The sequence below is a fragment of the Pelophylax lessonae genome, assembly GCF_965119305.1.
Source record: "Pelophylax lessonae genome assembly, chromosome: 6".
Classification (NCBI taxonomy): Eukaryota; Metazoa; Chordata; class Amphibia; order Anura; family Ranidae; genus Pelophylax; species Pelophylax lessonae.
Window position 1 is genome coordinate 255,757,339 of NC_138773.1, and position 144,179 is coordinate 255,901,517.

At 44.3% G+C, this 144,179-nt stretch overlaps 2 protein-coding genes across 2 annotated transcripts in view; both read right to left on the reverse strand.

Annotated features, from left to right (window-relative positions):
• Positions 1 to 995: 995 nt before the first annotated feature.
• BBS5 (Bardet-Biedl syndrome 5) lies at positions 996 to 56,838 on the reverse strand. The gene is made up of 12 exons (XM_082260586.1): positions 56,693 to 56,838; positions 52,936 to 53,018; positions 49,554 to 49,619; positions 46,172 to 46,221; positions 42,465 to 42,592; positions 38,447 to 38,582; positions 36,690 to 36,785; positions 34,487 to 34,549; positions 30,062 to 30,196; positions 3,266 to 3,349; positions 1,293 to 1,316; positions 996 to 1,193 (listed from the first exon to the last, which is right to left on the reverse strand). The coding sequence occupies exons 1-12, from the start codon at positions 56,752 to 56,754 to the stop codon at positions 1,092 to 1,094; spliced, it is 1,029 nt and encodes a 342-aa protein (XP_082116712.1). The 5' UTR covers positions 56,755 to 56,838; the 3' UTR covers positions 996 to 1,091.
• A 21,841-nt stretch (positions 56,839 to 78,679) lies between these two features.
• Positions 78,680 to 144,179, reverse strand: part of TTC21B (tetratricopeptide repeat domain 21B) — a 146,495-nt gene continuing 80,995 nt past the window's right edge. Inside the window, exons 20-29 of the mRNA XM_082260063.1 lie at positions 140,031 to 140,219; positions 138,226 to 138,336; positions 135,397 to 135,478; positions 119,401 to 119,551; positions 112,532 to 112,693; positions 109,447 to 109,642; positions 97,624 to 97,848; positions 96,414 to 96,534; positions 92,879 to 92,946; positions 78,680 to 79,318 (exon numbers count right to left, since the gene is read on the reverse strand). Of these exons, the coding sequence (XP_082116189.1) occupies positions 79,241 to 79,318; positions 92,879 to 92,946; positions 96,414 to 96,534; positions 97,624 to 97,848; positions 109,447 to 109,642; positions 112,532 to 112,693; positions 119,401 to 119,551; positions 135,397 to 135,478; positions 138,226 to 138,336; positions 140,031 to 140,219 (1,383 nt within the window). The 3' untranslated portion in view covers positions 78,680 to 79,240. The remainder of the gene's footprint in view (positions 79,319 to 92,878; positions 92,947 to 96,413; positions 96,535 to 97,623; positions 97,849 to 109,446; positions 109,643 to 112,531; positions 112,694 to 119,400; positions 119,552 to 135,396; positions 135,479 to 138,225; positions 138,337 to 140,030; positions 140,220 to 144,179) is intronic.

Genomic DNA, 144,179 nt, shown 5'->3' on the forward strand with positions numbered 1-144,179 from the left:
ATAAAATTGTGCTATATAAGTACCTGAAATAAATAAAGAAGAAAATTGAAAATTGATCAGTCGGTCATGAGGCAAATCATCAATTTAATAGAGGAAGTCAGCCTTGCATATTACAGCACCTCAGGTTTTGAAACTTCTTATGCCTCGTACACACGTACCGATCGTCGGCCGACCGATCGCCCGTCTTTTGTCCTCGGGCTGTCGCGTCCGCTGAAAAGTGCAAAAGACTGCACACGAATTTTGTCGGCCAACAACAGCCGACTGCAGAAGTGATGTCATGTGATGGTTAACTTTCCATGGGTTTTTTCTTTTCTGAGCATGCCCAGTCTTGCAAATCTGCTGTCTGTCGGCCGAATTCTGTACTGACTGGCAACAATCGGCCGTTCTGGTGTCGGCCTACAAAAATTTTAATGCTTGCACGACAGATTCTGTTCGGCCGAAAGTGCGCTGTCGGCTGTCGGAAGCATCATACTAACAAGCCTACAATCGGCCGATCGGTCGTCGGCCGAATCTTTTTGCACGTGTGTACGGGGCATTAGGTGCTCTGGAATTTCCAAAATCATACAATGGAACGCCTCAGTGCCTGCACCAACATTATGGCACAACCTTACATAATAAACAGCAAGTACAGAGTTGTTTTAGACCCGGTTAACACTGCCACGACTTGTCAGGCGACTTGGTCGCCTGACAAGTCGTTCTCCATTCTGTGCAATGGAACTATTCTAATCAGAGCGACTCAAGTCGCTCCGACTTAGAAAAAGGTTCCTGCACTACTTCGGGCGACATCGGAGCGGATTGCATTGACTTCTATTATAAAAGTCGTGCTGCATGGGGAGGCTAAAAGTCGGGGAGACTTTGAGTCGCCCCAGTGTGAAATGGCTCTTAGTGTTATTCTGTCACCTATAAATAGAGGAAGTGGCCACTTTAGTTGTAAACACACCTACATGGGCAATGGAATGCTCATGGCCATATTTGAAATGCAAAAAATGTTTAAAAAATGCACAATGTCTTTCTCTGGACTATTACCCTGAAAAACAGTATTTTCTTCTTTGACCACTTTCTTGTAACTGGGCAGTTCTTTGGAAAGGGGGTCATCCCATGACATCCCATAGTCCTTGAAGAGTGAAGCCATCCTTTAGTTTTTCAACGGCAAGGCCGAGCTCCTCAGAGAACACCGGTTCACGATCTTGTTGCTGGTAATATTTACAATACAGAGCACAAAAAAAGAGTCCGATTGTTAGACTATTATACTACCATAGGGGTATAAAGGCAGAAAAACAACACAAACCTACCTTGTTTCCATCAGCAAAGTATGCCTGTAAACAGCAAAACAAAGAATAATACATTAAAGACTAAAAAAAAACAGTAAGACACATAATATGAACAAATTAAAATACATTTGTACAATTAGCCTTTTCTGTTTTGAATTTTTGATATAATCATATTATTTAAAGCTTCTGTGAGAGATGGAAATAAAAAAGAATGCAGTTACTATGACAGAATAGGGATTATTAAATTATCTTTATTATCTTTAGCCATTTTTCTAATTTTGGAATAAGAAAGGATTAGAACCCCTGTGATGTTTTTATTGCTGTCTGTGTCCCCACTAGATAGATTCTCCATCTCTGTTTTTCCTGGTGACCATTGACACAAAGTAATAGGACATCAAAACTTTTACAGTTGTCATCAGAACAAGAGGTGAGAAAAAAAATACCAAAGAGGGACAACCTGTTTAGGAGGGGAATATACCTCAGTCTATTGAACTTCTTCTTACGTTCTGCTGCATCTCTGGAAATCATCCCAATGAGACACAGACATCAAAATATAAACTGACGGGGGTTTTCAACCCTTCCATACCCTGGCAAACTTAATAAAAAAAAAAGGGCTATACACTTGCAATCATTTTATTACAGAACAGAAAGTGCTAGCTACATCACTATACAAAAGCTTAAAGCAGTAGTAAAGTCTTTGTTAGGATTTCTACCTACAGGTAAGCTTACAATAAAGCTTACCTGTAGGTAAAATAAATATCTCCTAAACATGCACCGTTTGGAAGATATTCGCTCTATTGGCAGCCGGTGACATCACTGGCGCATGCGCTCTGAAGGAACAGCATACTTGTGCCGTTCCTTCATAGCACTGTGCCGTGGCTGTGACTCCTGCACGAACGCGCAGGAGTTACGTCATTGTGGCTCTGTCATTTAAGCTGCTGGATCCTGCCAACCCGGAAAGAAGACCGGGTGAAGATGGAAGCCCTGTCAACTGTAACAGAGCACCCCTGGAGGGTTCTAAGGTAAGTATTTCATATTGTGCTAGTATACAATGAATACTAGCTCATTATGTAATTGCCTTGCAGGGTTTTTTTTTTTATTTAAATGCTGCGGTTTACTACTGCTTTAATTACCCAAATCGCATTGCGGTCAGCAAGGGTCTTTATTAAAGCTGAACTTCAAGCAAGAAGTTGACATACACATACACATTCCATAATTCTGTACACAGCCAGTTCTTAAATTCTCTAAAACCTCCCTACAGACTACACTACTGTTAAGAAATACAGCTTGGTTCAGAAATGGCCCCAGCTTGTAATTGGACAAAGGAGGGAGCAGCAACCCCCTGGTCCGGTCATCATTCTTCCTTTCATCTTCCATTTCTCAAAAGAAGCCCCAGGCATGGTATTTATACTCAGATTTTGACTTCTGCTCTAAGGCTGGCCATACACAAAAAAGAACAGGTTCCTCCATCCACACAAACACGGTCTGATGGAGAAATAAACCCCCTTCCCCTCTACCAGGATATTGTATTCTGACAGCAGCACCCACCACTGTCAGAATACACTGACCAGTAGCTGCAGCTGCTGATCATCTGAAAAGTTTTCTTACATGTCTCTTGAATAAACGATTTCTGTTCAGCGGAGAAGGCCACACACTGATCAAAATACTGGACTGGATGAAAATTTATCAGCGTGTGGTCAACTTAAGAGCTCTTCACATTGGTGGACTCCGCCTGCTCCGCTGATCTCCGCTGAGCAAGCGTATGACAGGTTTGTGTCTGCTCCGCTGATGCACAGCAGACACAGACACCGCCCGATTTCCTTTATGGGCTGTCTGATGCAAATGGACCACCTGTCATCCAATCTACCAGACAGATCCCCCAACTGTCTGTTTTTAGCGGATAGAATCAGATGTTGGCAGGTGTAAACGGACACGGTCTGTTACATCCACTATTTATATATTTATATTTATTTTCAATGGAAATGTAGTCTTACAACAAAAGCATCGGTGTGTTCATCAGCTTCAATTTCCACATCATCCTGAACGTGTTCTACAGTCAGCTCCTCCAGAGCTTGTGGCTGAAAAACAATAAAACAGTTTTATACTGTAAAACAAATAACAAAATCGTATTCTTGGTATAAGAGTTTATATAATATTAATAAGTCAGTCAGATTATTTGTAACTGATAAATATTTATCTGTTAGAAACATAAAAAGGCAGAAGTAGATGAAGTTACGGTCACAAAGTTTAACAGAATGTCACAATTCAAAATCACAAATTAAAGGGTCAGTCCACCCAAAATTTATATTTTACTTTTTGTTAGATGCTAATGAGTTTAAATGCCTCTAAAAGCAAATTTAGAAAATGTAATACATGGTAGTTCATTTTGTACTGTACATATTTACTCTTTCTGATTTTAACTGGTGATCCTGCCAGCTGGGTGACAACTTTGCTCCTGCATTTTGTTACTGCCAAATAGTATTCACACCCTGCGATGCGCACTTTCAAGAATTAAGCAAAGCAAGCAATACCCATACAGAGGGAGACGTCTAATCAGTGTAAAACACCCTAAAGCTGCACACAGACAGCGACTCTGGGAGGCATGCATTTAAAGCTATGGTGTGCACTTCTATACAGGAAGCAGAGTGCCATAGTCTAACCAATGGGCACTTCTGACAGTGAAAAAGTCTAGTCTGTCTAGAGAAGTGGCTCTTAACCTGGGTTCGATTGAACCCCAGGGGTTCGGTGAGTCAGTCTCGCGGGTTCGGCGGAGGTCACGACACACACCCGACTCATATGATTTCGTGATGACACGCCCCGCTCATTGGCTGCAGGTGATCACGCAACATCGCTTGGCCTATCTGTGCGCAGGGAATTTGGCGCGCCCAGTAGTCGAATCGTAACTGTCGTGATGGTACGTCATGTGATTTCTTTCTTAATATTAATCCCTTCATACTAACTATGTCGAGCAAAAAAAGAAAGTGGTCGGACGAATATGTACAATATGGATTCACATGTATAACGGAACGTGATGGGAGTCAGCGTCCTAACTGCATGATTTGCAATGCCAAGTTGAGCAATTCTAGTCTAGCACCGGCAAAACTAAGAGAACACTTCCTTAAGCTGCATGGAGATGGAAAATACAAGAACACAACGCTCGCTGAATTCAAGGTGAGGAGAGCCAGATAAGATGAAAACGGTTTTGTTCTTTGTTCTTAATGGTTTTGATCTTTAATGGTTTTGTTCATTTTGTGCACCTATGTATATGTATAAATATATACCTAAATATATATTTTTGAATTTGAAAAAATCAATATAATTAATATATATTAATTTTTTGAATTTGAAAAAAATCATATTTTATTGTTCCAATTGAGAAGGGTTCGGTGAATGTGCATATGAAACTTGTGGGGTTCAGTAACTCCAACAAGGTTAAGAACCACTGGTGTAGAGAAAATGTAAAGCCTTAGCTTGCCTTAAAAATAAATAAAAAAATAAAAATCAGCACAAGGTACATTACTTAGATTAGATGTATTCTCTGTGCTGCTATATCCTCCTTTTGCCAAAATCTTCCTCCTAAAATGCACCCCCCCCCCCGTAATCATCTAAGAGCTGATCAAGATGCTCGACTATGCCCACCCCTTCTGCCCAGCTCCCCCATTCACAGAAGCCAATATGAATGAAACACGATCTATGGATGGAGGGGATAGACCTATCATCATACACCCATTCTCCGTTCATAGATCCTGTTTTTTTCATGGAAACTGAACTGTAGTACTGGCTTCTATAAATGGAGCATGAATAGCCCCCCTCTCTCCAAAAAGCACTGGAAAACTGTATATTTAATGCTGAACTCTAGGCAGATATAAAAGACACACATTTACTATATACTTCATTACATTTTTTAAATATAAAAAAATGTAAGTATGTTTATCTTATTTTTGGCTGGAGTTCTGTTTTAACCCTGGTTCCCACCAATGTGGCTTTAAAATCGTGCTACTTCAGAGCGATTTCAAAGCTGCTGATCAGTAAGATTTGGACCTCCGATTTAATTGCGGCTTGTGACTTCATTTAACAGAAGTCAATGCAAGATGCAATAAAGTCGTAAAAGAAGTAGTGCAGGGACCTTTTTTAAAGTTGCTGTGACTTGAGTCGCAACGATTTGAACCGTTCCACCACTGGCAATGGGGTGCGACTTGTCTTGCGATTTTGAACTGTCAAACCGCATGACAAAGCGCACTATGTGAACCAAGGCTTAATGACCAATAATATTGCACAAGAATTTATGTACACATAAAACAAAAAAAAATGAATCTAACAGTTTCCCATATACAGAACAGACTCTGACGGCAAGGTCTCTGCTCTTGGGTTCTCATGCTTGCACATTAGCCATCAGTCATTATGTTTGTGACCGGTCCTAGTCTTAGACTTTATTTTATTTTACATTCTGGACAATGCTGCAGAATGAGTGATATCTCCCTAATGTGGTGGGAACATAGCCAAGAAAACCTATAGCTGGAGTACCCAACATATAGATGGAGGAGGACTCTGCACACCAGACTTCACCTGTAACTGAAATATTTTTGGACTGGCTGACTCTTTAAACAAATAGTGTAACATATCTGTCCTGGAACAAACATGAGTGACACTAATCCATGAGTAACTTGTAGAACTGCACAAAGACATTTTAATTATGACACAGCTAATCTGTTCCACCATCTATATATATTCATGAAAAGCCCTTTAAAATGATTCATAGTACAGCAATGTGCTTCTGTGCCAACAGTTTTACGGAATACACAGAAGCCATCTCGGAACTTAGAGGACAAGGACAGTGACAACTTAAAGCAACTCTGTTGCTAAAACAAAACTTCCAATAAAAGGGTACCCTGCAAAAAATATAGAAAATCGCTCTTTTGCTGCTATAATGAACAGTAATTACCAAAGACTCTTCAGAATCCAACACTTCAGGCATGCCAGCTTTCTCCCTCCAATGTTACTATTGTGCCCTGTGGTAGTTTTTAGGTGGCTTTTTCTTTTCATTACAGTGACATCCGGGGTGTGGGCAAAGGGAGAGGTTTTTACTATCTCTTTACAGGCGATCCTTTTATTCGAAATTTTTAGTGACAGTGTCACCTAAAGTTGAGCTTCAATGTAAAACAGGGACATGCAGTCAGAGGACTATGGCAGAGCCTCACCTGCCATAATCATAAAAAAAAAAATTATCGCTCAGAGGGTCATAGTCAAATCTGGGGGGTAAGTAGCCGAAGTCCTACCCCTCCACTGGTCGAAATGTGGGGCTCCTAGCAGCTAAGGTTCTGAGGATACAGGGCTCCTTGCTCACCTTGTTAGAAGCTACATACAATACAGCGCGGCCAGTTTAAATACAATCTGGCACAAGCTGTTTGCAGCAGACTGAGAGGATGAACTCACAGTGCCTCTGATTTATTGTCAGAGGCACTGAGCTCAATGGAGAGCTTGGAGCCTTGGACCAATGGTAACGCACTATTGGTCCAAGCTGTCCAATAAAAATGCTGCAGTGGAGGCTCTCCTCTCACAGCAATGTCATAGAAGGGGACATGTGTCTATAGGACAAATGCTCCCTTCCAGCCCAGACCTCTTAACTACAAGGAAAAAACATGGGTTTATGGGTATAAGGTTTACCCATAATCCCATGTTTTTCTCACACAGTTAAGAGAGAGAATCTGCTGCTGCTGAAAAGGTACTTTTTTTAATCAAGCAAAATAATATATTATTATGCTATGCTATAACATAATAATTTATTATTTATCTATTTACTGTAAAATTACTGGTTTGAAGTTATAACTTCAAACTTCAGTAATTTGTCCATTAAGCCACCTGCTTTAGTACAGTTTTTGAAAATATAGTAAATTACCTTAAAAAACAATATATAAGAATTTGTATATTACTCACTTATGGTAATTAACCACTTGTCACCCAGGCCAATTCTGACACTTCTCTCCTACATGTACAAATCATCATTTTTTTTGCTAGAAAATTACCCCCAAAAATGATAATTATTTTTAGCAGACACTCTAGGGAATAAAATGGTGGCCATTGCAACTTTTTATGTCACACGGTATTTGCGCAGCAATTTTTTAAACATGTTTTTTTTGGAAAAAAATGTTTCATGAATAAAAAAAGTGAGCCTGATTTTTTTGTATAATGTGAAAGATTTTGCTACACAGAGTAAATAGATACCTAACGTGTTACGCTTTAAAATTGTGCACACTTGTGGAATGGTGCCAAATTTAAGTACTTAAAAATCTTCATAGGCGAAACTTTAAAATTTAGGTTACATTTTTAGAGTTACATAGGAAACTTAGTGCTAGATTTATTGCTCTCGCTCGAACGTTGATGGCTATACCTCACATATGTGGTTTGAACGCCGTTTACATATGCTAAAACAAGTCCTTATGCTGAGGTTTGAGTAAGCGCTGACTTTAGCACGAAACACGTTACCTTTTATGTTCCTGTCATACCTGTGATGTGATTTTAATGCTTCAATAAAGTATATATTCTGGATTTTTGCATGTCTCGAGGTCCTTTTGCTGGTTAAGTTAGTAAACTATGAGAACTATAGAAGGTGCCATATATAATCTATATAATCAGAGAATGGTTCAGGTTCTATTCCTTTATTATATTGAATATATATGGCACTTACATTAATTCTCATAGTTTACTAATTTATCCAACATAAGGGCTTGTTTTAATAAAATCAGGACTGTTGGTAGCTATATAGAGCACAGTGTCATTTGTATTTTTTATTTATGCATTCTGTACCAGCCCTGTACTTGATCAGTGATATCTCAAAAAAGAGCTTATGGCACTTTTCCACTGCAAGTACCGGCTAGGCTCTACTCGGCCCTGCTTGGCCCGGTTTGCTTTTCCACTGCGGTACCGCATGGTATAGTGTCGGAACGGTTCGGTACGGTATTTGCTTTTCCACTAAAGTAGTACTAAAGTTAAGTGGGTGGGATAACAACGGGGTGGGTGTGATTCTCTGACCAATCAGTGGCTAGTAGTGACTGCATGCAAAGGATTGTGGGATATGGTACCAGTTTGGTACCTGTTGGAACCACAATCGAGTAGGTACTGTTTTTTCAGAGCCATACCGTACCGTTCGGTTCCATGCAGTGGAAAAGCAAACCTATACCGTACCGTACCGAACCGTTCCGACCCTATACCATGCGGTACCGCAGTGGAAAAGCACAAAAGCATGCCGAGCCGGTACGGTTCTATGCAGTGGAAAAGCGCCATTACAGGGACAGGGTTTGTAAAAATTTTTGTTACATGAGTAGAACTAGTAGAACTGCAATCACCTACATACCGAGAATCGAATACGTAACTTGTGAATATGTACCCTGTGTGTATCTGGCTCTGATACTAGCCAGTGCCTCACCAGCCACTGATCTCACCACACGCCCCCTCATGTAAAATATCCATTTTGAAAGACATTCTTAGTCCCTGCAAGCATGCAGCTTAGAGCAGAAGTTTATTCTGCTTATATTGTCTCCCGATTTCTTCTTTACACCATTATCATTCCAAATTACATATAAAAAAAGTTCTTCAGACCAAAGTGTTATCAAAAATCCTCAGATAATGTCCACAAATTAAAGAAAACATCTTCACACTCTGTAGTGAAAAGTCACCATCATCATACTAAGAGTTTAACTAAAACATCTTCATTTTTAATTACATACCATGTCTATGTTTTTAGCTAGACAATGCAAGCAGCATACGGCTTGTCGGGGAGGCCAGCAGCATACTGTGCATCAATGAATAAATAATAAACCCTACAGCGCAACAACCAAACTAAACAATAAATGAATGCTAGTATGGAAAAAATAAACAGTGCTAAAAACTTACTCTGGTGTTGCACCTTGCACTATCAAATAATACAAGGGATCAATAACTTTTCCACTAAAATCTTGTGCATAAAAAAATCATGGATCATATGACCCATGAGAACACATAAATGATGAGACTGGTGAAAAACCCATCATAAAAAAGTTAATAAATGAATACATTATGCGGCCAGTGAAAACACATATGTGCTGCAATAAGCTAGTGTAAAGTGCTGGTAGTGCAAATTAGGCTAAATAGATATGTGACCAGTGAAGTCCACTGTGATCCTCCAAGGAGGATACTGCAAGTTTGTGCCAACAATGTTCAATAAAAATAAATAAGCAAGTGTTCAGTGAAAGATAACCTAACACTCCTCCAAAGTGCTGAAGTGGTGAAAAAATTCCCAAAGGTGCTTGTGCCGTGTCCAGTGATCCACTTCCCTAATGTACAAACACTTACCAGAATGTTGTGGACCCCTTAGCCATATAGCTTGTGGATCTACTGAGCTGTACTGGTAAGTGAGGCAAATTGTATATCCTGGGGGTAGTTTCCACAGGCTGAGGCTCATAGGAGCGAATATAACAGCCGATAGATGTCCCTAGAAAGCTGCGTATCGCTTCTCAGTACTCCTCTTAAAAACCCTCAGCCCTGAGCTCAACATGGGCCGATTCTTGTGAAGAGTTATGCAAATATCTAAAAGCCTTGATTGGTGGATGTCAATCAGAAGACGTGGTCAGTCCTTGGCAGGCTGCATTTTCATGCAGATCAGAGGGGGCTTAGACAATTTTTAGCTGGGAGTATAACTAATACTCTGCACACCCGTAAATGTTGCCTAAAAGTGGGCATGGTCAAAAATCTAGATGTTGCTACATGGGGTGTTGCTTGTAATGTGCCATCTTTCTCCCTTTGTTTAGACAAAATAAGGACTAGGGGGTACACTAAACAAATTGTTGGAGTAAATAAATTAGTCTATTCAATAAACAGTGTATTCCATGAGCTATAAAACACATTGCTCCTGTTTAAGGCCTCCATCTTCCCCTCTGACAGAACAGCGATCTGTCTTGTTTACATAGGCAGACCGTCGTTCTGCTTTTCTCTGTAATGTTCGCTGGGTGCCAGTGAACATCGGGTCCATCAATGCGTACCAGGAAAACCCAGTCAGCAGCAACTCCAACCAGCCCCCTTAAGAGCATGTGGCAACAGCCAGCTCATAACCTCCCCCGGGGGCTGCCTATCCCAAAACCCTCCAGGAACAGAGGAGGGACAGCAGATCGCCGCCATTACTCGTTAAAAAAAAAAAATGACAAAAATCTTTCCCTTAGTTAGTAAACGCAATAACTTTTGCGCAAACCAATCAAAATCAGAAAACAAATTGGCCTAAAATGTTAAAAAATTTTGATTTTTACATTTTTTTGGGGGAATTTCATATAAAAAAAAGTGAAAATATTGTTATTTTTGCAAAATTGTCGCTCTTTTTTTGTTTATAGCGCATGATCAAAAAAAAATAAAAAATCGCACAGGTGATCAAATACCACCAAAAGAAAGCTCTGTTTGTGGGAAAAAAAGGACGTCAAATTCATTTGGGTACAGCGTCGCATGACCGCGCATATGTCCGTTAAAGTCACGCAGTGCCGAATCGCAAAATAGGCCCTGGTCAGGAAGGGGGTAAAATCTTCCAGGGCTTAAGTGGTTAAAGAGTATATTTATTAATGTAGTATTAAGTTAGTGACTGCTTGCATTTCTATTAACTATTTTAAAAAAAAATATTCAAAAAGTATCGCAAAGTATCGCATTTGTTGTGAATTTCTGAAAAAGGTTATTAGGCTCGGCAAATTCCAAAAATGAATACAGAAGTCTAGCTTTGTAGAAATGGGAATGTGTAGGCATTGCAGTGAACTGGTAACAAAGTCCATTGGAACCCCAACCAGCATACATTACTTCTGTACATTGTGCTCCAGTCTCAGTGCAAGTCCCTCACTGGAGGACAGCACCCGTAAGCAAAAGATTCCTCCCAACACAGAAGTCAACCAGTAAGGGATTCAAAGGGCCCCTTTACCAGTTAATATCACAGCAAAAGGCTGCCTTGAGGATTGGTAAAATCAGGGCAAACCAATCTAGTCATCACTGGTGCCAATAATTCAACTCTCAGCCCCAACCAGGGAGATCCAATGTCTCTACTGTTCCCCTAGTCACCCCAGATTTTCTAGTCATAGAAGAGACTACAACAGCAGCAGTGTCTTGGTAGCCGAACACTGCATGCCAGCTATCAGGAGTGTCACTGGCATCTGCTACCTGGGCACAATCCCACAATCATTGGTGAAATGCTGGAGCAGCTTCACAGACTACTACACAATCCTCCTTGGTCACAGCACCTGACCTTACATAGGGCGTGCTCATGTAGCCCTGAATGAAGACTGTTGGTAAAAGCAGGGAGAGGAGCCCTGGATCAGGGGAATTGTTGAGAAAAAAGAGAATTATATCATTATAAGCAACTCCTAGAAACATGTTCATTATGCCGTGAAATTCTACAGCAGCACTGTCACCTGTCACCCTGTGTATAGGATTTTATTAGATGGACAAGGAGTTTTAAACGGGCTTTAAAGTGATATTAGAGCCAATTTCTTGTAAAATGAGCTGCTGATACAAGAACTTACATGTTCTTGCTGGTTTTTCTGTTGTTTTTTTGTCTCCTCTGTTGTTGTTCCTCATACTGTTCCCTCGCCAAGGATGTCTAAATTCAGGTATGTGGGTGCCCCCTGTGCCTGCCAGGACCAATGGAGTCTCTCCAAAATCTTCACAATGTGCACACTTCTGTTCTAAACTCCAACTTACATGCAGCCAATCACAGCACCGCGCACACACACACACGCAGTGACAGAGACACAAAGCAAAGCCTCCCCTCCTCCCCCCACATCAGTGATTGACAGCAAGAGCATGTAAGCCCTGCTATCAGCATCTCAATGAAAAATGATTTAATATGATTTTAGGTAGAAGAAAAACAAATTTAAAGGACAACTCCAGCCACGGAGCTTTATCTCAATTCCTAAGGCAGAAACGTGACCTCTTGTAATGGGGGTGTAAAATGGGGTGTAAAATATTGTGCTTTTGTTTATAATTCATTGGTTAGTTGCCTGGATACAACTGTCAGCCTCAAACTTCTGGTGCCGCATGTATGAAAGCCATTTCCCTTAACTTCTGTTACAAAAATATAGAAAAAAATGTCACATTATAAACACTCCCAAAATTAAACCTATTGGAAAGTTCCCTGGAGGATAAATTTGCATTGTGTGCTATGGCTAGATATCATAAATAAACCCATAACACAATAAGACCCCGTTCACACTGGGGCGACCTGTCAGGCGACCTGGTCGCCTGACAGGTCGCTTGCCATAGAGAAGCTGTGGACCCGTTCTAATAGGAGCGACACAAGTCGCTCCGACTTAGAAAAAGGGTCCGGAGCTTCTTTGGGGCGACCTGGAGCGACCTGCATTGACTTCAATGTTATGAAGTCCGTGCCGGCCGCTCCGAGGTCGTGGTGCGAGCTGCGCGCCGCGACCTGTGAGGTCGCCCCGGCAAGTCGGATCGCCCCAGTGTGAATGGGGTCTAAATCTCCCCAAAAATCCCACAAATATTAGTAGTTAGCGGCACTTAACTACCGCAAAAAGGAAAAAAACAAAAAAACACACAATAATCCCAACATATTTGGTATTCAGTGGTATTTTTGAAAACCCTCAACCCCCCACCATTAGTGGTCAGTGACACTTTAACGCCCCCCATAAAATCACATATCATTGATGGATTCATTTTTCAACACATTTTTATTTTTTTGCTTTGTATAGTAAAAATAGAAAAACCCAGTGATTATGAAAAAACACCAAAAGAAAGCTCTGTTTATCTAAAAAATGGTATAAAATTAATTTGGTTACAATCATGAGTAATTGTCAGTCAAACTATATGATAGTATTGAGGCACGAGTGGCTCACTGCACTGTGCTTGGCTCAGAACTGGTTTATACTGGACTGTGCAGCTGTGGTGGCAGCACTTGTGAGGAGGAGAGAGACTTAGAAGACGCTGCACAGCTTCTTTCCAGCGATTTCCTGCGATATCTGCGATTTTCAGCTTACTATTGGCTGTTGTGAATATTATTCACATATATACATCGATATAGTTGATCTATATATCTACCTTTATACCATCAGGCATCTTTAATACCATCAGGATGCCACGACGGGCTGCAACAAGGCGTTCACGGCGCAACTTCCAGGAGGACAGGCCAGCAGGTAGGTCAATCACAACATAATCAAACTATTTTCAACCCTTAATCAATAATATTTGTCTTTTGGTTTTATTTAGGTTGTTTAGTGGTTAGATGTTTAAACACCCCCCCCCCCCCCCGTACCCAAAAGACAGCAATAATTAGCGGTATGGTGGAAATTTGGGTAAAATGTTTTGGAATAATGAAGTGTGGGTAGAATTTCATATATATAGTGTATTTCCCTCCGATTACCTTGCTTATCCTGTCATTAGATGCACAATTTCTCCATTTTCTGTGGCTGGCTGGGCTGTCTTAGAAAAGTGACAGTTTGAATAACAGAAAATCCCAGTCTCAGCTGATTGGTCAGAGCAGTTGTCAATCAACCAGCACTCTGTACTCAGGCAGCATTTTTCTTTTTTTTTTTTAAACTCAGTTTATCAATATACATTTAATTACTTCTATAAATATAATACCTTTACACACAATAAATGTCCCTAGATGTATTATACAGCAGTGGTCCTCAACCCTGGCCTACAGGGCCCACTAACAGGCCAGATTTGCAAGATAACTGAAATACATCCCAGGTGATATCATTTGCTGCTCAGTGATTGCAGTACTCTAGTCTGCATCTACCCAATGTAATACCTAAAATCTGGCCTGTTAGTGGGCCCTGTAGGCCAGGGTTGAGGACCACTGTACAGGCCAGGATGATGCTGTCATTGGACTGATACATGAATGTGTCTATTCACTCCTAAATTATCTCCAGTTTTCAGGATGACCTCTGAGATAGTCAGCTATGACGCTTCAATATTTCTTCCAAATCAGACACTTGCCCTAGACATTTAAAGTTTTAAAATCTGAATGTGTTATGTGATAGGAAAGGTTAAAAAACTCCAATCATTAACCTTACTTATTACTCCTGCACTGCAAGATGAATGAATATCCACTTGAAGACCAAGCCTTTTTAGGCACTTTTTGTTTAAATCAGTATTGTTTCTAGAAAATTACATATAATCCCCAAACATTATATATATATATATATATATATATATATATATATATATATATATATATTTTTTTTTTTTTTTAGAAAACCCTAAGCAATAAAATAGTGATTGTTGCAATTTTTTATGTCACACGGTATTCGCGCATCAGTTTTCTAAACAATTATTTTTGGGGAAAAATACAATTTAATGAATTAAAAAAAAAAATAAACGACACACAATATATACCCCAAAGTGCAAGAAATATTGCTTTTGCTCTAACATTCGCAGCGATACATCATGTGTGATGCAAACACCGTTTACATATAAAAATGTATATTAATCCTGCGAGCTACTTACTCCAATAAACAGACGAGCTAAGCTGCTGGCACTGATCACAATCCCATTTATGTGCTAAATTAACTCAACATACACTGTAATGTCGCGTCAATAGTGCTCTATATAATAAATAGTGTCAAAACCTCTTTGTTCGAAAATATACATATAGTTGGTGCTAATTACACTTGATTGCAAGTGTCAAATGTCCTAATAAGCCAAACCATATATTACAAATATATCCAATATAATCAAACTAAACCAAGAGTGACTGCAATCTAACAAAAATATAGTTCAATCCAAAAAATATATATTTGTTTGGGCAATCCCCAAAAATTAATAAATCATAAATATCCATGCAAACATAAAAATATATGCAAATTTCTCCAAGTGATGATCCACAAACGGTGCTGGTCCACCACTCAACTTCTTTGCCGTGCACAAAAAATCGTGTGTCACCTCAGAGTGCTCCCCCCACCAGGAATAATCTCACCACCACAATCAAGTAGGGTCAGAAATAGTCTTTTAGCCTAACTAGGGCTACATCCAGCTCCTCCAACCTTCTCCTCTGTTATCTCCTTATAAAGGGATCATGGCATCCAGAGATCATGTATATAAAGATAAAAAGGACAATAGTGCTTATATCCTTCTAAAACCGATTTATTGAAAAACATACTCAGGGTATTCACTTTTATCTGGTGCTTCCAGCGTACCAGACTAATACAGGCATATATACTCAGTTTCTGGGAAGATTCTGTTGTGCTCATAAAAAACACAAGCCTTGCAGATGCTCTCCGGCATCCATCTCCATGCTGGTTCCTGGTGTCGGCACCGTCCTGGCCCCTCCCCTACGCATGTCGACACAGGGTCACGTGTCTTCCTCAGGGGAAAATTAGGGGGGGAATACAGAATTCTTCCCTGAGGAAGACACGTGACCCTGTGTCGATACATGTAGGGGAGGGGCCAGGATGGTGACAACACCAGGAACCATCGTGGAGCTGGATGCCGGAGAGTGTCTGTAAGGCTTGTGTTTTTTATGAGAGCAACAGAATCTTTCCAGAAACTGAGTATATATGCCTGTATTAGTCTGGTGCACTGGAAGGACCAGATAAAAGTGAGTACCCTCTACCTTGAGTATGTTTTTTCAATAGATCGGTTTTAGAAGGATATAAGCACTATTAGTCTTTTTATCTTTATATACATGATCTCTGAATGCCATGATCCCTTTATAAGGAGATAACAAAGGAGAAGGTTGGAGGAGCTGGATGTAGCCCTTGTTAGGCTAAAAGGCTATTTCTGTCCTTACTTGATTGTGGTGGTCACACAACCCTAGGTGAGATTATTCCTGGTGGGGGGGGGGCACTCTGAGGTGACACAAGATTTTTTTGTGTATGGGAAAGAAGTTGAGTGGTGGACAAGCACCATTTGTGGATCATCACTTGGAGAAATTTGCATATATTTTTATGTTTGCATGGACATTTATGATATAAGAATGTTTTGGGGATTGCACAAACAAATATATATTTTTTGGATTGCAATATATTTTTGTTAGCTTTCACTCACTCTTGGTTTAGTTTGATTACATTGAATATATTTGTGATATATGGTTTGGCTTATTATGACATTTGACACTTGCAATAATGCATAATTAGCACCAACTATATCTATATTTTCGAACAAAGAGGTTTTGACACTATATATCAGTATATATATATAAGTATAAGTATATATACATATAGTAAGTATAAATATATATACACCATATAAGTGTCACAATCAAAACAAGTAATATCCAAATGACCAATTGCTTCTCAAGTGGGGCTTCAATCCAGGCAGCTCCACCCAAAACTGAAGATACGCCACAATACTCAACCACAATGGTAACTTCACTCCTAACAGAAACACCAGTTCACCTGGTTACACAGGACCTAGTTGGCTATAGGTCCTAACAGCACTTTTTCCCATCAAGGGATAAAGATAATACCAGGTCCAGGCAAGTCTAGAAGCGCTCTTTTTCCTCCTGAAGGTAGCAAACACTTATGGCTTTACCTCCCCGGATGATACAAATCAGAGAGAACTCATAGTGCTTCCTGTAACTCCATCATTTATTACAACTTATATTGAAAGCACTCACATTGTATTTGTGGCAAGGCTTCAATAAAAGCATTGCCATGTGGTTTTTATATGGTTGCTGACTGCTCAACGCCCCTTTGCAAGGAATCCTTCAGAGATCCCGTCCGCAGTGTCACCCTATATGGTATGTTGCTGTGACCTTCTCGCAGCACGGCAATGCTTTTGTTTTGAAGTTCATACTGGTTTTATATAACATGAGTGCTTTAAATATAAGTTTTAATAAATTATTACAGGAAGCACTCTCGGATTTGTATCATCTGGGGAGGGAAAACCACAAGTGTTTGCTTCCTTTGGGAGAACAAAGGTGCTTCCAGACCTCTTCTAGACTTGCCTGGAACTGGTATTATCTTTAACCCTTGTTGGGAAAAAAACGCTGTTAACCACTTAAGCCCCGGAAGATTTTACCCCCATTCTGACCAGGGGGTATTTTGCGATTCGGCACTGTGTGATTTTAACGGACAATTGCGCGGTCGTGCGACGCCGTACCTAAACAAATTTGGCGTCCTTTTTTTCCCACAAACAGAGCTTTCTTTTGGTGGTATTTGATCACCTGTGCGATTTTTTGATCACGCGCTATAAACAAAAAAAGAGCGTCAATTTTGCAAAAATAGCAATATTTTTCACATTTTTTTATATGAAATTCCCCCCAAAAAAAATGTAAAAATCAAAATTTTTTAACATTTTCGGCCAATTTGTTTTATGCTACCTATGTTTGGTAAAAAAAAATTGCAAAAAGCGTATTTTGATTGGTTTGCGCAAAAGTTATCGCGTTTACTAACAAAGGGAAAGATTTTTGTCATTTTTGTTGTTTTTTTTTTTAACGCGTAATGGCGGCGATCTGCAATTTTTTTTGCGGTACTGCGACATTGGGGCGGACAGATCGGACCCTTGACTGACATTTGTGACACTTTTGGGGTTACCAGTGACATTTCTACAGTAATCAGTGCTATACATATGCACTGTTACTGTAAAAATACACTGGTAGTGAAGGGGTTAACTTTATTTGGGAGGGAGGGGCTGTGTGTATCCCTAGGGGCGTGCTTTCTACTGTGATTGGCTGTGGCTTGAGCTGTTAAGAACACTGATCAACGGATCTACATACTAGATCCGTGTGATCAGTGTCTTTACAGCGAGGAGAAGGACAGGTGGCTTGTTTACACAAGCTGCCTGACATTCTCCCTCTCCCCCGCCGATCGCCGAGTGACCGGTGGACATCGGGTCCGCTGGTCACACGCGCGGGGGGGGGTCCGTGACCACGCGGGAGCGCGCCTCCGGGGGCGCGCGGGAGCTCCCTAGACCCTCACAAGCTAGTGACGTAGCCCTACGTCACTTTGCCTGTGAGGGGCTGACTGCCGACGTAGATCGGCGTTAGGCAGTCGGCAAGTGGTTAAATACCTTTAAGCAACTAGGTCCCATGTAACCAGGGGAGAGCACAACTAGCATTTCTGTTGGGAGTGGGGTTAACATTGTAATGGAGCACTGTGGTGTATCTCCAGTTTTGGGTGAAGTTGCATGGATTGAAGCCGAACTTGAGAAGCACACTGTCATTTGGATCTTATGTGCTTGGAATATCACACTTATATGGGATATTTATAAACGAGGTCAGTTTCGACTGGAGCAACTAGGAAACCCCACTGAAACATTGAATATTCCCAGGGACCTCAATGTGTTTTGAATGTGACACCTATAATGGATGCTTATAATATTTATAATGCTTTCAGTTTTCAGTTGAGCAGCGTAGATAGAAAACCCACCTGAGAAGTATTTTATCATTTGGGTTTTATGTGTTTTGAATGTCACACTTGTATGGAATGTTTATAATGTCTTAAATTTTGGGTGGAGTGACTGAGAATCTTTTCAATTTTTGGTGGAGCAACTGAGAATCATGAATGAAAAGCTGAATATTCACATGAATTGATATCTATATGTACTGCCTATTTACACACTGTTAGTGGGATGTATTAGATCTATATTGCTGCACTAAATTGTTTATTGTCCATTTTAATTAAACTCCAGTCATTGTTATTACAGGCCAAGAATCTCCTATAGCGCACAGGACCCGCTCCAGAGCACAGCTTCAAGAGAGACAACAGAACGTCAGATCCTCTCACAGAAGTCGCTCTCCGAGAGATCCAGCACTGCAGAGGCCAGCAGTAAGTGAACAGCCCATTTGCACCATCTGCCTGGAGGACATGAGAGAGGAAACTACAATGCTGCCGTGCGCCCACCAGTTCCACACTGGATGCATTGGCCAGTGGAGGGAGCAGAGTTCTACTTGTCCCCTTTGCCGAGCCATTATTCCTCAGCCCAATCATCGGAGGATCCACGACTGGGAGATACCTTACCTAAGTCTTGAAGAATTTATTGCTCTTCAGTTTTTCTTTGAGATAGATGAGAATGGTTTTGAACACATGGTGCTCTATGTCTAACTGACCTGCTTTTTTTCAACAGAGCCGGAAAAAGTATCTGCTGAGACGGCGAAGAAGAGGGTGAAACAATACCACCGACACGTGCCAGCCTGCTCCCACTCCACTTTCCCTGGGAGACTGATGTAAATATGTATATAATTTGTTTTAGTAAATAAGTATATTTAACCCTTTTACCCTTTAAAAAGTAAAAAACAAAAAAACCCCCAAAAAAAAAAACAAAAAAAAAAAAAATATATATATATATATATACTGTAGTAGTGTAGTGAGTGTAGTGTTGTGTCGAGAATTATAGTGCAGTGTTGTGTCGAGTAGTGTCATGTAAAGTACTGTAGTGTATAGTACAGTAGAGTAGTGCAGAGTAATGATGCATAGTGTAGAGTACAGTAGTGTAATATAGTGTTGAGTAGAGTAGTGCAGTGTTGTGCAGAGCAGTACAGTATAGTGTAGTTTAGTGCACTGTACTGTAGAGAAGTGTACAGTTGTGATGTGCAGAGTAGTGCTATGTAGTGGAGTGTAGAGTAGTATAAAGTAGAGCAGTGTATAGTTGTTTAGTGTTGCATAGTGTAGAATAGTGTAGTGTCGTGTAGTATCTTTCACAGTAGTGTTGAATAGAGTGGTTGTCATGTAGAGTAGTGTAGAGCAGTGAAGTGTAGCGATGTGTAGAGTAGTCCAAATTAGTGTAGATTAATGTGGTGTTGCGTTGTATTAAGTCGTGCAGTGTAGGGATGTGTAGTTAGTGTACCACAGTGTAGAGTAGTGCAGCATAGTGAGTGTAGTGTAGTGTAAAATAGTGTCATGTTGTGTAGAGTAGAATAGATTAATGTGTTACATAGAGTAATGTTGTGTAGAGTAGTGTGGTGTAGAGTAGTGCAGTGTAGCGATAAGTAGTGTAGTTAAGTGCTGTGTAGTGTATAGTAGAGTACTGTAATGTAGTGTAATGATGTGTAGTGTAAAGTAAGAGTACTGTAGTGTAGTGTCGTGATGTGTAGAGTATAGTAGAATAGTGTAGTGTAGAGTAGTATAGTTTAGAGAAAAGTAGAGTAGTGTAGTGTAGCTAGTGTAGTGTAGTGTAGGGCCTGGCCAGAGAGGGATTACTTTGACGCAGTTGGCCAGCTTAAACATACATTGCAATGTATGTGAACTAAAAATCCCTGTTTTCATGCAAAGTTTGCTAGAAAGAATGTATAGCAATGTGCAGAGGGTTCATTCAGAATTTTTATTGTTAACATGTAGTCATACCCTTTTAGTACCTGATGGGTGTACAGTAGAAGCTATTTGGATTTGAGCACAGGTATATCGTATTTACATTGCATAGTACAAATCAGTGACCATACCTAAACCTGTAGCTTCACCCACAGTCTGTGTCTATTTGCCCCATACTGGCACTATATCCACTGAAGTATGCTAGCGGTGAGTACTTTGCATTTTGTAGAGTAGGGCCTCACCAGAAAGATTACTTTGACGCAATTGGCCAGCCTAAACATGCATTGCAATGTATGTGAACTAAAAATCCCTGTTTTTATGCAAAGTTTGCTAGAAAAGGTGTATAGCAGCGTGCAGAGGGTTCATTCAGAATTTTTTGTATTAAACTGTGGTCACACCCCTTTAGTACCTGATAGGTTATATATATGTATAAGCTATTTGGATTTTAGCACAGGTAGATCATATTTCTATGGAAAATTTATGGTACCAAAGTTTGTCATCATTTTGTGGACACGCACCAATTTAAAGCCTGAAATGTTGGGTATCAATGTACCCCATGTAAACTCATCTTTTTATATTTAAAAAGGAAAAAGGGTGGGGGGCGTGGCCTGAAGCGGCATGCGGTAGGACGCACTACCCACTACCACCAGATTTGCCTGCCTGATGGCGGAATTCAATCTTATTGACTCCTGGCGAGTCAAATACCCCACCCTTAGGGCCTGGGCCTTCTCATGCCACTCCTCTGCCCATGGCTCTATGTCCCACATAGATCTCATTCTTATCTCCCCTTCCTTCCCCCCCAGATTACTAGACGCAGGCTTCCATGCTCGTGGCCTCTCTGACCACAGGCCCTATTGGATCTCTGTAAGCCTTCGGAATGACCGAGCCAGGCCCGCGGGTGGTGGTTGAACCCCTTTTGGCTCTCTCTGATTCCTGAGAAGAGGAATATAGCCGATGACTGGCAACACTTTTTTACCAAAAATGCCAGCTCGGCCTCCCTTCTTGTGGTATGGGAGATTTTCAAATTACATGCCAGAGCGACCCTGACCTCCACCATAAATGCCATTAAATCTGAGTCCGCACTTGCGTATACGCAAGCCACACAGGCTCTTGCCTCGGCGAAGGAGGCCTTTTTGGCTGACCCGACCTCCCCTGGGGCAGATCAATTGAAGCTTCTCACTAGAGTGATAGAACAACTAGACTATGAAAAGGCACGTAGGTCCCTCTTTTTTCAGAAACAAAAATTATATGAACATGGTGAGCGGGCGGGTAGATTGATGGCCTATCTAGTTCACAGTAATGACAGACCCCCGGTCGTGATTACTCTTCACCCTGCTGACTGTGCCAATGTTTCGAATCCGGTCGAGGTTGCGGAATGTTTCCACGGCTTCTTCTGAGACCTCTACACCTCCGTTGCCCCGGACGATGACTCCCCAATCCTGCCCTGCCTGTCCCCGGACGTGCTCCCTCAATTGACTGCGGAACAATTTACCTTGTTGGAGGCCCTCCGACGCACAATGAAATAGTTGAGGCAATTGCTACGTTTCCCAGATCCAAGTCTCCCGGCTTGGATGGTCTGCCCATCGAATTTTATTCCACGTACTCAAAGTCTTGGTACCACACCTTTTGACCATGTTCGAAACAGCCTTTGACACCTCTTCCTTGCCCCCTTCCATGCGAGAGGCTCTAATAGTACTTATACCCAAACCCGGCAAAGATCCTCACCTTCCAGCCTCTTACCGCCCCATATCCCTTTTACAGGTAGATGTCAAAATCCTGGCCAAAGTACTCTCAATCAGACTCAATAAAGTTATACTTTCCCTGATTCACCCAGATCAGTCGGGTTTCATGCCAGGCAGAAACACCTCATTCAATCTGCGACGCCTCTTTATGAACTTGCAAGCGCAACACAGTAACTCTGGCTCTAGAGTCGTGGTGTCCTTGGATACAGCTAAGGCATTCGACTCTGTTGAGTGGAAATTCCTCTGGCGCTGCCTCGAGGGCTATGGTTTTCGGACCAAATTGTATTCAGTGGGTTTGCGTCCTCTACCAGGCCCCGGTAGCCAGGGTTTTAGCTAACGGCTGCACCTTGGCGGTGTTCCCTCTTACTCGGGGGACCAGGCAGGGCTGCCCTTTGTCCCCTCTCCTGTATGCCCTGGTTGCCGAGCCCCTGGCGATTGCTATTAGGATGCACCCCGATATCCGGGGCCTAAGAGCTGGTGCCTTAGAGGAGAAAATAGGTATGTACGCGGATGATACTCTGCTGTACTTGTCTGACCCGGGTGAATCCCTTCATGTAGCACTATCCCTCATCGAGCATTTCGGCCGTTATTCAGGACTGACGATTAACTGGGACAAATCCCAAATCTTACCGATAGACGATATCCCTCCCCGTCCCGTGGACCCGCGATTCCCCCTTTAGGTGGTGGAGCGCATCAAGTATCTGGGGATCCAGGTTACTAACTCTCCAAAAAATTATCTGCCCGATAATCTCCAACCCCTCTTTACCTTACTCAAGTCTAAAACTCAAACTTGGGCACGTCTTCCATTGGGGGTACGAGGCAGGATCAACTTAGTTAAAATGGTTCTACTGCCCAAATTGCTGTATATATTTTGGCATTCCCCGATCTACCTCCCCCTTAAATACTTCCTACAATTCGACTCCATCCTCAAACCCTTCATATGGGGCTCCAGCCGACACAAATTTGCCTGGAGGAGACGGAAAAACCCCACAGATCTGGGTGGCCTAGCGCTCCCCGACTTCAACATGTACTATATGGTGTCACAATTATCCAATTTTTTCCACCTCCACAAATCAGACAGGGAAAGGTTCCTGGCCCTTCTAGCTCCGCCCTGGGCCCAGGCGGGCGCTGACCCCTTATCCCTGATCCTAACGGGAGTCAGGGGTTCTGAACCCGGGGGAGACAAGGCGGGTATGCTGTACCACTACAGACGTCTCTGGGATGTTGTGTCCACTAAGCTGGACCTCCCTTTACTACATGACCATACACCGCTTTGGCACAATGCTCATCTCCCCAAATTGGCATCTATTCCTGACGCGTATGCCTGGGCCAGGTACGGAATACATTTCCTCGCCCAAATATCATCTGGAGGTGCCCTTAAAACTTTCGAGGCCCTAAAACAACAGTTTAACCTTCCCGATCACATGTTCTTTAGGTATCTTCAGGTTCGACATGCTTTCTCCTCTCAATTTCCTCAATCCTTACAGGCCATAGCTCCGCTCTCCATGATAGAGGTACTCAGGGGATCCGAACCTAAACAACTAATCTCACACCTTTATAACGCGCTCATTCTTCCTGCCTCCACGGTACTAGCATATGCTATTAAAACTAAGTGGGAGGGTGATGTGGGACCTTCGGAGGATGAGGAGTGGGAAGATGCTCTCGATAACTGTAAGTTAGTATCCCCGAAACTATCGGACCGCCTAACTCAGCTGTATGTGCTTCATAGGGCCTACTTGACCCCCATCATGAAAGCTAAATACCAGACTGATGCTTCCCCGGGTGTCCTATGTGTGGGATGGAGCAGGGTACGTTTTTCCACCTTCTTTGGAGTTGCCCTGAACTCCAAGTATACTGGAAGCAGGTTGTGAAATTGCTTCATGACGCCATGGGCTCCCCCCTAACGCTGGCCCCGAAGCCATGCCTTCTCAGAATATTTCCGGATGTCAGTATTGATAAATCCACCACTCATTTTCTACACGAGACTTTATTTCTCGCCAGAAAATGCATTGCACAACAATGGATGCGGACCACCCCCCCGTCCTTCCAAGACTGGCTTTGGGCAGTCAACTCTGCCTTACCCTACAAAAAACTTTACGCAAAACCACTGGACAGAGCAGAAAAGTATGACAGGTTTGTTATTTAAAAAAAATAAAATAAATAACTTTAGTGAATTTTCATGAAATTTTGCGCTCGATCAACCATTGTGCAAATGGTGTGTGACATAAAAAAATGTAACCAACCACAATTATATTTTCCAGGGTGTCTGATTTCAGATAATATATAATGTTTGGGGGGTTCTAAATAATCTTCAGGCATAAAATTATTTTTTAAATGTGTGTGAAAAATTGGCTCTGGCTGCAAAAGGTTTAAAAGTATGACATTGTAATTAGGGAGGACCTCAGTGTCCAGTTCTGTCCTTACCCACCACTGACTTCACCCAGTCCATTCACTTTCATGGTTGGGAAGCCTTAACTACATAAGCAAATGGGCAGGGAACGAAGCCTTACATCATTGCTTAAATATGGCCACATGGACACAGTCAGATTTCAGCAATGATGTCACTTTTCCTGCCCCCTTGTTTATGTAGTCATGGACACCTTGGGGAGCCATCATTTGCTAGTATTACTGTCAGGGGTAAGTCATGTGTGGCTGGTCGTCTTTTTTTTTTTGGTGCATTCACACTGGCAGACATGATTGACGATGAATTTACGAGGGACATTTTTGGGTATTTTTTCTTTTAACAAAGGAAATGTCAAAGGTTTGGGTGTCTTTATTTCTGAGGTACATCTTTTTGTAAATGAGTAGGGGCACCGTGTACCCATAGCTCCCAACTGTCCCTGACTTCGAGGGACTGTCCCTCTTTCCTCCTCATTTGTCCATCATCTTTGTCTGATCTATATAATTGTTTGATCTAAACTGCAGACTTTGTACATTCAAAAACCAGTATAAAGGAATAGTAGTGGTAAAAAAAAGCACTTGTCGGGTTTAATTAATCATTTATTTTGGTTGATTCTCCTTTAAGGGTGTGTGGCAGGGGTTTGTCCTATGCCTACATACTTTTGCTAATGGGTGTCCCTCATTCCCATCTGAAAAAGTTGGCGGGTATGGTGTACTGCATACTTTTTTACATTGGGAGAGAATTGGTATCGGTTGCCCCCTTATTTTTAAAATGGGGCTTCCAGATTCTGTCCCCCACCCGCAGACCCTTGTCCTCATTAACATGGGGACAATGTGCTTTGCCAAGCCTTACACCATTGCAAGGTACCCCACATATAGAGAATGTGTGGTGTGGTGTGGTATGGTATGGTTACCATACCACACCTTCCCCCCCCCCCCCTGACCAGCAAGGCCGCATGCTTAGATTAAGGGTCTGGTGTAGATTTCCTAGTGGAAATCATACAATTATTTATTTTTTGTGTGAGGTACCCCATTAAAATTCATACCACAATAAAATGGGCTGGGCTGCATTGGGGGAACTATGAAAAGGGAAAAAAGAATCAGTTTTAAGTGTCAGCAAATGACATTCAAACCCCTCTGCATGATAAATGAATATCTAAGGATGCGCCCCTTAAACATTGCCATCAGTTTGTCCTTTGCTATAACTTAATTTAGAGTACTTCTTTAACAATGGGTTTTAGCTGACAATCTTAATATGTGGAAACACAGAGGCATTTGTTGTATTAAGATAACATGGCAAGGTTTCCCAGAAATTGAGCCTGAGAATGGTGATAAATATGTCTGGGACATATTTATAACTAAAGCCCCGTACACACGTACTGATCGTCGGCCGAACGATCGGCCGTTTTTTGTCGTGTCTGTTGAAAACTGCAAAAGACTGCACACTAATTTTGTCGGCCAACAACAGCCAACTGCAGAAGTGATGTCATGTGATGGTTAACTTTCCTTGTCTTTTTTCTTTTCTGAGCATGCCCAGTCTTGCTAATCTGCTGTCTGTCGGCCGAAATCTGTACTGACTGGCGAACAATCGGCCTGCACGACAGATTCTGTTCGGCCGAAAAATGCGCTGTCGGCTGTCGGAAGCATCATACTAACAAGCCTACAATCGGCCGATCGGTCGTCGGCCGAATATTTACGGCCGACAATCGGTACGTGTGTACGGGGCTTTACTATGAGATTGTACAAAAACACAGAGATAAACTCTAAGCCCCGGTTCACACTTGTGCGTGTGCGGGGTTCGCATGTAATATCGGAGCGCACTGCTCCGACATTACATCCGATCGGCTGTGCGGTGCGAGTTTAGCCATACAGTTTGTATGGCTAAATTCGCACCGCAGCCGCACCAAACACGCACAGGACCCTTTTTTCTAGCCGCATCAAGATCGGATCGCACAGCGGTTCACACTTGTGCGATCCGATCCTGTGCGAGCTGCACGATCGCACTGCGATATGCGATCAAACTGGGGGTGTCGTTAAGATTACATTGACACCCCCAGCGTATCGCATATGGCAGTGTGAACTGCCGGGGGTGCGTGTGCGATGCGGGAACAGGCTGCGAATTCGCAGCCTTCCCGCATCGCATATATGTGAACCGAGCCTAAAGGAGATTTGTATGACTTACTAGTAGATGTTACCAAAAGGTGACAAACATGTTTATAACAAGTCTATGAATGTGGTTTTGTCTTTACTGGTGACAAGTAATGGGTTGGTCTTTATATGTATGGACATTTCTATTGGTGTAATGTTGTAAACATTGCTCGGTCATATCCTGATAATATATTGTATTTAAGATAGTGAACCAGGAAATAAAAGGCGAGTGATGCATTATTCTATGTCCGTGTTTTGACTTCAGTCTTACATTGCTGCCCGCTGAATTCTTCTGTGTGTGTGTTTTTGGGAGTGTGGAATGAAGAGTGCCGTCTCAGGTTACTATAGGAGTAATATATTGGGAGTACATCCCTAATGATAGACAGGTACTATTAACTTGTTGTAAGTCAAGTTGTAGTATCCTTTCACTCGGATAAAATCCCTCATAAATATTCCTAACGTCATGGAAGAACTTTCCGTAGGTTTACATCAAACACCAAGCTTTACTGTGGATCAGATGGCCCCCGACCATGAACACAGGGCTCTCTCAAGAATTTCATGATAACATGCTTAAAGAGGAGCTCCAGAAATTTTTATAAAGATTAAAAGTCAGCAGCTACAACAACTGTAGCTGCTGATGTTTAGTAAATAGGCACTCACCTGTCCCAGGATCTAGCACTGTGCCTACCTGAGCTTAACTGTGGGCACCCGGCTGTGACAGCTTGTGGCTTTGCATCACATTTGCACAATCGAGCTTCGCTGCGCATTGTGAATGGTCCCACAGTCTTGTGCGATCTGTGACAGGTCCCAGATGACTGCGGGGAGGGAGGGGGGAAGGAGAATGTCTGCTCTAATTGCCAAGTCAAAACCAGGTACCAGCTCCACCTCCACAAAAAATATTTTCCTAATGTCAGAGGAGGGGGAAGGAGGCGATGAAGCAGAACTTCCCCTTTTGGGTGAAGCTCCACTTTAAAGAAGAACCAGCAACTTCAACTTGGCATGGCGGGGAGCTGGCAGAAATAAACATGAAAGAAAAAAAAAACCACTTATCACTGGCCATGAACTGAACAAAATGCTTGAGAGAGCCTGTGTCATCCGATCCTCAGTGAAACTTGGTGTTTGTTGCAAACTGAGAGTGCCCCCATGACCTTTGGGATATTTACAGGGGATTATACCCAAGGATATTAATTTATCATGTGGAGTGGACCTTTGAAATAAGAGTCAAACTATGAGGTGAGAGCACACCCCAGGGGGACCAGGTGGAGATGTCTTTGTGATCTAGCACCAGTGGCTGCACCCATTAAACCTCTGCTGGTGAAAAGGGAGAGTTACACTTTTTGCCTCTCTACAGACAACCAGTATAAACATAAATTGCTATCTAAGCAGTGCCCCTACTGCATTTGCCACCGTGTTCCATGGCCTATGATGCCTGGGGAAAATATTCAAAGATGTACAAATGAGCTATATACCATTACTTAGTGAGGCTACATTGAGATATATACAGTATCTCACAAAAGTGAGTACACCCCTCACATTTTTGTAAATATTTTATTATATCTTATGTGGCAACACTGAAGAAATGACACTTTGCTACAATGAAAAAGTAGTGAGTGTACAGCTTGTATAACAGTGTAAATTTGCTGTCCTCTCAAAATAACTCAACACAAAGCCATTAATGTCTAAACCGCTGGCAACAAAAGTGAGTATACCTCTAAGTGAAAATGTCAAAGTTGGGCCCAATTAGCCATTTTCCCTCTCCGGTGTCATGTGACTCGTTAGTGTTACAAGGTCTCAGGGGTGAATAGGGAGCAGGTGTGTTAAATTTGGTGTTATCGCTCTCACTCTCTCATAATGGAAGTTCAACATGGCACCTCATGGCAAAGAACTCTCTGAGGCTCTGAAAAAAAGAATTGTTGCTATACATAAAGATGGCCTAAGCTATAAGAAGAGTGCCAAGACCCTGAAACTGAGCTGCAGCACGGTGGCCAAGACCATACAGTGGTTTAACAGGCCAGGTTCCACTCTGAACAGGCTTCACCATCGTCGACCAAAGAAGTTGAGTGCACATGCTCAGCGTCATTTCCAGAGGTTGTCTTTGTGAAATAGACATGAGTGCTGCCAGCATTGCTGCAGAGGTTGAAGGGGTGGGAGGCCAGCCTGTCAGTGCTCAGACCACTGCATCAAATTGGTCTGCATGGCTGTCATCCCAGAGAGAAGTCTCCTCTAAAGATGATACACAAGAAAGCCCACAAACAGTTTTCTGAAGACAAGCGGACTAAGGACATGAATGTATGGGGCTTTTTGGAAGGGAGGGATCAGATATACAGTATCTTACAAAAGTGAGTACACCCCTCACTCGCCCTGCGGCGTATGGTCTGAGCACTAACAGGCTGATCCCCCACCCCTTCAACCTCTGCAGCAATGCTGGCAGCACTCATACGTCTCTTTCCCAAAGACAACCTCTGGATATGACGCTGAGCACGTGCATTCAACTTCTTTGGTCAACCATGGCAAGGCCTGTTCTGAGTGGAACCTGTCCCCTTAAGCCGCTGTATGGTCTTGGCCACCATGCTGCAGGTCAGTTTCAGGGTCTTGGCAATCTTCTTATAGCCTATGCCATCTTTATGTAGAGCAACAATTCTTTTTTTCAGATCCTTAGAGAGTTCTTTGCCATGAGGTGCCATGTTGAACTTCCAGTGACCAGTATGAGAGAGTAAGAGCGATAACACCAAATTTAACACACTTGCTCCCCATTCACACCTGAGACCTTGTAACCCTAACGAGTCACATGACACCGGGGAGGGAAAATGGTTAATTGGGCCCAATTTGGACATTTTCACTAAGGGGTGTACTCACTTTTGTTGCCAGCGGTTTAGACATTAATGGCTGTGTGTTGAGGTATTTTAAGGGGACAGCAAATTTACACTGTTATAGAAGCTGTACACTCACTACTTTACATTGTAGCAAAGTGTCATTTCTTCAGTGTTGTCACATGAAAAGATATATTAAAATAATTGCAAAACAGTGAGGGGTGTACTCACTTTTGTGAGATACTGTAAATAGTCTGTTCATGAATAATGCAGCCGGGGGTGGAAGAAGATCCTCCACTAGCTGTTAAAACGGGGACTGCGGTGGGTGTGGGGACCAGTGCATTTGTAACATGTTACACCCTGAACATGGGTGTAACCTGTTACAAAAGGTGAACTTATCCTTTAGGAAAGACCTTTTTGTTTATCTGTTGCAATATTTTTACAAATGTGACCATGTGATATCCAAACCTTTGAAAAATTACCTTCTCCTCCATTTCATAGTCAACTCCGAATATAGGACTTGCAGAGTAGACTCTGTGCAGAGAGTTTATCTCTTTTACCGAATCCTGAAGTTTCTCCACTGGATCAATCTTAAACCCAAGTACATAGCCACCGCTCTGATTTTTAAGAGAAGACAAATAACATGATAATATGACATAGTGTTACATTTCAAGAACACTGCAGCTTTCTTTAGCACTTATTGTAATTATGGGCAAAAAAAATACATATAAAGCATTAAAACAGCAGTTGTAATTTGGAGTCCACCCCTCTAACAGGTTCATTCTGCAGAGAAAACACATAACAGCATTGTCACCCTGTGTACAGGGAAGTCTTGGATTGACATATGCATAGTTTTAAATAGACTTTAAAGTGGAATTAAACTCTCTCAATAAACATTAACCATTTTTCATAGATATGCTGCTAGCATTAGTAAATAGGTATATTATATTTGTTTTAAACTTTATTTTTCACATTTCTTTAGTTGTTTCTTGGTTTCTGGCCTAGGCCAAAATAATGTCATATATCCCAGGAGTCTTTTTACGCATTTTTTTTTCTTTCTCAGCTAAGCACACCCTCCAGCCTACAGATGGATTTCAGGAAGTAAGTGCTACATAAGTTGTCTGCCCTTACTCAAGATGGCCATGGCTAAAAATTCTAGGAGGGTGTTTTTCAAAGTGATTTCTCAACAAAATAAAGCACTGAGACATGGACGGATGGGAGAGTTTGCTCTAAATAATAAAAATGAATTAAATAGCATTTTTAGCTTGTGGTGCTCAGATACAGTTCAGTTCTGCTTTAAAGAGTAACTTAACCTTTGTTGAGAAAAAAGAAATGTCCCCCCCGGTTGATCTCTGTACATTGCAGGGATTTTTAACAAACTTTGTTACAGATTTCTACATTTTGTTATTCTGAAGAAACCCATTTGTGTTTGTCTGTGTCCATGTGGTAAGTGAATCTAATGGGAGTGGTTTCATAATTATCTGCTGCACCTGCAGGGCTCTAATGAGGAAAACTGCAGGGTCTGCATCCCTTTAGATGTGATTTCCCATTGGATGCATCTAACCAAAAATGCCATTTTTGTTGCAGGGGATGTCTGATATTGGACTTGTATCTCGATTATGTTTTCTGGAGGGGGCGTTCTGTACACATTTTACACCTCCAGGTAGCCATATTGCATTGCATTTTACAGAAAAAAAAGCTGCAGATTGAAAAAGAAATGTCCTTTTTAATAACAATCAATTACAATATGACCTGAGTCACAATTGTATATGCTATATTATTTATTTATTTTTTGCTATTTGTTTCCCAATGAAAGTGGAGTTACCCTTTAAGTAAAAGACAAAAATAAATAAATACAGTACTTACCCATTAATGCAATTCCCACCCACCATAATACAGGCTGTAGTTCCACCTTAAAGCCCAACTCCAGCTAACAATTTTTAAAGCCAGGAAAACTCCAGGAATTCAGCCACTTTGTAAAACATGCAACATACAATGTTAAGTCTAATAGTGTGCATGACACCTCTTGGACGTATCTCTTTAATTTACATCTCACAGTTTTGCGAAGCTCCGGGGGGGGGGGGGGGGGGGTTGAGGGCCTGATAAAAATCCAGCACATGCCTGTGACTGTAGTCGCAGGTGCATTCAGACAGTTGTTGGGCTATACAGAATATGAAAGGAAAACCTGTGATTAGGGACAGATGCTCACCCTGGATCACAAGCTGTTTTTATTCAGGAGCAATAATCTGTCACTTACTGCAGGTAATCGCTCCATGTGCAATTACATCTGAACAGTGGCAGACAGCTGTGACCTCTGTCAGCTTGTCATTGCTTTTGACAGGCCAAGTGACTGCAACTGTCTGCAAGCACCTATGAACTCAGCCGCAAGAATCACAGAATTCTTGCCAGGGCTGGAGTTAAAATGCTGTGTGCACCTAGGCCTAACAGATCTACTTGTAGGATCAACAGGCAATATAAACTATGTCATAGGAGGACTCCGAAAAACAAAAACTGTTATCTAATGTTATTTATTGTCTTTATCAAACATGAAGATTTACAATTTTGCTCATAGTTACACTTTAAAAGACCACTACTGATAAAATATGCAAACCGATAACTGTAGGCTGTGATATGATAAAATAGGGCTAGATTACTAAATTCCAAAACAGAACACTATACATTAGAAAGTAAGAACAAACAGATCATTTACTATTTTTTTTAAAGGGGAACTCTGGGCAAAACCTTTTTTCCATGTCTTTGTTGCTGATCTCCTGCCTTCACCAACTATGCCATCCATCTTCTTTTGACAACCCATTTGTAGTTCTCTCCAGCAAGCAGGGACTTGTACTTCTGTCCCTGCATGCTTTGGTGGGCGAAGGGGTTTTACAGACCCCCGGTCTTTACTGCCCATGGAGGTGGTGTCCTCCTCCTCTGCTCCCTGCCAGCACTAACCACCCCAACACCCCCCACCTGCCCATCAGTAATCTTTTACTGCAGCATGGGGATCGTTAGAAGAGCCAGCCAGATAACACAGAGCGTGGATCTCCCGCTGTGACACCTCTTTTAGGTAAAAACCCCTGCCATTGTAAAGTCACACCCCCTGGACCAGATCCTGTGATAGACAGCACACTGGTCCAATGCCGGTCAAGGAGGCGGGAACTTTACGTTGACTGGCGTTTCACCTACAGGATCTGTCGCAGAAGGAGATCCCTGCTTTGTGTCATCTGGCCGGCTCTCCTAACAATCCCTGCTGTGCTGATGGGCACAGATAAGCTGCACTGATGGGCACTGATAAGCTAAACTTATGGGCCCAGATAGGCTACACTTATGGGCACAGATAGGCTACACTTATGGGTACTGAAAAGCTGCACTAATGGGTACAGATAAACTGCACTGATGGACACAGATAAGCTGCAGTGATGAGCACTGAGGTGGCACTGATGAGGCTGCACTTATGGGCACTGATAAGCTGCACTGGTGGTGCTGGTTTAGGCTGAGAGCTAAACAAGTCCCTCCAGAGCCCAGCCCTCCAGGGAGCGCTGGAGGGGAGAGCAGAGAGCCAGAGACTGAAAGCCATGGCTCTCGGCTCAGAGTGGAGAGTAGAACTGAGCGATCAGAGGTGTTTGATCAGTTTTCAATAAATAGACGGTGGGGGACAGATGCAGCATCCGATCAATGTTGCATCCACCTAGGTGAGTATAATTGTTTCTTTTCGAAATCTCATACTTCTCTTTTAAATGGCAGGAGTGGTGGATGTGTATTCCACTTTACTACTGCTGTACCTTTGAAAATGGTGGGGTAATGGACATTTGAGTGCTGTTTACAAAGGAACTTCAGAGAACACACAGTGTACCAGTGTAATAATGAATGGCTGTGATCTCAAATCACAGACACAGAGTACAGAGCTGATCACAGTGGCTTTGTCAATGGAATACCTAGAGCGCTCATTAGCGCCCTGGTAGTTTAATGACAACTACAAGCCGTCAGTCGCAACGGATGATGATAGTTGTAGTTCTCCTATTCACAGAACTCTGTAAATGAATGACCCTACTGGGTGGGCAGAGCCTCGCAGAGCCACGCTTTTTCTTTAAATTGTGACAGTGGGTGTGGGGAGGAAATCCCTGGCCCGCTTTTATACCAGAGGCTCAGGAGATGCAGGGATTGCTCATTTACTAACATATTACTCCCTGGTTATGGGTGTAATATAGAACATGTTATGAAAGATGGACTTAGCCTTTTAACAAATCTGCAGTCAATAAAAACAAACATTTTACAGGTGGACATGGGAGCCCCTTGCAGATGCTGGCCAAAAGCACTAAAGCTATTTTTGGGCTTACATGCACTGTTAATTTTCCACTGCCAAACTGATATTAAAGCATGTACTTCATGTAGACTTATGCAATAGGAAAATAAAACATGCATAAATAGCAATTTGCATTAATGTTCATGCATTTTACACCACTGACCAAATATGTTTGAACTTTAAAGCGGTTGTAAAGGCAGAAGGTTTTTTTTTTACCTTACAGCATTCTATGCAACTCTTCCCACAGCCCCCACTAAATACATACCTGATCTCGATCCAGCGATGTGAATGGGAGCGAAGGCTCTTTCGGCTCTCTGCCTCCGCCATTGTCTCCCGCTGCTGTCAATCAGAGCCAGTGAAAAGGAGCAGGGAGCAGGGCCAAGCCCTGTCCTGTGTGTCTTATGGACACACAGGGTTTAGGTGCGAGCACGCACAAGCGCCTTCATAGCAAATGGAGCCCAGAGCATCACTGGGGGACACCAGAAGAGGAGAAGTGGGGCCGCTCTGTGCAAAACTATTGCATAGAGCAGGTAAGTATGAAATGTTTGTTATTTTTACAGAAAAAAAAAGCCAAGCTTTACAATCATTTAAAAATGTTTATTACCTGTTGGGAGCTTTCAATAACCAGTGCTAAACCAAACTTGGAGTCTCGGATCTTAATGGAGCGCTACAAAGAGAAAGGAAATTAAAGCGTAATTTATTAATATTTCACTACGAAGCATGCGCAACTCTTTAGCTATCAATAACAGACAAGTAAACCTGAATACTCTCATACCATTGCCAGTTTTTGTTTTTACAGCTCTTTTTTTAACCTGAGAAAAGAACATATACATGCAGGCATAGATAATCACAAAATTCACTAATCATAGATCTCTATGAAAACTGCCGCCTCATTTTTACACTCTAAGTTAGGTAATAGAAAAAAAGTGTCCACCTACATCATAGAATCAGAAATTATAGTTGGATGGAGTGGAATGCTTATAAAATGTATTTAGATGGTGAGCTTTATTTGGGATGAAAAGTATGTGGTAATCAATCCTTTCTAAAGCAAAACCATATTCCAATTAAACACAAGACAAATACAGCCACATCACAAGTAATGAATAATTGCACTCAAAGTTACCAAAAAAAGCTTAACTAAGATAAAAACTGAAGTTCCGCTTTAACAACAACTAGGTGGACAAAGGCCTGCCTGAATGGCTATAAATCAAATACCTATAAATACAAATACCTTCTTTAATCCCCCTTGCTTTTCAATTTGATTATATACAGGGATGGAGACGCTGAGCAGTGCTCGCCAGTTTCTCATCTAAAGTCCCAAAACTGCCCATTTTGTGTACCTATTAGGGATGGAGATGCTTGCTTTACAGGCGGGTGTCTCACTCAAAGTCCCCTTTTGCCTTCACCATCCATACTAAAGGGATGGGGGTGTGTGTTTCCCAGCTGATCACATTTAGTTTGCACCCTATGGCTATTATATAGCCATTAGCTTTTCATTACCAGTCATGGATTGGAGCAGGTTGGGGAGGATTGGGCGATCTCCAATCCCATCTGCTTCCCATCCATCCATTAGCATCATGTCCTTCCTTTGTGAAGACACTCAGACATTTAGGTTGAGTAGTGTTATTTAGTGTTAGGACTGCAAGTTACACAGGATGCCTTGTTGTTGGTCTTGCAGCTTATACATGGGTTTGCAAATGTGTGTTAACTAAACTCCTGTTTTTAACCTATATTGTTAGACAGGTTTATTTGGTTTGTTAGCAGACTGGTGGGTAAGTATCTCAAACTAGGGACCGGCTGTTTTCCACACACCTTCTTTAATCCCCCTTGCTTTTCAATTTGATAAATCAAATACATTGTCAAATACATTGCACTATATAACTGATTGTTAATAGAACTATAGGACATTGTACAATCAGAGTATAATTCATGCATAATTCTTATTAGACACCCACTAAGTAAAATCATGTTAGGTAGAATTATGTTAATACGAATGTATTGACAGCAGCGGTAAAATCAGTTATGAATAGTTCCATCATTGTTAGAATATGGAGAGTGAGGGTCTGTGTGGGCGGGACTTTGTTTGCTTCAAGCAGGTTTTCCAATTCAATACTATGGGAATGTAAAACCTGCTTAAAGCAGTTCAAAAAGGGATAAAAAAGAAGTCAATTGCAGCTCAAATGCACCTGTCAACAAATTCTGATTGATCTCAGAAGCAACTCCAACTGATGTCAAGGTGATTCAATTGACACAAGCCCATCAACACGATCTGCTACTGCATGTAAGGTCCCCCACCTCCAACCTCTTTACTTACATCATCAGTGGGCCACTGTCACTTTTGCGTACTTGCAGTTGATCCCCTGATGATGTGCATGCGCTGTAGAGCATCACCAGGGGGGAAGGCTGCAGGAATCAGTAAGAGAAAACTGGCCCTCTGATGACACAAATTGGTGCATGCAATGTAGAGTACCCTAAAACTCCTGGGATATGGGACATTAGGATAGCAGGAGGCTCCAGTGAGTGGGGCATCATTCTTTCCTAGATCTGAAACCTTGACGTACCAGGAAATGTCCCTAAAACATTGTCCAGTTGTGACAAAGAGGAGAAGAGCAATAATGATAAGTGGGCAGGGAAGGTGACGTTCTGCTTTAATCTTACAAAACAGTGAAAACTGTGCAAAGTGTAGTGCATAGAAAAGTAACTTGCACACTAGTAAATAAAAATCTGCAAAGAACATAAGCTGTGTTTCAGCGTGTGCTATTTCATGTGGAACATGAAAATAAATTGACAACATTTGAAAAACTTACAATCTGCAGATAAGGAATGCTGACATTAAAGCTGTCATTCATGTTGGCGTGCCACACAATTCTGACGTTGGTTATGAAGAAAGTGCCAAGGTTACCCTTTGAAGAAATAAAATATTTGTAAACTTGAAAAAGAAGCAGCAGAAATGCAAAATGGTTACTTTTCTTAGGGGAGGGGGGGCTGGGGGTGGGATTGTGTAAGTATTAATATAACAATAAAAATATATTGATTTTATTGAATACAAAAATTCAAAAAAGGGAAACTATTATTGAGGTCTTCAAATCTGTAAACATGATACCTTGATAGCTTAGTAGCATAACATCCATATCAAATATTATACAGAAAGCATGTGAGAACACAATTGTTGGGAATGAAAAGTTTGTATTGCACATAATAACATTATTTAAGAACCACTAAATTGTGCCTATTTTCTGGTTATTCCCTATAGGGATAACAAAAACTTTCTGTGTGAAAGCAGGGAATTTCATGGATATCCTAGTTCAGAGACCTTGTACATACTACAGCGGAGGGGGATATGGCGCTCCCTGGTGACTGTGAGTCAACTCTGCATACTTGTTGATTGTAAGTAAAGGGCATTTGTTAAAGGAGACCACAGAAATGTAGAAATGCAGAAATGTAGCTGACCAATTACAATTATCTTTGCAGAAGTGGTGATTCATTTCCTTGAAAAAGACTTAGATTGAATCGTTGAAACGCGTTGGTGTTACTTCAGCATCCACAACAATCATGCGACACAGATGACAGTAAATAACATCTGGGATCACCACATTTTCTATCATTCCCAACAATTGTGTTCTCACATGCTTTCTGTGAGGATTAACAATTTTGTAACCTTAAAGGGATGATGGCAATTAACCTTTAGAGCCTCTAGAGCAGGGGTCTTCAAACTATGGCCCTCCAGTTGTTCCGGAACTACAATTCCCATCATGCCCAGTCAGGTGTGTGAATGTCAGAGTTTTACAATGCCCCATGGGATGTGTAGTTCTGCAACAGCTGGAGGGCTGTAGTTTGAGGATCCCTGCTCTAGAGATATCAATAATTCCAGAAGCAGTAGCTGTTTAAAAAAAATAAGTCTTATATTATCACTGAAATCCAGGCAAACAGATACACAGCTTCTAGCGAACCATGCATAAAAATGCAAAGTCCGCTTTCTTTGCAACTCCTTACACCGTACTAAAAAAGCTAACTAAAAGAATTAAAGTGGTAAACCATGGGAAGAAACATGCAACAGGTGATCACCTTTCAGCCTAACGTCTGATGCGCTCACCTAGATAAGAGTGACATCACGGAGGCTGGCTTTCTGAAAGAAGATTGGAGCCTGCACTGCAGTTTACACTAATCCTCGATCCTTTTTATACTATCCAGCACTACCTTCAATCACTGCCAGCTCACTCAAGCACTGATGAGGAGGAAGCTGTGAGCTCACATAATGCACTGGCTTTACTGTCTGATCTGTCAAGAATAATACATTTACACTAGACTTGTGGCACTCTCATCCTCTGAATTCTCCTTTACCACTCTAGGGATCTATAGGGATACCCAGAATGTTAGAGAGCTTCCCTAAAGAACTGGAGATCACACTTGACTGTACTCTCTATCCTTGGGTTCAGCACTCACTAATTTTTACTAAACAAACGCACAACTAGCTTTTACTAAACAAACGCACAACTAGCTTTTACTAAAGCGATAACTGTCAGCTTGCTCCTACATAAAAGAAGGCTTCCCTGTGTTGTGTCACCTGATCACTGGATAGATTCCACACTCCATTGATTTTATCATAAACTTGTTCTTTGGGAAGAAGTCTTAGCTGTTTATTCTGAATCAAGGCTCCTCTTAGTTTGAGATCTCTATACATTTTAGATGTTTCATAAGCTCTGCAAAAAAAAAAAAAAACGTTATTAAGATTAAATGGTTAAAATGTTTTCTTCTTTAAGGGTCATCCCTACTTAGAAAAAAGTATTCCATGCTGAAAGTTATCTTACAACATTTACAAAGCATACATCAATTTCCTCACCATTTTACTTGCAACCAACAGCATTTCCCTATATCCATATTCTCTTTTTTCACAGTGGTTTTAGACATCCATTTATTTCCATGTGCTATACTTAAAACCTGCAGGCAGGGTGTAGATTCCTGGGAACTCACTAGATTAATCATTGGTTGCAGTGAATCTGGACTGTTCTTTAACCACTTCAGCTCCAGGTCTTTTCTGGCACTTTTTGTTCACATGTAACAATCAGTATTTTTTTTGCTACAAAATTACTTAGAACCGCAAACACAATACATAATACAATTTTTTTTGGTAAAATATAAAAGATGGGGTTACGCTGAGTAAATAGATACCAAACATGTCACCCTTTAAAATTGCGCATGCCCGTGCAACAGCCATGAGCGGTGTAAATTTTACTATCCATAGACGACTTTATTTAAAAGTAGAAAACTTACCTTCTCTCTGCAGTTTTTTTTTCTTGCTTTGGACAATATTGTTGTATTGTAGGGCCAACAGCTGTTCTCTACGACAGCAGCGCAGTACTTTTTTACATAAATCCAGCAAAGGGCATATGACAGGTACTCTTTATGGAGAAAATTGGGGACTATAGGACCCCAAATCCCTCCTTTGCCCTGAAAAGCATTTGATCACACCAAGATCGGTGTTTTCTAATGCTTTTGATATTTGGAAATGGTGCCGTTGACATGGCTTCCGGGTTACCATAGCCAATCTGGGCTTTTTCGGCTCTCCGATTAGCCAGCTGGCTGGTCGCTCAGGTCCCCTGGTGGGACAGGAGAGCTCGAGAAAGCCGTGGAAGGGGGGGGGGTCTTCATCCCCCCCACCCACTGCTTATAATTAGCTGCTAGGATTGCTTTTACAAGAGAACCGCTGGTCCTAAAAAATGTCAACTTCAGGCATCATTCCAGTACATTCATTTAAAATCCAGCGTTGTATGGGTAAGTCGCTGGTCAGCAAGTGGTTAAGAAACTTGTTCAAAGAGAAGTATGGGAGAAGAGTCCTGACACTGCAGATCTGCTTCCGAAAACACAGTTTCCCTGGCTGTAATGCTGACCTCTGGTCTCAAAGTTCCTTAGCCAGAACAAAAATGCAGCTATGAGGTTAGGACTACTCTGATTTTACTTGCTCCATGTTTGTTTTGAGTCAGTAATTCAGACAATCAGGAATATAGAAACAAATCTGGCAACTAGCCAGATTTTTAAAATTAAGCTCTTCCTGATTTTTAATATCTTAGAGGGGGCTGTGGAATAACGTCTAACATAATTAACCTTGTCTGAACTGTGCTGGTTGCTCATCTTTATCAGTTGAACACTGTCTGTCCTAACAAATGTTCAAAAATGTACGCAGGCCATAGATAATGTGATTTTCCCTCCTACAAGAAAATCACTCGATTCCCTAATCAACACGGTCAGTGTTGATGGGGACATCCCTCTCACAAAGCTATTGTGTGGGCAGCCGTCCCTGCCAGGAGAACACAGCGATTACTGATATAATGTAAAAAAATGACATGCTGGCTGTACCCAAGTTCATCGATGCATCAACTTGGGTACAATCAGCCTGCCCATAGATGGTTCAAATCTTGGCTGGTCCCTGCTGAACCGGCCGATATTCAAACCATCAATGGTCAGCTTTATTGTATGGCCTTCTGCGTTTATGTTGTTTTTTTTTTTTAAATCAGGAAAATGTTTTATTGTTTAAAACAATACAATAAGTGTAACAATACAATATAATAATACAGTCACAGTACATTGGCAATCCTCCCTTTTTTTGTGTTGCATTTGTGGGCATAGAAATACAGATATTGGTATCTATATATGGTCAGACCATTACATATATATCAGAAATTATACTATTGTAGTTCAACCCAACCAATAATCCACAAGACGTGCAGCTATTGTTATGCAACTGTTAAAGACATATCTTCATTTTTTATTCGGGCATACCAACAATTTTTGAAGTACCAATTCCCATGGACTAAGTCCAGGGGTATCCAACCATAGGCCCCACAGCTTTACAAATTTACCCTGACAGCCACGTCTTGTGTAGATATGACGTCCTAAAAGTAGTGCATTTCCAATGGCTGACACCCAAGATTTATGTGTGGGGGGGATCAGCGGATTTCCACAATACTAAAATTAACCTCTGGGCATGCATAAGGGACCTTCCGACAGCTGTCCTGGGGTGCTCCTCCTCTACAACACCTTCTAGGATGTTCAGTAGACATTTAGGGTCTATTAGCATTGTTACTTTAAATACCATGTTTAGTGTATTTATGATTTGGCTCCAGTACAGGTGGAGTTTGGGACACCTCCATAGCAGATGGATCAAGTCCCCATGGTCTCTTTTGCACCTAGGACAGTGTGGCTCCGTACCATATCCCATCTTGCTCAGCTTCAGGGGAGTATAGTGAGCACATAAAATAATATACAGCTGTGACAACTTCTGTGCTGCATTTAAAGAGCAAGTACCCACCGCCTGATATGCTTCTTCCCATTGGTCAGTTGATATTAGCCCCAAATCATTCTCCCCCTGTGAAGTCGCTATACTAGGGTGGCCTTTATGAAATTCCGATATTAACATATTGTAACATTGAGATATAAAACCTTTAGAGCTGTCTGTCAGTTGTATAAGATTAAATATAGGAGTAGGAGACAACCGCCATTCCTACATTTCCCCCTGCTCCCTGACTGCATGTTTTAATTGCAAGTAGTAAAACAGCATATAATCGGGTAAGTGAGCATTAAGCTTGCAGGGACGCAAAAGGTATCAGGACCCCATCTCGAAAGATCTGGGACATCCATACCTCTCCCATCGAATGCCATGCACCAATTTCGCTAGCTCTGGATAATTGTTATTGTTCCAGATCGGGCTGTACTTCGTATACCCGGTAGCATACTGTAAGTATTTGACCTTATTCCAGACTTTTTGAATAAGGCTGTATGTCGGCAGGATTTTGTTTGGTTTAGCGAGGGCTTCAAGGCCTTCAGAGATAGAATCTCTCTTGATATAGGTAAGTATAATGCCTGTCATAGAGGGCATAGGATCTATAGCTTGTTTCGCCACTGCAAAGCATTGTATGTTTAGGATAGCTCAGTGAGTCCCCAGTCTGTGTGGGGACACAGACACTATGTGCCTGTCCAGAAATCCTTGCTATCTGCCATGCATCGCTTGGCAGTTTGAATGGGCGAGCCTCAATGGCATCACTCTCATGCATGCACACAGGAGCCACAATCACGGCACAGTGCTCCAAAGGGACTGCATACTTAGTCCCTTCAAAGCGCAGTGCCCTGGTGATGTAACTGGTCGCTGAGAAAGTGAATATCTCTTAAAAGGTGCACGTTTAGGAGATTCATTTTCACCTATAGGTAAGTTTTATTATAAGCTTACATGTAGGTAAAAGTTGCATAGCAAAGTTTACTACCTCTTTAAGCACTTTGCCTTCGGTTTAGAGGTTAGTAGATTGAAGGGTCTAGAGTCTCTTACCACTGCAGTATTAAATATAACAGAGAAATACAGTATATAGATAGGCTTCCACTGCTGGCCTTTACTTCTAAAAATGCTAGCTGACTGGCTATCTTGCTGATCCAATGGCTTTAACATTTTCAAAATCCATGACCTGTATGTAGTATGAACAGACTCAGAAAGTATTGATGACATGAAGCAACTAGCATTTTTCAATGAATGCCACCATTTCTTTCAGTACAGGTTTCCTTTAAAGAAATCTAGAATTCAACAGAGTGTAGCTTACCGATGCACAGCAATAACTGAAGTGAAAAGCCGAGGGCTTCCTGGTACCACATTTGTAAAAATAAACTCAAAACGGGTGTTGTTGCACTTTGTCAATATATAGAGAGCTTCTGTCTGTCCCCGCAATTTCTATTAGAAAATTAGAAGGAAAAAAATATAATCAAATTATACACCAAAAATTAGGATAAAAAAAATTGGTAAAACAAAACAACTAGTTTAGAAATCTATGATGGAAGCTGCAGTATCCAGAGCCCTAGGCTGAATGCATTCCAGAGCAGGAAGTCTTTAACTTTGTGATGTGGTCCCACTGCCAAATCATTCTGGGGCCCCCCTGCCTCTCTAATACCATCTTAAAAGCAGTTCCTCTAGTGATACAGAATACCATTAAGGGGAACAAGAAGGAGTATTCCCTTTTGCAGCAAATAGGGCCATGCTTTATAAGGTTTTTTTTTGCCTTCTCCTGGATTAACTTTAGGAAAAGGGTTACATATATTGAAGCTAAAACTGAAGAAAGGTTGTGTGTGTTAACCAAACCTCTGTTTTTAACCTACATTGTTAGACAGGTTTATTTGGTTTGTTAGCAGACTGGTGGGTGAGTATATCAAGCTAGGGGCCGGCTGTTTTCCACACACCTTTTTTAGTCCCCCTTTTTCTTCAGTTTTGTCATATACAGGGATGGAGACGCAGAGCAATACCTGCCGGTGTCTCATTTAAAGTCCCAAAACTGCCCATATTTTATGTTATCGGGGATGGAGACGTTGTGCTTTACAGGCTGGTGTCTCATTTAAAGTCCCAATGTGTCTTTACTACCTACTGTATACTAAAGGGATGGAGGTGTGTGCTTCCCAGCTGGTCATTTTTTAGTTTGCACCCCATGGCTATTACACAGCCATTCGTTTTTCAATACCAGTCATGGATGGGAGCAGGTTGGGGAGTCGGGCCATCTCCAAGCCCACCTGTTTCCCATCCATCCATCCATCAGCATTTATGTGCTTCCATTGTGGAGACACTCAGGTTGAGTAGTGTTAGGACTGCAAGATGCACAGGGTGCCGTGGAGAGGCCTTGCAGCTTACACATGCGTTTGCAAATGTGTGTTAACCAAACCCCTGTTTTTAACCTACATTGTTAGACAGCTTTATTTGGTTTGTTAACAGACTGGTGGGTGAGTATATCAAGCTAGGGGCTGGCTGTTTTCCACACACCTTTTTTAGTCCCCCTTTTTCTTCAGTTTTGTCATCTACAGGGATGGAGACGCAGAGCAATACCTGCCGGTGTCTCATTTAAAGTCCAAAAACTGCCCATATTTTACATATATTGAAGCTTTCTATTTATTCTTTTTTCTTTCCATTGGATGAACTTGATACACGTTTTCTTAATTGGTCTGACTATGTAAGTTGTATGGAGGTTCCCTATAATTGTACACATTTATGCTCTTGATGCTGACCGAGCACCAGATTACTCATATGACCTGCTAGGATTATAGCACTGCTTCAAATCTAAGAAGTAATATTTTTTATTAGGTTTTTTAAGATTAGGTGAAGGGATATGAACTGACACTTCAAATACATTTGGACAAAATAAAAAACGAAAGAAAAGAAAACAAGCAATGTAAAGTGTTGATAAGGGTATTGTATTGCTCCCTGCCATAGCCCACACTGCGCTGGCCTGCATGTGAATACATTGTGCTTTACTGCTCAAGCTACTGTGAACGTAGCTTTAAAGCTAAAGCAATGTGGACATAATAGTTGCCTCTTTAAAATCTTAAATAATTAGGTGGTGTTAATATCACCAAGGAAATATCTCCAGCAGAATAATCCCTCATAATTGTCTCCTATTAAATCTGTAGCACATACAGTCGGAAAAATAATTATTTGCTACCCTGCAAATTTTGTACGTTTGCCCACTTAAAACATTTTAGACCCTCCTATTCTTTGTATCATAGGTGTATTTTAAATGATAGAGACAGAATATCAATCAAAATTCCGGAAAAAAAAAAAAAAACACAAAAAACAAATGCTATAAATTAAGTTGCAGTTCAGTGAGTAAAATAAGTATTTAATCCCCAAGCAAAACATGAGTAAGTACTTGGTGGATAAACCCTTGTCAGCAAGCACAGAGGCGAGACGTTTCTTGTAGTTGGTGACCAGGTTTGCACACATCTCTTCTTTACAGATCTTCTCTGAATGCTTAAGGTTTCCTGGCTGTCTCTTGGCAACTTGAAGTTTCACCTCCCTCCATATATTTTCTATAGGATTAAGGTCTGGAGTCTGGCTACTTCACTCCATGACCTTAATGTGCTTCTTCTTGAGCCACTTCTTTGTTGCCTTGGCAGTATGTTTTGGGTCATTGTCATACTGGAAGACTCATCCACAACCCATCTTCAGTGTCCTTGCTGAGGGAAGAAGGTTCTCATCCAAGATTTTACAATACATGGCCCCGTCCATTGACCCCTCAATGCGCAAAGTCAGCCTGTAGCTTTAGCAGAGAAACTGCCCCAAAGCATAATGTTTCCACCTCTGTGCTTGACTGTAGGGATGGCGTTCTTAGGGTCATAGTCAGCATTTTTTTCCTCCAAACACAGCGAGTCAAGTTAATGCCAAAGAGTTCAATTGTGAACTCATCTGACCACAGTACTTTCTTCCAATCCTTCTCTGAATCATTTAGATGTTCAGTTGCATGACTGTACATGTGCCTTCTTGAGGAGGGGAACACCATCCCTATGGTCAAGCACAGAGGTGGAAACATTATGCTTTGGGGCTGTTTCTCTGCTAAAGGTACAGGCCGACTTTGTAGCATTGAAGGGCCAATGGACAGGGCCGTGTATTGTAAAACTTGAATGAGAACCTTCTTCGCTTAGCCAGAACACTGAAGATGGGTCATGGATGGGTCTTTCAGCATGACAATGACCCAAAAAATACCGCCAAAGCAACAAAGGAGTGGCTTAAGAAGAAGCACATTAAGGTTATGGAGTGGCCTAGATAGTCTCCAGACCCTAATCCTATAGAAAATTTATGGAGGGAGCGGAAATTTCAAGATGCCTAGCGACAGCCAAGAAACTTTAAGGATTTAGAGAAGATCTGTAAAGTGTGGACTAAAATCCCTCCTAAGATATGTGCAAACCTGGTCACTAACTACAAGAAACATCTTACCTCTGTGCTTGCCAACAAGGGTTTCTCCACCGAGCACTAAGTCATGTTTTGCTTGGGGATCAAATACTTATTTTACTCGCTGAACTGCAAATCAATTTATAACATTTGAATTATGTTTTTTTTTCTGGATTATTGGTTGATATTCTGACTCTATCTTTTAAAATACACCTATGATAAAAATTATAGATCCTTTATTTCTTTGTAAGGGCCCTTTCACACGGGCATTCCGCATGTCCGTATATCATCCTATTTTTTTGCGGATGATATACGGACATAATGTATGTCAATGGCATTGCGGATGTCAGCGGATGACATACATTATGTCCGTATATCATCCGCAAATGGATGGGATGATATGCGGACATACGGAGCGGATGACACGAGTGTCATCCGCTCCGTGAAAAAAAAAAAAGTGCCGGAGCGAATCGCAATGCGGTCCCTCCGTGTGAAAGAGCTCTTACTTACAAAATCTGCAGGGGATCAAATTGTTATTTTCCCCACTGTAGTTGTAATATTATCAGCATGGCATTACATTTTATAGATCTAAATTATACTTACAGAGTTAGCGGTCCTTGTAGTAATATTTATAATACAATTGTAGCCGACAGCTATAAAACAAAATAAAGAAACAATATATAAAAATAATTACAGTATGAATCAAGTTGTGATATTAGGTCTGAAATATCATGTAATATCAAATACTAATAAGGGAAAATGCAGTCTTCTATGTGAAAAAGAACAGCTACATGTAAATAATCACATCAGTTTATAATAATTGGGGGGGGTGGAGAACTTCCAGTAGACCGCAAGTGTGAGCGGGTAAAAACCAGGTACCTGCTCCCCCCTTCATAAAAAAGTGCCAAAAAAAGAAGAGGAGGGAGGGAGGAGGGCATAAAGCAAAACTATCCTTTTAGGGTGAGGTTCCGTTTTTTTTTGTAAATTCTTTATTTAAAAGGCATGCGGTACAAACAGGAAAAACAAAAGTCAACATGACAAAGTCTTAAGATACATGTGATGACCAACTGCGGTAGATGACAATACATTACTTAAAATGGGCTGTAAGTGCAAATCATCGTAGCGAAGTAGGCAGTTGAAGAATAAAACGACAACATAAATACATGTAACCAGTAGAATAACCAGCCCTGAGTCAAAGGGAGCGATAAGATCATGTAATATCTGTGCATGCTGGGGGGGTCCCAGGGAGTGGCCTCCGCCTCCATCGGCATCTGTCTCATGGCCGGCACACGAAGGCGAAGGGGCACAACCACCCACACTTGCATTTCAGTGTCGTCCCGAATGCAAGCATGCCAGAGAACAAAAACAAAAAAAAAAAAAACAAAAAGGCAATTTTCTCTTTATTCAAAAGGTTCAAGTAGCAAGTAAAGCACTAAAGAGGGTACAGAGACAGAGAGGCGCAGGAATGAACAGGGGGGAGGCACAAAAAAGAAATGATGGGAGGAGAGGGAAAAAAGTAGAGATGAGCTGCCGCAGAACTAGTGTGAGTTTAGGTAATGAGATTTCTGTACTCTGCAGAGTACACAAATTCATGCCAATAAAACAACCGTTCAAGAAACTGGACCATCGTGCCTCACGCTGTAGTGACAAGATCCTCAATTTCATTAATATGAGCAACACTCCGCAGCCACATGGCAACCGTGGGGGGCTGTGTCTGCTTCCAGAGCAGGGGGATACAGCTCCTAGCCGTCGTAATCAGTATCGGCAAGATAGATTTTTTACCCTCAGGAACCGGTGATGGTGTAGCAGAAGTTGTTCTGTTTTAACTTAAAAAATTAATTTATTGAGAGTTCCACTTTAGGTTTAAGAAGCAATTATGTATAGTTAAATGGATTGTGAGACAGCCAATACTGTATACCCACACCCAGTGCAACAATTTTATAAACGATAACTAGGTTGAATGAAAGATGAATATCTAGACGTCAGCTGCCACTATCAATAACACAGATAAGAAAACCAACAGCTGCTGCAGAATTCATTCATTCAACCAGCACTAGCAACGCTTAAAGCCTGTGCATCTAAACAAATGTCTGAATGTCATATAAACAACTCACACACAAGAGTCCACCACGTGATTAGTGATATTCATGAATTGGTGACACCACTATGTTGTCTGGAGGTAATCAGGCTAGTCCAAGCACATGACCTTTCACCACACCGCGTGAGTTCCTCTCCCCTTCAGAAAACAAAATCACCAGATTGGCATAGACATTTGGCCTTGTAAAGATCTTTGGATGCTGACCCGATATCTCACACCTCCATCCATTGGTATATGCTCATAGGTAAAAGATGAAACACTCACATAGTAAAAAAACAAAAAACAGCATAAAACAATGTAAAGGGTGATTCAGCGCGTTCGGTCTCCCTCACCACACACCGGTAACACTCGGTGATTCCTGGGTGATTCCGGAGTGGCTGACATCCACTCACAGTAACCACGCGGCTTCTGTGAGTGGATCTCAGCAACTTTGGAATCACCCGGGAATCACTGAGCTCAAGTGTTACCAGAGTGCGGTGAGAGAGACCAAATGCGCTGAATCACCCTTGACATTGTTTTATGCTGTTTTTTGTTTTTTTACCATGTGAGTGTATTTTAAAGGGGGATTTGGGGAATGAACACTGTATTAGGATTACGCTATGTGTTTCATCTGTTACCTATGAGCATATACCAATGGATGGAGGTGTGAGATATCGGGTCAGAATCCAAAGATCTTTACAAGGCCAAATGTCTATGCCAATCTGGTGAGTTTGTTTTCGGAAGGGGAGAGGAACTCACGTGGTGTGGTGAAAGGTTAATATGCTTGGACTAGCCTGATTACCTCCAGACAACATAGTGGTGTCACCAATTCATTAATATCACTAATCATGTGGCGGACTCTTGTGTGAATTGTTTATGTGACATTCGGACACTTGTTTAGATGCACAAACTTTAAGCGTTGCTAGTGCTGGTTGAATGAATGAATTCTGCAGCAGCTGTTGGTTTTCTTATCTGTGTTATTGATAGTGGCAGCTGACGTCTAGATATTAATCTTTCATTCAACCTAGTTATCGTTTATAAGATTGTTGCACTGGGTGTGGGTATACAGTATTGGCTGTCTCACAATCCATTTAACTATACATAATTGTTTCTTAAACCTAAAGTGGAACTCTCAATACAACATAGTGGTGTCACCAATTCATGAATATCACTAATCACGTGGTGGACTCTTGTGTGAATTGTTTATGTGACATTCGGAGATTTGTTTAGATGCACAGACTTTAAGCGCTGCTAGTGCTGGTTTAATGAATTAATTCTGCAGCAACTGTTGGTTTCATTAATTATGAATAGTTAACTAGCCTGGTAGTTTGAACACAAATCTTAAAGCTGAGCTTTGAGGATCTGTAAAAATTCACCCTGCAAGGTCACCCCCCCCCCCCCCCCAGCACTACCAGGGTTAATTAATATCTTGTTTAGTTTAGGGGTATTGGAATAAGCACAACCTTATTTTATGGTCCTGCATAATTTCTCCCCGCTGTGTTATCATTCCTGGAAGCTGCTACTCTTTGTTCTTCCTATGGTTGCAGCCTCTCTGACGTCCTCACATACAATGCAGAACCAGCAGTGCTGCACATTAGGTGGGGATATCAAGGGCCTGCTCACATACAAGGAGCACCTGTGAGAAAAAAGGAGCACTAGTCACTGGAGGAGCAAGAAATTTTAAAAGATAAAACCACATTTTTTCAGCATCTCCAATAATGAGCACCCTTGTAGATAGCCCACAGCCAGAAACTATTTCCTGCTGTGATTATAGTAAGCCAGACTGCATGACAATCGTCTGAGGATTCAGAAAAAAGTAAAATATCCAATTGGCGGAATGCATGAAATTGTGATTTTACCTGACGAGAAGAAAAAGTGTTACAGCACAAACAAACCTATTCTACTTACCAAGGTTGACTCGAGGTAGGGCTATGGAATGCCAAATTATCCTCAGATTAGTCACTAAAAGTCTGCCTGGAAGAAGAATGCATACATCAGTGAACAGAAATCCAGTAATGCAAAATCCAGTAATGCAAAATGCACCACAAAAAAGGTACATGCACCGTTTTTGGTAAAGCAGTGCACCACAAGGCACTGTACGGTGTTACCAGACATGGGAGTAAAGCCCCGTACACACGTACCGATGGTCGGCATACAAATGTTCCTCTTTTCTCCCCGGGATGTCGGTGTCTGTTGAAAAGTGCAAAGACCGCACAAGGACAGCACAAGAATTTTGTCTGCAGACTTCAGCTGACTGCAGAAGTGATGTCATGTAATGGTTAACTTTCCCTGTGTTTTTAATTTTCTGAGCATGCCCAGTCTTGCAAATCTGCGGTCTGTCGGCCGAATTGTGTACTGACAGGCGAACAATCGTCCGTTCTGGTGTCCGCAGACAAAAATTTTCATGTTTGCAAGAAAGACTTTTGTCCGCGGATTGTGCACAGACATCTGTCGGAGGCACCATACTAACACGCGTACAATCGGCAGATCTTTCGTCCGCCGACGTTTGTATGCCGACGATCGGTACGTGTGTACGGGCCTTTAGTCACACATGTGCAAGTCACAAGCAAGTCTCAAGTCTTAACCTTCAAGTCTCAAGCAAGTCCCAAGTTACTGTGGCGAAAAGCAAGCAAGTGAAGTCAAGTCAAGTCATTTATTTTGATCAAGTCACAAATCAAGTCAAAATACTGATCTACCCCAATTTTCACCTTTAAATCATTTAAAAGTCAGTGGTCAGGAAAGGTTTTGTTTTATTTTCAACATTAACAAAACTGCTTAGTGCTTTTTTCTTGGCATATTAAAGAAACACTTTGAATGCCCAAACAGCTCAAAATCCCTCGTCCGGTCATGTTTCAACACCACAGTCACTAAAAACATGTTAAGTATTTCCACTGTTAAACAGCCAGTGTCCTAAAAATCAGAACACACTGAGGTGTTTTAAGTGACTGTGGTGTCAGAAACATAACAGGCACATTAATTTTGCTTTAACACATCTTGAGAAAAGGCAAATATTTAATAACTTAAAAAAGTAAAGTCATTTCGAGTCATATGTCTCAAGTCAAAGTCAAGTCTCAAGTCATGAATACCAAGTCAAAGTCAAGTCAAGTCTTTTATTAATTTTAGTCAAGCAAGTCTCAAGTCCTCAAACTGGTGACTTAAGTATGACTTAAGTCATGTCATGTGACGCAAGTCCCCCACCTCTGGGTGTTACTATGTGTTGTGGTGCGCTGCAACACATGTGTGTGGCAAGGTGTGTTGGAGTGCCACCAAGAATGAATGACAGTGCAGAACAACAACATCCATACTGTGTTTTCTCGTGTTACTGAAGCGCAGTGCTGTGAACCCAGCTTTGGGCTGGCCATAAGTTATACAATTTTCCTTTAGATTTACCAAAAAACATATAATATGAGGTGAAACCCAAACACTTTCAATTTTTATGCAATCAGGCAGGCCCTTGCACTACATACAGTATCTCACAAAAGTGAGTACACCCCTCACATTTTAGTAAATATTGTATTATACCTTTTAATGTGACAACACTGAAGAAATGACACTTTGCTACAATGTAAAGTAGTGAGTGTACAGCTTGTATAACAGTGTAAATTTGCTGTCCCCTCAAAATAACTCAACACACAGCCATTAATGTCTAAACCTCTGGCAACAAAAGTGAGTACACCTCTAAGCGAAAATGTCCAAATTGGGCCCAATTAGCCATTTTCCCTCCCTGGTGTCATGTGAATCGTTGGTGTTACAAGGTCTCAGGTGTAAATGGGGAGCAGGTGTGTTAAATTTGGTGTTATTGCTCTCACTCTCTCATACTGGTCACTGAAAGTTCAACATGGCACCTCATGGCAAACTCTGAGGATCTGAAAAAAAAGAATTGTTGCTCTACATAAAGATGGCCTAGGCTATAAGAAGACTGCCAAGACCCTGAAACTGAGCTGCAACATGGTGGCCAAGACCATACAGCGGTTTAACAGGACAGGTCCCACTCAAAACAGGCCTCACCATGGTCGACCAAAGAAGTTAAGTGCTTGTGCTCAGCGTCATATCCAGAGGTTGTCTTTGGGAAATAAACGGATGAGTGCTGTGAGCATTGCTGTAGAGGTTGAAGTGGTGGTGGTGGGGGGGGGGGGGGTTCAGCCTTTCAGTGCTCAGACCATACGCCACACACTGCATCAAATTGGTCTGCATGGCTGTCACCCAAGAGGGAAGCCTCTTCTAAAGATGATGCACAAGAAAGTCCGCAAACAGTTTGCTAAAGACAAGCAGACTAAGGACATGGATTACTGGAACTGTGGTCTGATGAGAACAAGATAAACTTATTTGGTTCAGATGGTGTCATGCGTGTGTGGCGGCAACCAGGTGAGGAGTACAAAGACAAGTGTGTCTTACCTACAGTCAAGTATGGTGGTGGGAGAGTCATGGTCTGGGACTGCATGAGTGCTGCCAGAACTGGGGAGCTACAGTTCATTGAGGGAACCATGAATGCCAACATGTACTGTGACATACTGCAGCAGAGCATGATCCCCTTCCTTCGGAGACTGGGCCACAGGGCAGTATTCCAACATGATAATGACCCCAAACACACCTCTAAGACGACCACTGCCTTGCTAAAGAAGATGAGGGTAAAGGTGTTGGACTGGCCAAGCATGTCTCCAGACCTAAACCCTATTAAGCATCTGTGGGGCATCCCCAAATGGAAGGTGGAGGAGGGCAAGGTCTCTACCATCCACAAGCTCCATGATGTCGTCATGGAGGAGTGGAAGAGGACTCCAGTGGCAACCAGTGAAGCTCTGGTGAACTCCATGCCCAAGAGGGTTAAGGCAGTGCTGGGAAAAAATGGTGGCCACACAAAATATTGACACTTTGAGCCCAAGTTGGACATTTTCACTTAGGGGTGTACTCACTTTTGTTGCCAGCGGTTTAGACATTAATGGCTGTGTGTTGAGTTTTTTTGAGGGGACAGCAAATTTACCCTTTTGTACAAGCTGTACACTCACTACTTTACATTGTAGCAAAGTGTCATTTCTTCAGTGTTGTCACATGAAAAGATATATTAAAATATTTACAAAAATGTGAGGGGTGTACTCACTTTTATGAGATACTGTAGTTGAAGGTAAATCTAAAGGAAATTGAAAAAGAAAATTATATAAAGTATGGCCAGCTTTAGTGCAGTAAAATGACTATAGCAGATTTTCATTTAAACTTCAATTTTAATGTAATACAAAACTGTTGCCAGAGAAAAGAAATGATGATATAACAAACAACTAATATAAAGTAGTTTTACCTCGATCGCCATTGTTTCCCTTAGTATCCTCAATAGAATCTAAGCAGTCTATTAGCACTTCTCCAGGTCTCATTTTCATTTGTCTGGGGAAAGATAACAGACACACAGAAAAAAGATAAAGACTGTAAAGTACAACAGACACTAACATGGATCAGCCTGCTTTCAGCATCTATGACTTGAAGGAAGATCATATTAGGGTTTTATTTGACAAGCGGAAACGATTGCTCACCATCAAATGCCAGGTCATTCACACTTGATGTCCCTGAATTCACCATATGGGTATTTAGCTGCCAATTTGTACATGCCAGTCTTTAAAAGAAATATAAGTAACTGTTTTATAACATGGTGAATGTTACCACCCACCAGATCCGTGCTGCTTTGTGAATTAGCCATTGCTGCCAGCAGGGTCTTATCAAAATCATATGCCTGAATGTATGAGCAACATAAATTACATCAATGTGCAAGACCAAAGGCAGCAAAAACTAGCAAATGGAGGAGGAGGGGCAGATGAATAAAAGTTCATATGGCTTGTATTACCCCACAACACCCACTGGGGACAGAGGACTAAAGATTCCAGGGCACATAAGAGGCATCAGCACAAAGGATACTTCTCATTCTGAGAACTCTTGTAACTGAGTTATCTAGTGCGGATTATAAAAAAAACATTACAGTAAGTATGTATCTGAATGGCTATGGTAGGAATGTAAAACCTGCATAACATGTATGTATGTACTATAAACTTAGAGGAAAATACCCCCAATTATACTGTTCTGTGAACATACACAGAATAAAACAGTGTTATGCCCTAATAACTTCTCTTAAAGTGTGTAAATAGCTAATAAGAATAAATTGTGGGTATACCAAGCCATTATCAATGAACCTAGCTAGGCTTTACGGACTGGTACTTGCTTTCTATTTAACAAAAGCATCAGATTAGCTACCAGACACTTAATCAGATTAGACAACATCAGCTAGCAAGGTCAGATAAAGCAGCGTATGGATACTGGGAGAATACTGGAATATGGATACTGGGATAAGAATACTGGAATATGGATACTGGGAGAAAAATACTGGAATATGGATACTGAGATAAGAATACTGGTATTTTTTATACTGTGTTTATGGATACTGGAACATATATGCTGGGATAAGAATACTGGGAGAGGAATACTATAATAAGGATACTGAGATATTGCAACTGGAATAAGTATACTAGGAGAAGAATACTGGAATATGGATACTGGGAGAAGAATACTTGTATATGGATACTGGGAGAAGAATACTGGGATATGGATACTGGGAGAAGAATACTTGTATATGGATACTGGGAGAAGAATACTGGGATATGGATACTGGGAGAAGAATACTGGTATATGGATACTGGGAGAAGAATACTGGGATATGGATACTGGGAGAAGAATACTGGGATATGGATACTGGGAGAAGAATACTGGGATATGGATACTGGGAGAAGAATACTGGGATATGGATACTGGGAGAAGAATACTGGGATATTGATACTGGGAGAAGAATACTGGTATATGGATACTGGGAGAAGAATACTGGGATATGGATACTGGGAGAAGAATACTTGTATATGGATACTGGGAGAAGAATACTGGGATATGGATACTGGGAGAAGAATACTGGTATATGGATACTGGGAGAAGAATACTGGGATATGGATACTGGGAGAAGAATACTGGTATATGGATACTGGGAGAAGAATACTGGGATATGGATACTGGGAGAAGGATACTGGGATATGGATACTGGGAGAAGAATACTGGTATATGGATACTGGGAGAAGAATACTGGGATATGGATACTGGGAGAAGAATACTGGGATATGGATACTGGGAGAAGAATACTGGGATATGGATACTGGGAGAAGAATACTGGGATATGGATACTGGGAGAAGAATACTGGTATGTGGATACTGGGAGAAGAATACTGGGATATGGATACTGGGAGAAGAATACTGGGATAGTGATACTGGGATATGGATACTGGGAGAAGAATACTGGGATATGGATACTGGGAGAAGAATACTGGGATATTGATACTGGGAGAAGAATACTGGTATATGGATACTGGGAGAAGAATATTGGGATATGGATACTGGGAGAAGAATACTTGTATATGGATACTGGGAGAAGAATACTGGTATATGGATACTGGGAGAAGAATACTGGGATATGGATACTGGGAGAAGAATACTGGGATATGGATACTGGGAGAAGAATACTGGGATATGGATACTGGGATATGGATACTGGGAGAAGAATACTGGGATATTGATACTGGGAGAAGAATACTGGTATATGGATACTGGGAGAAGAATACTGGGATATGGATACTGGGAGAAGAATACTGGGATATGGATACTGGGAGAAGAATACTGGGATAGTGATACTGGGAGAAGAATACTGGGATATGGATACTGGGCGAAGAATACTGGGATATGGATACTGGGAGAAGAATACTGGTATATGGATACTGGGAGAAGAATATTGGGATATGGATACTGGGAGAAGAATACTTGTATATGGATACTGGGAGAAGAATACTGGTATATGGATACTGGGAGAAGAATACTGGGATATGGATACTGGGAGAAGAATACTGGGATATGGATACTGGGAGAAGAATACTGGGATATGGATACTGGGAGAAGAATACTGGGATATGGATACTGGGAGAAGAATACTGGGATATGGATACTGGGATATGGATACTGGGAGAAGAATACTGGGATATTGATACTGGGAGAAGAATACTGGTATATGGATACTGGGAGAAGAATACTGGGATATGGATACTGGGAGAAGAATACTGGGATATGGATACTGGGAGAAGAATACTGGGATATGGATACTGGGAGAAGAATACTGGGATATGGATACTGGGAGAAGAATACTGGGATATGGATACTGGGAGAAGAATACTGGTATATGGATACTAGGAGAAGAATAGTGGGATATGGATACTAGGAGAAGGATACTGGGATATGGATACTGGGAGAAGAATACTGGGATATGGATACTGGGAGAAGAATACTGGGATATGGATAATGGGAGAAGAATACTGGGATATGGATAATGGGAGAAGAATACTGGGATATGGATACTGGGAGAAGAATACTGGTATATGGATACTGGGAGAAGAATACTGGGATATGGATACTGGGAGAAGAATACTGGGATATGGATACTGGGAGAAGAATACTGGGATATGGATACTGGGAGAAGAATACTGGGATATGGATACTGGGAGAAGAATACTGGGATATGGATACTGGGAGAAGAATACTGGGATATGGATAATGGGAGAAGAATACTGGGATATGGATAATGGGAGAAGAATACTGGGATATGGATAATGGGAGAAGAATACTGGGATATGGATAATGGGAGAAGAATACTGGGATATGGATAATGGGAGAAGAATACTGGGATATGGATACTGGGATACAAATACTGGACCATATATACTGGGATAAGAATACTGGGTTACAGAGGTTGGTATGTACAGTATGCAGTTGAGGTGCGTGTGGTGGGAGGGGGGGGGGGGGAGGGTGGTCTGTGATGAAGAAGGGGGGGGGGGGGTGTAATTATCACATATGACAGTACTGCAGAGGAGGAAGACCGGGGGGGGGGGTCACTCCGTACACAGCTGACTGTCACTATTCCAGTTGCTCGGTATGCTTTGTACGCTATCATGTCTCAGAGATGGAGCCCCGTTCCCAGCACTCACTGCGGAGAGATATCAAAGCGGACATCGCGGTCCTCCCACAGAGCGTCCAGTACAGACAGCATTGTGCTCCGGCCTATTCGGGACCTGAAGTTAGAAGCCGGCTCCGGTTACCACAGCAACCCCTGACAGTAGATTGTGGAATGCGCCTGCTCAGGGCACGTAATACCATTGTACGCAAGCACGCTGAAGGGGTGTGGTCACGCATGTACATTAGAAGTCAGCGTGTGTGACCACTAGAGGGCAGTTGTCTGTCTGTCAGACCTCAGTGCTGTACCCTCTCTTGTACTATTCATAGGTGACCTGAAGCCATATGAGCTGCTTACTGCTGAGTGTTCTGATGATAGAGCCGGGCACACATTACCTGTCCTCTGTAGAGTTCTCCTAGCATTAGATATTCCAACCACAGGCTGTTACTGCCTTTCAGCTGAAAGTGACCCTCGTTCCTGAGGGGGCCGACAACGCCTTTCAGCTGAAAATTACCCTACTTCCTGAGGGGGCCGACAACACCTTTCAGCTGAAAATGACCCTCGTTCCTTAGGGGGCCGACAACGCCTTTCAGCTGAAAATGACCGTACTTCCTGAGGGGGCAGATAACGCCTTTCAGCTGAAAATGACCCTCGTTCCTGAGGGGGCCGACAACGCCTTTCAGCTGAAAATGACCCTCGTTCCTGAGGGGGCCGACAACGCCTTTCAGCTGAAAATGACCCTCGTTCCTGAGGGGGCCGACAACGCCTTTCACCTTAATATGACCCTACTTCCTGAGGGGGCAGACAACACCTTTCAGCTGAAAGTGACCCTCGTTCCTGAGGGGGCCGACAACGCCTTTCAGCTGAAAATTACCCTACTTCCTGAGGGGGCAGACAACGCTTTTCAGCTTAATATGACCCTAGTTCCTGAGGGGGCAGACAATGTCTTTTAGAAGAAGAAGGCGGATCCCCTGAGCTTAGTTCACACAAAGAAACTGCACCCAGAGCACATCAAACACGCTTTTGTATGTTTTTGCGTGGGCAGGGCTGCCGATAGAAATCGTACAGACTGCCTGACAGCCCCCCCCCCCCCCAAGAAAATATTAAAGCTATGTTTTGCTAAAAATACAGTAAAATCATTATCAGACACAAATACAACATAACTGACATAATTCCTCCTAAATCTAAAAGATGAAACTGATTTGATAAATAAAAATGAAGATGAGATGAAAACAATATACAGGCTGGGCAGTTGGAGCTCTGGGATCAGAGAGACAGAGGGAGAGAAACAAAGTTACAGAGATAACAAACTTAGAAGCATAGCTAACAATTAGAGCCAGGGCTGGGAATTAGTGAGGAGCGACTGTCTCTTTCTCAGCAGATAAAAGCTAGCAGCAGAGAGAGGGGGGAGAGACCAGATTTCAGCTGCTGGAGAAAGAGTTCTACAATTGCTGTCCATCACTAATCCACCTCCCTGTGTGGGCCCCAACAAAGCAACTCATGACAATTTTTGCCATGTTGAGTCTTGGACATGTTTTATCACATGGCAAAATGCATTTCTGCTTGCCATGTTTGGGGTGCAGTTAACAATGAATGGCACCACAAAAACAACACACATTTTTAGTGCCTTTTTCCTAAATGTGCACAAAAAGTGTGATTTTGCACACATTTACAAATTGCACGTGTGGGGTGTGACTGGAGCCTTAAGCCCCGTACACACGATAAGAAATTCGGAAGGGAAATTTCGTCCAACGACCGATCTGGCGATTTTCGGATTGTTAGTATGGTACTTTCGACAGCCGACTCCGACTTTTCGGCTGACAAAACCCTGATGTGTAGGCATTAAAATTTTTGTCCTCCGTCAACACACGTCCGATTTTCGTCTCATTAGTACAGATTTCGACGGGGAAAAATCTTATGAGCAAGACTGGGCATGCTCAGAGACGAAAGAATACATAGAAAGCAATCCAACACATGACATCACTTCTGAAGTAGAATTCTGTCGTGCAGTAAAATTCGTGTGCAGTCTAGAGCACAATCCAACCAACAGACACCATTCTGGACAAAAGAAGGACGACCGGTCGGCGGAAATTCGTAGCGTGTGTACGAGGCTTAAGTCCTCGTTATTATCAGTGCGTTTGTTTCCTGTATTTGCTGTTATGCTGCACTGCACGGCAAGGGAAATCACATTATCCTCTATGGTGAAATCTAGGGTTGCCACCTCATCCCTTTAAACCAGGACACCCATTAATTACACAGGTTCTGTGGCTGATTAACCTGGCGGTATTCCCGAGTGTGGCTCGGGATTAACTTTTGGTACCAAAAGCGGTAACCCTGAGCCACACTCGGGATTACCCCATAATGTTACTTACCTCCCCTGCAACCCCCCGCCATCCTCACCCTCTCTCCCCGCTCTGTGCACGGCTGATTGCCGGCACTTGCCTTCCGGTTCCCTTCTGGCGAGCGTTGCGACGCAGGGGGGTGGAACCGGCGGCAAATTCAAAAGTGTAAAAACACAAATGACAGGATACAAAGCTGTGATCCTAACAGATTACACTGTAACATGCCATTTCAGCACAGGATTGCACCTGGTGACTTTTCCAGTGCTTTGTGCCTGGAAAATAGAGAACGACCATGGCGTCCAAAAAGCATTGTTTTTGCGCAAAAGCACTTGTAGACGAACTGGAAAACAGCGACAGCGATACAGAGTTACTTGAAGAACTGAGCGATAGCGATTCGTGGGAAAATTCGTCATCAGGTACGGAAAGTGACGACAGTGACCATTCTGATGTCTCTTTCTGGCACATAGTTTGTGGAATTTGGGAAGTATATCAAATGATTCTTCAGAATTTCCAACGGAGCGATGTGCCAGAAAGAGACATCAGAATCGTCGCTGTTTTCACTTTCCGTACCTGATGACGAATTTTCCCACGAATCGCTATCGCTCAGTTCTTCCAGTAACTCTGTTTCGCTGTTTTCCAGTTTGTCTAAAAGCGCTTTTGCGCAAAAAGAACGCTTTTTGGACGCCATGGTCGTTCTCGATTTTCCAGGCACAAAGCACTGGAAAAGCATAGGCAGGGCACTGGAAAAGTCACCAGGTGCAATCCTGTGGTGAAATGACATGATACAGTGTAATCCGTTAGGATCACAGCTTTGTATCATGTCACTTGTCTATTTACATTTTTTAAATTGCCACCGGTTCCACCCCCCTGCGTCGCAACGCTTGCAGGGAAGGGAAGCGGAAGACAGGTGTAGGCATCGGCCGAGCACAGAGCGAGAGGACAGCGGGAGAGGACAGTGGGGGAGGACGGCGGGGGATCACAGGGGAAGGTGAGTTTTAAAATGTAAAACAACAGATTTCCATGCAAAACAATGTACCGCTTTTAGCACAGAAATCCTGACATAATCAGACCGCCAGGGAGGTTAAGGTGGTATGTGCATTATATCAGCCGCAGAACCTGTGTAATTATTATGTGTCCTGTTTTAAAAGGATGAGGTGGCAACCCTAGTGCAAATGCTTCCTCTGGTGCAGTGCACAGTTGTTTTTTCCCCATAGATATCAATAGGCATGCATGAAAAGTGCAGGTAAAATGCATGTACAAATGTCAGCAGGGCTTTTTTTCCTCAGAGAATAGATCCCCTCCAGCAACAATAGATTCCCCCAGCAGCCATTATCAATAGACCCTCCAGCACACCCAAGCACCCCTTGCCATTAAATACAGTACCATTCAGTACTGAAGGTGCCGGAACTGCGTTCCCCCACGTTCCCGCTGAAAAAAAGCCCTGGTTGTCGGTGCTTTTTTGCCTGAATTTTGTGTAAAAAAAAAAAAAAAAGTCTCTTTCTCCTGGAAAAAAAGAAAACACCTCAGCATTAAAAAACGCATAACATTGCACTACAAAAACGCATCATGCAGCACTATTGTGAACCTATGGTAAGTGTCTATGCACTGTTATCAGAAAGAACCAGGGAAAGTACATTCCAAGCAGGTGACATCACTTCCCGGAACATAGGCAGGGAATAAAGGATAAAGAATCTGCATACTCAGCAAGGGACATCAGCTGCTGAAAATGCATAAAAAACTGTGAGTTTAATATCACTTTACACAGAAACATCATCTCTCCTGTGTCATTTTTGTTATTTTATTCATCCTCTATCTCATATTGTATACTGGGTCATCCTCAAAATACACTGTGTTACCAAAAGTATTGGGACGCCTACCTTTACACGCACATGAACTTTAATGGAATCCCAGTCTAAAGGCCGTACACATGATAAGAATATCTGTAGGGAAAATTCTTCTGACGACCGATCTGCCGATTTTCGGATTGTTAGTATGGTGCTTTCGACAGCCAACTCCGACTTTTCGGCTGACAAAATCCTGATTTGCAGGCTATAAAATTTTTGTCGTCCGTAATACAACGTCCGATTTTCATCTTATTAGTACAGATTTTGACGGAAAAAAATCTTAAGAGCAAGACCAGGCATGCTCAGAGATGAAAGAACACATACAAAACAATCCAACACATGACATCACTTCTGAAGTAGAACTCTGTCGTACGGGAAAATTCGTATGAAAATAACCTCTTCACTTTCCACATCAGATTAGCATGCCACAAAAACGGACGACAGATCGTTCGATAATCTGATCGTGTGTACAGGGTTTAAAGCTGGATACACACTACAACTTTTGTGGTTAGATTTCCTTCAGATTTACCTTTTCTATGTAGTGCAAGGGCCTGCCAGATTGCATACAAATTGAAAGTGTTTAGGTTTGACCTCATTTTATATGGTTTTTGGTAAGTCTAAAGGAAAAAGTCTTCAGAAAATCTTATAGTGTGTATGGCCCATAAGGGTCCTTTCACACGAACGATCCGATCAGATCCGCCTGTCAGTTTTTTAGGCGGACCTGATCGGATCCTCCATGCATCCCTATGGGGCAGCGGATGTCAGCGGAGACATTTCCACTGACACCCGCTGCCATCCGCATCTGATCCTGTCTGTGAAATCCGGACGGATGGAAACCCTATTTTTCATCCGTTCAGGGGATCGGATCGGATGGGATTGGATGAGAGCGGGCAGGCAGTCCGTTCTCTTCCGATTCCCTATAGAGAGCAGCAGGGCTCTGACACCTCCCTCTCCACACACAGAGCGAAGAGGGAGATGTCACCTGCCTGCTCAGCGTAGATCAGTGTATTGATCCCCCGCTGAGCAGCACGGAGTCCACCGACGGAGGCGGACCGTGTGAAAGGAGCCATAAAGCGGAGTTCCTTTTTTTTATTTACTTGCATTGTTATTAAAGAAAATATACTTACCTTCCTTCCTCTTCGGCCGCGGCCCGCGCCGTCTTTTCCTGCTTGCATTGACTCCTGGGAGCCGAACGTTATCACCGGCCCTGCTCGTCACTTACAGTTCAGGCACGTCATTCCCCGTTAAACTGCTTCTGGGCATGCCAAGAAGCTGTGCAGGGATGCCACGCCTGCACCAGAAGTGATGAGCGGGGCCGGTGCAGGGCATTCTGGGACTCCGACATCACCGAAGAGGACGCTCCGGCTTCAGCTGCCCAAACCTGAGATGGCAGCGCTGGACAAGATATTTTCAAGGTAAGTATTTCTTCTAAAAGGTAAGTGAAACCGGGGACAGTTCAGAGACTATCGTTGCTGAAATGCACTAGCCCTGACTGTCTCGGGGGGGTATTTTTATCAAAAAATGTTTTTTGAGGCCGGAACTCCGCTTTAAGCTGGATACACACTATACAACTTTTGTTGTTAGATTTCCTTTAGATTTACCTTCAACTATGTAGTGCAAGGGCCTGCCTGATTGCATACAAATTGAAAATGTTTAGATTTGACCTCATATTATATGGTTTTGGTAAATCTAAAGGAAAAAATCTAAAGACAATTGTATAGTGTGTATGGCCCATTAGTCTGTAGGGTTCAAAATAGAGTTGGCCTGCCCTTTGCAGCTAACAGCTTCAACTCCTCTGGGGAGGCTGTCCACAAGATTTAGGAGTGACTCTATGGGAAAGTTTGACCATTCTTCCAGAAGCTCATTTGAGAGGTCAGGCACTGATGTTAGATGAGAAAGCCTGGCTCGCAGCCTTATTCATCCCAAAGCTGTTCTATCCGGGTGAGATCAGAACTCCGTGCAGGCCAGTCAATTTCCTCCACCCCAAACTCGCTCATCCATGTATTTATGCACCTTGTTTTGTGCACTGGTGCACAGCCATCCCCAAACTGTTCCCACAAAGTTGGAAGCATGAAATTTTGCAAAATGACTTGGTATGCCGATGGCTTAAGAGTTCCCTTCACTGTAACTAATGGGCCAAGCCCAACCCCAACCCCTGAAAAACAACCTCCCACAATAATTCCCCCTCTACCAAATGATTTGGACCATTGCACAAAGTAAGGCCAATGAAGACATGGATGAGCGAGTTTGGGATGGGGGAACTTAACTGGCATGCACCTCAAACCCGATAGAAAACCTTTGGGATAAATTAGAGTGGAGACTTGCGAGCCAGGCCTTCCTGTCCATCATCAGTTCCTAATCTAAAAAATGCGCTTCTGGAAGAATGGTCAAACATTCCTATAGACACATTCCTAAACCTTGTGGACAGCCTTCCCAGAAGAGCTGAAGCTGTTATAGCTGCAAAGGGTGGGCCAACTCAATATTGAACCCTGCGAACTAAGACTGGGATTCCCTTTAAAGTTCAAGTGCGTGTAAAGGCAGGTGTCCTAATACTCTTGGTAATATAGTGTACACTTAGTGCTTTTTATTGAGAGAAGTACACACTATATGGGAATATGCTTTGTTCATATTTCATGTCTGAGGTTTACAACCACTTAAACCGCATCCGGACTGCCCACTGCACATTTACTGCAGCAGGGCGGCTCGGTTGCGCGAAACGACGTACCTGTACGTCGCATCTTCTTCCTGGTCTAAGGTGCACGTCGCCAGCGCCCTGCTCCCGCTGTGATTGGACACAGCGGAAGCCAATCAGTGGTTCCAGCGGACAGCGTATTTAGTGATACATTTATTTAATCATACACCTCCATTACTAGTATAGTGTCTGAACAGGTCAATATCTTTGATCAGATCAGAACTATACTAGCGTCCCCAATAGTATAGTATAGGGTTTCCAAAACGCAGCACTACAGGACCAACCCCGACACCTGCCAGCACCTGTGTTTAGCCCCTCCGCCCAGCCCCCAAGAAGTGCAGTATCAGCAGATTACTGTCACCTCCAATACACAGCACAATAAACCGCAGCATTAGCAGAGTCAGGCCTGATCTCTGGTAGCACTAGCAGTTAAAGATTTTGGTAGCGGTTCGAACAGTCCTTGACAACCAGCTTTTTTACCTGTGAGTCACTCTAGGTACCTATAAATTTATTGGCCAAAATGTCCAAACAGAGGTACACTAGTGAAGAGGCCTACACAATGCTGAGCATGACAGATGAGAGCGATGGGGAAGCCTCACTGTCAGAATCAGGCTCAGTATTCAAACCTGTAGTGAGCAGCGGCACCCTGACATATAGCTCTGACAATGGAGTAGTGGTCCCTGCTAAGGGCAGGTGTACCCAACCCTGTTCTTCTGTTGATGAAGTGCAACAATCGCAGGGTTCTCGTAACTTTATCTATTCCATAAAAAGTTAATAGACTCGGATCCTTGTTGTGCTTTAGTGTAAAGTGTGTAGACACACTATGTTTTCAAACCCTTTTTTTTTTTTTTTTTTCTACATACTTAATATGTTCCCCTATACAGACTTTTCATTTCCTTGTGGTCCTCCCCACATACTGTTGCCGGCATGGACATTCCAAGACATACACCACGTGGGTAGAATCACAAGTAATCAAAAAAGTTGTTTAGGAGTTTAAATACAACAACAAGGATAAATTCTGCAATGTGAATAGAATTTCCCCTTATTGTGGGAATGATAGTTCCTCAAATAAGAAAAAGCCATCAGAGCAGGCATCTATGGAGGATAACCTCGTTTCCACTGTGGTCCCCTGTACCAACCTCGCATCACAGACTGAGACTCTTAAGAGCTGTTCCACTTTGGGTTTGGATAAGGCACAGAATAGGGGAGTAATCCCTGTGTAATTTGCCATCCCCCACCTTCAATCCATTTGGTGTTCTGGATAGTAACATAGGACCATTGGAGGGTCCATCACAAGGTCATATTGCACCTCCGGTGCCTTTGGGTGAAAGACAAACTGATTCTATAGGTACCATTGATGTTATAGTACCCAATGAATCACCACATATTGATCATGCTGGAGAGAATGGGAATTTTTTAGGCCGCCCCCCTTCCGTGGAAAAAAGTAAAATAGAAGACCCAGAGGGGTAAGAGGAGGAAAGGGGAAGCAGAGCAAAAAGAGGGAAAATAGATTTCTGAATTTGACTGTTAATATTTTCAATCTATCTAAACATATATTAAATGATGATGAGATGAGTCTTCTACAGAAAGGATTAAATTTCGCCCCGAGTTGTAATGACAATCTATTTGATTTATTCAGAACATATTTATATTCGTGATATTACAGTTCAGAGATATTATAGTCTGAAGTCTGATAAAGATAAGGTTGATAATTATACCCGTAGAATTGAGGTTAATACTGATCTAGTAGTTGCCGAGTCCGGAGAGCCCATAAGATATGAAACAGATGCGGAAGTGCTGAACATTTTGGAGGAACTGCTTATGGAGGGGGTATAGAACCAGATATTCTGGTTTCGGCCCCTTTTATTAATAATATCGTCTATACCAGTTTCCGTCCAAAATCAGCATTTTATCCGCATCATGTTAAGAATGAATTTATGAAAACCTATTACTCCATGGTGTATGCAGATTTCATCGAACTATGCACCTACCCCCAAGGGAAAGTTAGCAGCCATAATCTATCCCATTCTAAACAAGAGGCCTTGGAGACTTTTAAGAAAAATCACGATATTGTGATCTGGATAGCTGACAAGGAAGGAGGTATAGTGATTCACAATAAAACAGATTACTTAAAAGAGGCTCATAGACTCATATTCGACTGCAACTTCTTGTAAAAGTTTGAGTGAGGACCCCCTGCCTGGATATAAAGTGGAATTGCAGGAGTTTGTCAATCAGGATTTTGATAAGAGTCATTAATAAATCTGAAAAATTGTTCTTTATTATTACTACAAAACACCATATTTCTATCACATACTCAAAATCCACAAGGACCCGGGTTGCCAACCAGGGAAACCCATTGTGGCCAGCATGGATGGAATCACCAGCAGACTGTCCCAATATGTGGACATTTTTCTCCAACTGCTGGTGACGTCCCTGACGGCCTACATTAGGAACTCCTCTCAGGTTTTGGACAGTTTACAGAAAAATAGGTGGAAGCCTGGGTACCTGTGGTTATCTTTGTACGTATGCTCGCTGTATACATCCATTCCCTATGAGGGTGGATTAAGGGCTGTGGAACATTTTTTATCAGAAGCAGAGTATATGCATCTCCTCAAATCTGAATTAATTTGTCAAAGTATCAAGTTTGCTCTGGAAAGGAACTATTTTCAATTTAATGGTCCTTCTACGGACATATATCTGGCACAGCTATGGGTGCACATTTTGCACCCTGCTATGCCAATCTGTTAATGGGTTTCTGGGAGAAGAATAACATCTGGACCAAGAACCCATTTGCCCAGCATCTAGTATACTATGGGCAATAGATTGATGATGTGCTTATCATCAGGGATGGTCCTTTGGACACAGTGGCCAGCTTTGTATCCTATTGCAATTCCAATAATTTTGGAATAAAGTTCACACATGTAGTGGATACACATTCTTTAGTCTTTCTGGACCTTGAGCTGTCCTGGGAACAGGAGGGCAACAATCTCCAGAACACACTTTAAGAAGACAGCGGGCAATTCCTACTTGCATCAAAAAAGTTGTCATCTCCCCAAGTGGAAGGACGATATACCATACAGTCAGTTCTTTCGGTTACGTAGGGATTGCATGGATACCACAGAGTACCTGTCCCAGGCAGAAATTCTGATGTTAACATTTTTGGAAAAAGGTTATTGGAAAGAGCACATCCAGAAGGTGATAGATCGGTATAGGGGTGGCTGTGGGAATAGTAGGTCCGATGCAACAGTCGAAGGGCCCCGGGATATACTAGGTTTAATGACCAACACTCGGCCATCAAGAAGGCCATTCAGAAACATTGGCCTATTTTGGGGCAGGATTTCCGTTGGTCGTGCACTCCCTAAGAAGCCCAAAGTGGTTTTCAAACGAGCTAATAATTTTAAGAGCATGGTTGCACAAAGGTGAATTCACAATATACAACGACAAGCAAAAGACATTCCCATGTTCTTGAATATGCTAGGATCTTATAAATGTAAATTAAGCAGATGCAAGGCCTGTGCATTTATGCATCATGGGAAAAATATGTTTTTCAGGAGGGACGGGCGGTCCTTCAACATTCAGCAATTAATTTGCTGTATTACCCAATTCGTAGTGTATGGACTGAGGTGCCCATGTGGTTTGCACTATGTAGGTAGGACAGTCCGGGCCATGTGGACTAGGTTTGGCAAGCATTGTCGCTACATAGAGTAAAAAAAGGACAAACATAGTGTCCCTCTGCATTTTTGTCAGGTGCATGGAAGTAGTACGGAAGGTCTTGAGCTCTTCGGTATTGAGGTTATACCCATGTCCCTCCCTGAAGGGGAGAGGTTCACGTGGCTATGCATGCGAGAGACCTTTTGGATCTTTTCGCTTAATTCTATGTCCCCTGAGGGGTTCAATGAGGAATTAGAGGTCAGTACTCTTATTTAAGGTTTGGTCAGTGGCCCCGTTACATTCCATTATTGGTTTTAGGTATGGTCCTACATCCAATGGGTATAGGGCCAGTTTTTTTTTAGATTAATGAGGATTTTCTACGCCCGTCATTCAGGGTTATGAAATATGCTTAAAATTTAATTAATACATTTTTTTGTTTGTTTTAAAATTCTTTAAAATTCATCTGAAATGATTTTATTATTATTATTATGTATTTATGGTTGTTTCCAAGTCCTATTTACTGGTTCCTGTGTGAATTACATAGTGAATTACATAGTAGTTGAGGTTGAATAAAGACTATAGTCCATCCAGTTCAACCTGTGTAGGTGTGTGTGGCCGTAAACATTCCACATACCCCTGAATGTTCTGATCCTTGAGATGTACGTCCAAGAGTCTTTTGAAAGTAGCCATACTCCCCGCAGTAACTACTTTTTGTGGTAGAGAATTCCAGAGTCTTATAGCCCTAACAGTAAAGAACCCCCTACCTTGCCTGAGGTTAAAACGCTTCTCCTCTAATCGGATTGTAAGGCCTCGTGTCCTCATGCAATCCTTGCGACTGAATAGTTTTTTTCTATGCTGAGATCACCGTTGAGAAATTTGTAAATTGCTATCATGTCCCCTCTCAGGCGTCTCTTCTCTAGGGAGAATAAATCAAGCGATTGTAAACGCTCTTCATAATTAAGGTCCTCCAATCCCCTGGCATGATCCCTTTAAGGATAGGGATAAGGGAAGGGTTACTGTAGTTAAATTACCTCCACCATGCCTCCGAAACGTGTTGTCCTAGCAACCTACGTGGTTGCGCATCGGCCTATCCATCTCTCTCTCTTACTTACCCTTGTCTTCCGGGAGTCCCCCACGCTCAATTGCAGCGCCAGGCGCACCCCAGTGAGCACGCCAGGGCTCTGTACATGAGGACCTGGAAATTGCCATCTGGTTTGAAAGTGGAGGTTTATCAGCTTCAAACTTCTTGCAGCGGTGATCCAGGGGAGGGGAGTACACATTTATACTATATACTGCATACGCCCACGATTGGCCTTCTAAATGTGAGTGCAAATTTTATCAGCTTCCTGCATGTTTTCTATAAAAGCAGTATTATGCTACGGTGGCCGCGCGCTCTTCTTTTTTTGATTCCTTGTACAGATTCCCTTTTCCACCACTTAGTGGATATTTAGGAGAGCTGCAACGTTCTGGCATTGGAAGCCTCTTTCAAAAAGGACTATAAGCCAGCCTTGATGGGATTTTTTGATCAGAGCATGAACTGGTGACTTTATTGTTCACAAGTAATCAAGGATTTTATATCATGTTTTTTCTTTGTGGTATTAGCCTCAATCCCTCTAGTTCTCTTTTTTAGTGGCGTGGCATGCTACACACTGATTACATCTAAAATAAAGAACCCTTTTAATTCAGGAAACATTTTGACTTGATGGGGGGGGATCTAAGATATTAACAATTCTATTGCGTATAGACTTGTTCTTTCTGTAAATGAATTTTGGCTGTGTCAGGAGCAGTTTATTTAGAAAGTCATCTTGTAGTAAGATCGGCCAATGCTTCTTAATCACACCTTCAATCTTTCTAGATTGTATATTAAAATCCGTAATAAAACTACATCCCATGCCTTCTGTTTCTTCTCAATGTGATTCTTGGTCAATAGCTGTTCTCTCAGATCTTTTTCTTTCTCAAGGCTTTGAAGCTACAGCCGGAGACGAGACAGACACAATAGTTACAAGGCGTTTTTTCCCTAGTGTCGGGCTGACACTTAAGCAATGTGAGTGTATATTAACTTGTTTTTAATAAACTGGCAAGTTTTTATGGAATTACACAATGTAGACTCTCCCTTCTTTCTTAAAATCGATATACGTCCTATATACCTCTGTGAAAGAGCCGAGGAAAAGGGATTGGATCACTAACAGCAGTGTTACAAGCCGTCCTGCTGGATAAGGTAACTAATGGCTCGTTTCCACTGAGCTTTCTGGTACGGTTCGGTACGCTATTTATGCCGTTTCCATTATGAATGGTACCCTAATTCCGAACCGTACCGTACCACTTTTTTGGTACCCTTTCGTTGGGGTACCAAGAAGATTAGTACCGTACCAACTGGGTGGAGCTACACTCTGCAGAACTTTGATTGGTTGACAGAGAATCGTCACTTCCGTGGGCGGCATTCATAATGTGTTTACGGAAGCAACAGAAATGTCGGCGCCCAGGGAAACTTGGTCGACACAGGAGGTGCAGATCTTCCTGGGTATCATCAGCGAGGAAAGGGTGCAAAGAGAACTCGATGGAATGGTGAGAAATGAGGTGTTCCAGCATGTTTCTGAGAGGATACTCTAGAGTTCTCTACTACTGTTTCCGGCATACACCACGCCTATCAAGTGACGTCGATCACTGCTTTCCGGCTACACCACGCCTATCATGAAAGGGTACTATTGGCGGTGGAAACGCAAGGTGTACCGTTCCGAACCGTACCTTACTGAACCGAACCGTACCACTCAGTGGAAACGAGGCATAAGGCGTAGATGCTGGTTTATAATTTGACCAACAACTCCATCTAGTGAGTCAGTTTGGGGTAATCGGTGGAGGATTGCACAGATTTGTTTGGAAGATTTTCAAAATTGTAGTTGTTGATTTTTTGAAAATCAACACACATCGTTTTTGGACTTTATCTTCAGTGTTTGTTTTTTGTATGCATTTTGCTACTATTTACATTAATTAACAGTTATGTATTTGCTTATAATGCACATACTTTGTTTTGCACTTTAATCATTGCACTATTTGTGAGAGTAATTGTTTATAGAATCATTACATATGTTTGCACTAGCACTTTAGGGAGATAACAGGATTGAGCAATAGTTTGACACATTTAGAGGTAATTTGCTATTTCTTTTTGTACTTCATCTGATCAGTGAGGGTAGATCTGTGCTGACTGTTTCCTTTATCATTACACTGTTTGGGTATGCACACAGCTAATCAGCAGCGATCACAATCCACTCATTTGTTGTGTGACCACTGATACTCTGTTGCTGCATCGTACTCTTTATATCTAAGTGTGCCCGTGCACTGACCTCCTGATCCTCCTTTGTGTTCCAGCATCAGCTGCAGTTGGTGGTAGGGAGAGATTGAGAGCAGGCAGCGCTGCGGGAGGAGAGAGGATCGGTGATGAAGGGACCCAGAAGGGGAGTGATTGCTGTTGTGGGGGGGGGGGGGGGGGAGAGGGTAAAAAACTGGAAGCAATTGCCCTGTGTCTTTTCTTGCAGCAGGGGACAGGAGGTGGAATGGAGAAGAGGAGAAGCCGCTGGGTTTCAGGATGAGCCACAGGAGGATTTGTTTCAGAATTGGGGCAGTACAGCCGGTGTTTCTGCTCAGCAGGTGCCCGGGCCCCCCTTATGAACTGATGGGGCCGGTACAGGAGGGCCAGCTGTACTGCCTTATCAGCGGCTCCAAGCACATGCATATGCCTTTATATCGACATCCAGTAATGACTCCCCTGAACAGTCCTCTAGGTTTTCCTTCCCACTACTACATACACTATATTATTAAAAGTATTGGGACACCTGCCTTTACACCAGGGATATGCAAACTGTGGCCCTCCAGCTGTTGCAAAACTAAAAGGCCCATCAGACCTCTGCCTATGGGTGTCATGCTTGTGGCTGTCAGTTTTGCTATGCTTCATGGGACTTGAAGTTCTCCAACAGCTGGAGGGCCAGAGTTTGCATATCCATGCTTTATACGGACATGAACTTTAATGGCATTACAGTCTTAGTCTGTAGGGTTCAATATTGAGTTGGCCCACCCTTTGCAGCTAGAACAGCCTCAACTCTTCTGGGAAGGCTGTCCACAAGGTTTAGGAGTGTGTCTATGGAAATGTTTGACCATTCTTTCAGGAGGGGAATTTGTGAGGTTAGGCACTGATGTGGACGAGAAGGCCTGGCGAACAGTTTCCACTCTAATTCAACCCAAATGTGTTCTATTGAGTTGAGGTCAGGACTCTGTGCAGGCCAGATAAGTTCCTCCACATCTTTATGGACCTTGCTTTGTGCACTGGTCTGCAGTGTGTTGGAACAGGAAGAGGGCATCCTCAACCTGTTCCCACAGAGTTCGTAGCATGAAATTGTCCAAAACGTCTTCTTGGTATGACGACGCCTTAATTGATTTGGTTGCACAGTTTGCAGCGTTTTTTATTGCAGGATTAGCTTCCATTATTTTGACTTTATTTTTATTTATTATAGGTACTTGTATAGTGCCGTCAACTTACACAGAACTTTACATATTTAATACACATTTACATCAGTCCCTGCCCTCAAGGAGATTACAATCTAAGGTCTCTAACTCACATTCATACGTACACATACTAGGGCAAATTTAGACAAAAGACAATTAACCTACCAGCATGTCTTTGGAGTGTGGGAGGAAACCGGAGTACCCAGGGGAGACCCACACAGGCACAGGGAGAACATGCAAACTCAGTACAGATAGTGTCATGCTTGGGATTCGAACTGACAACTCTAGTGCTGCCAGGTGGAAGCGCTAACCACTTAGCCACTGTGCTATTAATTTACTATTGTATAATAAAAAACCCAAGTGTATGCCATCTACAGCATTGCCTCTACCTTACAGCCTAAATTGTTAATAAAGACTATTCAAAGATTATCTAAAGCCAAAACGTTTTACTTTATTTGACTTGAATGGTGAGGGTGGTGGTGAGTTCTGGTCTCTGTCTGTTCAGCAGAGGCCAGACAAATTATGATCCATGTATAGGCTAGCTGCTTGTACACAAGTTGTCTCTATCGATTGCCTTTTTAGATCCAGCCTGTTGATTTTTTTTTTTAACTATCAGTGCCGCCGGCTATAGCTAGCAACACTGATTATAGTATTCTGCCAGAGGGGAAGGTTCCCTGCTGGCCCAATACAATATCTTAGCAGGATTGATTCCTCCATCCACAACGAATGTGTGGATGGGGGAATCTGTTTATTTTTTTCCCCTCAAACAGCAGCAACGAAGACTGAATGGCCTGCCTTACTGATATGGGAGTCACAGTGTTTGCAAGAACACTAAATGTGAGTGCCGGGGGGTGACCTCTTTCTCAACATAGGGGTTCCTAATCAGATGGGGAATCCTTTGTTCTGGATATACCCTTTAAGACATACAAACTATTAAGTAAACATGTACAAGAATGGCATCCAATACAACTGTTGCAATATGTAAAATAATTTATTTAACAGTTCAATAAATACTAATGAACAAAAGATAAAAAATATTCTGAAATTAAAATACAATTACAGGAACGTTTTGGATCATTTTAAAACTCTTCTACAAAATCTTTTACAAAAATCCTAAGACTTGAACCTGGCAAACTCAGTTTTCTAAATGGCAGGTAGTGCATTAAGGATCAGTCATTTTTCTCATAGATGCAGTCTAGTTGGCTGAGTCACTCATTGGTTTCTTGAATGTCTTCAGAGTTTCAGTGAAGCAATCTCACTGTATTTTCCCTATCTCTGTTCCTGCACCTAAGGTCTTAACCTTTCTACTACAACAGAGGTTTTCTCTGTGTGCCTCGACTGATGTGTGCCTCGTCTGAAGTGTGAGCAGCCGTTCTATTGCCTTTTCCATAATATAAATTAATAGATTGAGTAGGGACAGTGAAAATCCCTCCAAGTGGCTGTGGTATGTGTACAGTTGGAATCTCTAAAGCTGTATTAAACCCAAAACAAAAAATGTAATGTATTGCAGCTTATCAATCATTAGATTTATTTTTTTTCTATTATTTTCCCCTCTGTTTTTACCTGGTGATTTGACCAGTAACACTGAACTCTGGATGAAGAAGCACAGGGGAACCTTAGGACAGGAGCACTGTCAGTCTGGGAGAAGGTAAGTGTATGATTTACTAGATTTACTGTAGATACACTAAAAACTGAAGCCAAACTCAAGCTCACACTACAGTTACAGTTAGTTTATTTCTCCTTTTGGGATAAAGGTTTTACATGTATAAATAAAAGCAGATCATTGTAAGCACCACTGTCAGTGCTCATTGGTTTGTGTCAACACTCTGCTACACATTGGTGTGCGCAGGCTACTGCATTAGGGTGTGCACCCTAGAGCACAAACACATTTGCATGTATATCAGCAGAGCAGTGGACGGTGTCAGCAGAGCAGAGATTGGTGTCAGTAGTGTTTATTTTTATTATTTATTTACAATTTTTTCTTAGGAGCTCCATTGGGGGGCTTTGGTGAAATATCAAGAGTCTAAAAAGAGAGAAAGGAACTGAGGACAGAGCTTCCCCAGTCCCTTTTCTCTGCAGCCTTAGCTGCACTGCACAGTGAATGAATGGGAAGTGCTCAATGCTGATCGGCTAACTCCTTATTCACAAACTGAAGCACAGTAAATAGTTTATTATACTTCAGTTAAGAATGAACACAGGAGTGATTGGTACAGATCACTCACTGTGTTCATTCATTTATACTTCCTAAAACATCTCCCGCAGGAGGGAAGCTGGCAGCACTTCAGGGGGAGACAAGGGGCGCCAAGAAGCTGGGGGAATCGGCACTGCATAGGTTGATAAGGGTGTGCCTAGGCACACCTGGCACACCCTGTGCGCACGCCTATGCTGCTAAAAGAGCAGGAAAGCTTGTTCTGTTGAAAAACAAAAAAAAAATCAAATGCAGACATCACATCTAAGAATTGGAAAGCTGCAATATAATATATGTTTACTTTTGGGGTGAAATGATAATTTAACCTTTTAAGAAAAATAATATATGCACATATTTTTGCTGAAAAAACATGGGATTATTTACTTACCGTAAAAATCAATTTCTCTGATGTCCATTGACAGACTCAGCTTATAATGATTCTTAACCATTGGGTTACACTGCCTCCTACAGGAGTAAGACACTAGGCAGGAAAAAGCTTAACTATGCCTATGGGCAGTCCCAGGGGGTATACACCCACTCTCACCTATAGGCACTCCGTTTTGTTACAAGCAGTGTCAGAAGAAAGCCAACTCCACAGAGGGGTGGGTGCTGTGTCCCTCAATGAACATCAAAGAAATGGATTTTACGGTAAGTCAAAAATCCCATTTTCTCTTTCGTTCATTGACGGACACAGCTCCTGATTCTTCCTAACCATTGGGACGTCCCAAAGCAGTGTTAAACATGAGGGATGGGAAAAAACTTCAGGGACTAACCATAGCCAACCAGGTAACATGCAGCTCACCCATTGACAACTGGAGCTCACCTGAAAAAACAATACACCCTCAAAGAGGACCAGGTCAGCATCCAGTAAAACCTTGCGGCCAAAAGAAGCATCTGCAGATGCCAACACATCCACTTTATAAAAAATCTGTAAAAGTGTGCACCGACGACCAGGTGACAGCCTTGCAAACCTGCGTTACTGACGCTTGAGGACGGAAGCCCAGGAGACACTAAGCACCCTAGTAGAGTGCTCCTTGACAGGGAAAGGAGGAACCTGATCCCTGATGCAATAGGTCTGAACCACCGTCTGTCTGATCTATCTGGAAATGGTCGCAGAGGAAGCAGACAACCCTTTGTGAGGTCCATCCATGAGCACAAATAGAGAGCCTGACTTCCCAAAAAACTCTGTAGCTGCCAGGTACACCCTAATTGTCCGGACCACATCTAAGGCATGCAAGGCAATTTCCTTTGGATGTTTTGCCTGGAACACAGGGAAGGCAACACAATGTCCTCATTCAAATGACAAGTCAGAGACCACCTTAGGAAGGCATGACGTACAGGGGCGAAGCACCACCTCATCCTTGTGAATCACCAATAAGGTGAACGACAGAATAACGCTGCCAGTTCCAACACCCTGTGCGCAGTGTGATAGCCACCAAAAAAGGCCACCTTCTGGGGCAGCACAAGCAGGGAAACCTCCCGAATATTTTCAAAGGGAGGCTTCTGTAGAGCTGAAAGCACCACATTTAGATCCCAGGGCGGCAACGGAGCCCGCACTGAAGGAACCAAATGTTGGACACCCTGAAGAAAAGTACGCACCAGGGAGTGTGAGGCCAAAGTCCATTGGAAAAAGACCGCCAAAGTCGCTACCTGGCCCTTGAGGTAGGTTAAGATCCGATCCACCGAGAAGGAGCGAGGATGAATCCCAAGAGACTCACACTACGCAATGTACTCCTTCCACGTACGATAATAGATCTTCATTTCACCGACTCAGACAAACCTCCATCCTTCAGCACCTGGTGTTCAACAGCCCCCAGTACTGCGATCCCCCACTGACTCAAACAATGCCAGCACCGGGGCCAACATTTTTGTGAAGACCCGAGGAGCGGAGGCGAGACCAAAGGTCCACGCCACATATTGATAATGCTCCTTGCCCACGGCAAAACTGAGGGAGCGTTGGTGACTGGCACATATTAGAATGTGCAGGTAGGCATCCTTGATGTCGATAGAAGCGAGAAGAAATCCCCCTGACGTAGGGACGCCACTACCGTGTGAATGGACTCCAGGCGGAAATTCTGTACTCGCACAAGCAGTTTAGCACCTTGCGGCCCAGAATTGGACGTACCTTGCCTTCCTTCCCAGGAACTGTAAAGAGGTTTGAGTAAAAACCCCTGAAAACTTTCCGAAATTAGAACAATCACCCCTTGAAGGAACAAGTCTTGCACTACCCCAAAGAGATATGTAAGGGATCTGGGGACAAGTGCAGGTTGGAAGAGAAGAACCTTTCTGGAGGATAAGACCGAACTCGATCTCGTAGGTCTGACCGAATAACTTTGTGGACCTACGTGTCTTATACCAGGGAGGTCCATGGATCCAGAAACCAGCGAAGACGTCCCCCCACCCGAGATACGGGCGAAGGCACCCCTTCATGCAGAGGCAGCCTTGTCCGCAGTTCTGGAAGAGCCCACTCATGGCTTGCCAGACCAAGGTATCTTGGAACCTCCGGTGGAGGCCCTGACTTTTGATCCCTTGCCTTGAGACCCTGAGGGACGAAAAAAACCTCTATGAGCTGAGGAGAATGGCCCATGTCTACGATGAGGCTCCTTGCCCTTGGTAGCCTGCAGAGGAAGAGTACTCTTTCCCACTGTGGGACCCTAAGGCCCTGTTCACACCTGGGCGTTTTTCAGCTCATAAAAACGCTCATCTATGAAATCTCAAAACGACCAACAAGCAAAATCCCATTCATTTCAAGGCCCCTGTTCAGATGAGCCTGTTGTCTCCTGAAGCAAAGCGCCTGAAGTTAAAAAAAAAGACATGAGCTTCTTTTTTGGCAGAATACAGGCGTTTTTATTAGATTGTCAATGCCTCCCGGTGTTGCTATGTTGCGGCCCACCTAGCGCAGAACGGAGGTCTGCGCGCTTGCTGGCCAGACTGGGGTGACCACTGAATCCAGATTATCCAGCCCGTCGCTCAGTCCGGCAGTTGATTGTAGATCTCACAGGAAAAAAAACAGGAGAAAAAAACTCCATCTAAAATGAAATTGCCAGGACCAGAGATCCCAGCAAGGAACTAGGTCCTTACTCCTGACTAGACAGAAAAAAAAAACAGAGTCCCTATAGCAGAGAGAGGGAGTATACCCCCTGGGACCACCCTATAGGCATAGCCAGATGTTTTTTCTGTCCTACTCCTGTAGGGGGCAGTATAACCCAATGGTTAAGAACAGGGGTTCTCAAACTACGCGGCCCGCCAGGGTCCTGAACCCGGCCCCCCCCCGGCAATTGCAGAACTGAGTTGGGCTGGTTTTTTTTTTCCCTGTGTGCAGGAAATCGGCTGCAGCAGCAGCCAATTGGCTGTTTTACTCCCGCGCTGCATTCTGGGAGTTGTAGTCCCGACCACGCTCAAGTTCCTTGTGGCGGTGGCTGTGGAGAACAGAGCAGGGGCGCGCAGCAGGAAACTACAACTCCCAGAGACTTTGAAGGCAGGAATTGGCGGGGCACACGGCGCGGCGCGGAATACAACGGAGCTCGCCGCTGGATGCCTGAAGTTTTTACAGCTTACTTTAGGATGGAGGCAGGGAGCGCCAGCCTACCAGGGCTTGAAGTGGTCATCACCCCCAGGAGGCCGAGCAAGAACCTGCTGAGCTGTCATCGGCATCGCTGTGGTGAGACACCCTGACACCCTCAGCTGACCCTCACATCCCAACACTGTCTGGCTGTCAGGTCCTGTGTTGGCCATGGCCTGCTGGTCCTGCTGGGTGCTGGCCATGGCCTGCTGGGTGCTGGCCATGGCCTGCTGGTCCTGCTGGGAGCAGGCCATGGCCTATGGGTCCTGCTGGCCACTGAGTCCTGCTGGCCTGCAGGTCCTGCTGGGAGCTGGCCATGGCCAGTTTCCTGCAGGACCCACAGGCCATGGCTAGCTCCCAGCAAAACTTACAGGCCAGCGGCCTGCAGGACCAACAGCGATGGGCACTGGTGGGGCTGCATTGATGGGCACTGATGAGGCTGAGCTAATGGGCACTTGTCAGGCTGCACTGGTGAGGCTCTATTGATGGGCACTGATCAAACTGCATTGAGGAACACTGCTGAGGCTGCATTGATGGGCACTAATGAGGCTGCTCTGATGGGCACTGGTGACGCTGCATTGATCCTTAGATCTCAGGGGTTCATGCTGGGTCTTGAAGTCTTGAAGTCCATTACTTTTGGGAGGTATGAACTTTATAAAAGTGAAGGACTGCAAGTTCCAGCATGAACCCCTCTGATCGGAGGACGTGACAATCCCTCCTAACTAGTGAAGGACTACAAGTCCCAACATGACCCCCTGAAATGTAAGAATGTGACCCCCCCCCCAAAGTGAAGGACTACTTGTCCCAATATGAGCCCCTCAGAGCTGAGGAAATGACAGCCCCCCAAATAGTGAAGGGCTATAAGTCCCAGCATGAGCCCCAGAGATTTAAGAATGTGACCCCTTGGAGCTTGTGGATTCATGCTGGAACTTGTAGTCATTCACTAGTTGGGGGGGGCGTGTCAGGTCTTCAGCTCTGAAGGGTTCATACAGAGACTTGTCTGCACTGCTTGCACTTTAGTTCCTGAGGCTATGGTTTTAAATAATTGTACTGTTTTCTGTGCACTACATATAAAATATGTGCATAGGAATTTTTTCATATTTTTTTCAAACTATAGTCCGGCCCCCAACAGCGTCTGTGGGACAGTGAACTGGCCCCCTGTTTAAAAAGTTTGAGGACCCCTGGTTAAGAAGATCAGGAGCTATGTCCGTCAATGAACGAAAGAGAAATTTGTATTTATTATTATATTTTGCAAAAGGTGGAAATAACATTTAAAGTGGACTTCTGTTTTGTGTACATGCATCTAAACTAACAACATGTCAGTCCAGCCTAAAATAAACAAAAATCCATACTCTAGAGGTGCCTGTGCTTCTAACTTTTAGGAGCATTGGGAAAAATTTAAAATGTTAGGAATGATGTGTGGAATACTTTCCTGCCATAAGGAAGAAAGCAGCCCTGCTTTCTCAGTGTAATAGGAGTTTCAGTGTTTTGCTCTGTGTGAGCTGAGCTGGAATGATGTAGTAGATGGTGCAGGACGCTAAATCTTTCAGTGTCAGATCCTGGGCACTATATTGGCTGCACCCACAACTCAAGGCAAGTAAATGAAATTATTAACTGGCTCTACAGTGACTTCAACTACGACTCCTTTCAAAACAAAGTCCTTTTCTTTTAGCCTGGTATTCTTCTGTAAACATGGCGGTGGTCACTTGCACTTGCTTTAGCTGGCCATAGTGCTGTGCCTAGTACTCACAATTCCTTTTGCCTGGGTACTGTATTCTGCTGCTACAATTATCTTTTACATTGTGTTTAAGTCCTTAAGGCAGCTCTGGATTTGTCAAGAATATCTTTTCTTATCTTTGGGTAACTGGGATGAAGTTCTAAGACCTGTTGAAGAAAGCATGGGATAGTAAGTAACTTTTTTGAGATGAAGCAGATGTCCTACAAACCTCTGATACAATACATACATCATGTGTCATGGGAACAAATGCAGCAAATGCAGTGCTCCCTCTGCAGGCAGACTCAGGAATATGCAACATTTCCACAAGCCTGAATTTCACACAGTAGCCTTGAGCACCCAAAGATGCATTTGTTCTGCTAAACTCCTTAAAATGTATTCCACGTTTGCAGACAAATCTGAACCCCCCCACTGTATGTCTGTTATGTTTCCATTCACAAAAAAAAAACCAAAAAAAAAAAAACTTACCTTTCTAGTTGTTACCTTGGAGCAGGTTTTTACATAAGACTCTGTAAGCAGCTACAGTTCAGAATAGATTGCTTTGTGAAATTAGGGGATAGATTTTAGGTACAGTTTTTTAAGTGCATTAAGATACAATATATCAGCCAAGCCTTGAGCTCTTTAACCCTTTGTTAGGACAGTCAGCGTACCCATCTAGTTTACAACTAATAAAGTGATCTGCTGGCACCGTGCAGACAGGTTAATTATGGTAAACATAGCTCCCCAACCCCCTCCTTATAAGTAGGGGAGAGCTAGGTAAGATTTTTAAAGAGGAGCTCCAGTCATTTTGTGTTTATTAAAAGTCAGCAGCTACAAAAACCATATCTGCTGACTGTTAATAAACAGACAGTCACTTGTCCCAGGATCCAGCAATGTCCCCACCTAGCCATCCCTTCCCTCCATCTTTTGTCCCCGGCATCTCAACTGTGGGCACCCAGCTGTGACAGCTTGCAGCTTCACAGCAGGGTGCCCACTGGGCATGTGTCCCAAAAGACTGCAGGGAGGGAGGAGGAAAGGTGAACTTCTGTTCTAAGTATCCGCTCCCCCCCCCCACCTCAAAAAAAAAGTGCCATTTAGTGAAGAGGAGGTTGGAGAAAGCCCTAAAGCAGAAGTTTCCCTTTTGGGTGTAGCTCCGCTTTAAGCTAATAAAATGGTAAGCAGCAATTTTTAAATGGAAGTTATGCTGTGTGTTTGGAAACATGTAACAAATATATTCACAAAGAAAAGATACAGTATGATTTCTAAAATTACCTTTAATAATTCCCAAATAGTTTCCTGCCCCACCCTCGAAAATGGCTCAAACTATGCTCTGCCATCACCATTCCAAAATCCAGTGTGAGAGTCTGTATAGCTCTTATGGGGCCTCATTTATATTTACGCTCAGGACACTAGGGCTGGGGAATATAATCGAAAGATCGATGCATCGCAATTCGACCCTTCGCGATTCTGCATTGATGCGGGCTGCCGGCATAATCGATTATACGAGGTGACGTCATCACCCGAGGCCACGCCCTATCGCGCAAGGGAAAAAAAAAAAATCACAAGATCGCAGGATCGGCAGCTGATTGGTGGGTTAGTGGCGGGAGCTTAATAAAAAGGCTCCGCTCCTCCCCTTCCGCCTCTTTGACTCAGGCCGAGGCGCAGCAAGACATCCCCCGCGTGTATCGGCGTCCCACCTGCGGCCTAGAAGCCAGCCAACCAGCCATCCAAGCCAGAAGCCGCCAGTCCAGTGAGTCCACACACAGGAGCGAGGAGCCCCAAGTGCGTCCCCATCGCAGCCAGCCAGCGCCGCCAGCCTCACCTCACCTCACCGTAGCCGACAGGCCCTGGAGGCCCAGCCGCCACGCCACGCCACTGCCAGTGACGCCAGCCGCCCGCCACAGAGCCCAGAGAGCAGCACAGCACCTGTCCTCCTCTGCAATGCAGTGCACAACAACCCACACAGTCACACAGCAGGTATGTCCGAACAAATAATTGTGTTATCATTCATGGGGGTCTCTCGTCTGTATCTCTGGGGGATGTCTGTGATGGGGGGGGGGGCCTGGGACAGGGGACGGTCGGTCGGGGCCCGGGGGTACTGTTCTGCTGTGGCAGTCTGGCAGCCAGGGGGGTCAGTCAGTGGGGGCCTGGGGGTCTCTGTCAGTGTCAGTCAGCTATGGGGGTCTGGGCAAGGGGGGGACTCACTCTCACTCAAGTGTTTGTCAGTGCTGTGGGGGATCGGTGAAGGTGTGGGACTTCCAGGTCTCTGTCAGTGTGGGGGTCTGGGCAAGGGGGGGGGACTCACTCTCACTCAAGTGTTTGTCAGTGCTGTGGGGGATTGGTGAAGGTGTGGGACTTCCAGGTCTCTGTCAGTGTGGGGGTCTGGGCAAGGGGGGGGACTCACTCTCACTCAAGTGTTTGTCAGTGCTGTGGGGGATTGGTGAAGGTGTGGGACTTCCAGGTCTCTGTCAGTGTGGGGGTCTGGGCAAGGAGGGGGACTCACTCACTCTCAGTGTTTGTCAGTGCTGTGGGGGATTGGGGAAGGTGTGGGACATCCACCCAGGTCTCTGTCAGTGTGTCAGGCTGCAGTCAGCTCAGCTGTGGGGGGAAGGGGGTCTCTGTCAAGTGTCACTGTCACTGTCACAGGCAGCTGTGGGGTAAGGGGGGGCCCCGGGGGTTTTGGCTCAGTGCATGCAAGGAAGGGAGTCTGACAGACAGACAGACAGTCATATTTTATGAAAGATGTTGCTTGGTTGATTTGTTGCGGCTTAGTTTACAAGTTTTTTTTTTTATTTTTTTTTTAAACACTGACAGAGTTTGGCAACTTATGTCATCCGTCTCCGTCACATACGTGGTAGTATGGTGGTAAATATGGCAGAAGGAGAAAAAGATCGAGAGATAAAAAATGCACCTAGCGTTTTAAGAGCAAACATCTGGGCACATTTCGGATTTTACGAGCACACAGGGAAGCGTGAGTTGGACAAGACACACGCCGTATGTAAAGCCTGTCACACAAAAATTAAATACCTAGGGAATACTACGAACTTGAGAAACCATGTTAGCCGTTTTCACTCTGAGTTAGTAACACCTGTCGCCACCAGCAGTGCCACCACTGCCAAGGAAAGACTGCTAGACCCAGATCAGCCAAGAATTGATGCCATACTGTCAACTTATCCGCCCAACTCAGAAAAAGGGAAGAAACTAACCAAAGCTGTGGCAGCTTTCATCGCCAAGGACCTACGGCCTTACTCAGTTGTGGACAACGCCGGGTTTCGCTACCTTGTGAAGACGCTAGAGCCACGTTATAAGATCCCATCACACAGGCACTTTACAGAAAACGTTATACCTGCACTCTACCACGACACCAAAACTCAGGTACTTGCGTCAATGAACCAAGCCAGTCGAGTCGCAATAACGTGTGATTCATGGACGTCAGTCACAACGGAGTCCTATGTTACAATAACAGCACATTACGTTACTAAGGACCGGCAGGTCTTGTCACATGTGTTGCAAACAAGAGCCATTTATGAGTCTCACACAGGTGCTCATCTGGCAGAGCTACTGTCTCATGTTGTGGAAGAATGGCAGCTGTCTGATAAATCTGTAGTGCTTGTGACCGACAACGCGGCGAACATGATAGTTGCAGCTCAAGTTGGTAAATTTCCTCATGTTAAATGTTTTTCCCATACACTTAATCTTGCATGTCAGCGGGCACTGAAAGGGGCCACGCTCTCCAGGCTTCTCGCCAGAGTGCGACGAATATCCACATTCTTTCATTGCAGCACTAGAGCAAGCCACTGTCTAAAAGAGAAACAGAAATGTCTGGGCCTGAAGAATCATAAGCTAATAACTGATGTGCCAACAAGATGGAACAGCGCATATGACATGGTCGAGAGGTTCTTAGAACAACAACCTGCAGTTTGTGCCACCTTGCTGTCTCCAGAAGTCAGAAAAGGAGAGTCTGATCTCTGCACTCTCAATGAAACTGATGTGTCAAATGCAGAGGACGCTGTGAGTGCATTAAAGCCAATGAAGGATGCAACCTTGCTGATGTCAGAAGAGTGCAACCCAACAGTGTCTCTCATTGCCCCTCTAAATGCACAACTGCTCCAGAGCATGACAGACACCATGGGAGACACAGCCATGACCCATGAGATCAAGAATGCAATCAAAACAGATCTCCTGAAGAGGTACAGCAGTGAGGCAGAGAAGAAGATCCTTCATACAGCCTCTGCTCTGGATCCTCGCTTTAAAGGACTGCCTTGTATTCTCACAGAGGAGGAGAGATCGGAGATATACAAAGGAGTGACTGAGGAGGCTGCATCTTTGGAAGTAATTAGAATTTCATCATGTTTCCTGCCAGACAGCTAGCAGCTCAGCTACATTGTGTTGTGTAATAACATGCCCTGATTCACTGATGCGGTGTGGGAAGTGGAACTGTATGGTATGGATTACCGTGCAGTTTCCCACACCTCATCAATGAATCACACTCTTAGTCAGTTCAGCTCTTCTTATACTATTATCTTTTGTTCAAACACACAGATTACATTTAATAGAAGGACAAATGTGGATGAAGTGCCTAGGGAAAAAGCAACTGTGGAAGAAGAAACAGAAACAACACCCATTGAGGACAGCCATTCTCCTCCCAAAAAAAAGGCCACAACATCGCTGCTCATGACTTTGCTGGGGCAGTCTTTCACTGATGGTGCAATAGAACCTAAGAACCTATTGTAAAGCCCCACCTCTGCCTCTCACTGAGGACCCTTTAAAATGGTGGCGTGAGCATGAGGTCATATTCCCCCTCCTCTCTCAGCTGTCAAAGCAATACTTGTGTATCCCAGGTACAAGTGTATCTGCAGAGCGGGTTTTCTCTACTGCAGGAGATGTTATAACAGCGAAAAGAAGCAGTCTTAAACCTGAGCATGTGGATCATCTAGTGTTCTTACAGAAAAACCTACATGTTCCCAAATGCTAAGCACTGAAATAATTACTAATTCATGTTTTTAATGAATTAGTAATTACTAATTCAGTCTGCCGCCAGTCACCAGTCAGTCACATCACCAGTTTTGTTTTATAGATTTATAGCACTGATGGTTTGTTTTTGAAGATTGTCCTGTCCAATGTGTCCATTTCCAATCCATAATCCGTTCCGTTGCTTCACACTAAAAGTGTCTAGGCAAGTACTAGGGGTTCATTTAACCCTCAACCAAATAAATATTAAAGTGTATTTTCTTCTAGACAACTGACACCAAGCCAGCCACGGTGCAGCATTATAGGAAGGAAAATCATTGAGAGAAATAACTTGTACATTTGAAGCTTAACCTCGAGTAAATCTTATCTTATTGGATCACAAACACCAATTGTGGATTCTTGTGTAATATACTATATTTGTGAGTTTGTGAATGTGACCCCCATAGGATTTCCTCAAGGTTAAGCTTCAGTTTACAATTTATTCTCTCAAGGATTTTCCTTCCTCTAATGGTGGCTTGTTGGCAAGCTTGGCTTCAGTTACAGATGTAATCGACATGGTAGAGTGCTGCTCAGTGCAGTGCAGGTAAAGTTTTCTTTCTGTAACGTGACTGACTGACTGTCGTGACAACTCAAGAGCTTATAACGCAGCTCTAGCATTAACTCAACACACACACACACACAGTGTGTGTGTGTGTTGAGTTGATGCTGAGGCTGCGTATAAGCTTTTGAGTTGTCACGAGTCACGACACACACACACACACACTGTGTTTAGTTGACTGGCAATGGCAGGGGCAAACACAATCGCAGTGAACCTGGAACATTTTATATTTTTTACAGCTTTTCTGGCACTGGAGAGATGGAGAATGGCTTGTTTTCAAAAATGGTCCATTCACATAAGTGAATTGATAATTATTTAAGCTTAAGCTTATATTTGTATAACTCCCCTCTAGCAGCCATCAACTCACTTCACTTGAGTTGACTGGCAGTTGCAGGGGGAAACAAACATCACGGTGAACATGGAAGTTATGCAGCAGTGCACTATTGCCAGGTTCACCTTTGATATTTGCTACTAGTCAGGAAGTGCTCTGTTTTGTAGAGGACAGGTTATGGCACACACCTGGAAATTATTGCAACGCATGTCTGTCTGCTGGTCTGTTGTACTCTGTAGCAATAGCAAGTGTAGGGGGTTCCCTCAACCAAACAAATACTAAAGGTAAAAGTGTATCTAGACAACTGAAGGCAAGCCAGGCAGCCACGGTACAGGAAAGGACATCCTTGAAAGATTAAATCAATCATACATTGAAGCGTAAAACCTTGATTAAATCTTTACTGGATCACAAAAACACACAAACCTGACCTAGCCTATATGCCTTGAGTTGTACCAGTGTGGCAATGCCAAACCTTTCTTCAGTTCTCATGATTCTGATGCAGACAATCGTGTTGTGTGTTTTTTTTGTGATCCCATGAAGATTTACTCAAGGTTTAAGCTTTAGTTGATGATTTACTCTGTCAAGGGTTTTCCTTCCTCTAATGGTGGCTTTGGCTTGGCTTCAGTTGGGTTTAATCGTGGTAGAGACAGAGACTGTCTGCAGGACAGGTAACGTTTTCTGTAAAGTAAGTGACATAAAAGTGACATAAGTGAATTGATAAGCTTATATTTGTGTAACTCCCCTCTAGCAGCCAATCCATCAACTCACTTGAGTTGACTGGCAGTTACAGAGGGAAACAAACATCATGGTGAACATGGAAGTTATGCAGCAGTGCACTATTGCCAGGTTCACCCTTGATGTTTGCTACTAGTCAGGAAGTGCTCTGTTTTGTAGAGGACAGGTTATGGCACACCTGGAATTTATTGCAATGCATATGCACATAAAAGGATTTATATATAATGTTTTGTGGGAATTTATGATGACCATTTTCACAAGAATATTAGCTTGGCTGGCTGGCTGGCTGGCTTCTTCTATCTTGGCTTGCCTTAAAGTACAACTATAGGCCAAACTTTATCCAAGTTTTGCCTTTAGTTGTACTTTAAATGGTGGTAGGCCTGGCTTATATTAATATTTTCTTTTATGAAGCAGTAAACTGCACTACTACAGTTTTTTACTAATTTTACTGTTACTTCTAGTAAAATTCTAGTGTTGTTGTCTGTCTCTGCTATGCTGTTTGCATTTTCAGACCTTCCTATATGTTTGCAGTGCAAGTGCACTAAAGTATGCAGGGCTTGCAGGCCATGACAGGGTCCAGGAAAGTGTCCTTTGAAGCAAATGAAAATAAAGGATTATTTTATTTGTGACTGCTTGATTGTTTTTTTTGATAAAGTTTTGAAAACCATTGGGCTGGGCATGGGCATTGGGCAGTAATCGTGATGCATCGTGATGCATCGCGGAATCGAATCGTATCGAATCGCGACCTGCGATTGCTGAGCTGCATTTTTATTGCTCCCCAACCACGCCTCCTTAAGCTGCAACATATCTTCATTTTTCCACACTGTACTGTATGGCATTGCATGTCAGGAATGAAATAGGTAACACTTCAAATAAAGTTTAAAAAACAAAAGTGCTGAAACATGCATTGCACTGATCTCTGCAAGAAGCAATACTGCACTAGCATGCAGGAAAAAAACGGAATTTTTGTAAAATCTTACCTGTAAAATTCCTTTCTCTGAGTCCTCCGACAGTCGCCGCCCACTTCATATTCGTCACAATAGGGTATTAGACTTTGCTCCGAAGGAGTAGCTAGGCAACAGAATATGTCAATATAAAAGTTTTAACATATCCCACCCCCAGGGGGTGGTCCCCTCAGTCAATACCCTCCTACTTCCTGCATCCATATCTCAGTTTCAGTGGAATAGCAGTAGAGTATATAACCAAACCCCAAAAGAGGGGCGGGGGCGGCGACTGTCGGAGGACTCAGAGAAAGGAATTTTACAGGTAAGATTTTACAAAAATTCCGTTTTCTCTTACGTCTTCCGACAGTCGCCGCCCACTTCATATTCGTCACAATGGGGACGTCCCAAAGCAGTGCAAACATGAGGGGTGGGAAACGCAGCCGCGCCCAAGGCAACGCCGTCTCCACAGCAGAGAAAGGAACCTTACCAAAGGAAGGAAACCATCTGGGCAACAGAAGAAAAAACTTGCTCAACAGAAGCAAAAAATCCCAGGAAAACAAATAACCTAGGGATAACAACATGTATCCCAAACAGCCAAGAAGCCCATACAAGAGGCTCTAAGGAACTGCCGCACTAAGAACCTTGCGGCCAAAGGAAGCATCTGCCGATGCCTGAACATCCACTCTGTAGAATTTTGTGAAGGTGTGAACGGACGACCAAGTCGCCGCCTTACACACCTGGGCCACAGAAGCCCCATGACGACAGGCCCAAGACGTACTCAGAGATCTTGTAGAGTGCGCCTTCACAGGCACAGGGGGAACTTTCCCCTTCAAAGTATAGGCCTGTTCCACAGTCTGTCTGATCCATTTGGCAATGGTAGAGGCCGACGCAGCCAAGCCCTTCCGAGGTCCCTCAGGAAGGACAAACAAGGAATCCGACTTGCGGAAAGATTCAGTCGATTTCAGCTAAACCCTAATCGCCCGAACAACATCCAAGGAATGCAGCTCCACCTCCTTCGGATGTTTGGGCTTCGCGCAGAGCGAAGGCAGGACAATGTCCTCATTGATGTGAAAATCCGAAACTCTCTTCGGAAGAAAAGAAGGGTTGGGTCGCAAGACCACCTTATCCAGATGAAGGACCAAGTACGGAGACTTGCAGGACAAAGCCGCCAGCTCCGAAACCCTACAAGCCGAAGTTATCGCCACCAAAAAAGCGACTTTTTTGGACAACATGGACAACGAGATCTTCCTGATCTGTTCAAAAGGAGCATGTTGTAACACGGACAGCACAAGATTCAAGTCCCAAGGAGGCAAGGGTGCCCTCCTAGGAGGGACCAGATGTCGCACCCCTTGAACAAAGGTACTAACCAAAGAGTTAGACGCTATAGGACGTTGAAAGAGAACGGCCAGCGCAGACACCTGACCCTTGACCGTAGCCAACGCCATACGCTGGTCGACACCCGTCTGAAGGAAGGACAACACCCTAGACACAGAGTATGTGCGAGGTGAAAACCCCCTGGACTCACACCAGGCAAAATAGGCCTTCCAAGTACTGTGATAGACCTTCCCCGAGGAAGACTTCCTCGCGTTAATCAAAGTGTGAATGACCTCCGGAGAGAGACCCCTATCCTTCAGGACCTCGGTTTCAACAGCCAGGCCGTCAAAGCCAGCGACTGTAAAGCAGGATGGAATATCGGCCCTTGAGACAAGAGATCTTCTCGAAGAGGCAGACGCCAAGGAGCGTCGACCGCCAGGTTCACGAGATCCGCGTACCAGGACCGGCGAGGCCAGTCCGGTGCCACAAGAATCACCGCGTGTGGTTCCGAGTTCAACCTGCGAAGGAACCTGGGCAGCAATTGAATCGGCGGGAACGCATACAGCAGCCGATACTGGTGCCACGGGGCCACCAGCGCGTCGGACACGTCTGCCCGAGGATCGCACGTCCTTGCCACGAACCTTTTTACCTTGTTGTTCAGACGAGACGCGAACAGGTCCACTTCCGGAAGACCCCACTTCGCGCACAACATCTGGAAGACAGCCGGGTGGAGAGACCATTCCCCCTGATCCAGGGTCTGGCGACTCAGATAATCCGCCTGCCAGTTCTCCACCCCCGGAATGTGTACCGCCGATATCGCCGGGACATGAGTTTCGGCCCAAGAAAGAATGTCGGCCACTTCCCGAGCCGCTCGGGCACTCCTGGTGCCCCCTTGGTGATTGACGTAAGCCACCGCCGTGGCATTGTCCGTCTGCACCCGAACCGGACAGCCGCGCAGCCTGTCCGTCCAACGGTGAAGGCAGAGAGTTATCGCACGCAACTCCAGAATGTTGATCGGAAGGGAGGATTCCTCCTCCGAGCAAGTCCCCTGGGCGGACAGAACGCCCAGAACACCACCCCAGCCCGACAGGCTGGCATCTGTGGTGATCACCGTCCATGAAAGAGGACGAAAAGACTTTCCCCCCCGACACCGCCGGGGACTGGAGCCACCACAGAAGATCCCTTCTGGTGCGACAGCTCAACGAAATCTGGACATCCAGAGACTGCGGATGCCCGTCCCACTTGGACAGAATCTCCGCTTGGAGACCCCTCGTGTGAAACTGGGCAAAGGGAATCGCCTCGAAAGCCGAGACCATCAGACCCAGACACCGCATGCACTTCCGCAGGGATGAGCACGGAACGTCCCTGAGGGACTGGACTTCTCCCTGAAGAACCTTGATTTTGTCGTCTGGTAGGAAGACCTTCGCTTGGACCGAGTCCAGGATCATTCCCAAATAGGGAAGACGAACCGCCGGGCACAGTGTCGATTTTGGATAATTTATCGTCCAACCAAACTCCTGCAGAGTCTGCACCGTGACGGACAGATCCTTCTCCAGACCCTGGCTGGTCGCAGATCGAACCAGAATGTCGTCCAGATACCCCAGGACAGAGATGCCCTGGGCCCTTAACAAGGCCAGCAGTGGCGCAAGCACCTTGGTGAAAACCCGCGGAGCCGAAGCGAGGCCAAAAGGCAACGCCACAAATTGGTAGTGATCCTCCGCAATGGCGAATCGAAGGTACCTCTGATGACCCTCGAAAATGGGGATGTGTAGGTACGCATCCTTCAGATCGATGGAGGCCATGAATTCCCCCGGAACCAGGGCAGCCACCACCGACCGCAGAGATTCCATGCGGAACTTGCGAACCCGCACAAAGCGGTTTAGAGCCTTCAAGTCCAGAATTGGACGAACCTTGCCCTCCTTCCTGGGTACAGTGAACAGATTTGAATAGAACCCCCGAAATCTGTCCCGATGAGGCACCGGGACCACCACTCCCTGAACTCTCAGGTCCCGCACCGCCAGGTGCAGATCCCGCAAACGCTCCGGAGACAGTTGAAGATTTGAGGGAAAAAATCTGCTCTCCGGCCGAGAGAGAAACTCGATCTTGTAACCAGATCGAACGATTTCCTGAACCCACCTGTCCCGAACACGGGCCAGCCAAGGTTGTAGAAAACCGAGCAAGCGTCCCCCCACCCCAGAACCGGGTGAGGGCGCCCCTTCAGGCCGCACTGTTGTGGGCAGCGGATCCGGATTGGCCGGACTTCTGCTTACCTGTCCACGGCTTCTTTTGAGAGCCCTGACCTTTGAACGGTTTGCCCTTAAAGTGCGGCCGAAAGGCACGAAAGGACCCCTGAGAGGGCCGAAAGGAAGCATGCTTCTTACCAGGAGCCGACTTAGCCTTCTGGGATTGGGGTAAGAGCGTGCTCTTACCCCCAGGGATCCCCTTAATCAGAGTATCCAAGGATTCACCAAACAGACGAGAACCGTCATAAGGGAGATTGGCTAAAGTCTTGCGAGAAGATTGGTCCACCGACCAACACTTCAACCAAACCAAACGGCGAGACAACACCGCCACACCGTGTACACGTGCGGCCAACGGGACCATATCCAAGTCCGCATCGCACAAATACATGACACCCTGATGGATTTGATCCACCATGTCCAATGTCGCCTGCGGGGCTGAGTCAGCCACCAAAACGCGTCTAAGCACCTGCGTCCAACTCGCGACCGCCTGGGCCGCCATAAGGGAAGCAAACAGAGCTTTTAACATAGAACCCATAATAGAATAGGTATGACGGGCAAGAGACCCCAGCCTCTTGTCTGCGGCATCCCGGAATACCGGGGTATCCTCAGCAGGAATCGCAGTGGACTTATTCAGAACCGCGATCGCGTGATCCACAGGAGGTGGTACACACCAACGCTCGTCAGTAGCGGGCGTGAAGGGATAACGCAGTTTAAACCTACTGGGTACCGCAAAAGGTTTGCGAATATTACGCGATTGTTCCTTAACTGCGCTCTGAAAATCATCAGTGCAGGGAAAAACCTGCGATGTTTTGCGCCTTCTCTTTGTCCCATAAGCTGCCAAAGCAGCCGGCGGACACGGTTCATCTTGCAAGCGCAGCGTTTGTTTGATGGAAGCAACCAAGTCATCCATGAGTGCAAGCTCTTCAGACGAGCCAGGGGGAGAATTATCCACCCCTTCAACCTCAGCCTCCACCTCGGACCCCACAAGATCCAGGGAGGAACGGGACCCCGACAAGGAGACCCCGGCCATATCAGCCCCCGCACCATCACCCTCTGAACCAGAGGAAATTGAAACTCTGGACCTTTTTGTGGATTGAACAGCCACCAGCATTTGCACCTGGGCAGCAAGATTAGCCACAATCACAGCCAAATCCCCCCCTGGGGGAGAAACAGCAGTCTCCTGGCTACCCACCAATGTGGCAGGAAATTTGCCCTCCTGAGAATCCATTGCCCCACAAAACTTATGCTGACAAGAAAGGGTTAACTGCCCCCTTAACAAGCGCGGCGAGCGCAGCCCACCGCCACACACACAAGCCTAATGAGACCCCCACAGGGAGAGCACAGAAAACAGGCAATGGATACAGGCAGATAGAAAAGTCAAAAACCTGAGGGGACCCCTGTAGTAGCTGCTGCTGCGATCGGTGCACATCAGGAAAGAGGAAGTGATGCAATCAGGGCGCTCTTGTAAAGCCTATGAGAGGCTACAAGAAAATGGGCGCCCGCAATGAAAACCTGCGGCCGGGGGGATGCAGGCAAAATGGCGGCGCTTGGCGCCGAAAACGCCGCTCCCCGCTCTGCGATGTAACACATCACCCATGTAAAAATCAACATGGCAGGTCGCCGCAGCGACCGCTGTACAGTGCCCCCAACATGACCAAAGGCATGCCCCACAGCACACAGCGCTTCACACAGTAACAGGCAGAAACACAGTGCCACACAGCCCCCCCTCCTGCAGCCCACAGCGTGCAGGCAGAATGACAGGGAGCCAAATAGTGTGAATAGAGGCAGGTTACACAGTCCCAGACTGACACCCCCCCCGACAGACAGGTCCCCACATAAGTACACTTACCTTCTAATGACGCGGGGGACCCGCACAGGCGAACAAACCGCAGCACATGAGGCAGGGAGAGTCGCATCCAGGACGCACGAAACCGGGGTTAAGAAACCACACAGCGTCCAGTGAGGTAGCCACCTCACCAAGCATCCCTGCACCGAACAGGGATGGGTCGTTCACTGTGCCAGGAGCGATACCTGGCCGAACGCTCGATGGCAGGCCGGGAAAACCACTGACCCACAACCTGCGACCAGGGGGATCAGCCCGAGTCCCAGCCCGCACGAATCCTCTTCATCAGAAGAACTAACTAACGTTGACAAAATGAACAGCTAAGCAAACAGAGAGAAAAAACTCAAACAAAATCAAAAAAGAACAGAGAAAAGGCTGAGACAAATGCCCCAGCATAGAGACATCCAGCTACTCCTGACAAGCTAGACATTGAAACTGGAGTATGGATACAGGAAGTGGGAGGGTATTGACTGAGGGGACCACCCCCTGGGGGTGGGATGTGTTAAAACTTTTATATTGACATATTCTGTTGCCTAGCTACTCCTTCGGAGCAAAGTCTAATACCCCATTGTGACGAATATGAAGTGGGCGGCGACTGTCGGAGGACGTAAGAGAAAAACAGTTTTTTACCATGCAGGCTAGTATGAATGTAGCCTTAGTGATTCAAACGTGTTCAATCTCAGGATTCCATGATTACTTTACAATACATACAGTAGATGCATTATTACTGCATTCAGGAATAAGCTCTTACCTTGTGGCACACATCAATTGCATCAACATATCTCTTTGCCTTAAGGTAATTAAAAGCAAGTTTATATCCTGCAAATTAAAAAAAAATATATATTAAATATTAAAAAAAAATGTAATTCAAAAATAATATTGAAGTATTCAATGCTAATTTATTTAAAGGATCTAAAAACAAAACTTTTTTTTTTAGCTTTGGATAGAGCAAGGTAAGGTTAAATCCAGCTGGGTTTTTTTTCCATCTTGGGCTCATTAGAGAAATGTCACGTTGCTTATAAAGGACAGGAAGTGGGGGGAAAGGTCTCCAATGTGAGGGGAATCCCCTCTTAAGACATTTATTGCTGTAACAAGTTTTTTCACTGTAAGATTCTATTCCTGTTTTGGTGACAACTGAAAATTTTGGATTTTCCAATGCTTCAGTGGTGGTTGAGGCCGCAATTCTGGACTCCTATGAAGCTTTGCAATCCCTTCTGTACAGAGGTTCCAGAGCTTCTTATCCTCTCACTCCCACCATGCGAGCTATGATAAGGGCTTGGCACTGGACAAGGGTTTTGCACCCTTCGATGGCTGTCTACCCCTATTCTCAGTCTTATAGGTTAAATACTGCCTACATTTTTCGTTACTTACAACTACACCATGCCAACACCTCCCAGTTTGGGTTGGCAGTCATTACCCTTCAGGAAATGGACTTGGAGTCATTGCTCTGCACTGATTCCCCTCCAAAGACCCATTCTGTATTGTACAAAGCTGTACGTCCACCTCCTCCTGCAAGCCTAACTAAGTGCAGAGAACGATGGAAGATTGATGTTCCTTACCTGGACAATGATGTCTGGGATGGTGTTTACAGAGAGTGACAGTGCCCCCCCATTTATTTACCCGATTTTAAGCCTCTATTGTTGTGGAAGCTTGAAGATCTGTCGTTATCCTCCCTGTCTTATGATGTCAAATGCATTGATGTCTTCTAATCATATCTTCCCATGGGGGCTTTATCCCCCCCCCCCCCCCACAATGGTAAGTTCAAGAACCCTGCTTAGCCTGTCATTGCGGAGCTGTACCTATTTTATTATTTGTAATTTTTGCCTTTTTTTTCGCTCACTTTTGATGTAATTTGAATATTCAATAAAAAAAAAAAAAAGTGGATTTTTCCCTCAATCGCTGACAATGGACACCTAGAGAAAGTTTATCTCCCCACTGGGGACAAGGCAATAAAAAGCTGAAAGGGTTGCTAACCTTCCCTAATCAATGCCAAAAAAGTCGTGGCATTAGATACACAGCAATGGGAGATCTTTCTTCTTACATGGTTAACCACTAGCCAACCGGCCGCCGCATATATACTGCGGCAAAGTGGCGCTATTGCGCGAAACGGCGTACCTGTATGTCGTTTCATGCAATAGCCACTAGATGGAGTCGTTGGTCCGCCGTGATTGTCCCGATGTATGCCGGCCACCCGGGATCATCCCTGGGAGAGACAGAACGGTGATCTGCCTATGTAAACAAGGCAGATCGCCGTTCTGCAAGAGAACAAGATGGAGATCTTGTGTTCCTGCTCCAGGAACCAGGATCTCCGTCTTCCCCCAATCAGTGTAACCCCCCACAGTTAGAGTAAGCACACCTTAGGGAGACACTTAACCCTTTGATCACCCCTGATATTTAACCCCTTCCCTGCTAGTGTCATTAGTGTAGTGACAGTGCATTTTATTTTAGCACTGATCACTGTAATAATGTCACTGGTCCCCAGAAAGTGTCAAAAGTCTAAGATGTCCAAACTGTCCGTCGCAATCCTGCTAAAAATCGCTGATCGCTACCATCACTAGTAAAAAAATATAGATAAATAAAAATTCCATAAAAATATTGGATCGTTTATAGATGCTATAACGTTTGCGCAAAACAATCAATATGCGCTTATTGGGATTTTTTTTTTTTACCAAAAATATGTAGCAGAATACATATTGGCCTAAATTGATGAAAATATTAGATTTTTTAAATTTTTTTTATTGAATATATTTTATAGCAGAAAGTAAATAATATTGTGTTTTTTTTTTCAAAATTGTTGTTCTTTTTTTGTTTATAAAAATAAGAAAAAAAATAAAAACCGGACAGGTGATCAAATAACACCAAAAGAAAGCTCTATGTATGGGGAAATAAGGACATACATTTTATTTGGGTACAGCATCGCAAGACTGTGCAATTTTCAGTTAAAGTAAGGCAGTGCCGTATCGCAAAAAGTGGCCTGGTCATTAATGAGGTAAAACTTACCGGTCCAAAGTTGGTTAAACAAACCCACTGGCCTGCAGAGTACTAGCATGTTTAATCTGTTTCTGCTGGCTGCACCCATGTATGCAGCCTCTTGGCGGGTGGGCTTTAACACTGAGAGCCTGCATATATGAGGCCCTATGTAAACCCAAAACTGTGCTGAGAGTGTGCGCCCCGCGTGGCCCAGCACAGTCGACGTTGCGGACGAAAGCTCCCGATGCATGCTTGCGATCTGAAGCTTTCCGATCATGTGACCACTTCCTGTTATAGGGTGACGATGCACTTTCCTGGCTACAGATTGTGCTTCTGCGTTGTCAATCACACTCTCTCCCAATGAGAACTACAAGCAGTTGTTCCATTGCACATGCATGCTTTACTGCGGTCACCATCAAGAAAGTCCATTTTGAGAAATGACATGAGGTAGTTTCTGGAATGCATGTAGACAGAAAGTGGACACAAAGAGAGTGCCGGAAAATATTGTACCTTGCAGGGCAAAAGTACAAGTTTACCTAACTGCTGGCCTATCAGCTTCCCATGCTCACCTTTCTTTCACTACTATTTACAGCTCTTTTCAACCATCAGGATTGAAGAGCAATCCCCAGTATTTTCAGGCAAGTACGTGACTGATCTTTGCATGACAGTGCCGGTGCTTGGCTGCTCAGGCATTCAGTGCTGTCACGTAAAGAGTGAGGAGAGAATAATAATTTCTGTGTAACCCCTGAGCCACTATTGGCAATAGAACAGAGAGCAAATAGAGATGGCGGCATTTCTATGCACTGCAGAGTCCTTATGCTGCACAGCATTGTCTCAACTGACCACAAGCTACCAACCCAGCCGGACATGTAAGAGTACATACCACTAAGACTGTCCACACTTGTAGATTTCCCTCATCAAGCACCCCCCAGGCTGAACCAGAGAATTCAATTCACTTTGCCATTGATGCTAAACAGTGTGCATAGAGGAATACCCTCTGCTGGTTATTGTAATAGACAGCCACTGCTTCATCAGCTGCTGATTACCCAGAGAGAGTTCACTGCTTAGTGGATGCAGACTGGTTCTTTTTACCAAAATTGATCGAGAAATTGGCTTTAATCTGTTGTTTGGTGTCCAGATGAATCATACTGAGTTAGGTTATTTGCTGTGACTATGGAACAGCCCGTCTGTTGGTGGCCTTGGCCTATGAGTGCCCTTTCCCGGATACAATTGGAACAAATCTGTTGTGTGACTCTCCCTAAGAAAGTAATGACAGGCTGTTCTAATAGTGTGTGACATCATTTCTCTGCTCTTACCCACAGTGGGATTAGTGTGATTGCCGTACTTCCACGCCATTTCATAGTTGCTGGCTGCGTCTTTATACGCTTGTTCTTTCTCCATGATATAGCCTGTGTATTCGTAAGCCTTGCAGCATGACTGGAACAGGAATGAATAACATGAATTGGATATCAAATGACACATTATTTATAGGGACTGCTCACGTGTTAGTCTTGAATATCAAATAAATTAAACTACTATTTGGTGGCTTTAAATTAAAAGTTACCATGTTTTTGAACAGTGCATCTCTTACAAGTGCAAAAACATAGATCTCAATTCTCCCTCTTTTGGATCTTCACTATTGTAAATCTCTGTGTCCCTCTTTCCTCTGTAACTAATACTCTTAAAATACAACTCCAAGCAGAAATATTAGACACACATTAAAGTGGTATTAAACCCAAAAATATAAATATATTGAAGCTTACTAATCCGATCTGGCAAGCAACACACCTCCTGTTTTGAAGTGCCCCCACTCTGGATTAAAGAATACAGGGGGCACCATTGACAGCAGCATTGTCAGTCTAGGGGGAGGAGGAGTGTTAGATGGACAAGTCACATGACAGCAGCCGGGGAGGGGTGTCATGGCCGCATTGCTGGAAGATGGAGATTCATATTTCTGGGGGTTTAGTTTCACTTTATGTTGGCCATACACTGCAGGCTGAACGGAAAAAAAAATCAAACAGACCCCCCCCCTCCTCCACGCAGCAAGAAAGGACAACTCTCCACTGTGCCTATTGTATTCTAAATGCCAGCACCAGTGGCTGTCGAATACTTGAACAGTAGCTTTGACTTTTCAATCAACAGATATTGGATGGGAAGGGGGCCAACAGGCCTTCCATGGCCTTGCATGATAAACTTTAAGGTCAATTTAATGGCCTGCATCCATTGACTGCAGTTGGAGGCTTATCTCACATGATGTCCTATTTTACTCGTTTAGCAATCATGATGTCACAGGTTTTTATATTCTTCGATCTCTTTTGAGTGTCAGCAGGAAAACTCATACTTTACATCCAAATTGAGCAGTCAGGATGGAACTGCTAGCAGATGCCTGTGTGAAAATCTTTTACATTACATACAGTGCAATTATAGCAAGTGTTGGCTATACCGTGTCTTTGTCAAGGCCAAAACGACATGCCTTATCTTAGTATGAGGTTCAGCTACACAATTCCCACTTTGTTGGCTACAAACCTTATTATGTCGCAGACAGCGTTTTAGCAACTCGCCTGCCATGTCGTATTTGCCTGACTGAATGTAAATGTCCGCCAGTAATAGTAAACTCTTCTCAAACTCCTCTGCCTCTGCTGGGTTCCAGTTCATTTTCGCAATGCGTTTCAGTTGGTTTCTTGCTCTTGGGGTTTGCTTTAATATCATGTAAGCAGTGGCCATTCCCAAAAGTGCTGGCACATGGTCTTTCTGGAAGAGTGAGAGAAAATTCCTCTAGTAATAATACAAAGAGTAACCATGTGCAGTAACCTGAAGCAATAAATAAAAATTCATTTTTCACCCTATTAGAGAAGTCAGAAAAATATAGATATTTGACAGTTAGTTAATATGGATTACTGCACTTTGCTGTAGCAAGCCTGTTTGTGCATAGATACAGTATATGTTAATTTAAAAAAATATCTCTGGTCTAACTGAATAGCAGAGTACGGTTTTAAAGTAGAACTAAACCCATCAATTTAATGGTTCAAAGTGGAGCACCACCCAAAAGGGGAAGCTCCGCTTGTTTGCCTACTCCCCCTCCCTCTGGCTGCCATATTTGGGACCTTTCGGCTTACCTGGTTTTGACAGGTACCCACTCTCCTTTCTGGCTTATCTCGGGGCGGCAGAACCCTGAGAGCCAATTGGAAAATCCTCTTGGGTGAAGACGCAGCTGGATTCGTAGACAGGTGGGTGTCCTAATATTAAAAGTCAGCAGCCACAGTATTTGTAGCTGATGACTTAATTTTTTTTGAAGGAGCCTGGAGCTCCGCTTTAAAAAAAAGTTGCATTCCCAGCATGCCAGGAATTTATTTGTCACATTTGCTTGTGCTTTAAATCAAACTGTCAAACCATTAAATGGCTGGTGTTAGAACTGATCACATGTGCAGCACCATGGCAGTTGCAGATCAGAGGTTAGGATGGCAACCTCCTTGGCCAAAAAGGATAGAAGGGATTAGTTCAGATTTAAAATGACAACCTGCTTAAAGCAGAAGCAAAGCCTAATACATTAAATTCTCCCCTGCAATCATTAATGTCAGCGGAGTTTAGCCTTATGTGTCAAAATGAAAAAGTCCCAGCTTTTCCACCTTTATTTTGCAGTTTTCAGTGCTGTCACATGGACTTCAATTCCTCTTCTTGCTGAGTCCAAGAACAGCAAGTGGGTTTGGTTACTGAAAGCCAATGACTTTCAGCTTTGATCCAATTTTACACTCTCTGGATCAAAGTTGCATCAAAGTAGTGCAGGCACCTTTTCAAAGTCGCTGATTTTCAAAGAGGCATAGATGGGAACAGGTGCCATTGAAATCCATGGGCTGTGACTTGTCATGCATCTTTATGTCCAGAATCGCATGACAAGTCGTGGAAACTGAGCCTAAAACTCATTACTCACATGTAATTAGCAATATAGATCGATCTGTATCCTTCTAAACTTTAAAAAAATGTACCTTATTTTTTTCATATATTGCGCCAGTCACCTGACCCTCCTCCCTCTCTCCCCCTCTCCGAAGAAGCTGCTGGCCTAAACGAGGCTATGAAGACAGGAGTTCATGTTGAAGGATAGGAGGGATTGGGGGTGGGGCGGGGCAGGTCTAGGCATGCCATGTCAGGTCTAGGCCATGTCTAAGTAAGGCCGACACGCTTTTCAGGAAGTGAAAGACAGCTTAGCAAATTTAGATAAAGGGAGATAGCGTTGTCGGTGAAGAACAGGAAGAAGCTAATTGTCTAGTTCAGATGAGACTTTCTAAGCTACACAATCAGCTTTCCAGAAAATTAATAATATCAAAGATAAAGATATTTAACATACTATTAATAAAAAAAAAAAACAATTTTTGGCTGGAGTTTCCCTTTAAAGAAAATGTAACAATTAAACACTTTTACCTATGTTCCTTGAAACCATAGAGAGATGTTAAATGTGAAGTCAAGTTAATGACACCTTGAAAATGTTTGAATCTGCCCAACCACTAAATATACCAGTAACGGAACCGCCGACCCACACTGTACTTGTGGTCTTCCCTCAGTATACGGCTTTCCACAGTCGTGAACATAGATATCAAATCCTAGCCGCCCCCAAACAAAGCTAGCCGACAACTTAGCTTGTACAAGTTTTGGAACCTTCTCCTCTATTGAACAGTTTCACACTCAATTTATACACACATGAGCACATCCCCCTCCTGATAAAATTACTACACACAGGTCAGGGGTTGCCTGACTACATTATCCTATGCAGATGAAATTGTATACAGAAATAGAATTAACATATCTAAAGAACAACCAACACAAACAGTATATTTCCACTCAGCAACTAATAGATGACAGTGATTTAAAGCGGAGTTCCACCCTGTAATTTTTTTTTTTTTAAAAATACTCCCGGGACAGTCAGGGCTAGTACATTCCACAATGGCTAGCCTCTGATCTGTCCCGGGTTGCACTTAGCTGTTAGGACAAATACTTACCTTGAAAACGTCTTGTCCAGCGCTGCCATCTCAGATGTGGGCAGCTTGAAGCCAGTGCGATCCTCTTCTGCGTCCTCTTCCGCCTTCTTCGGTCCCTCGATGCCCTGCGCCGGCCCCGACGTCACTTCCGGTGCGCGCGCATCATCCCTCCACAGCTTCTGGGCATGCCCAGAAGCCGTTTAGAAGTGAATGACGCGCGCGCCCCGGAACTGACGTCGGGGCCGGTGCAGGCGCAATGAGCTATGACGTTCAGCTCCCAGGAATCATTGCAGAGCCAGGAAGTGACGACGGGCCGCGGCCGAGGAAGGAGGAAGAAGGAAGTAAGGTAAGTATATTTTCTTCGCTACGAGGTAAGTAAAAAAAAAAAAATATGTGATTATCCATTTCTTTTTCAGGTGACCCGGATTAGAAGATGGAGGTAAGTATTAAAATAGGGTGGAACTCCACTTTAATCAACCTGAGGCAATTAACCAGTTCCCGCCTGCGCTATAGCCAAAACACGGCTACAGCGCGGGCTCTAATTTCCGGGAGGCCGTCTTTAAACGGCCTCCCAGTAACAGGCTCCCCGCACGCGCATCAGGGAAAATCTGTGTCGGCCGTGTCCCTTGGACACAGCCAATCACAGATCGTGGTGAATGGCCAATCACAGCGGCCATTTACCACATGATCAGAACATCCAATGAGAGATGATCTCAAATGTAAACATATGAGATTTTTCTCTCATTGCCAGCTCACCTTCCTCACACAGAGACTGGGTGTGAGGAAGAGGAGAGCCGATCAGCGGTAAGGGGACACAGAGAAATGTAATCAGGGCACTGATCACCAGTGGCCTGATTACACAAGAGGGAAATAAAATACATCAGTGCCTGCTCATCTAGGCACTGATGGGCACTGACTAGCAGCACTATGGGCACTGAGTGTGGGCACTGATGGTGCTGCCCATCAGTGCTCATCAGTGTCACCCACCAGTGTCCATCAGTGCCACCCACCAGTGTCCATCAATGCCACCTCTCAGTGCCCATCAGTGCCGCCTCTCAGTGCCCAGCAGTGCCACCTCTCAGTGCCCAGAAGTGCCACCTCTCAGTGCCCAGAAGTGCCAACTCTCAGTGCCCAGCAGTGCCACCTATCAGTGTTCATCAGTGCCACCTATCAGTGCCACCTATCAGTGCGGCATATTAGTACCTCCTCATCAATGCCCATAAGTGCCACCTCATCAGTGCCCATCAGTGCAGCCTATCAGTGCCCATCAGTGCCGCCTCATCAGCGCACATCACATTTACTCACAGAAAATAAGAAAAACTTTTTTTTTTTTTTTTTTTTTTTAATTTTCTGTCTTTTTTTCTTTTTTTTTTGTAAGAAATAAAAAACCCAGAGGTGATTAAATACCACCAAAAGAAAGCTATATTTGTGTGAAAAAAAATGATAAAAATGTCATATGGGTGCAGTGTAGCATGACCGCGCAATTGTCATTCAAAGCGTGAGAGTGCTGAAAGCTGAAAATCGGTCTGGGCAGGAAGGGGGCGAAAGTGCACTTTAGGCAAGTGGTTAAGTAGCAGACGGCCGTCCTCGAGCTCCAGCAATACAATACACAAACAATAGGCATAAATACAGAACCTATTGTAGATAACAGGTGAGTACATCAGCATATTCAACGATCTCTGGAAGACAAGTGGTTGAGCTGATGATATAAGCATATTGTCTGTCTTTCATTCCCAGTGACAGTGAGTACTGTCACAATACCATTGTGACAGTACAACCTACAGTGCATCTGGAAAGTATTCACAGCGCTTCACTTTTTCCACATTTTATGTTACTGCCTTTTTCCAAAATGGATTTAACAAATTATTTTACTCAAATTTCTACAAACAATACCCCATAATGACAACGTAAAAGAAGTTTGTTTGAAATCTTTGCAAATTTATAAAAAATAAAAAACACAAAAAAATCCCACGTACATACGTGTACATGTACTTTGTTCAATACTTTATTGAAGCACCTTTTGCACAAATTACAGCCTCAAGTCTGTTTGAGTATGATGCTACAAGTTTGGCGCACGTATTTTTGGGCAGTTTCTCCTATTCTTCTTTGCAGGACCTCTCAAGTTGCATCAGGTTGGATGGGGAGCGCCGCTGTACAGCCATTTTCAGATCTCTCCAGAGATGTTCAATCGGGTCCAAGTCTGGGCTCTGGCTGGGCCATTCAAGGACATTCACAGAGTTGTCCTGTAGCAACTCCTTTGTTATATTGGCTTAGGGTCGTTGTCCTGGTGGAAAATAAACCTTCGCCCCAGTTTGAGGTCCAGAGCACTCTGGAGCAGGTTTTCATCAAGGATGTCTACATTGCTGCATTCATCTTTCCCCTCAAACCTGACTAGTCTTCCAGTTCCTGTCTCTGAAAAACATCTCCACAGCATGATGCTGCCCCCACCATGCTTCACTGTAGGGATAGTATTAGCCAGGTGATGAGCGGGGCCTGAATTCCTCCAGACACATGATGCTTGCCATTCAGGCCATAGAGTTCAATCTTTGTTTAATTAAACCAGATAATTTTGTTTCTCATGGTCTGAGAGTCTTTCAGGTGCCTTTTGGCAAACTCCAGGCAGGCTGTCATGTGCCTTTTACTGAGGAGTGGCTTCCATCTGGCCACTCTACCATACAGGCCTGATTGGTGGAGTGCTGCAGAGATGGTGGTTCTTCTGGAAGGTTCTTCTCTGTCCACAGAGAAACGATGGAGCTCTGTCAGATAGACCATCAGGTCCTTGGTCAACTCTCCCTAATTAAAGTCCTTCTCCTCTGATCGCACAGTTTGGCCGGCCGGCCCACTCTAGGAAGTCCTGGTGGTTCCAAACGTATTCCATTTACAGATGATTGAGGCCACTATGCTCAATGGGGCATTCAATGCTGCAGACATTTTTCTGTACTCCTTCCCAGATCTGTGCCTCGATACAATCCTGTCTTGGAGGTCTACAGTCAATTCCTTGGACTTCATGGCTTGGTTTGTGCTCTGATATGCACTGTTAACTGTGGGACCTTATATAGACAGGTGTGTGCCTTTCCAAATTATGTCCAATCAACTGAATTTTCCACAGGTGGACTCCAATCAAGTTGAAGAAACATCTCAAGGATGATTAGTGGAAATAGGATGCATCTGAGCTCAATTTTGAGTGTCATGGCAAAGGCTGTGAATACTTACAGTATGTACATGTGATTTTTTTGTTTTTTTATTTTTAATAAATTTGCAAAGATTTCAAATAAACTTCTTTCACGTTGTCATTGTGGAGTATTGTTTGAAGAATTGAGGAAAATAATGAATTTAATCAATTTTGGAATAAGGCTGTAACATAACAAAATGTGGAAAAAGTGAAGCGCTGTGAATACTTTCCGGATGCACTGTATATAAGGTATAACGTGAGAAATTTCTGTAATGTCCTAGTAAGAAAGCGTTTTTCTTTGCTTCGCGCATGTTGAGCTATGATGTTCTTTGGAGCAGCCTATGTACACCAGTCCTATTTTTCAAATTCTTTTACATGTTCCTATTATTTAAAGCTGAAGTTTGGCCAGGAATCACCCCCTACCACCGAAACTAAACTTTATTCCCCCAATCCCCTGTAGCTAACCCCCAGTATATCTAAATTCCAAGCGTCCCAAACACCAGTCTTGTTGCTTCCCATAGGAATGTCATCCTGCCACTGTTGAGTCCAATGGGAAGTGTCCATGTTACCAGGACCTAAAGAGTGTCAGGATGGCATCCAGACAAGGGACAAGAGGAAGCAACAAGACTGGTCCTCTGTGAGCCTGGAATACAGAGGTTGTCCACTTGTCTTTATTTTTTTTTTTCAAATATTTTATTTATGCGAGATCACACTTACAGGTTATTTACAAATCAATACATCATTTTTCTTGCATATCCATCACTTTAATGTGATATATCAACAAAACCGAAACAAAACAAAACCCAAAAAGAAAAAAAAAAAAAAGGAAAAGGGGGGAAGGGGAGGCCACCTTGGATTCACCCAGAATAGTACTACTCAAACCTAGGGACTAATTCCCTGACCTTCTAACTCAGTAATGGCTGTTAAACTCTCGGAGCATAGTAAATTCTTCCCCCGTTCTGTTAAGACAAACCTGTTCCATGCGCCCCATGTTTTATTATAAAATTGCTTTTTAAATTGTGCAGAGAGACGCAAGTCTTCCATTTTATTAATATCTTCAATTTTTCGGGCACAATCACTGATCGTTGGAGGAAGAGGTGTTTTCCAACGTAAGGGTATACAAGATTTAGCTGCGTTCAAAATATGGAACAGGATGGATTTCCTGTAACTCTCAAAGGGCAGGGTGGAAACATGCAGTAAAAAAAAAACCGCATTATTCGGGATCTCCCTCTCAGAGAATTCTTGGGCTAACGCATACACCTCTCCCCAGAAATGAGCCAGACGAGGGCATTCCCAAAAAATATGTAAGATGGTCCCCGGTTCCTCCTGGCATCGCCAGCACTGATCTGAGAGACTTGCAGAAAACGTATTCAATAAAAAAGGCACCCGGTACCATCTCGTAAGTAATTTATAATTCATTTCCTTCACTTTGGTACAAACGGGGGTTTCCAATGCCAATGTAATGATATCCCTTTCTTGTTTCACCGTGAACCTACAGTTAAGATCTCTTTCCCATTTATCCAGGCAGGGTAATCGTTTGCCCTCTGGAGGCAACGCCAATAAATGGTAAACTTTAGATAATAAATTCGGTAGTACGTCATTACCCACACAGTATTTTTCAAACGACGTTAGGTCCCTAGTCAATGACTTAGGAGCAGGAAGAGTTTGTAAAAAGTGATGCAGCTGGATGGCGTTCCAAAATGGTAGACGATAGGGGCCGGATGGGTCGGTAAGGCCTACGATAGTAGGCCAGTTATTGTCCCAAATGAAAGTTGAGGCCTGTCCAAAACCCTTTTTCTTCAAGTCTCGTAAAGGTTGAACTGTAATCCCCGGGGCAAAGGCTGGGTTACCCAGTACTGGAATCAGTGGAGAATCAACTGAAGTTAGCACTGATCGTTTTATTAGTGATCTCGCGACCTTTAAAGTTGAACCGATTATAGGGTGTTGCACAATATCTTGGGGTAGATATTTATAACACCATATAGCCCCTCCTAAGTCTGCCTCTGATTGTAGTTGTTCAATCTGTGCCCATTGTTTAAAGCTGGAATGTCGTCTCCAGTCAATAATTCTTCCTAAGTGCGATGCCTGATAATATTTATAAACATCTGGGAGAGCTAAACCACCTTTTGACTTAGGCCAAGAAAGCTGGGCACGGGAGATACGAGGTTTTTTTTTGGCCCAAATGAAGCGAGTAAATAGCGAGTGAACTTTTTTAAAAAAAGAGGGGGGGATGGCAATCGGTAGTGTCTGGAATAAATAGAGCAACTTAGGGAGTATGCACATCTTTAAAAGATTGCATCTCCCGAACCATGAATGTAACCCTGTTTGCCAACCTTCCAAGAGTCCGCTTATACTGGTTAGTTGAGCGGGGAAATTGACCTTATAAGTTGCGACTAAGTCCGAAGGGATGTCTACGCCCAGGTACTGAAGAGCTATATCAGTCCATCTAAACGATGTAGTGGATTTAAGATGGAAGAGTGCACTAGACGTTATACCAATACCCATGGCTTCCGATTTGTTATAGTTTATTTTCAGATTAGATAATCTTCCGTAAATATCGAATTCACGTAAGAGATTTGGTATGGAAGTCATTGGTTTTGTTAGTGAGAATAATAGGTCATCGGCATATGCCGAGACCTTGTGCTCCGTCTTCTCTACCGAAATCCCTGAGATATCGGAATTTAAGCGTACCCTACGTATAAAGGGTTCTAAGGTCAAAACAAAAAGTAAGGGGTATAACGGGCAACCCTGACGCGTGCCATTAACTATATGGAACGAGTCAGAGAGAAGCCCGTTAGCCTTTACTTGCGCTGAAGGGTCAGAGTAGACTTGGGAGATCCAGGATATCATATTTGCCCCCAAGCCAATCTGTCGTAAGACTGCAAACATGAACCGCCAGTTGACCCGGTCGAAAGCTTTTTCAGCATCGGTGCTCAAAAAAATGCTAGGTGTATTAGATTTCGCAGCTATATGAACAAGATTTAGTACTTTAATAGTATTATCTCTTGCCTCCCTCTTTGGGATAAATCCCACTTGGTCCAAATGGATCAATGATTCCAGATGGGGCGAGAGTCGTAGTGCCAGGAGTTTCGTGAAAATTTTCAAATCAGAATTTAAAAGGGATATTGGGCGATAGCTGCCGCATACTGATAACTCCTTCCCTTCTTTTGGGATAAGGGATATATGAGCCCTCAGGGTGTCAGGGTGAAGAGAAGCACTCAGTCCTAAATCATTGAATAGGGAAACCATATGAGGGCCAAGTATCGGAAAAAATTTACAATAATAAGATACTGAAAAACCGTCAGGCCCAGGAGCCGAATCCAGCTTCATGGAGTTTAGTGCACACCTTAGTTCCTCTAGAGATATTTTCTTCTCAAGTTCTTGTTGAACTTCTGGCGAGAGAGCTGGGAGCTCAGCTGACGTAATATATTCGTCCATTTGGGATAACGGTACCTTACTATCTGGTAAATCATATAAAGATGCAAAAAAATCGCGAAAGGTCTGAGTTATCTGTTGTGGCAGGGACATTTTCTGTCCTGATGGGGTAAGAATATGCGGGATATACGCTACCCGCCTCTGTTCCCGTACTGAGTGTGCCAATAGTTTTCCACATTTATCTCCTGAGATGTAGGTATGCTGACGGCACTTCTGCAGGTCTGCCTTCACTTTAAAATATAGAAGATCGGTAACTTGTTTGCGTAGTGAAAATAATTCCTGTTCTACCTCTAAACTTTGACGTTTTTTATGTATTGATTCTAAATCATGTATCCTAATAAAGAGAGAGTTCAGGATTTCATTTCTCGTTTTCTTAATATGGGCGCCGTTCTTAATTAAGATCCCCCTGATTACTGCTTTGTGTGCTTCCCACACCACGCCTTTATCGCAGTCCGACGATTTGTTAGTAGAAAAATAGAAATCAAGTTCTTTAAATACCTCCTCAACTACTGACTGATTTTGTAAAAGGCTCTCATTAAGTTTCCAGAATCGCATACCTGTCGAAGCCACCTCCGACAGGGCGTAATTTAATGATATCGCTGCATGGTCTGAGTACGTGATAGACACTATACTGGTCTTTTTAACTGCATGTAGATCTCGGTGTGGAATTAAAAAAAAAATCTATCCTAGAATGGGATCTATGTGGGTGTGAAAAAAAAGTATAATCCCTTTCTCCTGAATGTTGCATACGCCATATATCTACAAGTTGGTTATTGTGTATCGTCTGCAAGATCCGCTTATGTATGCCAGGAGAGACCGAGGAGCGCCCTGTTGAGGTATCAACTGCGGGAATCAGTGATATATTGAAATCACCCCCGGCGATCAGTCGCCCTTCTGAGAATTTTGCTAGTTTAGAAAGAGTACGTATGATAAAATGATCTTGATTATCATTAGGTGCATAAAGCGTCGCCAGGGTGACCACAACATCTCCCACCCTGCCCTTGAGGAACAAGAAACGACCCTGGTCATCCTTGTAAGTCTGAGTTAGTGACCATGGTACCCTACCCGAAATTAGTATTGATACGCCCCTAGATTTTGCCGTCGCGCTGGTCGAATTGTAAGTCAGTGGGTAGTGCCGATTTCTCAAGGCCGGTAGTCTATCCTCCCTAAAATGGGTCTCCTGGATAAAAGCTATATCCACTTTACGATGTCTAAGGTCATTGAGTAACAACTTTCGCTTTTGTGGGATATTAAGTCCCTTTGCATTTAATGAGAAAATCCTGAGTGAATCCATCTGACCGAAAGAAAAAAGAAAAAAGAAAAAAAAAAAAAAAAAAAAGGGGAAAAAAAAACCTAAGTACGCAGAAAACCTGCGCAATGCGCATTAAGGTGAATCTCACCTAAAAAAAAATGCGCGGGCCTAAAAGGGGCGGTAAGGAGGAAAGAGAGCAAGTAAATTTAGAATCCCATTCTCAATCGACCGGACCAGCTAATTTTCCAAGTATGTTCATATACAAAATATCTACGTATACAGTATGGCACATAAAAAAAAACAAAAAAAAACATGGTTTCACAGCACTTTCCAAAAATGTGAGAGAACAAAAAAAAGGGGCAAATAGCGACAGAGAAACACATCACCGTGAGAAAAAAAAAATCACACAATTTCAAAATCACCATTCTTGCATGGGCAGTTCGGATGTACCAATCCCGTAGAGGAAGAGGGCAAGAAAAGGGAGGAGAGAAGAAAAAAAAAAAAAAAAAGCCCACAGGAGGGGGCGGGGGAACAGAAACAGGGGCAGGTATCTATAAACTCCGTTGCACCCTTAATGTAGCCCCCACATAGCCACTGGAGGTATTCAACTACATTTTAGGGGTAGAGATAGGTCCGCCCTGCCCAGTACCTAGTTTAATGTATTCCCTTGCAAACATTGTAACCCCGCCACTCAATGTTTCTGTAACGCTTCCTTTCCCCTTTCTCCCTCCTCTCCCCCACCCCCCTTTCTGCCCGTCCTTCCCTTCTTTAAATAAATTACCTTAAATGGCAATGGATAGAAGAGAGAGGAAAGAGGAAAAAAAAATAAACAAAAAAATAAATAATTCATTTGTCCTCTCCCTTTCCCCCATCCTTTCCCTTTCCCCTCCTCCCTCCCTCTCCTCTCTCCCCTCCCCTTTAACTAAATATATAAGGATCCTGCAAAATATGTACAGGGGTAGACCTTTTTTTTTTTTTTTAAAGCACTAGATCAATGTTGTTTTTTTAATCTAATGCTTTACATTGTAGAGGGGAGATCTGAGTTCTTATTTACCCCAGATCGCTCCATAAATAGGACCTAACACTGCTTGTTTCTATCACAAGTAAATTTAGAAGCCCCGTGTCCTGCTTATCCGTACCCACTAAATTTTCCAAAAATACAGTGCATATTTATATGAAACATAACATGTCTTCTGATTCAAGCAATAAAGACCAAAAAAAAAAAAAAAGAAAAAGGGGGCAAACAAACATATGTATGGTCCTTTAAGGAGAAGATAATCTGTTCTGTAGTGAGTAAGGTTTATAAAAAAAAAAAAAAAAATCAATAGATTTTAAAAATGTATTTTTTTTTTCTTGAGAGCTATTTCATGAAATTGTACTGAAGATATTTTGTGTAGTCTGTTTAAGCATAACCTGTGTTAAGCAGAAAAGGACACCAGAGTAAGCTGGGGTGAACTGATTAAATGATTTAGCTTTCTTATGACAGAACACACACTATTTATTAGATAAAAGGATCTTACTTCTGCAGCTGCTACTTCAGTAAATGTGTTTAGAGCGCGCTCTACATTGGCTTTCTGCTTGGTTGCCATCAGGCAATAGTTCTCCATAATTCGAAGCTGGATGTGTCCATGGAGACTTTGCGGCTTCAACTCCTTAAGAAGTTTCTCTGCTGTTCTGACAGCAAGCTGTACAGACTCCTGCTTTTCTGTGGAGTTCCTACAAAATGAAAGGCAAAGCTGAATTACATGTTTATTTATGTGAAGGGACGTGTATAAGTCCAAATGTTCTGTGTTAATAGCCTTTTTTTCTAAAAAGGTACAAAACTGAACGTTAGCAGTATACATCGCCAGGACAGAAAGTTAGCTGAATTTAGCAAAATGTCTCACCACATTATCACTGTTACCACAAATATCTACAGTACTCAACTTCTGAGACTTTCAGATATTTGTATACATCGCTATAACAAACTTGTTTCTCTCTTGTCCATTGAGGGACATGGGAAGTCATCTACTGTTGGTTAATACTGGTGCCTACAGGAGAATTTCACATTAAAAAACAAAACAAAAATAAATGACTGTAGGCCAGCCCAGAATAACCCCATCTCTTCCCAGCATGCCGCAGTCTTTTGCTAGTGCCTTTAAGAAGATATACATAATTTCTTCAGCTTTGCTGGGAAAAGTGTAACCATTTTTGCTGGCTTTTGTTTTTTCAATGTTTTTCTATACCCTTTACCCAGACCCCATTGAACTGTGTTGGGCACCTTCCAGACACCGTTCTGGTTGCACTTTAGCCATGGAGCACTTTTCAGGTCCAGAACTGCTGGCATTGCCTATGTGCATGCCCTGCCTCTGAAGACTCACAATATGAGAAATCTGATCGGGAAGGGGTTAACTCTGAAGGACTGAGTGCTGATGTCATCCACTTGGTGGCACTTTTCCCCCCATTCAGCATCAAGAAAGTTGTTGCTACTGTGTTGCAAAGAGTCGCATAGAGCTCCCATCTCTGGTCTCTGGTCTGTTCCAGCTCTTAGATCCCCCAAGCACAAGCTGGCTGGAAATTGTAAGTACCCAAGGCCTTGTCTCGTATCTCAAGCTAGTTTCAATACCACCATGTGGTCTCAACATGTCTGGGCATGAAGGTGACAGTCTTGTTATAAGTGACTCCCAGTTCATGTACTCTTAACAAATGCAGGGATGTTTACCCTATGCCTTCTGATGTTGACAATCTGGAATCTTTCTACCCTATATTTATGGAGTCTACTTTATCGGAGTTACCTTTAGCTCCACTGGGTGAAACTTTGTTATTATAGGCCTCTACTGCAGTCACAAAAGACTGTGTGGCCAATTTAACATATTTCTCTATGTTCCTGTGGCAGAAGTATCTAGATGTCAGCCGAGGAAACACCGGCTCCAGACTGTAAATACCAGTATGGCATATAGAAGTCGCTGGACCAGAAGTGACCTCAGAAGAGGGGCCGGAAGTTGTCGACGACCAATTCCAGTCCCCTTCTGACGCCACTTCCAGTCTGGTGACTCCTGCAATCCATGCTGGTTTTCACAGTCTGGAGCTGACGTTTCCTCGACTGACATCCAGATACATCAGTCATAGGAACACAGAGCCCTGATAAGCCCTTCAGAGATGACCCTGGGACCACCATAAGATTATGCCTTAGACCATGTGATATTCCTGTTTGCTCCTTTTAACATGTGAGTTGCTAATTAGCTTTATTAAACACGTTTGGTTTTTCTCATACTGCACTTAGTCTGTTAGGATCTGTGTCCCACCATGGCCACCACCCTCTCTCTCAGAGAAATTCTTTTCAGTGGGGCATGAAGGACCATTATGGATATTTTGTACCCATCAGTGTCATCTTCCCTCCTCTTTCCTAGCGGGACCCTCTGGCTTATTCGGGCAAATTAGACCAGCAATAGTTGTTCTCTGACCTAATGGAGCTCTGAATCCTCCCTGTTGCCTCTGCACACCTAGTACTCATCAGGGTGTTGGCTCCAGTGTGAGGCACGCAGATAACCTCCTGTAAAGAAAGCAGTCACAGTGGGCCCTAGCAGAGGACAATAAACCGATAGGGTAATTGCCTGACTAGTCCGCTGTGTTTGTTACTAGCAACCACCTTGATGTCGCAGGTTTGAATCTTGGCTGATTTTATATATGCTTTTAGCTGTGACTACCAACCACCCATCCGTCCTGGATGAAGGTTTTTAGCAATTGAGACACTTTAGACTCACAAGTAACAACAGGTGAAGATCTGGTTGACTGGAAGGATATGACGTGTATTGATCGGTGGTTTCTTGTGCATAAGTGTATTTATTGCTTTTTATACACGTTTTCAATAAATATTACTGTTTTATGTTTTTTATTTAGTGACGCCTAAAAAATCCCAAATCCTTTTGCTGTAAAATGTATCTGTAAGGGATATGGCATCTTGGACCATACTATACCATAGACTCTGCTGTACAATAGTGTCCAAACCTCCTGTAGGCACAGTATGCTCATTACCCAAACTTAAAAACGTGTTTTGTTCTTTTTAGTCCTGAACATAAAAAAATGAAAACACAATTAATTAAGACTCGGTTCACATTAGCGCGACTTGACAGGCGACTTGTCAGCCTGACAAGTCGCGCTCCCTCGCGGTCCAATGACCGCTACAGGACCCGTTCTAATAGGAGCGACACAAGTCGCTCCGACTTAGAAAAAGGGTCCTGTACTATTTCGGGGCGACCTCGGAGCGACTTGCATAGACTTCCACTATGTGAAGTCCCTGCAAGTCGCTCCGAAGTCGTGATGCACGGGACTGACAAGTCGCCTCCCGAAGTAGTAAGGAGTCGTGTCGCGCTAATGTGAACTGGCTCTTAGTGCTTGTCTGTTTCAGTGTGTAAAACCAAATGGCTTCAGAAACAATCACACAAAAAGCAGGAAGTGAAGGTTGATGGGTGAAGTGTTCACATATTAGACCTACAGAATGGCAGGTGAGGTAGCTAAGATTCCGATAGTTTAGTTTGTCTCATTATCCTCCATTCAGAAAATAAATGACACATTTTGGACTGAACTTGCCTTTAAATAAGAAGCAGACTAGAATACATTTCTTACCCCATGTCGCCATCCAAGTTGTCAAACACTTCCCCGCCCACAGTATCATTATCTGGATTTAAACAGATCTCAATCATGTTATATATGGCATTTTGTCCCCAGTCGCTGTCTTTACGAGCTTTATTGAAATGTCGGAGGGCATCATTAGCTTCACCTGTGTACCTTGGGGAAAAGAAGAATATGGGAAAGGTTTCATCTATGTCACATTTACAGGTAGGGGAAAGCTATTAAACAGACCATACTTTAAACTGTGCCAAATGACTGCTAATAGGAATCTATAGTAATAATATCAGATGACAGATATTTGTATGTATGTTGATTCCCAGAGGCAGGTTACAGTAAGGCATTACAACTAGGAGTATAAAAGGTATCCTTATAGTAATGGTGAAATGAGGGAAGTAGCACCTAGAGTGATTTAAATCCTCTGTTTTTTTACACACTTTCAGCAGCTTATTTAATTTCTTAAAGAAAACAATCAGTATATCTGCACTTCAAATAGAATATAAATAAATACATATCAATATCAAGTCCATCATCCTAAAAAGAGTATAATATATATATATATATATATATATATATATGCACACACACACACACACACACACACATATATACATACATACACATACATATATACACACACATATACATACATACATATATATATATATATATATATATATATATATATACATACACACACACATACATATATATATATATATATATATATATATATATATATATATATATATATACATACATACACACACACACACACACACACACTCACACATATATACACTCTGAGGTATATGAGGTGCATTTATTTGCTTTATTGAGAGATACTCATTGAGGACCCAAGTATGCTTATGGGAGATCCCTTATTGGCGTGGTGCTAAGATTTGGAACCTTATTGAAGGGATACCAGATCAAGTCAGCCGTCCTGGAGGTTGCCTGGGATAACTCATCCCAGTCTGGCTCTAGGTTTCCTGTCCAGCTACCATCTTGTCTTAACTCACCATTTGTGCTCATATATATATGTGTGTGTGCATATATCAAGTCCTTCAGCTTTAAGACAAATAGTGAGTCTGACTTCCTAAAAGACTCCGTAGCTGCCAAGTACACCCTTATTGCCTGGACCACATCCAAGGCATGCAAGGCAATTTCCTTAGGATGTTTAGGCCTGGGACACAGGGAACCAAATGTCAGACACCCTGAAGAAAGGCACGCAACAGGGAGTGTGTGAGCAAGGGTCGTTGGAAGAAGACCACCAAAGCCAACACCTGGCCCTTGATGGTTCTCAAAGCCAATTTCTGTTCAACCCCATGTTGAAGGGGGTCAAGGTCTGAGCCACCAACAAGGAGCGAGAGAGACTCACACCACGCAATGTACGTCTTCCATGTACGATGGTAGATCTTCCTAGAAGTAGATTTCCTAGCTTTTAACAGCATAGGAATCACTGACTCAGATAAACCTCTATCCTTCAGCACCTGGCATTCAACAGCCAAGCCGTCAAAGCCAGCAACTGTAAAGCAGGATGGAGGATTGGTCCTTTGGACAGCAGATCCTCCCTGAGAGGAAGCTTCCAAGGAATGTCGGCGACCAGCCGCACCAAGTCGGTGTACCGAGCTTGGTGAGGCCAGTCTGCAGCCACTAAGATGACCAGAATCCCTTCTGCCTCGATCCTACGTGGAAGTCTTGGCAGAAGCTTGAGAGGAGGGAAGGCTTAAACCAGATGATACTGACCCCACGGAGCCATCAGCGTGTCTGTGGCATCTGCCAGTGGATCCTGTGACCGCGCCACAAACCTCTGCACCTTTCTGTTGAGCCAAGATGTCAACAGATCCACCTCATGGATGCCCCACCGGACACACAACTGATGAAACACCACAGGATGAAAGGACCACTTCCCTTGGTCCAACTCCTGCTGACTGAAGTAATCCGCCTGCCAGTTTTCCACCCCGGGAATGTATACATCAGAGAGGGATGGAACGAACCGTTCTGCCCACCTTCAAATGCTGGCTACCTCCAGAGTCGACAGGACCCTTCTTGTGCCAAGGACGCCTCCCCAATCGGACAGGCTGGCATCTGTGGTGATCACTGTCCAATACAAGGGGAGGAAGGATTTTTCCAGCCAAAGCAACGGAAAACTAAGCCACCAAATCAAGGACTCCTTTGTTCCCCAGCTCAGCCGAATCTGATTGTCCAGAGACTTTGGAGTCTTGTTCCATTTGGCCAGAATATCCCTTTGCAGGGACCTCATATGGAACTGTGCAAACTGCACCACTTCGAAGGTAGACACCATCAGGCCCAGCACCCGCATGCAAGTCTGGAAGGATGACCATCTGCTGGACAGCAGGAGACGAATTGCAGCCTGCAATTTCTGGAGTTTGTCCAGAGGAAGGAGCACTCTAGCCAAGGCAGAGTCCAGAGTCTGACCCAGATAGTCCAGCTTTGTGGATGGAACCAGAGCAGACTTCTGAAAATTTAGAATCCAGCTAAACTCCCGCAGAGTTCGTATGGGGATTTCCAGCTTGTCCACCAGAGCAGGAGGAGACTCCGCTCGTAGAAGGAGGTCATTCAAGTAGCCCAGTACCACGATCCCCTGTTTGCTCAACAAAGCTAGCACCGGGGCGAACACTTTTATAAAGACCCAAGGAGCAGAGGCGAGACCAAAGGGTAACTCCACAAACTGATAATGCTCCTCTTCCACGGCAAAGCAGAGGAAGCGCTGGTGACCGCACATATTGGACCGTGAAGTTAAGCATCCTTAATGTTGATCGAGGCAAGAAAATCCCCCTGACACAGGGATGCCACCACCGTGCAAATGGACTCCTTTCTGAAATTCTGTATCCGCACAAAGCAGTTCAGCGCCTTGAGGTTCAGGATTTGACGCACCTTGCCTTCCTTCCTGAGAACTGTAAACAGGTTTGACTAAAAACCCTGTAAAATTCCGAAGTCATAACCAGGACAATCACCCCTTGAAGCAGCAGATCTCGTACCGCCCCAAAACAGACCCTGTAAGTGGTCTGGGGACAGGTGCAAGTTGGAAGGAAAGAGCCTTGCCGGGGGACAAGACTGATCTCGATTTTGTAATCGGACTGAATGACTTTGTGGACCCACTTGTCTAGTACCAGGGAACCTTGTCTGGGGGTCTGGAGAAGCCCACTCTCGGCTTGCCAGACCAGGTTCATTTGGATCCTCCAGAGGAGGCCCTGAAAGGCTATGAGCCTTTGTCCAGTCGACCCTGGGGGACAAAAAAACTTCTTATAACCTGAGAAGGAGGGCCCACGATTACGACGAGGTTCCTTGGCCTTGGTAGTCTGTGGAAGAAAGGTACTCTTCCCCCTTGTGAGACCTTTAATGAGGTCATCCAGGGCAGCTCCAAACAGACGATCTCCTTGAAAGGGAAGATCAGTCAAGGCCTTTTTAGAAGTCTGGTTCGCAGACCAGCATTTGAGCAAAAAGACACGCCGAAGGACCACTGCCGAAACAGAGACCCAAGCTACTAGGTCAGCAACATCCAAGGAGGCATCACAGAGCAACTGCAGCCCCTGGACCAGCTGGTCCACCGGCTCAGCAAAGGTAGGGGGGCTGTTCTCCCTCCAGGTCATGGCTTAAAAGCTTAGCCAACTCGGTCAGAGTTTGCAACACCGGGGCAATTGTGAATACTGGCCTCAGTGCCGAACCAGTCAGAGTGTACATATTGCCACCACAGCCTCCGCCTTCCTGTCAACTGGATCCTTAAAAGCCGGGGACTCTTCAACTGGAATCATGGTTGCCTTGTTCAATCTAGAAATCGGAGGGTCTATCACCGGTGGAACAGTCAACTTCTTAATAAGAGACTCCTCATAGGGGTAACACCTAGAAAATCACTTAGGGACCCCAAGGGGACGCTTTGGTTGTCCCCACTGTTTAGCGACAATTTTGTCCAAATAGGCGGGGAAAGGAAACCCCTTTTCTGCTCTGCATGGCTTGTGTGTGCCAAAGGGAACCTGCACCTTCGTCGGAAAAGGGAGGAGAGCTACTCAGCACACCAGGAACCAGGTGGGCACTGCTCCAGACAGAACTCCTCGCCATCCAAATGGAGGGCTGTCGGCCAGAAGGAACGCTGCGAATCGGGCCAAGACCTGGTCGCATGCAATCTCACGAGGCGCTTAACTCGCAGGCCAGCCCTCGTCCAGTGGGGCTATGTCAAGGCCGACCTAGCACGGAGCTGAGGTCTGAGCGTGCTCACTGGCCAGAATTGCCAGTACCAGAGATCCCAGCAAGAAACTGGGTCCTTACTTCCTATAAGTACCTATAGCAGAGAGAGGGAGTATTCCCCCTGGGACTGCCCATAGGCGTAGCTAGAATCTTTTTCTGCCTAGTATACTACTCCTGTAGGGGGCAGTATAACCCAATGGTTATGAAGATCAGGAGCTGTGTTCATCAATGAACGAAAGAGAAATAGTTTGTTTTGGTTATACACTTTTGCAAAGAAATAATCTTTTTTCATAAATTTAGGACAAATTGTATTCTGCTAAATTTCTTTGGTGAAAAAAACCCAAATCAGTGTATATTATTTAGTCTGTAGGAAAGTTATAGCATCTACAAACTATGGTATATATCTGGAAATTGATCAATCCTGATGTACTGACGGCCTATCTAAATTCTTGAGGCCGGAAAATGCCAGGACAGTACATATATCCCCCAAATTACCTTTTTGGAAAGTAGACAGTCTGAGATATTTAGTTGGAGGCATGGCGTGCTTTTTGAAGTTGTAATTTTTTGTCACTTTTTTGGAAAATGAAGAAAAAAAATATATTGTTGAGTTATCTGTGATTGGTCACAGCTAATCACATGGTATAAATGGGCTGTGATTGGCCCTGTCTGCAACATGTGATCACTGTGACCAATTACAGCTAGCAACACAACTGTATACAATGAATGTTATTAAAGGAAGCCATTCATTGTTTACAACTGTCATGTGATCTGCTGTGACAGCGATCACAATACACTGGAAACGGGCCGGTATAGTGATCTGTCATCCACTGTTTCAGTGGACGCAGCGGGTGACAGATCATGCCAGAGCACAGCCCGGAGCCACCGCACAAAGCGCGTTCTCAGAAGGCCGTCATATGACATTTTCCCAGAACAACAGAGTTCCTGGCCTTCGGGCGGGAAGCAGTTAAAGTGGTTCTAAAGGCTGAAGGTTTTTTACCTTAACGCATTCTATTCTAGAGGGTGGAAATGGGGAGAGGAGCCAGGAGCACTAGCAGGGGACCCAAGAAGAGGAGGATTGGGGCTTGCACAGAGCAGGTTTATAATCAGTTTAACTCAGGTCTATCAAGGTATGTTTATAAATGTCCTGGTAGTAAAAGGTTTGAAGCAAGCTCAGCCCATGTTGATTCCCATCCCTTTGGGAAGTCATGACTTTGGTAAATGGCTTCAGGATGCTGAGTGAGAGGATGTTACCCCGATTAATGAACCCGGAAGTGACAAAGATTTAATCACTTCAGGGTTTACAGCTGTCATTCCCCGGATACTATGCTTGAGTAGAGTGCAGTGGAGATATTAGTAGTCCAATAGATCCCCCGATGTCTCTATAAAGAGGACGTGTCACCTGCTCAATGCTATCACATACAAGACTTGTTAGCCCCTTGTGATAGCAAAAAAGTTAAACAAAAAGTCTAATAAAATTGAAATGTAAATAAAAAAAAATATTGAAAAAAAAAAAAAAAAAACACCCCTGTCGCCCTGCACACACAACTTACTACAATGCATGTGTAAGGGCATGCACGTGAATGTAAATGGGGATTGCACAACACCTGCACAGTATTGCCACGATCATTGGAACGAGAACAATAATTTAAGAGCCATAATTCATGGTAAACTCTAAATCAGGGGTCTCCAAACTTTCTAAACAGACTAATTTACTGTCCTTCAAACTTTGAGAGGGCCGGACTGTGGTGTAGAAAATGTCCTGATATCATTGGACTGAAGAATGTCCCATCTTTGATATAAGTGGGAGAAATATTGCCCCATTGTTGGTATTAGGGGAAGAAATAGTGCCCATCATTGGTGTCATTGGGAGGAATAATGCCCTATTTGTATCAGGGGAAGAAATAGAGCCCCATCATTGGGAAGAATAGGCCCCTGCAGTTGGTGTCAGTGGGAGGAATAGTGCCCCATCATTGGGGTCAGTGGAAAGAATAGTGCCCCATCATTGGTGTCAGTGGAAAGAATAGTGCCCCATTGTCGGGGTCTGTGGTAGAAATAGTACCGTATTGTTGGGATTAGTGACAGGAATTATGCCTTGTATCAGTGGGAGGAATAGTGTCCCGAGGGCCTGATAAAGGCAAGCAAAGGGCCACATCCAGCCACCAGGCCGCAGTTTGGAGATCAGTGCTCTAAATTTATAACCCGTATAGGCTCTTAAAGCATCACTTATGGACAATCTTGGGTACCATTGTTTTTTGCTATTTCGTGGGTGTGCGCAATTTTAGTACTTGGCATGCTGGATATCGGTTTGCTCAATGTAACCCTATTTTTAAAATTTTGCAATGAAATTAGGTATTACATTGAGTTTGTGTGTACTAAAACCCATTTTAGTGTATTTTTTCCTGAAAATATGCATTTGAAATTCATCTGAGCAAATACTGTGTAACAAAAAAAATTGCAACTGCAAACATTATTCTCCAGGGCCTCGGCTTTCAAAAAATATATAATTGTTTGTGGGTTTAAAGTATTTTTCTAGCAACAAAAAAAAAATGCAGATTTTAACGTGTGTAAAAATTGTTTAAAAACTGCCCCAGTAGACAAGTGGTTATTTTTTAAGGTTTCAGAAATAGGCAATAATCCTACAGCTGCGATATCAAACTTACCACAAGTATAATCCTTTGCAATAATGAAAGCCAGGTTCAAGCTTTGCTCTGGAGGAATACTTCTCAGCCAGATCTAGAAATTTCGGGACTTCTTCAAGCTTCCCAGCTCTTCTCAACAGGTCAGTCAAACGAGCGAGAGTGCCATAATTATCTGTGAAGTGAAATATTAGGGATTTACTGCTGACAGGCCAGGCAAAATGCCATACTGCCCATACTTTGGGCAAACCGCTTAATACACATCCGGAATACACATACTGTATGTTTTCGGTTTTACCTGCTGAAGGATTTGTAATTCTGGTCAGTCATTTGTAATGTACAGTATGTACCTCTTGCACACTTAACAGCCTGAGTTATAACACACTAGATCACCTCCGATTTAGGCTGCTAATTGGACAATGGCTGCATCACACCTCTGTCCAGTGACCCAGGAAGAAGTAAAACCAATCCAAGAAACAAGAATGGTAAACCAAGAAGTGGCAGAGGGACTATTCTGACTAGAAGAAGGTTATCACAAGAATGGCTGCCCAAAATTCTAAATATTGTTTTCTGGGGTAAAGCAATGAAAAGATATGCATTTGAATGGTGTACTTAGCAATTTGTCTGGAACTTTACTTTAAAAACATACACTCACCGGCCACTTTATTAGGTACACCTGTTCAATTGCTTGGTAACACAAATTGCTAATCAGCAAATCACATCGCATCAACTCAACACATTAAGGCATCTAGATGTATAGAAGACGACTTGCGGAAGTTCAAACCGAGCATCAGAATGGGAAAGAAAGGGGATTTAGGTGACTTTGAACATGGCATGGTTGTTGGTGCCAGATGGGCTGATCTAAGTATTTCAATAACTGCTGATCTACTGGGGTGTTCACGCACAACCATCTCTAGGGTTTACAGAGAATGGTCCGAAAAGAGAAAAATATCCAGTGAGCGGCAGTAGTGTGGACGAAATTGCCTTGTTGATGTCAGAGGAGAATGGGCAGACTGGTTTGAGATGATAGAAAGGCAACAGTAACTCAAATAACCACTCGTTGCAACCAAACTATGCAGGATACCACCTCTGAACACACAACTCATCGAGTCTTGAAGCAGATAGGCTACAGCAGTAGCAGAAGACCATACCAGGTGCCACTCCTGTCAGCTAAGAACAGGAAACTGAGGCTACAATTTGCACAGGCTCACCAAAAATGGATAACAGAAGATTGGAAAATCGCTGCCTTGTCTGATGAGTCTCGATTTCAGCTGCAACATTCAGATGGTAGGGTCAGAATTTGTTGTAAACAACATGAAAGCATGGATCCATCCTGCCTTGTATCAACGGGTTCAGGCTGGTGTAATCACGTGGGGAAAATTTTCTTGAAACACTTTGAGCACTTTAGTACCAATTGAGCATTGTTTAACCACTTGCCTTCTGTGCACTTAAACCCCCTTCCCATCCAGACCAATTTTTAGCTTTCAGTGCTCTCACACTTTGAATGACAATTGCACGGTCATGCTACACTGTACCCATATGAAATTTTTATCATTTTTTTCACACAAATAGAGCTTTCTTTTGGTGGTATTTAATAATCTCTGGGTTTTTTATTTTTTACAAAAAAAAAGAAAAAAAAGACAGAAAATTTTGAAAAAAAAAAAAGTTTTTCTTATTTTCTGCGAGTAAATTTTGAAAATAAATACATTTTTCTCCTTCACTCATGTGCGCTGATGAGGCGGCACTGATAGGCTGCACTGATAGGCACTGATGAGGTGGCACTTATGGGCACTGATGAGGTGGCACTTATGGGCACTGATGAGGAGGTACTAATATGCCGCACTGATGAGCACTGATGAGCACTGATAGGCGGCACTGATGAGCACTAATAGGCGGCACTGCTGGGTACTGAGAGGTGGCACTGCTGGGCACTGAGAGGTGGCACTGCTGGGCACTGAGAGGCGGCACTGGCGGGCGGAACTGATGGGCACTGGCGGATGGCACTGATGGACACTGACGGGTGGCACTGATGAGCGGCACTGATGAGCACTGATGGGCAGCACCATCAGTGCCCATAGTGCTGCCAGTCAGTGCTCATCAGTGCCTAGATGAGCAGGCACTGATGGGCACTGACTGGCAGCACTATGGGCACTGTAGGCGGGCACTGTGGGCAATTTGTGTATGTTTTTTACCTTTTGTAATCAGGGCACTGGTGATCAGTGCCCTGATTACATTCTTCTGTGTCCCCGGCGCTGTGCAGCTCTCCCTCCTTCCTCACACTGCAGTCTCCGTGTGAGGAAGGAGCGCTGGCGATGATCTCATATGTTTACATATGAGATCATCTCTCATTGGACGGTCCGATCACGTGGTGAATGGCCGCTGTGATTGGCCATTCACCACGATCTGTGATCGGCTGTGTCCAAGGGACACGGCCGACACAGATTTTCCCCGATGTGCGCTCTCGGGAGCGCGCGGGGAGACTGTTTCTGGGAGGCCATTTAAAGCGGTTGTAAACCCTATAAAAAAAAAAAAAAAAAAAAAAAAAAAAAAACCTGCAAGACAAAGGCATAATGAGCTAGTATGCATCGCATACTAGCCCATTATGTTTAACTTACCTTAAAACGAAGCCCCGACACGGACCCCCGGACATCGATGCGGGCGCTGCCATGATCCCTCGTCGTCTCTTCCGGGTTCGGCGGCTCCGGCGCGCTGATTGGCCGGAAGAGATGGCTCCAGCGCGCTGATTGGCCGGAGCCGCGATGACGTCACTCCCGCGCATGCGCGCGGGAGTGATTTTTCCGGCAAGCTCCCGGCAACTTAATTGAAGGTCCCCCCGGACCTTCAGAGCGCATGCGCCGCTAGCGCGAGCGGATGCATGCACTGTAAATATCTCCTAAACCGTGCCGGTTTAGGAGATATTATTTGTACCTACGGGTAAGCCTTATTATAGGCTTACCTGTAGGTAAAAGTGTCAAAAAGCGGGATACAACCGCTTTAAAAACGGCCTCCCGAAAATGTGAGTCCGCGCTGCAGCCGTATATAGGCTATAGCGCGGACTGGAAGCAGTTAAATACCACAGCCTACCTGAGTATTGTTGCTGACTATGTCCATCCCTTTATGACTACAGTGTACCCATCTTCTGATGGCTCCTTCTAGCAGGATAATCAACCATGTCACAAAGCTCAAATCATCTCAAACTCTTGAACTTGACAATGAGTTCACTGTATTCTAATGGCCTCCAACAGTCACCAGATCTCAATCCAATAGAGCACCTTTGGGATGTGGTGGAACGGAAAATTCGTATCATGGATGTGCAGCCGACAAATCTTCAGCAACTGCTTGTTGCTATCATGTCAATATGGACCAAAATCTCTGAGGAATGTTTCCAACACATGATTGAAGGATTTAATCTATGCCACAAAGAATGAAGGAAGTTCTGAAGGCAAAATGGGGTCCAACCTGGTACTAGCAAGGTGTACCTAATAAAGTGGCTGGTGAGTGTAAGTCAACCTGTACTGTAAACTGACTTTTTTTTATAATTCTTAGACCACAATGGAACACAAATTAAAAAGCAATTGCTCCTTTATGATAAAAAGAGGTTATGTCGCCACCTCATCTAAACGATGAACCACCTTAGAGAATGACCTTATTACTCCTGACATCAATACCTTGCCCTGGTCTGTACCCATCTCCAGACCCCCTAAGGATTCTCTTCCATTACTGATTTTAAACACACTAAGATCTGGCACTCCTATGTATCAAAGGGCAAAATTTTCACTATGCCCAGTCCATTGAAGCCTTGGACTTCATTGAGCGATAATTGTTGTATTTCCGTACAATCCCAAAATACATGAATATCTGCATGGAAGTAATTACATCGCCAACAACTAGGTGACTGAGAAGGAAATATTTTAGCCAATCTAACAAGAGTTAAATTCTTTGCAAGAATTTGTATTGGATAAGGTGGTCTCTTGCAGACACCACTCTAGTGAATGAGGAGTCCCAAATATTATCACAGTCATCCCCATCCATGCTAGGGAAATTAGCCAACCAAGCATTACGACAGGGTAGAAGAAGTCTGGCAGTATCTACAAACATTTGCTTATATTTGGATAATAGCTCCTTTTTAAGGGTGTCATCACTATATGGATGATAGCTCCTTTTTAAGGGCCTCTAAGTCCCCCACATGCACTATGAAACTTGAGGAGTCAAATAGAGTCTGAAAGGCGCGTCTGAACTGCAGGTAGCGGAAGAGGTACGTGCTAGATAATCCAAAAATGGGATTTTTGACTTACCGTAAAATCCATTTCTCCGATGTTCATTGACGGACACAGCTCCTGGTATTCATAACCATTGGGTTATATTGCCCCCTAAAGGAGTAGGACACTAGGCAGAAAAAAAAATTCTGGCTACACCCATGGGCAGTCCCAGGGGGTATACTACCTCTCTCTGCTATAGCCACTCAGTTTTAGAACAAGCAGTGTCAGCAGAATAATAACTGCACAGAGGGGGTGAGTGCTGTGTCCGTCAATGAACATCAGAGAAATGGATTTTACGGTAAGTCAAAAATTCAATTTTCTTATTTGTTCATTGACGGACACAGCTCCTGGTATTCATAACCATTGGGATGTCCCGAAGCAGTGTTAAACATGAGGGGTGGGAACAACCAAAAAAATTCCCAAGGCTAAACATTAGCCAACCAGGGAACAGGGGCTCAACCAAACAACTGGAGCCCATCTGAAAAAAAACAATACACCCTCAAAGAGCATCAGGTCCTCTAAAAACAGCAGCCTGCAAACCTTGCGGCCAAAGGAAGCATCCGCAGATGTCAACACATCCACTTGATAAAACTTTGTAAAAGTATGCACCGTCGACCAGGTGGCCACCTTGAAAACCTGTGTTACTGACGCCTTAGGATGGAAGACCCAGGAGGCACTAAGCGCCCTAGTCGAGTGCGTCTTGACAGGGAAAGGAGGAACCTAACCCCTGATGGAATAGGCCTGAACCACCGCCTGTCTGATCTATCTGGAAATGGTCCCAGAGGAAGCAGACGACCCTTTTCAAGGTCCATCCATGAGCACAAATAATGAGTCTGACTTCCTGAAAGACTCCGTAGCTGCCAGGTACACCCTAATTGCCTGGACCACACAAGGCATGCAAGGCAATTTCCTTTGCATGTTTAGGCCTGGGACACAGGGAAGGCAACACAATGTCTTCATTCAAATGAAAATCAGAGACAACCTTTGGAAGGAATGACGGACAGGGACGAAGAACCACCTTATCCCTGTTAATCACCAGCTAAGGTGACTAAAAGGATAACACCGCCAGATTCGACACCCTGTGAGCAGAAGTAATAGCCACTAAAAAGGCAACTTTCTGGAACAACGTAAGCAGGGAAATCTCCCGAATATTTTCAAAAGGAGGCACCTGCAGAGCTGAAAGCACCAAATTAGGATCTCAAGGCGACAACGGAACCTGCACTGGAGGAACCAAATGTCGGACACCCTGAAGAAAGGTACGCACCAGGGAGTGTTTGGTTAAAGGTCATTGGAAGAAGACCGCCAAAGCCGACACCTGGCCCTCGATGGTACTCCAGGCCAATTTCTGTTCAACCCCCCATTGAAGGAAGGTACAGATCTAAGCCAGCGAGAAGGAGCGAGGAGGAACCCCAAAGAGATTCACACCACGCAATGTACGTCTTCCACGTATTATGGTAGATCTTCCTAGAAGTAGATTTCCTAGCTTTCAACAGTATAGGAATCACCGACCCAGATAAACCCCTATTCTTCAGCACCTGGCGTTCAACAGCCAAGCCATCAAAGCCAGTGATGTAAAGCAGGATGGAAGATCGGTCCTTGGGACAGAAGATCCTCCTTGAGAGGAAGCTTTCAAGGAACGTCGGTGACCAGCCACACCAAATGGGCACACCGAGCCCGGCAAGGCCAGTCCTGCGCCACTAAGATGACTAACGGGCCACCAGCACATATGTTGCGTCTGCCAGAGGATCCCTTCACCGAGCCAGAAACCTCTGCACCTTTCGGTTGAGCCAAGACGCTAACAGATCCACCTTGGGGTGCTCCACCACACAGCTGATGAAACACTCCCTGTGGTCCAAAGCCTGCCAACTGAGATAATCCGCCTGTCAATTGTCCACCCCGGGAATGTGTACAGCGGAGAGGGCTGGAATAAAACGTTCTGCCAGTCTTAGAATGCTGACTACCTCCAGAGACACCAGGACACTTCTTGTGCCCCCTTGATGATTGGCATAAGCCACGGCCGTGGCATTGTCTGATTGAATGTGCACTTGATAGCCCTGAAGACGATCTGTCCAATGTTACAGACACAGTCTGATCGCTCGGAGTTCCAAGATCTTGATAAGTAGTCTGGACTCTTCCAGCGTTCAGATCCCTTGAGCAGAATGCTTGCCAAGGACGCCTCCCTAGCCGGACAGGCTGGCATCCATGGTGACCACTGTCCAATACAAGGGCAGGAAGGATTTTCCCAGCCGAATCGCCGGAGAACGAAGCCACCATACCAAGGACTCCCTCGTTCCCGGACTCAGCCGGATCTGATTTTCCAGAGACTGGGGAGTCTTGTCCCATTTGGTCAGAATCTATTTTTGCAGGGACTTCATATAAAACTGTGCTAACGGAACCACTTTAAAAAGGTAGACACCATCAGGCCGAGCACCCTCATGCAAGGGGACAACCATCTGTTGGACAGCAAGAGGCGAATTGCAGCCTGCAATTTCTGGAGTTTGTTCAGAGGAAGGAACACTAAGGTTGAGTCCAGAGTCAGGCCCAGATAGCCCAGCTTCGTGGACAGAACCAAAGCAACTTCTGAAAGTGAAGAATCCAGCCGAACTCCCGCAGAGTTCATATTGTGATCTCCAGGTTGTCCACCAGATCAGAGGGAGACTCCGCTCGCAGAAGGAGACTGTCTAAGTAGCCCAGTATCGCGATCCCCTGTTGGCGTAGCAAGGCTAGCACCGGGCTAACAATTTTGTGAAGACCCGAGGAGCAGAGGCGAGACCAAAGGGTAACGCCAAAAAACTGATAATGCTCCTCTCCCACAGCAAAGAGGAGAAAATGCTGGTGACTGGCATATATTGGAATGTGAAGGTAGGCATCCTTGATATCGATAGAGGCAAGGAAATCCCGCCACCACCATTCGAATAAACTTCATTCTGTACTTCTGTACCCGCACAAACCAGTTTAGCGCCTTGAGGTCCAGGATTAGACGCACTTTGCCTTCCTTTATGGGGACTGTGAAAAGGTTTGAGTAAAAACCCTGAAAACTTTCCGAAGTCGGAACCGGGACAATCACCCCTTCAAGGAACAGGTCTTGTACCGCCCAAAACAGGCCCTGTAAGCGGTTTGGGGACAGTCGCAAAATGGAAGGAAAAAACCTTGCCAGGGGACAAGAGTGAAACTTGATCTTGTAGCGGGACCGAATGACTTTGTGGACCCACTTCTCTTGCACTAGGGAAGTCCACGGGTCCGGAAACCAGCGAAGACGTCCCTCCACCCCTGATATGGGTGAAGGCGCACCTTCATGCTGAAGGAGCCTTGTCCACGGGTCTGGAGAAGCCCGATCTTGGTTGCCAGACTAGGTTAGTTTAGATTCTCCTGAAAAGGCCCTGAAAGGCTTCGAGCTTTTGTCAGTCGACCCTGGGGGATGAAAAAACTTCTTATGAGCTGAGAAGGAAGCCCATGTCCACGACGAGGTTCCTTGCCCTAAGAGCCTGCAGAAGAAAAGTACTCTTCCCCCCTGTGAGACCTTTAATGATGTCATCCAGGGTAGCGCCAAACAGGCGATCTCCTTGGAAAGGAAGATCAGTCAAGGCCTTTTCAAGAGGCATCACAGATAAACTGCAGCCCCTGGACCAGCTGGTCCGCCAGCTCGACAAAGGCTGTTCCCCCTCCATGTCACAGCGTAAGAGCTTAGCCCACTTGGTCAGAGTTTGCCACACTAGGGCAAAGGTGAATACCGGCCCCATTGCCGAACCAGCCAAAGTGTACATATGGCCAGCCATAGCCTCTGCCTTACAGTCAGCCGGTTCCTTAAAGACCGGGGACTCTTCAACCGGAATCATGGTTGCCTTGTTTAATCTGGAAACTGGAGGGTCCACAAACGGTGACACAGTCCACTTCTTAAGAAGGGACTCCTCAAAGGGGTAACGCCTAGTAAAGTGCTTAGGGACCCCACAGGGATGCTTTGGTTGTCCCCACTCTTTAGCGACAATTCTGTCAAAATAGGCATGGAAAGAAAAACTGAATTTTTGTAAAATGTTACCTGTAAAATTCCTTTCTCTGAGTCCTTCGACAGTCGCCGCCATCTTCATATTCGTCACAATGGGGTATTAGACTTTGCTCCGAAGGAGTAGCTAGGCAACAGAATATGTTAACATTAAAGCTTTTAACATATCCCACCCCCAGGGGGTGGTCCCCTCAGTCAATACCCTCCTACTTCCTGCATCCATATCTCAGTTTCAGTGGAATAGCAGTAGAGTATATAACCAAACCCCAAAAGAGGGCTGGGGGCGGCGACTGTCGGAGGACTCAGAGAAAGGAATTTTACAGGTAAGATTTTACAAAAATTCAGTTTTCTCTTACGTCCTCCGACAGTCGCCGCCATCTTCATATTCGTCACAATGGGGACGTCCCAAAGCAGTGCAAACATGAGGGGTGGGAAATGCAGCCGCGCCGTAAGGCAACGCAGTCTCCACATCAGAGAAAGGAACCTTACCAAAGGAAGGAAACCAGCTGGGCAACATGAAAAAAACTTGCTCAACAGGAGCAACAACCCAGGAAAAGCAAATAACCCAGGGATAAAACACGTATCCCAAAACAGCCAGGGGTCCAAAACAAGGGACCCTAAGGAACTGCCGCACTAAGAACCTTGCGGCCAAAGGAAGCATCTACCGATGCCTGAACATCCACTTTATAGAATTTTGTGAAAGTGTGCACGGTCGACCAGGTCGCCGCCTTACACACCTGGGCCACAGAAGCCCCATGACGACAGGCCCAAGACGTACTCAGAGATCTAGTAGAGTGCGCCTTCACAGGCATAAGGGGAACTTTTCCCTGCAAAGCATATGCCTGTTCAATGGTCTGTCTGATCCATTTGGCGATGGTAGAAGCCGACGCCGCCATGCCCTTCCGAGGACCTTCCGGAAGAACAAACAAAGAGTCCGTCTTGCGAAAAGACTCAGTCGATTTAAGGTAAACCCTTATCGCCCGAACAACATCCAAGGAGTGCAACCTCACCTCCTTCGGATGCTTAGGCCTCGCGCAAAGCGAAGGCAAAACAATATCCTCATTGAGATGAAATTCCGAAACTCGCTTCGGAAGAAAAGAAGGGTTAGGTCGCAAGACCACCTTATCCAAGTGAATAACCAGATACGGAGACTTGCAGGACAAAGCCGCCAGCTCCGACACTCTACGAGCCGAAGTGATTGCCACCAAAAAGGCGACCTTTTTGGACAACATAGACAACGAGATCTCCCTGATCTGTTCAAAAGGAGCACGTTGTAACACGGAGAGAACGAGATTCAAATCCCAAGGAGGCAGAGGTTCCCTCCTAGGAGGGACCAGATGTCGCACCCCCTGAACAAAAGTGCCAACCAAGGGGTTAGAAGCCACAGGACGTTGAAAAAGAACGGCCAGCGCAGACACCTGACCCTTGACCGTAGCCAGCGCCAAACGCTGGTCGACACCCGTTTGAAGGAAGGACAACACTCGAGAAACCGAGTACGTGCGAGGTGAAAACCCCCTGGACTTACACCAGGCAAAATAGGCCTTCCAAGTACGGTAATAGACCTTCCCCGAGGAAGGCTTCCTCGCGTTGATCAAAGTGTGAATGACCTCAGGGGAGAGACCCCTATCCTTCAGGACCTCGGTCTCAACAGCCAGGCCGTCAAAGCCAGCGACTGTAAAGCAGGATGGAATATCGGCCCTTGAGACAGGAGATCGTCTCAAAGAGGCAGACGCCACAGGGCGTCGACCGCCAGATTCACGAGGTCCGCGTACCAGGACCGGCGAGGCCAGTCTGGTGCCACAAGAATCACCGTGCTGCGTTCCGAGTGCAACCTGCGAAGGAACCTGGACAGCAATTGAATCGGTGGAAACGCATACATCAGTCGGTACTGATGCCACGGGGCCACCAACGCGTCCGACGCGTCTGCCCGAGGGTCGCGTGTCCTTGCCACGAACTTTTTCACCTTGTTGTTCAGACGAGATGCGAACAGGTCCACATCTGGAAGACCCCACTTCGCGCACAACATCTGGAAGACAGCCGGATGGAGAGACCATTCCCCCTGATCCAGGGTCTGGCGACTCAGATAGTCCGCCTGCCAGTTCTCCACCCCCGGAATGTGAACTGCCGTTATCGCCGGGACGTGAGTCTCGGCCCAAGATAGAATGTCGGCTACTTCCCGAGGCGCTCGGGCACTCCTGGTGCCCCCTTGGTGGTTGATGTAGGCCACCGCCGTGGCATTGTCCGTCTGCACCCGAACCGGACAGCCCTGCAGCCAACGACGAAGGCAGAGATTTATCGCACGCAATTCCATAATGTTGATCGGAAGGGAGGACTCCCCCTCCGACCAAGTTCCCTGGGCGGACAGAACGCCCAGAACACCACCCCAGCCCGACAGGCTGGCATCCGTGGTGATCACTGTCCACGAGAGAGGACGAAAGGACTTGCCCCCTGACACCATCGGGGACTGGAGCCACCACAGAAGATCCCTTCTGGTGCGATGGCTCAACGAGATCTGAAGATCCAGAGATTGCGGTCGCCCGTCCCACCTGGACAGGATCTCCGCTTGGAGACCCCGCGTGTGGAACTGGGCAAAGGGGATCGCCTCGAAGGCCGAGACCATCAACCCCAGACATCTCATGCACGTCCGCAGTGACGAGTGTGGAACGTCCCTGAGGGACCTGACTTCCTCCTGAAGAGTCCTGAGTTTGTCGTCCGGCAGGAAGACCTTCGCCTGGACCGAGTCCAGGATCATTCCCAGGTAGGGAAGACGAACCGACGGACCCAGCGTCGATTTTGGAAAATTTATCGTCCAACCAAACTCCTGTAGAGTTTGCATCGTGACGGACAGGTCCTTTTCCAGACCCTGGCTGGTCGCAGACCGAACCAGAATATCGTCCAGATACCCCAGGACAGAGATGCCCTGGGCTCTCAACAAAGCCAGAACCGGTGCAAGCACCTTGGTGAAAACCCGTGGAGCCGAGGCGAGACCAAAAGGTAACGCCACGAATTGGTAATGATCCTCCGCAATGGCGAATCGCAGGTACCTCTGGTGACCCTCGAAAATCGGGATGTGAAGGTACGCATCCTTCAAATCGATGGAGGCCATGAATTCCCCCGGAACCAGGGCAGCCACCACCGACTGCAGGGATTCCATGCGGAACTTGCGAACCCGCACAAAGCGGTTCAGAGCATTCAAGTCCAGAATTGGACGAACCTTGCCCTCCTTCCTGGGCACGGTGAACAGATTTGAATAAAACCCCCGAAATCTGTCCCGATGAGGCACCGGAATCACCACTCCCTGAGCCCTCAGGTCCCGCACCGCTAGGTGCAGATCCCGCAAACGCTCTGGAGACAGTTGAAGATTTGAGGGAAAGAATCTGCTCTCCGGCCGAGAGAGAAACCCGATCTTGTAGCCAGATCGAACGATCTCCTGAACCCACCGGTCCCGAACGCAGGCCAGCCAGGGTTGAAGAAAACCGAGCAAGCGTCCCCCCACCCCAGAACTGGGTGAGGGCGTCCCTTCAGGCCGCATTGTTATGGGCAGCGGGTCCGGACTGACCAGACTTCTGCTTACCAGACCACGGCTTCTTTTGGGAGCCGTGACCCTTGAACGGTTTGCCCTTGTAGTGCGACCGAAAGGCACGAAAGGACCCCTGAGAAGGCCGAAAATTAGTATGCTTCTTACCAGGAGCCCCCTTAGCCTTGGGGAAATGGGGCAAGAGCGTGCTCTTACCGCCCGTGATCCCCTTTATCAACGTATCCAAGGATTCCCCAAAAAGGCGAGATCCATCATAAGGCAGATTGGCTAGGGTCTTGCGCGAAGATTGGTCCACAGACCAACACTTTAACCAAACCAGGCGGCGAGACAACACCGCCACGCTGTGTACACGTGCAGCCAACGGCACTAGATCCAAGTCCGCATCACACATATACATGACACCTTGATGGATTTGATCCACCATATCCAATGTCGCCGGTGAGGCCGAATCAGCCACTAGGACGCGCCTAAGCACCTGCGTCCAACTCGCGACAGCCTGGGCTGCCATAAGAGAGGCAAACAGAGCTTTAAGCATCGAACCCGTAACAGAATAAGTATGACGGGCAAGAGACTCCAGTCTCCTATCTGTGGCATCTCGGAACACCGGAGTATCTTCTGCAGGAATCGCAGTGGATTTATTCAAAACCGCTATCGCGTGATCCACCGGAGGTGGCACACACCACCGTTCATCAGTGGTAGGCGTGAAAGGATAACGCAGCCTGAACCTACTTGGCACAGCAAAAGGTTTGCGTAAATTGCGCCATTGTTCCTTAACAGCACGCTGAAAATCATCAGTGCAGGGAAAGACCTGCGATGTCTTGCGTCTTTTCTGAGTCCCATAAGCCGCCAGGGCAGCAGGAGGACACGGTTCATCCTGCAAACGCAGCGTTTGTTTAATAGAAGCAACCAATTCATCCATGATTGCAAGCTCTTCAGGCGAGCCAGGGGGAGAATTATCAATCCCTTCAACCTCAGCCTCCACCTCGGACCCCACGAGATCCAGGGAGGAACGGGACCCCGATAAGGAGATCCCAGCCATAGCAGCCCCATCACCATCACCCTCTGAATCAGAGGACATTGAAACTCTGGGTCTTTTAGTGGATTGAGCAGCCACAAGCATCTGCACCTGAGCAGCAAGGTTAGCCACCACCTCAGCCAAATCCCCCCCTGGGGGGGAAACAGCAGTCCCCTGGCTACCCACCAAGGTGGCAGGAAATTTGCCTTCCTGAGAATCCATTGCCCCAAAAAATATGCTGGAGAATAAAGGGTTAACTGCCCCTTTAACAAGCGCGGCGAGCGCAGCCCACCGCACACACACACACTAGCACAAGCAGACCACCACAGGGATAAAACTGAATACAGGCAATGGATATAGGAAGAAGAGAGGATTAAACCTGAAGAGACCACTGCTGCTGCTGCCGCCTCGATCGGTGCACCCAGGAAAGAGGAAGTGATGAATCAGGGCGCTCTATTAAAGCCTATGGAAGGCTACAAGAAAATGGCCGCCCGCAGTGCAAACATGCGGCCGGGGCGAGCGCAGCCAAAATGGCGCTGTTTGGCGCCGAAACCGCCGCTCCCCCACTACTGTGAGGACCGCAGTATAACACTACAGCATGTAAAAAACATGGCGGACCGCCGCAGCGATCGCTGTATTGTGCCCAAACATGACAAAACATGCCCCACAGCACACAGCCTGTCACACATCCCACAGTCTGACACAGATAGTGCAGCACAGCCCCTCCCTTGCAGCCCACAGCATGCAGCCAGAGCGATAGGGAGCCAAACAGTGTGAACAGAGGCAGGTTACACAGTCCCAGACTGACACCCCCCCCAACAGACAGGTCCCCACACAGATACACTTACCTAAATGGCGTGGGGAACCCGCACAGGCGAACAAGCCACTGCACATGTGGCAGGGAGAGTCGCATTCAGGACGCAGAAAAATCGGGGTTAAGAAACCGCACAGCGTCCAGTGAGGTAGCCACCTCACCAAGCATCCCTGCACCGAACAGGGATGGGTCGTTCACTGTGCCAGGAGCGTTACCTGGCTGAACGCTCGATGGCAGGCTGGGAAGCCACTGACCCACAACCTGAGACCAGGGGAATCAGCCCGAGACCCAGCCCGCACGAATCCTCTTCATCAGAAGAACTAACTAATGCTGACATAAAGAACAGCTAAGTAAAGAGAGAGAAAATACTCAAACAAAAAATCAAAAAAGAAGATAAAGGCTGAGGCAAAATGCCCCAGCATAGAGAGATCCAGCTACTCCTGACAAGCTAGACATTGAAACTGAGATATGGATGCAGGAAGTAGGAGGGTATTGACTGAGGGGACCACCCCCTGGGGGTGGGATATGTTAAAAGCTTTAATGTTAACATATTCTGTTGCCTAGCTACTCCTTCGGAGCAAAGTCTAATACCCCATTGTGACGAATATGAAGATGGCGGCGACTGTCGGAGGACGTAAGAGAAACACCTTTGCCACTCTGGATGGCTTGTGAGTGCCAAAGGATACCCGCGCCTCTGTCATAGCTTCAGGTGCATCCTCCATCTGCAGGGTCTCATGCACAGATACAATCAGTGCATCCACCAGCGCCTTTTCGTGCGCTGTCGCAAACGTGGAGGAATCATCCTCACTATCAGAGGATTCCAGGTGCGTGGTTGCAGACCCAGCCGGGTGACCCACATCCGCGGCGGCCAAATCAGATTCAGAATCTGATGAGGCGAGGGAAGGCTGGGGGCACTTTTTGCTAGCCTGTCGCCCGCAAGCCACCTCCACCCGGGACACAAGGGACTCCAGGATGGCCGTCAGTGCATGGATGGATGGTTGGGACCCGGAGGGCCCCACAGGATCAGGTGGGGAAATGTGCTCCACAGACTCCATGAGGCACCAGGGGGACTGTATGAGGGACTCGGCAAGGGGGGGGGAACGCGGGGGTCCGACCGTCCCAAGGAGGGACCCATGTCCACCCCAAAACCCTCCAGGGGGAGAGCTACTCCCCATACTAGGAACCAGGCAGGCACCGCTCCAGACAGAACCACTCTCCATCTAAATGGGGGGCTGTTGGCCAGGAGGAACGCTGCAACTCGGGCCGAGACCCAGTCGTATGCGACCTCGAGAGGCGTTTAACTCAGGCCAGCCCCCATCCAGTGGGGTTATGTTGCAGCCGACCTAGCGCAGAGCTGAGGTCTGCACGCGCTCGCTGGACAAACTGGGGCAAAGACTGGAACTTGATATCCAGCCTGTCATCCAGTCCGGCAGTTGTGTGTAGATCTCACAGGAAAAATCCAGGAGGAAAAAATTCTCTATCTAAAAAATGTTGCCAGGACCAAAGATCCTAGCAAGGAACAAGGTCCTTACTCCTGACTAGGCAGAAAAAAAACTGTGTGTGAGTGGCTATAGCAGAGAGAGGGAGTATACCCCCTGGGACTTCCTATGGATGTAGCCAGAATATTTTTCTACCTAGTGTCCTATTCCTCTAGGGGGCAGTATAACTAAATGGTTATGAATACTAGGAGCTGTGTCTGTCACTGAACGAAAGAGAAAAACTTTTAGGGCGTCAAATGCAAGCAATATCCCATTCCACACCACAGATCCTACCGTTTTCAAATGTTATGTTCAAACTGTGGACTCATTATTGCCCCTTTAATAAAGCATAAAAACAATAACCCCTTTAGGAATGGGAGGTCAGATTTCTTGATACAACATAAGGCCAAAAATATGTGGACACCCCTTCCAATGATTGATTTCAGGTGCTTCCAGTGAAGGATGCAGTTATTGATATAGCATACGAAGACATTTTAGACAATTTTGTACTTCCAACCTTGTGGAAACCATTTGATCTGTCCAGCATGGTTGTGCCCCTGTGTTCAAAGCTAGCTCCACAAAGACATGGCTTGATGAGATTGGTGTGGAGAAGCACAAAACTCTGACCTCAACCCTAATATGAATATCTGGGATGAACTGGAATACTGATTGTGAGCCAGGTCTTCTCATTCAACAGTATCTGACCGCTCTTTTGACTGAATAGGCATAAAGTCCCAGAGACACACTGCAAGTATTAGGTGTAAGAAAAGGATTGCCATAAATGGTCAAGAATTACTGGCTGTAACCTATTAAATCAGTGAGAGATCTTCTCTTCTAGGACCGCATTACATCTGAAGCATTGCAAAGGCATTTTAACAGGAAAAGGACAACACAATTGAACAGAGTAGACACTCACCTGGCTTACGCTCCAGCAGCTGCTGAAAGTGAAACATGGCTTGTTCATAGTCTTGCTTCCTGGACATAAGATCTGCCATCATCTGCAGGGTGTAAACAGAGAGAAAATATTTATAACAATAAAAAAATGATTGTACCTTCACTGACACACACATTGGTATGCTGCATGCAACCATGTGCAATGTTCAGTTTTGATAGCAATGTGTGACTACCTGAGCTTTAAAGTGAATCTAAACACCAAAGCAAACATATTATTTTGCAGCTTACCAGTCATTGGGTGCTGTTTCTGTATTAGTTTTCTTTTTCAGACTTTTCTCACTAATTTCTTACTAATTCTCACCTGCTGTTCCTGCAAGTAACGCACTCCCTGTCCTTGGGTGACCATGCACACCATACAGAATGACTGGAGGAGCAGTGTTGTCACCTTGCAGCAGGGCTACAAAACATCTTCCCTTTTCTTTTCTTCACAACACTGAATGGAGGTGTTTTGTAGTCAACAAAAATAGCTGGCAGCAACTTAACTGAGAGCATTGAGAGCTACCAGCTTACACTATTTCTGGCAGGATCAACAAGTATGTTTTTACACTATTTGAACAGATATAAACTGGTTCTAAAAGCTGACGTTTTTTTTTACCTTCTGTGTGCAGCGCCCCCCCCCCCCCCCAAACATCCCTCCAATGTTTACGATGCCCTCAGGTGTCCTGGGACTCTCCCTCATCATTGGCCAAGACAGCAGCAGGAGCCCATTGGCTCCCACTGCTGTCAATCACAGCCAGTGAGCCATTGAGAAGGGGGGCGGGGTGGAGGTTGGACAGCCGCAGCTCTATGTGTCTTATGGACTCGGGAGCGAGAATGCAGCGGTGTCCCCAGGGCAAGTGGCTTTCTCTGGGGGCATTACTTAAGGGGAAAGAGCCAGGAGTGTTGGCAAGGGACTCAAAAGAAAGAGGATCGGAGCAAAACAATGGCACAGAGCAGAGAAGTATAACATGTTTGTTTGCTAAATGGACTAACAAAAGAGTTCAGTTAATATGAAGCCACGCAAATTATGTAACAGATTTCTTTCTTTATTTTTTTTAAAGCTAAATGTTACCAAAAGGAAAAAAGAGATATAGTACTTGAAGTTCTGTTTGCAGAAGGTTTCGGGACAGTTTCCCCACATGCTCCCAATTTCCCAAATGTGCAGCGGAGCTTCAGCAGGGGGGTAGCTTTAAGTGATCAAAGTGATAGCCAGCCCCCAAATTCATAACATTAGCACAGAAGTAAAGAAATGCAGTGAGGACTTGGGGTGCAAGGAAGACAGCACTGAATTTCATGGGCTGGTTATTATTTGTTTTTTTTTTTAAACTCAGCATCTTTTTTTTTTTTTTTTTTTTTTTTTTTTTTTTTTTTCCGTAGCGTGTGAAACACACTCAAAAGACTTCACCCGGTGCATAAAAAAGTGCACACACACAAACGTGAGGAACACAAAAAGTGCACAGGGTGTGCGAACAAAGTGGTCTTCCCTCCGAAGAGGTAGGACCCGAACCTCGATCCCCCGGGGCGCAAGACTCCTGACAGGGATTTGAGGTACTCATGGTCTGTCTGGCCGGAACCAGACTGACCCCGTTCTTCAGGGGGACTGCCGAAACAGCCCCCACCGAGTACTAAGTGGGGCTCCCCCGAAGGGAGACCCCATGAGAGAGGGCGGACCAAGCCAAAAGGCCATATCCACCCCCTCCCAAGACTCAAGGTAGGGCCCGAGGACCCACACCCTACAAGTCGTGCAAAGTGAAAAAAAGGTGATAGAAAGGTGACAAACCACAAAGAAAAGGCACACACAAACAAAAAGGTGGGGGAGGGGAAGTGGAGAGGTGAATTAGTGCCCTTGTGAAAATACAAAGGCAGGCCTTCCGGCCGGAATAAAAATTCCTCTGGTCGAAGCCAAAAGGCCTTGCCCAAGAGGCAGGTGCTTAAAAAAGTGTGCGTAGGTGCAGTGACCATGGTGCCGAAAAACTCAAGGCGAGCTGCCCCTCACCAGTGAGAATTAAGGCACCCCTGGGCTGCCACCCCAGGGGCACATACACTACGGGCTTTTTCTACCCCGGCCCAAAGGCCAGACCAAGCGTAGCCCTATCCTACCAGGAGGCATCAGAACTTTGGACAGCTTAGGGAGAACCTACCTTCGACTGGGGACAAGCCTTTTGCAAGGCCAGATTCAACCCAGGAGGAAAGGCTCCCCCACCGCCACCGCCGTTCCTTACCAATCACATCCAGGAGCAGTACTAACTGGCCACGGAACCAATCCAGTTTTCTCGCTCCCTTCAAACTGGTAGGGGCGGACCCATTCAAATCAGAAGGCAACGGACCCATCCGGCTTTCTCTGACAGTGCCTACTTCCCGGTCCCCCAGTGACGTCTGGAGCGCCCCGGTTCATTTCAGCCCCTGCCGATACTAACCCTCAGGGTCCATACCAACTGATAAGAACAGATACTACACTTGATCTTAGCCAAAAGGCCGAGAAGCGATCTACACTACTTGTAGCTGCTGACTTTTAGTTTCAGATAGCCAGATGATGTTCCTGTCAGGGTCTGGCCATTGGCTGAGAGTAATTAGTCACTGGCTGAGAGTGCTGATCAAATGTCTATCAGCAGATATTTTTCGGTTATGTCCTTTGGACCGAAGCCGGACAGGTTGCCATACACACGGGTCGAATGTCCGCGGGTTTCTGTTGAACCGGCCAATATTCGGCCCGTGAGTATGGGGCTTAACACTTCATATCAAGATGAACAGAACATACATACCCATCTCTTTTAGTTTACCATATATCCTTGATCAGGTAGCTTGCACTTACCATTGCAGCAGCTTCATTGTTCTGGTCATTCTTCAATAAGAGGGCACATTGCTGCTGGCATGAGTCAATGTCATCTTGAGCAAGATACAGGTTTGCAAGCTCCATTATTACCTTAACAGGGAAAGCACAAAAAGGCATCAAAACAAAACTATACATGCAAATAAAACAGGGACTTTTTGTATACCATGAAATTTAGCTTTAATTCAAACATTGTAACTGACACTTTCTTTTTTACAAATAATTCTGAAAGAAATCCACACCTTTAGTTTATCTCAACCTCTTCTCTTTCTAATATTATACATCATGCAATCACACGGACGTACAATTGACTTTCACTGTTGTGCCACTGGTGCTGTAAGGGTCAGTATTAATGTATATAAGGGTGGGGGGTACTGCGCTTCTGGGTTGATTGTGCGTGAACTGTGCTCAGTATTAATGCCTGTCACAAAAAATGGGGGGAACTACACCGTGTGTAGGTGGTTTACATAAATATGGTACTATATACATCCCTTATATGATTTTGGCACTGTATGGTTACCAGTTCTGGTACTAGCAGCATCTGGGATCTATACCAACCCTTTTTTGATTAGTTTCCCCTAGACAGCGCAGGACTCACCACACCACTCCTTTCAGTATTAATGTATTTGAAGGAGTATTGTCCCATTCATCAGGACAGACTAATTAAGCTGGCCACAGATGGTTAGAACCTCAGCTGGTTCAGCAGGGACTGGCTGATATTTGACCCATCTATGGGCAGGCGGATTGAACCCAAGTCAATCGATATACAACCAGCTTGTTGAATTTTTGTCATGTGATTATTGCCAGAGGCTATAGCCACCAGTAATAGTCACTGTGTTCACCAGGCAGGGATGGGCCCCCGCGCCATCTGCCGGGAGAACACAATAGCTTTGTGGGAGGGATTCCCCCATCAATACTGACTGTGAGAATCGATCGATTTCCCTTCCTGTAACCCATGATTTCAGGAAAGAAAATTGCATAATCTATGGCCTGCCTAAGGTTAATATTTAAGATAAAAGACATATTATTGTGTATTACATCCTAATCATGTGTTTTGCTCATCCAATTGACAAGGGCGACCCATGCCAGGGTCTGATGTGTAAAGGGGTAGCTATCCCCTGCCAGCAAGCTGCTCAATGGACTAGTTTGAACCAATACGGGATATATTGACCTAAACAGGTAAACAGGAAATTTCTGTTCCCTTGAGCCCTTTTCATACAGAGCGGAGTCTGTTATGATCAGCAGGGGATGTCTAAGTAGATCCCCTGCTTATTGGAGCCGAATGGGACGGATGTCACATCTGTGTCTGTTCAGTTTCTGCCCAAATGACATTGGCGGACCCCTGTCAGCTCTACAGGTGGCCGGGTGTAATCAGACTCAGTTGTCTGTTTACATCAGCCTACTTCTGGCCTGGTGCACAAAAACAGGATGCATTTTTTTTTTTTTTTGACGGACCTGGAGGGACCCAGAGGTAGGCAGGTTTATACAGACAGAAGTCCGTTTACATCCACCGGTCTATAGGGCTACATGGGCTTTCTGATCTGGTTGACCTGAAAAACTGACCTGATCAGAATGCCTATGTGAAAGGGGCCTTGGACTAGCTATGTGGGATATAAAGCATACAATGATGAATATTTCTGATGACAAAGTGCATACTAATTCTACAAGCATCCTATTTAACACTGTACATAACTATAAGGTTACCAATCCACAGACCGTGCACCTCTATACTAAACAAAAGCCAGTCAGCCATCCGTGAGCAAAGATAACAGTTCAGTACTTCTCACCTTATTGTCAGTTTCACAGTACACAAGAGCTTCCTTATAAAACTTGATTGCCTTCTCATAGTCACGCTGGGCTGCAGCATGTCTGGCAATTTCAGCACAGATTTCTGCTGCTAGCACTTTCTGGGCTGGGACTGCATCTGGTTGCTCTAGCTGTGCTCTCTTCAGTACCCTGGCCTGCAGTTCTCGGGCCTGACAACATAGACAGAGACAGAAAATCAGTTTATTTCACCAAGTTTCATTATTTAACAAGATCCTTAGTTTAAAAGTCTCAATGTATGTGTCACTTCAGTGTTCCAGCACAGCCATATTATGTAGCACAGCCTGGAGTCACACGTGGCCTGTAAAAAGTGATACTGCTGGGATATACATCGATCAGTCATAACATTATGAACACTGGCAGGTAAAGCAAAAAACTGAGCTATTGAGACATGCCTGAGGTCCAGCCACCACTTTAATATTTGAGGTGGTGGCTCCTGATGTAAGTGACTAGTTACATCTTTACCTTTTCCATTTGGTTGGATCTCTTTCCATTGTTTTTATACTGCGATTTGTCAGTGTCATTTTAACCATTTTTGCGATTTTGCAATTTTTTGTATTGATTGCTACACTAGGAGTATCTCTATATTCTTTGTTTGGATTTCCATATGAGCTTAATTGAGGCTACGGTTCCACACGAGGAGACTCTCTGCATTGGCTAATTTCGCTCTTCAGGACCGATAAGGACCCAGACACCAGAAGCTACATGCGCTATTGCGGTCTTTTAAATTTGGACAGCAACTAGCTCTGGTGAGTGTGCACTTTATATATACGGTGGAGGACATCGTTCACGAGTGACAATATTTTTTGTTCTTCACACTGGGACACTTTTTCATGCATTCAATGTATAATTTTGGACTCAAATTGGACTTTTAAACTAGGTTTTATTTATTTTGATCGCTGCAATGGTTTCATATTCAAAGTGAAAAACATTGATTATCTTGTTACAGTGGCACCTAAAAGTCAGTGGGATATATTAGGTAGTGAGTTGTCCCTGAAGTTGATGTTTTGAAAGCTGAAAAAATGGGCAAGCGTAAGGATTTGAATGACTGATAAGGGCAAACTGCAATGGCTAGATGGTTGGATCAGGGTAACTTTAAAACTCTTGGGGGATATTCCCTGTCTGCAATGACCAAGACCTACCAAAAGTGGTCGAAGGGAGAAAAACTGGCAAACCTGCGACAGGGTTATGAGCAGCCAAGGATCAATGATGCATGTGGGAAGCGAAGGTTGGCCCATGTTGTCCAATAAAATAGAACAACTACTGTAGGTCAAGTTAATAAAAAAGTTAATGCTGGCTTGGATAGAAAGGTGTCAGAACACACAGTGCATCACAGTTTGTTGTGCATGGGGCTGCATAGCTGCAAACAGGTCATTGTGCCCATGCTGACCCATGTCCATAGCCAAAAGCACTTACAATAGGTACATAAGCATCAGAACTGGACCATGGAAGCAAAGGAAGAAGGAATCTTTGATGTCATGACTTCAGGTTAGTAGTACCCAGCTAGAAGTGTAGAGCATGGCGTGGCTGTAAATATTGGAAGAAATTGTTTATGTTTAAGAAGAGTTCCAGCACCCTTCCATTTTCCAAAGGCCTAAAGTTTGAGGATTTCCAGGAGCAGGTGTTTGGCCTAGACAGGGATTTATTGAGTGAAACCCTTAATATTGAATACATGTTTGGCAGATTCCCATACTTTACAATTAGGTTTTCAAATAATTCCAGGTTTCCAGTAAATGTTAAAGATCTGCGGCTCTAAATAAATTTTGGTCCAGAAATGTAAACAGCTCTGCTGCATAGCACAGCCCCGTCTGGCAGCACAAAATACCAAAGTTAAATAATAAGTTCACCTTTCGGCACATGTGACATGTTCCACCCGTGTTTAGGGTAAACCTTGTAACATGATCCAGCAGCTGCAGCAACCTCTCCATTTCTACCTGTCCTCCCTAATGTTTGCCCAGCCACGGCATTCATCCTGCATTTAGTCGTGATCTGCTGATTGCAGGTGCAATGATTTACAGGCTCCAAGTAAAAAAAATTATAAATGCTAATTTTTTTACCTGCAAAAAGATGTGCATTTATTTATTTAGGTGAACCTAACCTTTAAGGCCCCATGCACACAGGACGTTTTTGCAGCTGCTGTTAGCAGAGTCAGACTTTATTTTTTTGCAGCTGCAGAACGCCCATCCATGTTATTCTATGGCCTCATGCACACATAGAGCTTTTAGGAGCTCCAAGTGGCATAGGCGTTTTTGAGCTGCAAAAAAAACCCAGGACCAGTGCGTTCTGGAGCTGCAGCGTCAAGCTGTAAAAACGTCTTGACGCTGCTAAAGGTTGCATAACGCTGCTTAACGTGCGTTAAGCCACGTTATACTTTTTTTTTTTTCATTCAAAATCAATGGTTCCCTATAGGAGCCTATTGGTTTGAATGGAAGGCGCATCATCGCAAGTCGGATCAGGATGATCCGACTTGAGGTGGGACTTGCGTTTTGAGAATCTTGAGGGGGAACTCCACGCAAAAATGGGAAAAAAACGGCATGGGGGCCCCCCCCAGGTTCCAAACCAGGCCCTTCGGGTCTGGTTTGGATTTTGAGGGTAGTCCCACACTGGAAAAACGGCGTGGGGTCGCCCCCAAAATCCATACCAGACCCTTAACCGAGCATGCAGCCAGACATGCCAGGAAAGGGGAGGGGACGCACGAGCGGCCCCACCCCTCCTGGACCATACCAGGCCACACGCCCTCAACATGGGGGGTGTGGGTGCTTTGAGGCAGGGGGGCTCTGCACCCCCCATCCCAAAGCACCTTGCCCCCATGTTGATGAGGACAAGGGCCTCTTCCCGACAACCCTGGCCGGTGGTTGTGGGGGTCTGCGGGCAGGGGGCTTATAGTAATCTGGAAGCCCCCTTTAACAAGGGTGTCCCACAGATCCCGAACCCCCTCCCTATGTGAATGAGTATGGGGTACATTGTACCCCTACCCATTTACATCATAAAAAGCAGTGTATGTAAATAATGACAGGAGACGTTTTGAAAAGTTTATTAAAAATCTTCATCCGGTCTTCTCCGCTCTGGTCTTCTCTCCGCTCTTCTGGGCTTCTCCCCTCTGCTATTCTGCTCTTTTGCCCTCTGCTCTTCTTCCTCCTCTCTTTTTCTTCTTCTTCCTCTGGTCGTCTTCTTCCTCCGGTCCTCCTCCGACGCTGTCTTCGGTGATTATGCCGTTCTCCGGTCTATGCAGCTTATTATATAGCCATTAGGGGCGTGGTTTCCTGGTGACGCCATCAAGAGACCCCACCCCCTTATGTCACAGAGGATGTCACCTGTGATATAAGGGGGCGGGGTCTCCTGAAGGTGTCACCGGGAGGCCACGCCCCTAATGGATATATAATAAGCTGCATAGAGCGGAGATCGGCATAATCACCGGAGACAGCGTCGGAGGAGGACTGGAGGAAGAAGACGACAGGAGGAAGAAGAAGAAAAAGATCGCAAGTCATCCTGATCCGACTTGCGATGCGCCTTCCGTTCACATCAATAGCAGCTACTTTAGAGCTGGTTTCAAAAGGTTGAGCAGCTTCTCAGTCTCCATACTTAGCACACGGCCAGCATCGGTACAGCGTGGGATTTTTTCGACCTCAGACCACACTAGACACAGGGATTAAGAGATATTTGCATGGACCGATTCCATACCACTTAACCCGAAATAGCTGGAGGATATTAAGCATATGCCGGAAGACTGAGAGGAGCTTTGGATAATTATACCTAACGCTCTCTTTGAGTGTTGTGGAGGTGAGCGGCCATTGCACTCAGTGTTGGATTGCGAGCTCACCGGGACACACTCACTTTGTTGTGTTTAACTTCACCTGCAGATTGCACTGCAAGATATCACTACATTTTGTGGCACCTTGCACTTTAATCACTGTATTGGACTGATATTAGTTTAAGAGCTATTTGTGGACCTTTCATGATTTTGGCACTGTCGCACTTTTGGAGTCCGTTTTGTGACACCCTATAATTGTTTACATTATTTAGATCACCTTATGCTGTTATTTGCACATTTATATATTGTTTATTGTGATTCATCACTTGTATGAGTAGAAACGATTCACTATTATTAAGTT

What these genes read in the sequence shown, in the direction of transcription:
- BBS5 (XM_082260586.1), bottom strand. Translation starts at nt 56,754, where the DNA reads ATGCTGTCTGTACTGGACGCTCTGTGGGAGGACCGCGATGTCCGCTTT. An exon ending in TCAGTTATTGCTGTGCATCG is followed by an intron (nt 38,583 to 42,464) that starts GTAAGCTACACT and finishes TTTTTTTTGCAG; the next exon opens with AGCTTATGAAACATCTAAAA. An exon ending in GGAATCTATCCAGTGATCAG is followed by an intron (nt 36,786 to 38,446) that starts GTGACACAACAC and finishes ATTTCTTCAAAG; the next exon opens with GGTAACCTTGGCACTTTCTT.